Source organism: Lepisosteus platostomus, chromosome 9, assembly GCF_059453375.1.
Source record: "Lepisosteus platostomus isolate fLepPlt1 chromosome 9, fLepPlt1.hap1, whole genome shotgun sequence".
NCBI classification, from domain to species: domain Eukaryota; kingdom Metazoa; phylum Chordata; class Actinopteri; order Semionotiformes; family Lepisosteidae; genus Lepisosteus; species Lepisosteus platostomus.
Genome location: NC_142619.1, coordinates 54,947,707 through 55,091,885, shown reverse-complemented (window position 1 = coordinate 55,091,885; position 144,179 = coordinate 54,947,707). Strand labels below are relative to the sequence as shown.

Genomic DNA, 144,179 nt, shown 5'->3' with positions numbered 1-144,179 from the left:
TCATTATTTTAGTTTTCCATAAGCACTAAGAGAGAGACTTGCACTGACTTCTTTAGGACTGTTAAAAGACGGTCGTATAGTATGCTGATGGCTACAGCTGTTATTCTTTGCATAAATGAGGCAAACCAATTATTTCTCCTTTACATTTCATTTGCTTGTAATATTTACCTACCTGTATGATAAGGTACAATCTTACATTTGAGCCGCCAAAACCAGGAGGACCAAAAATATTCCAATTTCAAAAATCCATCCACCCATCCATCTATTTTCTAACCACTTAATCCAATTCAGGGTCACGGGAGAGCAGAAGCCTATCCCAGCAAGTAACAGGCACAAAATGGGATCGATCCTACCAACACACAGACACAGACACACACACACATGAGGGCCACTTTTCCCAGAAGCTAATTAAGCTAATTAATTAGATCCCCAATCTGGAATTGAACCCAGGGCCCCAGCACTGCAAGGCAGCAATGCTAACCAGTGCAATACCATGCCACCCAATTACAAAAATACCCACAACAATTTAATGGTTGTGTTTTAGATCACTAGTAAATAAATACTAGGAAAGAAATGGGTTCCAAAGCAGGGGATTAGCACAGTGACATGATTTCTATGAGCGATGGCTGAAAATATGTTGATTAATATAATAAAAATAGTTGTTTTCTCTAATTTTGCAGAATATCTCCTGTTTTGCTTGAATATAGGACTGGGACAGAAAAAATCGTATTACCCTGGAACAGAGAAGCAACAAGTGGGAACTCCATACAGGTATTCAAAATCCCGAAAGTCCAAGTTGATTAGGTGATCCTAGATCAGCAAAAATACAAGTGGAAATTAAGGTTAGGAGTGAATTGTTCACTGTAGTGAATTGTGGGAGTATTTAATCTAAACACAGTGATGCGGACTGTGTGGGATCACTTAGGAAAGAAACAGATTAAATTATTACAGTAGGTCATTAAGTTAGTATTCAAAAAGCAAAGTCTTTTTCTTGTAACATTGTGTTGCTACCTGCTTAGGTATTGTGCAACCGAGTGTTCATATCAAGGATACGCACTGCATATGACACAATGACTCAGAGCTGCTACCTGTTGCTGTTGATGCTGTTTTGCAGAACAGGTTTCTCATATGAGCTCATTGTCAGCTTCATGAAAGATTAGTCTGCATGCAATGAAAGCGCTGAGATTCACTAAAGACTTTACACACATTAGACAAGGACAATAAAGTCAGAGGGCAAAAGTTGAAGTACAGTACATAGTGTGCACGAGTTTATAATGGCATTGCATTCTTCCACCCTTCCATTTTTGTAACTAGGGAGCAAATACATCACATCTGAAGTGCCCATTGAATTTTGTTTAAAAGGATTTCAACAGGTAGAGCCATGGTTTAGTGGAAATTACAGGTGACTTCAAATATAAACAGTCAAAACATTGTTTTTCATCTCTCTTCTTTTCAACACAAAGAAACCTGTTTTGAAAGCAGAGCTGTATGTTGAAATAGTTTAACAAAAAATAAAACCTACAGGACAAAGTGTGGCACTAGATCTTCAGCAGGAAGGTTGCTCAATTTCAGCTGGCTTCTATTATTACTCATGGAAGCATTTCTGCCCTGGAGCAGTCTAGTCACAAAGAGGCCGGATACTGATCCACACAGACTAATGACAGCTCACACTGGCGACACTTGTCCTATAGGCTCTACTATAACACCTCATAGCAAAATTCTGTAGATTCCACTTACTTTACCAGTGACGGTTTTAAGCAGCCAAAAAATGTCAAGCTTACAACAAATGTTTGACACTGCACAAAAAAGAAAAATAAACAGTCTTCATTTGCCACTTTTAAAGGCTAATGAGAGTGGAGGGCCCACTCAGCCTTATATCAATATTGTTACATGTAATAAGGTACGAAGAATACATATTTAGATTATTAGTTGCTTAACATCCGGATCACTGCCCAGTTGCTGATTACAGGGCAGATTTGTTAGGCAGGAACTGTGGTGTAAGAGAAAAGCAGATGTACTGTAGTTCTAGAAAGCCTATACCTGCAACAGATCATATGATGCCACAAAACTACAGGGGAAGTACAAAAAATAAAGAACACTAGATGACCTGTGGAATAGGATGGTTGAATGAGAGGACTAATGCCTTAATACAGTAATTTACCATGGCTAACTTTGTGTTGGCTGTTATTTTAATTATCCCAATGCCCCTGTCTAAGAGCAGGTTGCCTGTGTCTGTGATGCTCATACAGGCCAGGCAAAAGTACCAAGAGCATAGTGAGTGCCGACTGTAGTTGTGCATCCTGCTACAAATTGTGCTACAGGCAAGAAGCAATGAAATATGGTGCCCAAGCCTTCAGCCAACGAGAGTGAGGTGTGATACGTGTGTCTGCTGTACAGCACAGCCAATGCCATTTTTAATCACTCTCTTGCTTCTCTGTGTGCACAGTGATTCACTGCAGTCTATGGACCATTTCACTTAGTAATATTGATGGGATCCCACCACTGCCAAACTGGAGGAGTGAAGGCAGGCAGCGATTCATTTCAGCAGTTTCCTACTGAATGTTTCAGTGCGTAGCAACTATTTTCTTACGTTACTATACATCTATTCATTTTCTAACCACCTCATCTGATACAGGGCTGTGGGAGAGCTGGAGCCTTTCCCGGCAGGCAGTGGGCACAAGGTGGCAGACACCCTGGATGGGACGCCAGTCCATTGCAGGGCAGACACAGTCAGCCAGTTAGCCTTTGGACTGTGGGAAGAAACTAGGGCACGAGGATGAAACATACCCCACGCAGATAGCCCCCCAGGAATTGAAATCAGGATCCCAGTGCTGTAAAGGTCCCAGGGTCTCACTGTGCCACCGTGCTGCCCTGTCATAATATAATTAATCCAAAAATATTCCTGTTCACCAGTTCTGTAGACAAAATGGATTCCTTATTGTTTTCTAAGGTAAAAATATCAGTAATGCCATTGCTGATACCCCAATGAAGCTCGCTTATACTGTATCCCGCCTCTGTAAGAAATAACGCATCAGGGAACACATCCCCATGGAACCTCTGTTCTAATTACCTCTTTAACACTGATTTCCAGAGGGCTCGTTTCTCTGCAACACACCCTTGGCACTGAGGTATTAGCGGATGGGGATGAAATCACCAACCAAGATGTTAATTGCTGGCTCAGACGAAATCTCTCTCTGTGTGAGAGCATCTCACACATTCCCTATCCCTGACAGTGAAAGGACCTTCTGCAGCCAAGACTGTTCTGGGCCTTCTTCTTGAAGGACAGGTGCTGTATCTGCGGTCTGAAGAGATTTGGAACAACTGGCTGTATATGTGCAGTTGGAGAAATTATGTAGCAGGTGGGGTTTCTCCATGGCTAAGGGGCACTGGAAAGGACTGTGAGCCCTCTGAGGTCTGAAGAGAAACCAGGAAAACCTGTCCCTTTCTACCCCTGCAGAAACCTGGACTAACACAGTTTCAGAGCCAGGACAGGTTTTTGAAGACATGAAATGGACAACATCAAGTGATAACACTTGGGTGACTTGAAGGGACTACTGTATATGGTGTGTATCCAGCCTCAATGACCATTTGCCAAACAAAATGAGTGAAAACGGACAATCGCCCTTTATTCGGCCTTTTAAAGTTTGTAGAAACTTTTTTTTAGAATTGTATTCTTTTATAGAAATGTATACATTGCTGGAACAACGTTTATTTTCACATAGAAAACACACATCGTTGTTGAAAATTTTCCTTTTTGTGTTATCCTTTAAACAAGAGAAGCTTCTTGTTTTGATATTTTCATGCTTTGTGAGGGACAGGGAGAAAGGTCAAGTTTAGCAGTAGTTTACTTTACAGAGTTCTGTCCTGAGCTGGCTTTTTTTATAAGAGCAGCTGTACCTTTTTACTCCTGAGACTGCATCTTGTTAGATGTAAGGTATAAGATTCCCTCTAGGGTGTGTCACGAGAGGTGTGAGGAACCCTACACAGGTCGGGTAGTGAACGAATCCAATAGGGCAAGAGGAAGTCGGAGTCCAGTAAACAGGCAGCGTCTACATCCAGGAGGCTGAAGAGAGGGTTCGCAAAGGTTTTGGGGGTGAAGAGCCCAGGGAAACAGTAGACTGTTTAATACCAAGCGGTGAAGTGCGGGTTGAGGAAGGTTTAAATAGAAGGTGCAGTGAAGAAGAAAGAGACGTGATAGGATGATGAGATTGTGCGTTTTCGTTTTCGGGAATGGGATCGGGCTGGTGGCTGATTGACTTAGGTTAGTGGGAATGCGCCGGAATTTGTCAGAATTAGGTGACTGATTTTGTGTAAGTGTGACAGGGTGGCTTTGTTAAGTAAAAGACTAGGCCCCTGGTACTCACACTGAAAATATTCATAAACGCTAAGCCATGCGTTTTGTCTTGTTTGTTTCATAAATAGAAGTTAACATCTTCTACAAGGCTACCTGTTCATTTACTCCGAATATATGCTTTGTCAGGAACTAACAAAGCATTTGCTGTATACTGGGGGGAAGAGATGTTATCTTTTAAATATTTGCTTGACTGACAATATTCTTACTCAAATATTATCTGTTTCTTTACATAATGACCCCCTGCTATAGATATTATTATTATTATAATATTTGTTTTCCATTCTTTATTTCAGGTATTAATTTGACAAATCCTTCGGCCATATACAATGCATTAAAATCTGATTGAAAGGACTTAACATCTTAACAGTTTGGATGCAAATAGACCCCAGGTAGCATGGCACATAAGAAGGCAATTTCTTAAATATGCATGTGGAGAATAATAAAGAACTGCAATATGCAGGGATAATCATAATTTTCTTTGAACTCACAATCAGCCAGCAAGCTGGTTCACTGTGCTAGTGTTAGCACCTATTTGCTACTGTAGCTTCTGTTCAGGTGAGGTCTGTGTAACATTGAGAAACATTGTGTTAAACAATCCAATATTGTTTTTTTTATTATGCTATCACTACCATTGGATTTTATTTCTTGCAATAACAGAAATAGAATACACTGGTCCCTAAGGATGGGGTGGAGTGGTGGGGAGGAGTTAAAGTTACAGTAAATGGTCTTTTTGATTAAAAAAAATAATATTTCTGCATTTCGCTTCATGAACAAAAACCCAAATGCTGACATGAAATAGGGGACGTTTGCCAGAATTGCTTCCTGGCAGTGTTGCAACAAGCAAATCCTTGAGGCTGGTGGTGAGCAGAAAGCTACTGCATGGTGGGTTTGGAACTGGAATTCCACTGGGTGTGGGACAAAGTTTTGATTTAACACAGGAATTCCCCAGAGAAAAGATCTCAAACTCTAACAGGAGGCAGAAGCAGGCGGCACCAAGGCGTAGCAGTCAGGAATCTAGGTTGCAGTGTTGTGGGCTCAGATTCCAAGAGAAACCATTACTTCTGTAAATAGATAGATAATACTTTATTAATCCCGTAGGGAAATTGATGTGTTACAGCAGTCCAGCCCAAGACAAGCAAAACAGACATCAGAATAGTTATAAAACAAAAGACAAACAAAATAAATAAAAACAAATAAATACATAGGTGTGTGAAAAATGTGCTGATTATAGTCACTGTAAAAACAATAAAATATGTGCAAAATGTGCATAGGTTTATACAGACTGATTCTCCAAAAAGTACAATGGAGCAAACATGCTGTCCATAGAGGAGCAAATGAAGGGCTAACAGTCCTAGCCTAGGGCAGCGTTATACACCCTGACAGCCATCGGGAGGAGAGACCTGCGGAAACGTTCCCTTGAACACCGTAGCTGGAGCAGTCTATTGCTAAATGTGCTCCGCTGCCCAGTAACAGTCCCATGAAGCGGATGAGAGGTGTTGTTCATGATGGCTGTGAGCTTGGTCAGCATTCTCCTCTCAGCCACCACTTCCATGGGGTCAAGGCTCAGCCCCAGCACAGAGCCATCAAGCCTTCTTGATGAGTTTATTGAGCCTATTTGCATCTTTTGTCATGATGTTGCTGCCCCAGCACACCACAGCGTAGAAGATGGCAGCCGCCACTACTGATTCATAAAAAATGTGTAGCAGTGTTCCACACACACCAAAGGACCTGAGTCTCCTAAGAAAATAGAGTTGGCTCTGACCTTTCTTGTACAGGGCATCAGTGTTACCAGACCACTCCAGCTTATCATCCAGGTGTACCCCTAAGTACTTGTAGTTATGTAAGCCCTCTATGTCCTCACCCTGGATGGAAACAGGGTTCAGCGGAGACTTATTCCTTCGAAAGTCAAAGATCATTTCTTTGGTCTTGCTGGTGTTAAGCTGGAGATGGTTAAGATGACACTACAGCTACAGCCCTCATCAGGAATAAGCATTGCCCTGGTAATGGATGTATCGTATGCTGCCTCCTAATTACAAATACCACAAAGGCTGGTTTTAAGTTTCTAATGAATTGCAGCCATCTAATCAAATATGCTGCCATCTAAATAGGTCTCCAGGGTGTGTATGTAAATCAGACTGATTTACCTAGTAAAAGCCCTACAAAACCCATTTTCTTTTCACTATAATATACATTTGCCAGTAAAAGACAAACCGACTCTACTTACTTTGATAAACAATAAGGGTTATAGAAAAGGAGCGATGAGGCTAGTATCCAGCTAACCCTTACCCTCTAACACCTTTCTCTCTGTATATTACACCTGGAATAAGAAAAACTTTCAGGACTTCTATTTCAGTTTTTTAAACTGCACACCTACCCTTAAAACCAGGCCATTTAAGTGAACACTGCATACTCATTGAGAGACAAATATTCAACTTGGGCACCTGGGATATGGATGTTTTCTGCAATTCATTAGAAACGTAAAACCAGCGTTTGTGGTATTTGTAATTAGGAGGCAGCATACGATACATCCATTACCAGGAAAATGCTTATTCCTGATGAGGGCCGAAGCCACCTGGAGCCTGTCCTGAAAGCACAGGGCACACGACAGGGCTGTACCCTGGATGGGATCCCTATTCCATTGCAGAACGCACACAAACATGGATACTTTTGAGGCGCCAGTATGAATGCGGAGAGAACATACAGACTCCACACTGAATATATTCCAGCTGATAATGAAATCCAGTACCCAAAAACTGTGAGTCAGCAGTACTATATGCAGCTCCACTGTTTTGACAGGCAGTGTACAGGTATACAAATATGTTAAGCTGAAATACATTTTGTCCACGAAAATTAACTAAAGAGAAAAAATGTAAAAACGCAATAGGCTAGATCAAAATGCTGGGAGAATGAAATGAGACTCAGGTAGGTTTGGGTGATGAGTGATAAATGTCACGAAACCAAAGTGGATGCAAATACATAATTTGTGTGGACCAATTTAACCTTCCTCAAGAGGATGTAAGCTGTTGATGACTTAAAGGGATTCAGAAGTCTTGCGGGACTGTAGCGATGGGAATTCTTGTCCTGATTCACACAGCATTTCCTGATTTCTTCACATTGAGAAGGTGTGGCACTCCAGGACTAAGGATGAGAACCTGTGCTCTAGATTCTCATTCGATGGGTTTTGATCAGCCCTTTAAAAATGTAGATCTCTGGACACTCTCTCCATCCAAGCTCTTTGTAAACTGGAGGCCTTGTACATTTTAGATTGGTGTCAGTTAAGGTAACTAGTTGACAGAATCAGACCACACATTCATGAAATTCTCATGCGGGTCAGCTGAAAAGGTCAGGGCATCTGCGCTCAAACTCCTGAGCAGACTCTGCAGAGTCCTCCCTCCAAAAACTCTACATTCTCTGGAAGGGAGGCAGACTCTTAGGAGATGTATGTCTCTCAGCTGAGATTTAAAAAAAAAATATTTACTTCATGCTTAAACTGCTGTTGTGAATTCTCTGATTCACTTGTAGTGATTAACACTTTGTAAAAAGTGCTCTGCTGCCGTTTGTTGTGAATCAGCATTGAATTGTAAACTAGTACCTCTGAATAAGTGCCATTCCCAGCCCATTATACACTAAGCTCTGTAGACCAATCTGTCCACCACTGCTCCTAGCACTCAGCTGCAGTGTAAGTGATTTGGTTTACTGAAGATACTTCTTTAAAATAGTAGCACAGAGGAGAAGTCTTCATAAACAGTAAGTAACTGTGCCCCTTCAATAGACCCATGCATACACATCATAATCTTCTAGAGAAGATGACTGGTGATGAGCAGAATAAAGACACTGAGAATATTAAAAAGACAATACAAAGGAACTCTGGGCTCAGTGAATAGTATTGGACGTTGTTGCAGTCCGTTGGAAATTTTAACCTCCACAAAGGGTAACCCAGGCAGTTACCATATATTCTGCTGCAATTTGGATTTTTTAAATATAAATATAAAATAATTACATATTCACAAAGATGAGCAACATAGAGAAAATAAAGATGAGCAACATAGAGTGAGCAATACAATACCTAATATTTGAAATTCCGTTCAACCAAATAAATAGTTGATTGAAGTATTGTTAAGTTGACTAGAGAGCACATGACTGTGCCCCAATGAATGGGACAGCAGTCCATCACAGAGATGACCTGCAGCAATATTGTTCCCTTCTAATACTGCTGGGTGGACTGGAACAGCTGGGGTAAAGATCCTCACTAAAGGTACAACAGCATTGTAGGTTATGAATGCAACAGTGTAACCAGTATTTCACACCAACCCCATTATGAAACATTAAAGTCCCAAGAAATAATACTGTACATTCTAATCTTTATCATTTTAAAAAGATTGAAAAAATGCATTCAGGAAAAAGGGGTTGAGGTAATTTTTATCCACTCTTCCATAAAAAAGGTGGAGATAATTTAGAGTAAGTAACTGCTGCAAAGTTACAGAAAATAAGTGTGGAGATACCAGATTTGATACCAGAATAAATGCATTGCTATTATTAGATCATCAATAATACATTTACAAAATACAAAACTTAATATAGAACTAATGCTCTTTGTAAGTATTCTAAAACATTATTAATGCAGGCCCAATCTTAAATTACCTGCCTGCTACTTGCAGTATGGGTTGGTTTTATTTATTAAAGCGTTACAGAGTGGAGGAGTCCATGAGATGAAAGGCTGTTGCCTGTAATCACACTCCCTGGAGGTCCCCAGTGACTGTACAGAAAAGCAGCATCACCACACACTGTTACAAGCTCACAACTTCTCACCAAATTAAAAGTGACTTTGAACAGAGAATTACAAGGTATTCAGACATAGGATGAACACACAGAGATAAGCCTCTGAGATGCAATATGCGACACCAAGCAAACTGTAACAGATAATTATGCTTGGCATATTTTATCATTCAGCTTACAAAGCTGCAATTAGGCTGCTTTTAAAAATTAGCACAGCTAGTCAACACCCCCTCCTTTGGGGCTGTGAGAGGGATTCCCTTTTGGAACAAATCATAAAGAAGGCAGGGAAAGACTTACAAACATTACCAACAATGATCTAGGTTGTTAAAAGGGGACGTTTTTTTCTAACTGAGATTGCTTCTATTAGAGGTTTATTTGATACCTCTGGATGTAATTTAGCTGACCTTAAAGCATAATTGCAGTCCCAGTTTCTCAGACTGGTTATTAAAAGTCGGTAACAAAATAAATTCATTGACAGTATAGAAAAAAATCAGAAATTTCGACACCGCGGTTACAAACTGCGAGAGTTCTTGGGATTTGTGACCTAAACTGGCCCTTCCTGCTCACTAGTGACTGTAATGACTAATGTAATGTGATGTACGAGCAAATAAGTACAGGTTGTGCAGCAGACATTTCACGGCAGAAATTTTCCAATGTGATCTGCATGCAGAGATAACAGGTAATTTAATAATTATGTTTAAAAAGTATTGGTCGGCAAAATCATCTCAAAGTCAAGAAGGCAATATTTCTATTGGATTAAGAGAGATTAATTCACAAGCCTGCCTCTTTTCAATGCATTAGGTCATTGTAAACAACGTCACCAGAAGTTTTGTTACTTCATTCTGAATCATAGACAATTATAGTAATATGGTGCTGCGCATACCTGGAAATGTAATGTATTTTGAAATGCAAGTTGGAGGTTTTACACATGTACATTTTACTTTCATTGTGGTTTAAAAAGTAGTCATCGGTGCCAACCGACGAAATATAAAAATAGCGCTGCAGTTCCCCTTTAAGAACCCGCCACAATTAAAATGCAGTTTCAAAATTGTTAAAAAAGATAAAATGGCTGGACAAAATGCAACTTTTTTCCTCACATATAAGTTACAAATCACAAACACTAACCTAAATGAAAAAAATGCATCACTACGCCATGGCAATCTCCTGTTTTGACCAACCTCAGGAACAATTACCTATTCATTCTCAATTAATTAATAATTAAGAATAGAACAATGGAATATTTCCCTCTTAATTCCTTCTCATTGTCACGTGGAAACTCTTACAAGTCCACTTACAACAATTTTATCACAATGTTGCTCTATAACTCAAGCATTCTTTTCTGCATAAACACTGAAAACAATTAATTACAAAACCTAATCACAAGTCACAAGTACTTCTCTTGAGATAATATGAACTAACAAACTTGCACTGGTTAATGTCAACTATCATTTCTGATAATTATTTTTATGCTATTTACAGCCGAACTAATTTATGGTGTGCTCATTACAATCTAATAATACACAGAATTTCAAAAGCTAAAATGTAGTTATAAGAGAACAAATAAAACTCAAACAATAAGATCTTCAACCTTGGCTTTGCCCAAAGGAATTCTCACCTGAAAATAGAACATATCCTTACCCAATAATGTGTTAAGCCAAACAAATAAACACCTCTCTTCCCCTAAAGGTGCAAAATATATTTAAATAGTTGCATAATCAGAAATTATGATTTAAAGCAAATGGCAAATAAAAAAATAGCACCAAGTATAAACTAATGCATCTGCTTCACAATCAATAAAAATCTGAGAAATTTTACATTCTTTTTGAGTAATACAAATATCCAAGAGAATGTCACAGATCTACAGATAACTGCTAATGCATTCAATTACTTCCATCTTTCAGTCAATCTGTCATTCAATTTAGACTGCAGTTCATTCACTCAAAATGCTTTTAGCATTTTTCCCACTGGTAATAATCATCCAGATTTACAAAATAATTTTACTATAAATCTGTAATGCTTAATGCTGGCTCTAAAGACACTTAGTCTTAGGAAACATTGAAATTACAGGGTGGACATTAGTTTCCTTTTCTTGTATCTTTAGAAATTCATGATCATATCACCAGCTTACATTATTTCCAATGTCAATAGCAGAAAACCACCCATTTGTAACTCTGACTAGGAAACTAGTGTTGTTAATTACAGACCCATTACTGTCTTACCCTATGTTCCCATGATCAGAAAACCATTTTCTCCCAGGAGGGGCACAACAATCCACACTCTGAATCAATCCTAGGGCAAAACGAAAGAGAGGACGCTTGAGTAAGACCCGAGCCACCATGCCACCGGTATCATAACAGGATCAATGGTTTCAAAAAAGCAGAAACAATAATTAGTAAAACATTACTTGACTTGACTATCAAAACATTAGGTTAATATAAACACGTATGCATCGTGTACTGTACAAGTGAAATCACGAAACCCAAGTGCAAGAGACCGGAGAGTCCCAACTGATTGGGATGCAAGTGCTTCAGGATGGAGGGAGAAAAGTGAAAGGAGTTGATAATGGAATAATTAATGACTGGCCAGTGGGGCTTCATCAGCCCAGGGCAGTCAGTAATGGAAAAGAGAAAGGAAGGGAGTCATTCCTCGGAGAATCCAGCTAACTGCATCCCTGGCGAAAAGAGGCTGCTGAACACAGCCCGTCAGTCAGGAAAGGAGAGTCTTGGACACGGAAAGAAACCAAATGGCCAGCCCCCCAAAAGGGAACCGAACAGGTTTGAAGGGCAGGCTTGAGACTGCAGCTTCTTCACAGAGTGAGACCAGGGCTGGAAGCACAGGCTTATTCAGCAGAGGAATGTGGAGATAAAAGAAGCAGAATTGTAAATAGGAAAAAACACCAGGGTGAAGTGAATAATGACGAGCTGCCATCAAAGAGCCTAATAAATTGGATAATTACTAATTAAGACGGATCACAAAAAGGGGATCTTGTCAGCCAACCCTCGAAAACCATGAGCCCTTGGGAGAATGAGACGGTTTCCAAGGGCACCCACTAGCAGAAGGATGCTGCAGGATGGCTGTCGTGACAAATCCATTTTGAAAATCCAAAGAGACAGACATGTTTTAGACGTATTTCGACTTATCAGCTTACTTGAGAACATGTGCATTGTGTTATTACACATTTTGTGCTCCAGTCAGCAGAATGCTGGCAATCACAGAACCGCAGATACTTTGGACTAGCTGACTGAGACCAGGACAGGACAATGAAACAAATTGTGGACTGTTATCTTCCCCACTGCTTGGGAAACACAGCAAGAAGAGGACGTGGCAGACAGTGACATATGTTGGACTTGACATTGGGAATTTCTGACTTCACACTCTCTTTCACACAAAACAGACTCCTCTGGTGCTGGGGTCATCATCACACCTCCATCAACAAGGCAAGCTCATTGAACGGCAGTGTAAAAGATCAAACAGCTCGAATCTCTTAGAGAATATACCCTTATTTCTTGTTATTTCTGGGTTGAAAAGAGTTGTTAAATTCGTAATATGAAAGATGTGTTTTTTAGTTTTTAAAAACTAAACATTTTTGCTTCGGAATGTTTATGGCCCTGAATGTGTAGGCCATTCATGTGGCTGTGAATGTACGAAATTGAATAAACACTGACATCACATTCAGTGAAACAGAAGTAATGAGATTTAGCTTGCTCCAGTTACATTACTGCAGATTAGTTCAACAACATCATGTTTCAAGCTTGACAACTAAAAGTTTTTGGTTTCTGACTATAAACGTTACATAAGCAGGGCCCTGTAAAATTCAGAAGTGAATGAGAATTGGCCTCCTACCATGTACAGTATATTTTTTTCTTTTTATTTTCAATGGAAAACAATTCTGTTTTTATTCTTTTATAAACCTACTTACAAAATTATGTATTAGCTGTTTTCATATATCCTTTATGAGATAGTTCACAATAATCCATCCATACACAGTGTGTATAGAAAGTCACCACAACCTTTCAAAATTTGTACCTTTTGTTTGTACTCTGAAAATAAAAACAAATTAAATTAGGCTTTTTCCATTTTTATTTACCCACATTAGCCAAGTGAAAATAAAACTCTAAAACATTATGAAAATTAATAAATATTACAACAGTTAAATGCCTTATTTGGGTAAGTGAACACCCTTTCAACTGTAAACTAGCTCAGGTATAACCAATCAAATTACAAATCACACAACAAACTTATTGTCTCCCACATGTGATCAATTGTGGGAATTTTGAATAGTTTAAAATAAAAAAGCAGCTGTTTCTAAAGGATTCCACTGTTTGGAAGTGCATTTCAAAGCAAAGAATCCACTGTGGGCAGAAAGGTGCTTTCAAAAGAACTTTGAGATAAAGTTGTGAAAAGGCACAAGTCAGGATACGGGTATAAAAAGATTTCAAGGCTTTAAGTATCCCATGGAGCAAGGAACAAGAGAAGGACACAAGCAGGATGACTCCAGCAATGAAGACAATGGTAACAACAATGATGAAACTGACATCAGTAATATTTGAAGACAGCAACAATGGCAGGAATTGGACATTTGCCATGATGTGACTGTATGAAAATCACAGTTGAAAATTCCCTGTATGATCCACCCAACTGGCTAGATTTACTTGATAGAAAGACCAGAGACTTAATTGCAGTCTCTGAAAATACGAGATAATGATTTCCTATCCATACCTTTTGTAACCGGTTCCTCCAATTCAAGAAAATATGTCGGGTGTCTATCCCCACAAGCAATGGGTGCAAGGCGGGGTACACCTTGGATGGGACACCAGTTAATCTCGGGTCAGACCAGGCCCTCAGACCAGGGCAGTTCCTAGTAAACAGTAATCAAGGACCACCCCAATCAACTGTACCCCCTTGCAACACAACATATCCAGGTGTCTCTAGGGATGGACAGGGATAAAGATACTGCAAATCAGATCTTGAAATAGCAACCTATTTTACTGTACATGCTATGCACCCAACATACTACAAGACATAACAACAACAGGGAAATTACCAATACTTTTTATGCACACGCACACACACACTCGAACACTCACACCTGGGCCAATTTTCAGAAGACTGTGGGAGAAAACAAGAGCACCCAGAGGAAAGCCACACAAACACAGGGAGAACGTCCAGTACAAACTCCACACAGATACAGTAGCATCCCAGGTCCAGAATTGAACCCAGGGCCTCAGCTCTGAGGCACCAACGCTGTCCTGATAATGATCTTGCTTTTCAGCAGACCTACAGTATATAGACGGAGATCACTGAGCAGAGAAAGTGTCAAAGAGCATTGGTTTGTGTACTCCAGGAATTCTGATTCATGCTTTTCCTTCTGCTGTAACTTATGTAGCTCAAAACCTAGAAAATAAAATCTGGCAAAGTAAAGGAGGGGATAGTATTATCCAATGAACAGATTAGAAACTTCACTAAATGGTAAGACATTAGAAAAATATTTTCTTCAAAGACAATAAGAGAGTACACAATGAGAAACAGCAAATGTGTAGTTCCTGGTGGAGAATACCTGCTTTTTATGGAACTAACACATGACAATGATGGCACAGCGATTTGAATAAAGAGTTTTTTTGCAAGAAAGGATTGGTGTATGCATGAAGGGAGCAACGTATAATGAATGGTGAGTTTCACATATTTTAACACTAACTTACATTAATAATTGTACTGTACAAAATATTGGTAATTCAAGGAAAATCAAGAGGACCTTGACAGTACTAGGATACATGGCATGAATTGTTGGACTCAGGTTGAGCACATCTGCAATGAGTGACCAGTGATTCCAGATTTTGTTAATAATACTATGGAGACAGACTGGGCTATCTGCTGCAATGATTATAAGTTAATTAGTAATAGAGAGCCATCTGAGACAATGAAGGAATTTCATGATGAGCTTGGAGGATGATTTCTTCAAATAATGATGCAGGGTAACTGTAGGGTTATCTGAACGAATGAAAATGGATTCTTGTTTTTAATTGTAATTGTTCAAAAGAGAGGCAGCCATGATATAATAATAATAATTGCTTACACTTATATAGCGTTTTTCTGGACACTCCACTCAAAGCGCTTTACAAGTAATGGGGGCTCCCCTCCACCACCACCACCGATGTGTAGCATCCACCTGGATGATGCGACGGCAGCCATAGTGCGCCAGAACGCTCACCACACATCAGCTTTCAGTGGGGAGGAGAGCAGACTAATGTAGCCAATTCATAGAGGGGGATTATTAGGAGGCATGGGAAACTTGGCCAGGACGCCGGGGTTACACCCCTACTCTTCGAGAAACGCCCTGGGATTTTTAATGACCACAGGGAGTCAGGACCTCGGTTTTACGTCTCATCCGAAGGACAGCGCCTGTTTACAGTATAGTGTCCCCATCACCATACTGGGGCATTAGGACCCACATGGACCGCAGGGCAAGCGCCCCCTGGTGGCCCCACTAACACCTCTTCCAGCAGCAACCTTAGTTTTTCCCAGGAGGTCTCCCATCCAGGTACTGACCAGGCTCACACCTGCTTAGCTTCAGTGGGTTACCAGTTGTGAGTTGCAGGGTGATGTGGCTGCTGCTGATATGTGAGTATAATACGAATAAGGCAGAAAAATGTCCAGGGAGCTGTGAACTAATGACCTTTAAAACAGCTTCCAAAGATGGTTGAGGAGCTGTGTCCATAAATAGCTGGACGTCTGTGGCCAACATCAGAAACTTGTCATGAGAGAAGGGAGTGTTATGGTGAGGGAAGAAGACTGCTGTTTTATCCACACCAAGATGCACTCCCGAGTTTCTGAAAACAGAGGTCAGAATGAATTAGGCTCTCAGTGGAAGTTCTTCTAAAATGTTGATAACCTTTCCTGGTTCTGCAGTGAAATGTTAAAATGCAAAGTAAACTTTTTTGTTCAGAATCAGCCAAAGGGATACCAAAGATCGGGGTCAAGAGGCGTGATCTCAAAGGATTTTGAGATTCAGTTTTGGAAAGTCACGTGCCTTCTCCTGACAACCTAAATTGCCCCCTTGGGTGTGAATAAAGCATTTTGAATTGAATTTAACTTAGTAAGGGAAATGGCATTCTTTGTAATGGTCTAGTGAAGGGGAAAATCTGCACTAGAAATCAAGCTGTAAATGCTTTTAATGGGAGAGTTATAGAAGGACTGATAAGTCAATTATTAAATGTTCCTTCCCAGCATATTTTCCAATGTATTTAAATCTACTACTATTGCATTCCCTAGGCAGGTAATTAGATAAATGGGAATTGGAGGCTTATCAAGAAGCCAGTAGTATTATTTTGGCCATAATCATGGACTTTGTGGATTCAAGGTCAGAGAGTGCAGATAGAAGAGTTTTGCAGGTGACTGAATAAAGAGTGAAGAACTAACTTGCAGAAATTCAAAAGAAAGACCACCCAATAGACACTGAGTGAAGCAAGGATCAGAGAGGGAAATTAAGTCAGAAGCAAGTTCAGGAATGTCAATCAGGATGGAGAGACGGAAGAATCATCACTTGGGCGTGCTTGAGACAGACTGGGCTGTGGATGGGCAGCAGGGGATTCACCAGAGGAACTACCGATATAGAGGAAACAGCAAGAAGACATAGATCAGTTGACCAATTGAAATCATTGCAGACTTGGCAGCCACTGACAATAAGATAGAGTGGCCACAGGGATCTCTGGTACAGTGAGAGACTACATCAGAGAGAGAGCGTCAAAAATGCCAAGTAGGAGGACATCTGAAAGACCCGTCTGAGCAGCAGGGGTGGACAGGCAGAACGCTGGGGCCAAAGGCACAAGAAGTGTTTGTTTTCAACCAAGATGGAGAGGGGGATTGGGGCAGGAGAAAGGGCAGAAGATAAAACGAGCAATCTGCAACCACAATTTCCTGTGTCTACCTTGGTTTGCACTCAGCACGTTTGAAGTGATTCCGTTCAGTTCTCATTAGTATGCTCCACTCAAGTGTAATCAAACCTGCTATGGGGCCATATTTCTGGGCTGACAGATTGCAGCGGTCATCAGTCTTTTCTCTTTGCTATCAAAAAGGGCTCTCTTGTGAAGGGCTAAGAATGGAGGTTAGGGTCAAATGCAGGTCAAGTGGGTACTTTTTGCATCAAGGCTATTGCATCGATAAAAGTGTTTTATTATCTGGGATCTCTAGTCTTCTAATTCCTCTAATTGCAATGGTGCACAGTGTGTCCTCTAAAACCGATGCCCTCAGATATATTGTTTTAAGAATACAGTCTGTAAGGAAGATACGGGGTTAATGCCAGGAGAAAGACCTTGTGCTGCCTGTCCTTTTCCTCCACATAATTCACTGCAGCTGCTTTAAGGTGTTATTAATAAACTGATTAATTCTGTTAAATTGTCCAGGCTAAGATGTCTTTGTGCAAATGCCCTGTCGTGATGATATGTATAATAATGTGGGAGAGATACGTTCGGGCTGAGGCATCTGCATCTCCTGTGTGTTACTCAAGCATTTGCTGTGACGATATGGACAATTCTGCGTGGTCACTTGTCTAGACATCTCAGAACTCTGTCAAAAACAATGCTGAGAGTGAATTGTTCTTAACAAAAGCAAAAAAACTGCTGGTCAGTCCCATTTCTTCTGAAGAAGGTTATTATAAATATTAATACTGTATGTGAATTAATTTTTTTAAATAAATGTGATAAGATGAATGTACTTTATACTTGTTAAAATGAATGTCACCTTAACAAAATAGTTCATTGGACATCCACAATCTGCTTGATTAGAGGGTTACATACACTACACAATTCACAAAACATCTGAGGACAAATTAAACATTTAAACAGGTTCCAATTAACATTGAAACAAGGCAGGATACACCCTGGATGGGACACCAGTCCATCACACAAACAACAAGGCCAATTTTCCTGTGTTATTATCTCAAGAAAATATTATATTCTCACATATGGTGTTTCGGGACATTTTACCACAGGTGTTAAGTTAGCACTCCTTTGTGAAAATAATCCTGTGGTATTTTATAGATGTTCTTGAGGAAAACTGTTCCAAAATATACCCCAACATTTCATATTGTGACATTTCTTATGTACATTATTTTTGCAATATTATATAATGCAGTATTTTTCTAGTGTTTTTGACCCTCTGTTTTGTTTGTCTGCCCTGCAGAACTTCGCTTAAGAATTGTTAGAAAATGTACATGTACATGTATGTATGTATTTTATACATGTTATAATGGCCCATATTTAGAAAACCCTCATGTACATGTACATGTACATTTCATCAGCAGTCATGTCAGCCTGTGACTCAACGTTCCATTATAAAGATGGGTGGCTGCGTCAGCATGGGTAGGCTGCAAAGGAACAAGTCATAGGTTTATTCCATGCTGAAAAAAAGAAGAAAGAAAACACAACGTTTCGGCCATGGAGCCTTCTTCAGGTGTGAAGAAGGCACCTGAAGAAGCCTCCACAGCCGAAACGTTTTGTTTTCTTTCTTCTTTTTTTCAGCATGGAATAAACCTATTACTTGTTCCATTCCATTATAAATCTCATTTACATTGTCCTGCTTTTCAAGTGACACAGCAATCCAAAAGCCATAGCTGATAACCCAAACCTTTAACCCAAAGGGCAGACAAATGGTACTGTCATTTCTGTAAGCTAATTATACACATTAAAAATAAAGTAGAACCATTCCTCTATATCACATCTATACCTGTTGATAAGGGTGTCTCCTACTGTGATATGTTAACCCACATTTTGCAGGTTTACCACCCACAGATGCAGCCTTAGTAAGACAATTAAGCACAAATCCACTGTTCAATGACGTGTTGAGATTTCTGCTGAAGGTTCCTTTCTCGTCTGTCTTGTGGTGGAAGGAATGGAGGGCAGTTATTATAGTTTGTACTTGTACTGGTACTAGTTGTCTGCATAAAAATGGACAAGAAAAGTGGGGGTATCCCTTTACAGCTCCCTTTTCCTAATAGCTCACAAGGGTTCAGAAAGCTGACAAAACTAAAATAGCCTGAAATAAACCTTTCACAGCAACAGCCAGCAGCTGAGCACGCCTCTTGTGTTGGCAACCAGCTTTTGGTGTGAACACAAATGTTATGGAGGCAAACAAGAGTTTTAAATAGAGCAGTGCACAGCTGTGATGATTTAGTCCAGTTAGATGCCAGGGCAAGGAACAGGTGTGCTAGTGAAGGGGGCGGCCGTCATCACCCACAGACCCATCTCCTTTGAGTGCAGACTGCTGCAAACGGCTGCCGACAAGGGGACACCCTATCACTGTTTTAATCCACTTCTCTTTCCTGAATCTCAGACAGTGGGATGACCAATGTGTTGTGATCTCTCAGTGCGAATGTAATTTCTTCTGTGGTCTAACTGGACGGCTGCCAGCTCAAATCCAAGACGAGACACTGCTGTCATACGCTTAAACAAGGTGCTTCATTCAGTTTGGTCCAATAAAATACCCAGCTGTATAAATGGGTGCCAATGTCAATCCCTTTGGATAAAAGCAAATAAATTACACTGTAGTAAGTAGGCATACTGTAAGTGTAGGCTTATAGATGCACTTCAGGACACAGGAGACCTGGAATTTTATGCAGACTGACCCCAGAAGATTTAACTGCTTTTTGCCATGTGAAAACGTGGAATCTTTCATTGCTTTGAGCCTTTTTTGTATGGACAATTCAATATACAATGTATAGCCATTTATTCAGTATGTCCTCAATTCTTGGACTCATTTTCAGACAAATTTTAAACTAATTCAGTGATTAGTTTGTTAAACTGTAAAATGTTTTAAAGAAACCATTTATACCTGGGATCCTCCACCCTTGTGGACCAGGACTGGACAGCCCTGCTGTAGACACGCTGACCCCTCCAGAACCGGGACTGGACAGCCCTGCTGTAGACACACTGACCCCTCCGGGACCAGCCTGGGGACCCTGGTTTAGACCTCACTGTGAGCACTTTAAACAATTACATTTTAAAGAAAACAATAAGGGAACCAGTAAGATGGCATTAAACAAAAACACCCTCACTCAGGTGTTGGTGTGTTGTAGGCAGCATCTTTAAAATGGAAAAATATAGAGAACTCAGCCATAAAGTACAAAGAACAACTGACTTTATCTACAGTGCTGGAAAATACAAAGCAAAAACCAGAATAAAGGAAGCCAAGCTTCTTTTTGAGCTCCTACTTTTACTTATTCCCACTTTATCAATATTGCTGGGCACTAAGCTGCTTACCGACGTCTTAAACAACTATTTTCAAAACTCCATTGTCTTTCTGAGGCTGTTCTAGAAACACTTCCAAAATTTCAATCTTAACACACAGGCTCCTATTCCTATCCATCCCTCCATCCCTGGTGATATTGCACTGTAGAGGATCTGCCTTTTGACCTCTAGATAGCAGGCATAACCAAGAGCTGGAAGCACTGGCTTCCTGCTTTGTAAACTATCACCTGACCAGTTGAAGGGACTGAAATTTGGAATAGCACACTTTCTAATCAGTGCACATGTAATCTAATGATTAGTATTAATTGAAACTGTAGTATTGATTGATACATTGATTAGTTCATTGTTTACTGGTTATCATTATATCACTTTTCTATCCAGCAATATACCTGTTCTTCATCTGTATTGCTTCTGCATAAGCTCTCACTGAGTTAGACTCATTCACACAACAAGGTTTAGTAGACGTAAGCTGACCTTGATCAAAGGAACGTGGTGGATGGCTGTATCAGAACATACAGTATAGATAAGGGGTGGAAGAAACTGGCCTCATTTAAACCTCTAGGAGGGGGTGGGTGGGGGGTTACTACCCACACAGGTCCAAGTGAGGGACACCAAGTTCAGCATCCCTGCATCCCAGGGTTGCCATGGTAACTCCCTTATTTGGCCACAAGTTCCTGTGATGAAGCTGTGGAAGTATCATGAGGGAAAAGAAAGTATCATCAGGTGTTGTCTGATGCAATCTGGGAGCAGAGGTGGGACGACTAAATGAAAATTAATTATTGCACTGCACAATTTAGAAAGTTACAGTAGAGGTAGAGGCAATAGTTAGCCCGTCACCCCCACCTGAAAGTGTGTTCAATGCCAAGGGCTTGTTCCTATTCTTCGAGATTCCTGTGGTTTGAGGAGGTCTTGTTGTGCAAATCAAGAATAAAGGAGGGAGAATTACCTCACTACTGTCTCCGGTCTGATTCATCTTTGGGGCTGTCCTGGCTGCTCGCCCCTGATCCTAACAAATCAACTTCCAGGAAAGGGTCAGAAGACCAAAGACAGCTGCTCATTCCCCACAGCTGCCTGGACCACATGGTCCAGGCCAGCGTTGCCACCTTGTCTGAACCTGCTGTGCCATCTCAATATATAAAACGTCCTGAGGTTGCCTGCGGCAGGGTAGTTTTACCTACTTGTATTGGTAACACCAAGGCTGTCCAGGTTTCTGGATGCTCTCCAGAGTTGTTTTGTTTTCAGTTATGTTTGACTTTCTTCTGAAAATGTTCTCACACTCTGTAAGCCCTACACCCTGACGTTTACCACATGTTTTCTTAGTCACTGGACTGTGAGGTTCTGTAATTATAATGTCAGTTTCCCACTCAAGTCATGCTTGAATAACCCAAAGTGCTATATACCAGCACTGGAGGTGGAATAAAGGTAGACATTGTTTAACTGTACTGTAGATTACACTCTGAGGTAGCAGATGGAGAACAATTTAGGCTATTTAAATTAGGCATTTTGTTAACTATGTTCCAGGCTTTGGCAATTTTATATCATTGTTTTCTTGTCTAGTATGTTCTTGTAATTTTTTAAAATAAAATGGAATGTCAAGCACAGCAGCTGTTGCCCATGAATACTTAAATGGTCCAACCTGCTTAGTTGGCTTTTAGATTAAATTGATGTGGACAGCTGTATTTTGACACCAATCAATGAGCATTGATTTACCACTTATCATTGCTTGCACATAATCAATGCAGTGAATAACTCACTGGTGATGCTAAACTTTAATAGAAGAAGACCTTTCATAATATAGCATATCAGAAACCGAATAATGTTAAAAGAATAATGTTTTAGCTTCCTTATAGTTTATTTTCAAGAGGAATGTGGAATTGTAAGGGACAAACTCATATTCTATATCTAGAGTTTTACCGTCTCTCCCACATTACAGTGAGACTTCTAATCAGGACATCTGAGGCACTGTGGCATGAATTCATTGCAGATGTTGTGCTGAACAAAAATAAAATAAATACTTTAAAAAAACATCCACGATCTACGCCCTGCATCAGAATGTGTAGTATTATAATAGATACTGCCATTGCATTATAATTTGTATTTTATAATAATTAAGAGATCACTCAATACGGAGCTTAAATCTTTTTTATTTTAATTAGTTTAGCAGCCTAGCTTCTAGAATAACAGTGGTGAAGAGCATTACGTTAAAAAAAATAATATAATACTTAATATTTAAACAAAACCGTCAAGGTGCATGATAAAAATACAACTTATCTTTTGACTTCAGTCACATTACAGTATATTGCGCATTTTATTATAACTGCATTAGACAGTGACTGTTTTTTATGTGCTACTGAGCTTTAAAACACCTTTACTGATGTTGTACAGTACAGACAGTACTGGGGAACACTGAGGAATAACAGTATTTCATATCGTATTTCAGAAGATAAGTTTGCAAGAAAAACATGACCAGACCCATTGAAGGGTATTTGAAATTCATCACAAGCTAACGACTATAATTCAGGACTATAAATGGTGGAGGGAAGATGTTATTTAATTTACCCTGTGATCCCTATGAACCACATGACACAAAGATAATTCATATGCTATTATTCATAAGCTAACTGAAAATGAACTACTGTATTTTGCAATTTATTAACTTTGTCCGCAAAGCAGCCTTCAGCTCTATTAATGCAGTTTTTCCATACTGTGGTGTCTCTTTAGCATACAGATGTGACACAAGAGATTCCATAGAAATGAGAGTTATTGTTGCCAACTATAATGTAGGGCTCCTGTACTATAGCTACTGTGTGCCTCAAAAGTATCAAAAGCAAAGACATTTTTTTTTCAAATATAATGGCAGAAGAAGGGATATTATTCTTCAATAATTAAATACATAAATAGGAAAATTAATGAATGTATAAACTACCAAGAGGCCTAGTGGGTTTTTACCAACCACAGATACTTTCCATCCATTGTCTAAGTGCTTATTCCAAAGCAGGACCATGTGGCAGTCAGTGCTCTCAGCTAACAGTGGGCCCAAAGCAGGGAACACTCTGAGAAACACACAAGTCTGATGGACACAAACTCACACCAGTGCTAATTATCCTACCAGTATAATTAAGGACTGTGAGAGGAAACTGGAGCACCCAGAGGAAACCCATGTGAATACACAAGGGAGAACACACAAACACAAATAGCACCCCCGTCCACAATTAATGTAATGTTTAATGTTGCTTTATTAGCCTATATAATTCCTTGCATTAGAAATTCATCTTTTCACATACCCCAGCTTGCTCTTCATGAAACAGAGACAGGGAGAGAAGCTTGGGGTCAGAGCACAGGGTCAGTCATTGTACAGCACCCCTGGGGCAGTTGGGGTTAAGGGCCTTGCTCAGGGGCCCATCCTCTGCCAGCTGCGGGATTTGAACCAGCAACCTTCCAGTCACAGGCACACATCCTTAGCCACCGGTCCACCCAATTGAACACAGTGCCCTGTGAGGCAGCAATGTTAACCACTGCGGCACCATGCCAACCTCTCACAAATACCCCTAGAACCAAATGCTGCTCTTGGAAGATATTGACACAGGCACTAATACAACACATTCAGGATATTGAAATGCTGAGTGTCACATCTTTCAAATCACTCAAAATGACATGGGCAACGTCCAGCCAAATTAATTGCAATGGGCATTTTCATAAACCATAACAAAGCTTCATCACTGTAAGCCATAAAAATTAAGCTGTTAGGTGCAGATCTACAGTACTGTATATTCATGTCTGCACGGTTTTCCATTGCTTTTTCTTTGACTGATTTATTATAACATTACTGTGTTGAGAGTGTTCGTTCTGATATAGCAGGTCTTTGTCAAAGGGGAGGGCAATTATGCATTAAAAAGAATTTCCTCAGAAGGATTTGTCAGACAAGCCTTCTGTATATAGGTCACATCAACTGCCAGGAAACTTTCCACATAGTCACCCCCACCGGAGGAACTATCAGTGTCAGGCTTGTATCTGCAGCTCCTCATTGTTCCCTGTCCCTGGAGTGCAGTGATAGTCTCTCAAGCTAGCTTGTACAGTATAGCCTGTAGTAATCAGAGCATGGGCAGTGTGCATACAGACCTATAAAAGAGCCTTTGAACATCAGGATACAAGGTTCACAACACAGGGATTGCCTAATCTCTAGTCACTTGAAACAAATGATGTTTTTAATGCTTAGTGAACGAAAAATTAAAGATGCATGTAGAAAGTTTTCTTCAGTGTCAAAGCATTGGTAACAGTACAACATATTTATCCTTTTTTCTCATTATTTTTTTTTGGCCTACTAGTAAATAAAAAGCATGAGTAAGAAACAAAGAGCAAAGTCCAAAGTGCTATGATACAGTTTGGACTATAAGGGTTGTAGCACCAGTGTGCTATAGGAAGGGTGTCCAGTCCTGGTTCTTCTGGCCTGTTGTGCCTACAGTATATGAGTTTCTAGGTTCTCTTTAAAGCACCAGTACCTGAATTTATTGAATTGATCCAATAAAATCAATAGGAGGTAGAGTTATGGTCATTAGGAGCTGAGACTAAATAAAAAAACTGCTGACTCAATGGTTTTGTGAGCAAATTACTCTGTGGTCATTGGTCTTAAATGTGTCCCTCAAGACACTTTCCTAAATTCTGCTCAACCCAAATGTCACATGAGTATTATTTTCTTCTTAAGGCACCACATGTGTATGTCCTGTGGATCTGAGTATTTATGATACAATATATCACTGGTAGCCCCAGATACCAGCATGCCAATGGCTTCAGTAAACCTCTACATGAGAGAGAGTTACCTCTGTTCCAGAGACCCTGTATTAACAGATCCTAAGCTTGCCCAATTAAGAGAAAGAGAACAGCACAGAGGCGAAGTCTAATGTGCACTCCCCAAATTACAAATGATACAATTACTGATGGAAAGCAGTCTATCTGCAATTATGGAGCCTTATCAAAGATTCCCTGAAAATGTAGATACAGTACGACTTATCATTTGCTGTACTTTCATGTGCTGCTGTTATTTGATCAATGAAATCCAGCGGTCTAGTTTAACAAGACCTAAAAAAAACCTCTCTCAATACACGCTCTCTTTGATAATAGTGATTCCCTTTTAGAAAATCTTCTGATGAAGCTCAAATTATACTGTGCTTAATACAGAGCTTAAAATATAAGAAACATCAAGAAATGTGAGTATTGGGACAACAGAGTTGAAACTGTTACTTCTCATTTATAGTCAAGCAATTTGTGTTTGTGATTATGCGATTGGTATGAATGCTAAGTACCATATGATATACCTTTTACATTTAGTTAATTACATGCATACGTTCGATCATATTAGAATAAAAAATACTTTGTGTTCAAACCAGTGTTTTCAAGTGACCATAAGTATATACAGATAAGTAAAGTAAATTTCAGAGTATAAAAATCAGTATTTGAGGCATACCCTTTGAGGCAATTGCTCTATTGTATCTGCTCAATACTCTTTCTGTAATCATTTGAGATGCTCTGTTACAGCTGCTTGTTTCATTAGCATGTACCATGTATTCTCATTTGCATTTACATGTGGAGATTGTCGATGTCACAGTGCATAATGACAGACCGCCCAATATGACTGGAAGCATTTCATTTTACATAAGCAAAATGTTTCTGGAAATGTAAGAAGATACATGATCAATAATTAGCCAGTTTCACTAGGAATGACAACACCCAAGATCAAAGCATGATGAACTATTATGGAGCGGATACTGGCTTAACCCACTTGGCTGAGGGCCGACCTCCTAGCCAGAGGACAAGAAGGCCAGGACCCCCCTGCAGGGTAACCAAGGGGCAGCTGCAGAGGTGCAGTTGGGGTGGAGTATTGAGGGAGGTGGGATACAAAAGTCGTACGCGAGGGAGACTAGGAAATCACGTTGGTATTTATAGCACTGGTGGAGGATGGATGACAGGAGCGATCACTAATTACTGACAGCTGAGTACGATTGAGCTTGGTTGTTGTCATCCCTCCCGAACTTTTCGTTATAAACTCCATTCCAGAGACAGCCATGCTGGCCCAGGCCAAGATGTTATCTCTGCCATGTTTCGGAATTTGCTTTGAAGCACAAAGATGAACCAGGAGAGTTTTGGTATGAGGTGTTATAGACAGATGAGACGAGTGATGTTTCAAGTGATGAAGAGGTTAAATTGTAGAGAATCTGTGATGCATGCATGGGTGCCTCTGGAACTGTATATACAGTATGTATGCACAACAATGATAAATGCCAATTATTTGTAGCTCTGAACTGTGGGTTAAATTGTTTCCTTCAGCATCTCACACTCACCTCTCTCCATTAACAGTATTTCTGCCATAGTACCTTTTTTGTACATAAACATGTTGCATTAATCTTACTATTAGGGCTGTTACTGAGTGTATTTACTGTATGCTTTAATTAAAACAGCATTCATGTTCAGTGGATGTTCTCGTGCATTTGCTAGCTAGGTTCTCATTACTTTCATCTGAGCGATTGAAAAGAAATTATGTTTAGCTGGAGATCTCATTCTTTCCATTTTTTTAAGATATACTGTAGCATGTCTGACTTACATCTCCTTTGAGAAAATTAAGTCAAAATGTTCGTTCATCCATCTCAGGCTTGAGTCACGCCAACAGTGACCATTATTTCCCCACATGCTGGCAGAAAACTGACAAAGTGTCACCAGAGCAGAGCTGGATCAGTCAGAAAAATCAGCAAAGATCACTTTGGGATCTTGTTAGCGACAGCTGCTCTTGTGACTTTTGTGTGACACTCCTCCAATCAACACTTCCTCTCCTGTCAATCTCTGTGCTTGTCAAATGACAAATGGCGGGCGAGTGTGTCGGAGGAAGGTGTCTATGTGTCTTTTTCTCTCCAGAGCAAGTACAGGAGTCGCTGCCAAAGAGCTGAGTCATAAAACGTTTGGCGATTCCAAATTCTGTATTGTGTATAACAAGAAAAGTGGTTGGTCAAAAGCAAAAAGAATTACAAGTGGCTTTTATGCTAGATCCAAATTCAGATAGGTGATTCAGTGGAGCACACCACAAACCTCTTTAACTTACAGGACTGTAAATTTAACACATTACTCTACATTTGTTCTGGATTCTCATCGCTCTGAAATTAGATGGTGGTTCCCAGCTCTACAATAGCATTTTATAGAGTAGTTTTAGCAAATTCATATTTTCAAAATGAAATAACTAAATAATACAAAACACATTTCAACCAACATAATATTTTTACCAAAATTTGTATGAAAGAACATTAAAAATTAAACGTTGTTATTAAAAGTATTTTTGTCATTCATATTTTATTAAACCTTACAGAAAAGTATTTTCTCAGGTTTTTTTTATAATAAATACATTTAATACAAATCATGAGTAATAACTACAAGCTCAAATGTTTTTCCAATATTGCTTATTAGTGGAAAGTGGTCACATTTGTTGTGTACACGCTGTGGTTACCCCTTTCTACAGTACATCAATGCATTTCTTCTATACTGTATACACAACAAAAAATGCTGATTCTTACTTGTTGTGCAACAAAGGTTCCTATTTAGCCACAGGCACTCACTGGCCAGCCACTGGGGTCTTCATATTGTATGTTCCAAATTCTGAAAGCTTGCCCAGGGAGATGCTTCCTTCACAGCCTTTCATCATCTCGATGACTGGACGGTGCAAGACAAACAGCCTTACAGCTGTTGAAGCATTGAGGCTGCATTCTCAAATGCTGTGGTATTCAATCTCTGAGCAACAAGGAACTCCACAGAGTCACTGGTGAAACATGAACCAGAGGGCTCAAGTGGAGAGCATGGGGACGTGCATTTAAAGGTGAAAACAGGAGTATGTTCTGGATCAAGCTACCCAGCTGGGGTTTTGAAGCCAACACCTTGGTTTCTTTTGAGAGATGACTGAATTAGATACTTGGATCAAAATAACCCTTAGCAACCAGATGAATTAGATATGCCAAACGGCTGTGATTTGTAACCTCTCTCATTTATTCTGACGTTCCTGTGATTTCAAAAGTTCAGATGATTTAATAACGATTTCCCATGTTTATGAAATTTCTGAAGCTCTAGGATAGCTGAGGGGAGCATAAACAGATTTTCCCCTCTTCTTCTTTGTCTAAACTGTCATTTCCATAACACAAAACTGCCTGGTTGAGATGACATCTAGTCCTGTTATTTTGTATGAATATGTACAGTATATAAATGTATTGAAGGCATTTCATAATGCATTGAGATGGTATTGTAAATTATACCAAGTGTGACTCTCATTCATTCATCTTTGATGAAGTACAGTATTTAGCTAATTATACCAGTATGTGATCTGTACGGTAAGTGCCGTTAGAAATATACTGTATCAACACATACTGTACATAAAACAAAGCTCTCTGTTCTTACGGAAGCAATTTCTGAAAGTCATTCCTTTTTTTATATCCCCTAATTTGTGGCAGGAACAATGAGAAAAGAAATAGAAAATCCATATTCAAAATTAAGGTTTAACTGCAGTGAATGTTTAATAAAGTTAGTAAAGACAAATTGTGCAAATAAAATCCCCACATTCTTAGTAGATTTTTTAATTAAATAGAATTGTTTAAACAACTCATGAACTGAAGTTATGAAAATAGCTCAAAGTTAAACCCAGACTTGCTTGGAGCTCCCAGATGATTCGGTTGAATTGTAGTCAGAGCTCAGAACAAACCAATATTTCATTTTTGTGTATGTTGATTGAAGACTAGCTTTCAAGAAACTGGTCTAATGTGATTTTCATCTGATAAACAGCTACCAACTGGGAAATGACTGTTCCGCCTAATGGCATGCTCTTTTTTTGCTTGTCTTAACTTGTTCTTCAGTTAAAATAATTTTTCAATGTATTATTGATCTGATTTTTTTCTGATAAACTACATTTATTATTACATTTACATTTAAGAAATTAAAAAAGTCATTAGAAGTTTTTGAAAAACGCTTTGAGTACTTTATCTCCCCTGGCATTGCATTATCAATCTCAAAAAGACAGAGGACTATTGGGTTATTTTCATTTTAATTAGTATAATCCATTATTGCCATTTTTTATATAGGAAGAAATAGGATAGAAGCATTTGTCCCCTGTGTAAAATATTATGAGATGGTGCATTGGAGCAGAACATAGTACTTTGAGAAATGTATTGTATAAACCACTTACAAGTATATATACATTAGATGTAAAATAGATTGCTAAAGGATATGCATGTAACGTATTTCTTTTAAGTCACATCCTTGAAATTCATTTTCACAACTTTGATGCACCTATTACCATAGAGTATTTACAGCAGTGTGAACAATTCAGTATATAGTATATATAAAATATACTGTGTACCTTATGGGATCAGCCTGAACAAATCACCTGGTTTCCATGCGGCATAATATGCGATGATTTGCAAAAGTATTCAGGTCCCTGCACAGTTTTCAGATTTTGTCAGGCCATGACGCTTTGATTAATATCGGTTTTATACCCAACATGCTAAACACAAAGTAAAAAACAAAAAGTCAGAAGAGAAAATTAATAGGAAAGAAAAATGGAAAAGTCAAGACAATATTCTTTACTGTGGCAAACCTAACTTAATTTAGGTGCATAAAATTACATTGCACAATTAGTTGAGTGGCCTCTGTGTGTGCAATAATAGTGGTTTATGTGATTTCAGAATGAACACACTTATCTTTGTAAGGTCCTAGTCAAGCAGTGAATTTCAGATAATGAATCAAACATGAAGACCAAGGAGATTTTAAAACCACTCAGGAATAAAGTTGTATAAAGGCACAGACCAAGAGAAAGGTATAAAAACATGAAAAAAACTCATAATATCAGCATAGAAACATTGTTTAATAAGAAGATGGCACCTAGTCAGTGCCTAAATCAGGCTATTCTTCTTAAATAAGCTTACCTAAGGAGGAAGCAGGTTAGGGATGCTACCATGAGGCCAGCAGGGACTTCAAAGTTATACAGTTCACTGGCTGAAACAGGAGAAAATGTGCATCAGTCAACAACATCCCAATCACTCCACAAAGCAGGCCTGTATGGCAGACTGTAAAACACACTTCAAATGGCTCTGTGGCTAAGGATCTGCGCCTGTGGCTGGAAGGTTGACTATTCGTATCCCGCGGCCAGCAGAGGAATCCTACTCTGTTGGGCCCCTGAGCAAGGCCCTTAACTCTAACTGGGGTGCTGTATAAATGGCTGACCCTGTGCTCTGACCCCAAACTTCTCTCTCCCTTTCTGTGTGTCTCATGGAGAGCAAGCTGGGGTATGTGAAAAGACAAATTCCTAATACATTAAATTATTTATGGCCAATAAAGTGACCTTGAATTCCACATGAAGTTTGCAACTAAGCATTTAAGTGATACTGCAAATACTGTATGTGTCAACAGAGTTTGTGGTCAAAAGAGACTAAATCTGGAAGTTTTTGGTATTAGAGCAACTTGATATGACAGGTGCAAAATCGACACATCAGTCATTTAACACCATTTCTGCTTTCAAGAATGGTGGTGGCACCGCCCTGCCTTTGGAATACTCCACCTCTACAGGAACTGGAAAGCTAGTAAGGACTGAAGGACATGACAGAGAAAAGCAAAGGCAGATGCTAGAGTATAACCTATTTCAGTCTGTTAAGGACTTAAAACTGCCGTTAATTTTCACCTTTCAGCAGGATAACGATCCAAAGACAAAAGCTACACTGGAGAGACTTAAGAATAAGAAAGTTAATGTCTTTGAGTGGTCTACTCAAAGTCCTGACTTGAATCCTATTGAGGATTTGTAGAAAATTGTGAAAACTGCTGTCCAAAACTGAAATCCACAGGCAACTATAGAGACATTGAGCAAACCTGCATGGATGAGTGGGGCAAAAAGTGCACCAAGCAAGTGTACAAAGTTGATACAGACTTACCCCCAAAAGATTTGTGGCTGTTATTGCTGCCAAAGATACTTTGTCCAAATGTCAAATTCACAGGTCTGAATACTGACATTTACTGTAATGTATATTACCCTTAGAGGTCTTTGGTTGAGCATTCAACTTTTGAATAAAATATTAAGCTTTCAAAAAATGTGCATAATGTACATCATTTTGAAATTTCACACAATGGAATATCATTGAAAAGGTCTGAATATTTTGCAAAGCACTGTGTACAGTACTTATACGTATAATGTTACCCATTTGATTACATTAACAGTGTATACAATATCTGCTTGATTACTAATCTGCTACCATTACTAATGGAAATGTACAGTATTTATGCATAGGAGTAGCATGAGCATGAACAGACCATTTTAATGGTACCTAGTTAGTACATTGGTGTTGAACATGCTATTGAACGAACATGCCATCCCTCTAATGTAATAGAGACATAATAATGGGGGCAGTGCGGTGGCTCTGTGGCTAAGGATCTGGAAGGTTGCCGGTTTGTATCTCGCGTGGCACGATCACTACCCCTCCTCTTAAGGGGGCTCCAACCCTACCTTGTTTTCTCCCATTGTCTGCACCTATTCCCTATTCCCGCTCCCCCTTAAAAGCCAGACGCAGACTTCACTTCGTGTTCCTCACTGAACTCTGCTTCGTGAGAGCCCGGGGTCCTGCTGCGTCTGGCTCTGTTATGGTTTTAACCTTCTGTTCCCGATTCCCTGCCACGCCGGTCCCGACCCGGCTCATGCTTTTAACCCTTGGATGGATCTCCTGGCCTTGGACTCTACTCTTCCGTTTGGATTCCCTGTTTGGACTTTGGCTTTATTTGCTCGCCGGGACTCACTTCCCCAGGACACCTGCTCACCTCGGACACGCCCCCCTGTATCCAGACCCTTTCCTGCATGACTTTCTCCCTAGTGTATCTTCACAATTCCGGATCGCGTCGTCTGCACAGGGCCCGGAAAGAACTGCTTCGTGACACTGCATCCGGCAGAGGAATCCTACACCGTTGGGCCCCTGAGCAAGCCCCTTAAACCAACTGCTCCAGGGGTGCCGTATAAATGGCTGACCCTGCGCTCTGACCCTAAGCTTCTCTCCCTGTCTGTGTGGCTCATGGAGAGCAAGCTGGGTAATGCGAAAAGACAAATTCCTAATACAAGAAATTGTATATGGCCAACAAAGCAATCTCTTATATTGCTGTGGGGGAACCAACTGCCAACAAGAAATGGGGAAAGGCAAACATGATTAAATGAATTCCCACCCGGCATGAGGTGAATTTCACTCTTCTTCATTCTTTCTTATTCAGGTGCCTGCTTCATCAACATAGGAATCACAAAGCAGAACCACAAAGCACAGGACACAAGTGGAAACAACTTTAGGTAGAAGTGTATTCAAAACTTAGAATGGGAGGCGCTTCTTTACACAAAGGGAGGTGAGAGTAGCTTCCCAGCAATATTGTTAAAGTCAATATCCTTGCATCCTACAAGTGATGGCTGGATGAGATCCTTAGAACAATTGGAGTACGTTCAAACGGGATAGCTAACTGAATTACCTCCTCTTGGGAGTAACCCTTCTTACGTTCTTAAAATATCAATATATTCTGTCCTCCTGCATGCACAAACGGGGATTCAAGACCAAATTTAGTGCTGACGGTGTAGAAACCTCTGGAGTCTCCAGGTGCCTTTGATGCCCCTGGATGGACTTGCTAGTGCTGCAAAAAATGTTGAATGTCTGCGTTGAGATATCTGCTATCACACATGGAAAGGAGAGTGAGCCTGCAAATAAGACAATTTGCAATGACAATTTGCAGAAAATGTAGCTGACTGTGCCACATAATTTTAAAGGTGCCAGGACCCTTCTCTCTACACTGACTATCTGATCTCATACAGCTACCAGACCACCACAAAATAGGTAGATCAAATAATGGTATTTTTTTTTCTAATGTACAAGTTGTAATGACATCAATGTATCACTGTACACGAAAAACAAACAAACAGATTAGCCACCTCATCTCAAGATAAAATAAGTAAAATAAATCCAGAAGAAGTCCTCACAGGTGGCACAATCCTGTTACGATTCACACAAAAAACATCCAAAAGCACCACTTTCCTGAATCAGCTCAGCCTGGTTATCCAAACACGCCCCCCTCCAAAGTATCGAAGAAGGAGAGAAAAAACTCAGCATAACACTTCAGTTGTCCATCTTCCAGCTAGTATCTTTCCATCCTCACAGTCCCAAACAATAGACTATTATGCCTCCTCCTGCCCTGGTGCCTGCAACAAGAAACAGTGCTAAGGAGGGAGAGAGAGCCAGTACATTTTCTGGTTGGCCGGGTAATCCACTCTCCGGACATTTGCCACATGACCTGGAACTCTGATTTGGATGCGGGCCAAGGTTTTTGGGTGATCACAGGAGGTAGACAGATGGATCTCCTCTCACACCCTGAGGAATGTGTTTTATGTGTTGAATGTTGTATGCAGATGACCTATGATGTGCTTCTGTTGTGAATGCCTGAAGATGCTTTGGCAACACTGTAATAAACCAATAAAATTGTTTGAATTTGAACTAACTCGTGGAATACGATTGTATGGAATTTCCAGGTGTCACAGTGCCCTGTCCCTTCTTCCCTTCTCCTTTGTCTTTCCTCTGTCCCAGATCCAGTCCACAACTGGCCCAGCACCTCCACTCAACCTGTGTGGTTCCTCTGACTGTGAGGTGATTGCCGTTTAGGTCATTTCACAATCTGTCACTCCATTACTGTCCCCAGTGCCAATTATATAATGGTGGAAGGGAGACCTTATAAGGAGAAACAAACCTACACAAAAGAGTATAGAAAACAAACCACACCCAACAAATGTGTTGGCTATTATGTGTACAACGTACAGTAAGTAAATATGGCACATAAAATGTTGCTCTACTCCCATTTCTTTGACAATAGGAAAAGGTGTTTGAGGCTTTTTAAGATTTTTATCAAAACAATTCAGTTAAATTGAAACTTTAACTACTTTGTAAAGTCAAACTTATAAATAGCACTGCAAACAAACAAAAAACATTCTGTTCTGTCAGGAAACAAACATTGTAAAAAGATAATCATGTTGCTTGATTACAGACTGGGGTGATTTGCATAATAGCTCTCCCAGTGAAACTACCGGTGTAATTTTAAAATTATATTTGGATAATCATTATTTTGAAACTCCATTTGTTTTTCACAGTTTTAATTAATTTTCTAGCAATTAAATGTTTTTCTTTGTAGAACTCTCGTTTTACTGTGAATGAATAATTGTTTGACCAGCCAATCAATACCAGTGGTAATCTGGCAACAATAATTCAATAAAAAAGGGAGACACTGTGAGCTGATTTCTCACTCAAGAGTTAGTAACCTGTATTCTCATAAAATGCATAAGAACATAAGAACACAACCCATTCGATCCATCTAGCCCTTTTGGTAGTTACATGTAGTAGTTAACTGATCTGAGGATCTCATACAGATGTTTTTTTGAACAAGCTAGAGTATCAGATAAAACAGGGCTGGGTAGTTTATTCTATACTCCCACTACCCTTTGTGTAAAGAAGTGCCACCTGTTATCAGTTTTAAATACACTACCATGTAGTTACCATGTGTGCCCTCTAGTTTGTGTTTTTCATCTGTGAAACATGAGCAGTTCATCAGCACAACCAACACAGACACTTTAAACAAAAAACATTGAATGGCAACAAAACGTCTCTGTAATCAAGATGGGGAATTGTTTTTATAATGTATTTTGTTTGTCAAATCGGTCAAGGAACATGTTGTATGTTTTTATATTAGTCAGGAAAAAATCCGGGCCAGAGAGTAATGCTTGTTGCTTTATGACAGTCATCTTCTCTCACATCTCTCAGCCAGAAACATTCTGTTTCCTCAAACCACATGATCTTCACCATTCAACCCTGACTTCAGACTACTTTCATTGGTATCAAAACTATTCAAACAGCTCAAACTGTGACAAAAATGTGCTTTAATTTCTCTTCATTGCCTCATTATTTTCTTTTGTCTTTTTCTCTCTCTCTCTTTCAGCCCTAAAGACTGTTACATTTAATTCAGGATTTTGCTCTTTGCCAATTAGATTTTCTACCTGTAAAACATTAAAAACGTAATGAACAAGTATGGAAAAATAAGGGCAGTTAGAAGAAGCAACAATGGTATAAAATGCAGTAAAGTAAAATGATACAATTGAATTGCATACTGGAGTTAAAGTCTACAGTTTAATTTAAACACTTTGGCAGCTGCTCCATTAAAATAAACAATTATGCAGATGATTTTCAATTCTTCCACAGCTGCTAAGATTCTTTCCTATAAGTTGTATTTCCACCAGATGTTTCAGCGTAACACATTAATTATTGAACAAACTCTCATGTATGGTGGGGAACAATTATTCTCATCTGTGCAGATCTTTGCTAGCATTTCATCTTTGTAAACCATATGATTTCATGTTTTGGATTTCCATATTTTCTATTAGGGCCCCAAGACCTTTTTTTTATACTTTTTTGCTGCAAATATAGAACAGGGACAAAAAGCAAAACATCAGCTGTTAATAAAACAATTTCAGAAGTACATTTAAAACTAAGAATGTGTGGCACGTCTTTACACAAGTGGTTTTGGGAGAGTGAAACAATGTACCCATGGTGTTGAAGGCAATGTCCTGGCATCTATCAAGCAACAGCTGGATCTTCTTCTTGGATCCTGTACAGTACCAAACAGGCTAGATGGGCCGGCTGGCCTGCTATCATTTGCAACCCCTCCCATGTTCTTATTACTCTCTCCCACTGGAGTGCTGCGGAGCAAGTTAGGGCTGCCATGGCAACCAGCCACACCTCCACTCATGTATCATCAGTGCCAATTGCCATGGATACACATCTGACCTGTCAGGAAAGCCTGTTTCACCCATGGGCAATTCACCACAACTGTTGTCTCAGGTGAAGCACGCTATCTAAAGTTTGCTCTGGTCTCCGTCATCGAGTTTGCTGCGACCCTAGCTGTACACTTAGTTTTCTTCTAAGAGCATAGTTCTCGCTGTGTCTATTTCTGGATTCTTCACCTTTGTGGATCTTCCTTTGTGCTGCATTTCTGTGGATACCTAGCTTTTAACTTCGCCTGTTTGGATTACGACCTTGGATTATTTGGGCTGCTTAACCCACTTGGGACACATACTATGCTCCCTATCCATGCTGCCTGGCTTGCTCTTATCTCGTAATCCTAACACCTGCCGTTTCATTTCTCAAACTATGATCTGCTGCTTATTTCCATCTCAAACAGTGGACATTGCACTTATGCACCCCCAGCACCTGAGAGATAAAATAAATGTTTTCATGGCACCACTCAAGTAACTACCCTAGGGGTCAACAACATACGGTATACAAAGGCATTTATCAAAGGCAAGTGCAATGAAACTGGCATATGCAATTAAAGCCAAAGAATCCACAGAGAAATTAATTAAATAAACAATTAAAACTATGCTTGATTGTTGTGTAATTCTCTACAACTTGCCACTCAATGCATATTAGGCATAGAAAAATAAGATTCACAGCATTTTTTTTAGTGGGGCTAGCCTATTGTTTTCATAGGAAAGCTAGCATACTGTACGTGCCTCTGATCAAATTTTTCATGGAAGGGAAAGTTAGTTTGTTTTCTAGGTTACGGTTTTCCTATGATAGTGACAATCTAGACTTCCACTGCTGACACCTGTACTGTATGTCTAGCAGAGATCCATAAGCACATCTGAACATGGTCTTAAAGTCGCAGGGCACGGTCAATCACCCAAAGGAAGATCCACCAATAAGTGATCTGTAAGGTGGGTACCAGAACCAAACCTGATAGCACCTCAGTCAGTCATTAACTTGTGATGTTGTGTTATAAATCTGTAACCCAAGTCATTTTTTGTCGGTTGATGAAAATTCTGAGCAAAACTATAGCTGGAACAAACAAAGTTCCCCTTTGTTTGCCTTGTGGATGGACCTCAAGAAGACAAACTGTGCATTAAGGCCAACATAAGCTACTAGCAACACCGAGTAAAAGCTCTTTTTCTCTTTCCTGTGTTAGCACCAGAACCCTCCCCACACACAGAAACTGTCACAGACCAAATCCACCCAGCTCCATCTTATCACTGTGAAGTATAAACTCATCAAGACAGTTTGTGCAACGGATCTTTTGAGTATAAACTTCATTTTTCACATTATAATTCACAAGAGTTTAACAAATATTCCAAACGCATGTTTGATGTTTTACTCACAATAGTAAATGCATATTTACTTGTGCCTGAAAATACAGATACGATTTAGTTATATGAGACTGATAGAACCTACAAGCTAGAATGAAACACGTTAATAGTTGATGCATATCTTTGTAATCCCCAAGGGAACAATCAGCTTTCAGATCACAACAGATTGTTTCACAGATACATTCAATTGCATTTGTTGCTTGTTATGCATGTTTTTGTTATATTGTTACAAATGGAGGGTAAAAAAAATGAGAGAAATATCAGAAACCAGCTGAGCAGATAAATCAATAAGTAAAATAAAAAATCATAATCCCCAACTTGTAAAGATTTTTGATAATATACCAGAGAGGTTGGTATAATTAGAGGCACATGATGTCTTTGTTTTCTGGCATAGCTTTGGTGAAAAGAGTATGAATTCAAGCTCACTGGGTTAAACAAATATTTATTAACAATGACAATGCATACACTAAATACAAAACATAATCGCATATCACATAAGATACACTATGTACAAATCTACAAATAAGTTGTCCCAGAGGCCTAATGTACTGACCATAAAGAAAAACCCCACACTGTCACTAAGTATTCAAACTCATATCTAATGCCTACAAAGGATAAAAATAAGAGAGAAGCTGCTTTCTAAACTCACCAGAATACAACCTGTGGTTAAATCTCTCTCTGTGAACCCAAAAGGATAGGGAACATATCTCCCTATTTTAAAAATGCACGCGCAAACCAAGTTTTTAACGAAGTGATTCTTGACACAGGAAATCAGAGTTCCCTAAAAACCACTGAATAGCAAGCTCACTTTACAAGGTTCAAATACTTAGCTCCAATCTGGTTTTCCAAGTAATTTATTAATTTTCATATTTATATTAACATAACACAATTTATTAACTTTATTAAAATGTAAGTAGGGTTGTTATTGACATTACAAAAAGTATCAATGGCATGCAAATCTGTTAAAACCTGTGCATGAGCTAACTCATGACATACAGTACAGTACCCCTTCTGAAAGGCTGCCAACCCATGTTGTAAACATGAAAACATTTCAACTTCTTCTAATTGTGTCAGCTTACCATTTAAAGGGGGCTTAAGTCCATGATTCTCATAGTCAGCTATTTTGATTTTGGGGAGTGCAATATTGTTTATGCCATACACACAGTCTCATTTATATCAAGATTTGGTTCTTCTTTTCTTTTGGTATCTGAAGGAATCTATATTGGATTCTGGGTGATTTAAATAAGCCTCTGTCTTGTCTTCTAGGAAACAAAGATCCTCTTATTATCAGTGATCAATTAAATACAGTACTAGCATAAACATAGTCCTCCTCATAAATAAAAAAAAATGTAATTTGATTAATAAACAGTGCTTTATATTTGGAGGATTTATTAAAATATTATAATATTGAGATTTTAATATATGCTGGTTAGATTCGATACTTCAAAAGCTGTTGTTCCATGAAAAGTAATATGTTATTTTTCTGTATGCTGATTGGAGAGAAGTAAGACCACATTTGTACACCACTGAAGAAATAATTTTAAAGTTTGTGCTCTTCCATGGTTGAATACATCCACATAAAACCACCCATAATTTGATCTTGTCCTATTTAATTGAAAAATGATTTTTCACAGACATCCCGGAGGCACCACAATTCCTGGGTTTCCTGGTTTGTAGAGATTTTTTTTTAGAGGCCTTAGAGGGTGGTGAGCTACTGTACATGTTATAGTCTTTCAGAACTCAAATCAGGCTCCCAAGCTCAACAGTGGGGAAAAATACTATTTTTTTCTTTCCAATCCATCCATTCCAATGTGGAATCAGTGATTTATAGGTTGCTCAGAGCTCCTATCACAGAGTGGATAATGACTGTGATCACTTTCTACCAAATGTTATGCCAAGTCAGTCTGATATGTTTTCAGCAATGAGCTACACGGCACCTTCCAGGAGAGTCTGCACTGATCGCAGGAGGGATGTGACTCTTGCTAACAGCATTTTACCTGCTTTTCAGTACCATATAGCTGCATTTTTATTTTTAGTTATGATTGATTTTAAACATTTCACCTTAAAGCTTTAATTCAGTTGTTTTTACCAATTAATAAATCCATCTCGATAATGAAATGTATGGCACTACAGTATATTCACTTTGGCATGCCAGGTGTAAAACTGGTATTTATACAATCAATGCTATATCAATAATTTGCTCTCAGGCTCAGCATCATTCCATTCGTATCTCTTTGTAGCCAGTGCCTTCATTTCTTATAATGCTTAGTATCAATTTAATTTTTTGTCTACGGCACTGACTAAAAAAAGTCTTCAGCCCAACTAATTACAAATACCAAGCCCTGCCCAGCACTTAGAAACTGGCCTTCACTGCATAGGCGCCTGCAGCCTCTAACAATCAGGTAGATTCACATCACCAAAGTCTACAGTATGTTTCCACTTTGCATTTGGCCTGTGTGTCAAAGTGTTTGGTTTAACCTCGCAGTTTCTCTCTAACCCTAGCCGGGGTTTCAACAGAGCAATCCTGCACTATCTCTGAAGCCCTCCAGTCATTAGGTTTGAAAATAATCAATAATAAAAAATAATATTTACAGGTTATAGCGATGCATTACAGGTAATGGGGACTCCCCTCACCAACCACCAATGTGCACCCCCCACCTGGATGATGGGGCAGCAGCCATAGTGCGCCAGAACACTCACCACACATCAGCTATCAATGGGGAGGAGAACACAGTAATAAATCCAATTCAGAGATGGGAATTATTAGGAGGACTTAGTTGATAAAGGCCAATGGGAAATTTGGCCAGGACTCTGGGGTTACACCCTTGCTCTGATCGAGAAATGCCCTGGGATTTTTAATGACCACAGAGAGTCAGGACCTCGGTTTTACATCTCATCCAAAAGACGGTGTCTGTTTACAGTATAGTGTCCCTGTCAGTATACTGGTGCATTAGGACCCACATGGACCACAGGGTGAGCTCCCCCTGCTGGCCCCAATAACACCTCTTCCAGCAGCAACCCGAGTTTTTCCCAGGAAGTTTCCTATTCAGGTATTGACCAGGCTCACACCTGCTGAGCTTCAATGGGCTGCTAGTTGTGAGTTGCAGGGTGATATGGCTGCTGGCTAAAATGTTCTTCAAACCAAAAAATAGGAGTTTAAAACAATCAAAACCATTGAGAAACACTCTTCCAAATTACAATTCCAAGGAATACAATTACTGAATGCTGAAATATACAGTACAACATAAGCAGCCCAAGGTCTTTGGGGAAAAAAAAGTTGCAGATAAGAACAAATGATCACTCATCCTAAAGTTCTCTTGGCACCCCAAATCCAAAACTGAATGTAAGAAATGTCTAAGTAGAGTGAGAATGCTAATCCTAACCTTAGCAGGGGTTTCAACAGAGCAACCCTTCAATTTTTCTCGAAAGTCCTCCATTTGAAAATGTTCCTCAAACCAAAAAAACAGGAGTTTAAAACAATCAAAACCATTGAAAACCCTCTTGGAAATTTATCTTCTTCCATACCTTGACCTCTATAGGCATTTTTTCAGTCAGTCAAAAAATGCTATAAAATGGAATTGAAATGAACGTCTACTTCACAGGCAGTGTTTAGGCTACATGAAACGTTGACTACAGTTCTACACCTACTGTAGATGTTTTCTAAAAAGTGCTTTTATCTTGAGTTCAGTAGTTTGGGAAAACCCTATGGCAGTAGCCACGTGAATTTATTTTTGGGCTTTATTGGCATAACATGCAGTCAAACAACAATATTTCAAAATCTATTGTTAACAACACCTGTTTAAGCCTCATGGATTTCTGGAAATCAATCTGGGTAAAACATGGAAACAATTTTAATCTTCACCAACAGTGTTAACAATGTGTTCAATTAAGAGACTAGTTCCTCAGCTGGAACAAGAACTAATAAAACCCACTGTGTTTGACATATTCTATTCGATTCATAAAGCATCACTTTAAAACTTCTCAAATGCTTTGTTTGAGTTTAAGGATTATAGTCTTTTTTTATTAGGAAATCTGTCCTCGCTCATGTTTTCTCACACTTGCTTGCTTTGGAGGTTGTCCAGGGAGGTCAAAGCCCAATACTGGACAGTACAATGGGTCTCTGGGAGGTATTGGAGGTCTGAGTTGCAGTCGTATTGTGGCTACCTGATGTGTCAATGCCTGGTGAAAAGATAGGGGTGGATTTCTTTTCAACATAGCCTGCAGCAGACAGCAGAAAAAAACACATCGATACCATATACGTGTGAGTGAGCTTCACACTACATAATGTTTCCTCCAGTGGAAGATATTTTTCATGTTGGTTGAGGGTCTGATGCATCTCTGGAATGCGTCTGCCTTTTTTACATCAACAGCAAGTCCTTGACTGGACGGGCTTGACGTGTTCCCCATAATTCAGACTCTGCCTCACAGAATTACAGATACGTAGCACTTTGTCCTCTGTACTTTAATCCAGGACTTGCTCAGGCTTGATGGGAACAGGTATGCAGAGAGTGTTGCAGTTGCACAGTCTCCTGGGAGAACACAGGGGAAACTCAGCTACATCACTACTGAGTAAAGCATCTGAAATATTTAGTTTGTGTGGCACCACCAAAGAGTACAGTGTGTGTGTGCTAAAGTAAACTGTCCCTGTAATTTTCTGGCATGAATGTATTGGTTAGATACAGTGATACGAGAACAATGCTAGTTTATGATGTGCAATTATTTTGTTTACTCATCATTTAAATGACCCTTTTACGTTCCACTCAAATGTTCATCCATTCTAGAGGACATTTCACTACACAATTGCCAGGAGTGATTCAGCTCTAATCTAACCAGAGAAAGAGATGAACAGAACTGTGGGACTGTACACAGGCTCGACAAAGGCAGCTTCTTTAATGGCCACTATGCGGAAACACACCCATCTGCACTGAGAATTTTAATCCCAATGGCAGCTGTTATGTCAGAATGAAGACACTGTGGCAGAGTTTGATATTCCAGTTCCTACCTGTTGCGTGGTTTTGTGATGAGAGGTTCCCTTCTTCAGTCTTTACTTGAAATTTGTTTGCTGTGCTAATCAAAATTGTCAACATAACCATCCATGTTAACTATTTCAGCAACGATCACTTACAACACAAACAACAAAAAGATTTTCTGCTAGTAAGATGAAAAGGGAAGCATATTCACACAGCAGGGGGCTGTGAAACCTACAGTATTTATGGAACACTGAAATACTTCTTAAACGTAGTCTCTCTCCTGTCATTCCTTAGTTCCCAGTCTTGGGAAAGCAGTTCAAAGAAACATGTTCTGAAATATTTCTTATTTATACGAAGAAAAATATATTAAACCAGATACCACAAACCCCAAGATTATAACATGACATGAAGATGTACTTTAAACAAACTGAGGCTGAAAAAAAATCAATTAATTTCATTTTTATAAAAAACTGTACTTTTAATGTGCTCTTAGTATTATTTCTAACTTATGATGTAAAGTAAGATTTCAGGAGATCCCGGGCTTATTTTAATTTTTAAAGAGGCAGAGATTCATTTTAAAAACAAAATATCACTACAAATATTTTCATAAAATATTAAATGCTGTCTACAGTTGAGAAAATCAGGATAACAGTGCATGTGATGTGTATGATTTAAAATACTAGTATTCCTTATATTAGTTAATAGGCAAAAGGGTAACATTTATTGAAATAATTCTGTCCTGTGTAGGATTATTAATATTCATTTGTCTTTTTTTTGTGAATTTGAAAGTAGGACCTCATCTGAAAATAAGAAACTTGCATAGCATTTCAAGAACAATTAATTCCAAAAATACATAATATGTCAAAATGCATTTGAATGTCTGCTTAGCAGGGCCAAGGCCATTGCATAACAGAATCAAGACCCTGTATGCTTCAGACACTTCCTCATGCTTACGGTATGTTCAGGATACAAGATGCATTCCTGTCAGAAAGAGGTGTTATCTTTCATTGTTTAAAGAGGTGCACGAGATTAATTGGCCTTTTATTGTGATTCCCAAAATTAATGTCTGTGTCTTCTGCTGTCATAAAAATGCTGTTGCCAGAAGAAGGCTCCACAGCCGAAACACAATATACTGTAATGCAGGATGAGCACCCCCTGCTGACCCCACTAACACCTCTTCCAGCAGCAAACATTTTTTCCCAGGAGGTCTCCCATCCAGGTACTGACCAGGCTCACACCTGCTTAACTTCAGTGGGTTGCCAGTTGTGAGTTGCAGACTGGGGAATCTAGCAGCACTGCAGCGGCTGGTGGTCACACCTCCGCCCTGCACTGACCACCGATGAGGCACGCCTGGCTTTCATCAAAGATCGCACACTAACAGGGGCTCTGGGGTATTTAAACCCTGTTCGATCTCTCCTGAAGCTTGGTTGCCAGCAATCCAGACAGTACCTTGACAGAGCCCATGACCCCTGGCGGCCCTTCCTCCTGGAGTCCAGCGGCTGATGCTCCAGACAGCGCCGCCTCAGGCTGGCCCTGCTCTCCTCCAGAGGTGCAGTAAGCCTGGACTGTGACACCCTGGCTGTTGGGTCCATAACATCTCTGCATCCTCCCATGTTCCCTGGGGAGAGTTCATCATGAGACTTTGAGCCTTGCAAGACATCAGTCCATTTCTGTTCAATGTCTTAAATTAACCTTAGTGCAAAAAATTGCTTGGTTAATTAGGGATTTGCTGAAGTAAATATTTGCACTGGAATGTAGAGTAATGCGGGTGTTGCCTCACCTGCTAGGCCCTGAGAAAAGGAAACTTGGGCTAGATTGGATTGGATTAGGACTGTTCTTATGTCCTTATGTTGCTTATGTAGGGAACGTGCTGTACATCTAAATCAATGGAATCTAATTTAACAATAATATTAAAGTTACCAAAAACAGGTGCATCACTTCTTTGTCTCTCATGGTTTTGCTGCTAGTTAAGCGGCTCTTGTAATGAGAAAGCATGTAGATGAAAGTCAGATGGCCACATGTGTGAACATGTGAAAGCACAGCTGACCTACACGCAGTTTGTACAGTAGCTTACGACAGAGTTACACAACTGTGGTCTGCAAGGGCCACAGCCCTGAGGTTTAAGCAATACTTTAAAGAGATCACCTACTGTGTCTCTAAAATTATCCATATAGTGAGGCACCAATTTAAACTGCAGAAAAAGTGAATAAAGACACTGAAATCACAGCATTCTAGGGGCTCCTGTCCAGCAAAGGAAGTCAAATGAAAACACATGGTTTTCAAGATTGCCTCACCCCAGCCTTTCTGATGCTTACACTTGGAAATACCAAAATCTCCTTTATTCATTTTTTCTTGTTGGGGGCAGGGGGGAAGAGGCAGAGTTTGTTATGGAGAAAAGGACAGAGATTCCAGACTCCACTAAGGATTTTTGAAGTAGACAAGACCAGACCTACTGTACATTAACACAGTATCCAGCAAGGAGCTTTTACTCCAGGTCCCTTAGGAGTCCTAAACAATTGAAGCTTTAGCAACAGGAACAGCCTTTAATTTGCCATAGCCAAACACCAGTCCTAAAAAAACAGAAGAACCAACTTATTCCATTCTCCCTCCATCTTTTTATGTGTTGGTTGCTAAATCAGGCATCTCCACTTCTGACATGAAAACACATTTAAAAATATGGGAAACATTTTCAAGGTTTACAATTCAACATGTAATATACAGTTCATGTATTTGCTGAAGCTAGGAAGGATAGTTTTTCTTCCAGATTTCTGGCCACAGAATTGAATTTTTATATTCACAGTAACCTTAAAGTTGCATATCTTTAATTCATTAGCCAGGTAACAATAATCTGGCATTCTTTCAGTTCCCAGTACAAGACTCCAGACATTGAAAGACCTTTGCAGACCCTTTGTATCTGTTCTGTTACTCTAAGACTGTGGTCTCACAGCCAGTATTGTTAAACTTGTCCACAGCTTAGAAAAACAACCTAATCCAGGTAGTGAGGGAAAATCCAAGGCCGGGGTCAAAAAGGCAAGCGAAAGTCCAGAACCAAAAGTCAAATTAGAAATCAAGCACCAGAGATACAAACCAAGAATCAAGATCAGGAAACAGGCCAAATCCAACAGCCAGGCAAGGTGTCCAGAACTCTCAGTGCTGACACAATACTAAGCACCACCTGACCGAAGAGCAGGGTTTAAATAGGCTTGGGGAGGGGAGGCGTGGCGATGAAGGGTCATTAGGCTAGCAGGGATTGGCTATTGCCGTTTGGCTGATCTGCGCCTCTGCTGAACAGAAGGAGTAGGCCCTAGAGGGTGAGGTGCCCTCTGCTGGAGGGATGCTGTAACACATATCTGTTCCTGCCAGTCAGTCAGCACTTTCAAATTCTGCCCTCAAACCCACTTTTCTTTCTCTTCTGATTCTGTTAGAATTTGTATGTACCTGTCTCTTTTGTTTGTTTTATTGTACAGCACTTTGAGATGACGTGCCGTGAAAATCAAGGTTATTATTAAAACCTGGAGAAAAAAGAATCAATTAGACAAATGTATAGCTCCAGATCAACTAAGCGATTCCCAAGGAGAACCTTAAATTCACTGTCTGGCAGGACAGGCTGACCCACCTGTCATAGGCCTGAGCCTGTGCTGTGTTGGTTTACCTCCTGAGAGGCACTTCTCAGCAGGCGGTTGTTACGTAATCACCCACTTGATCCTTGCAATGCCTCCAAAGGCAGACATCATAACACCACGCTTTTCGTTATCCTCATTACACTAGTGGAGAAGAGAAGCATAGCATTTGTTGTCATGAGATATTGACTGATCTGAAGCGTAGCGGGAACCAGGTCTCATTACTATGAGGTGCTCCACAGAGATTAAATAAAAATGGTAATTAAATTCTGGTTAATGTTCTATTGTACTCATTATCCTGGCTAAGAGTGGGAGGATACATTGTAATTGTCTTTAACTGGTAACTAAAGAGCTTTAAGGGACTAGGTGTAGAGAATGTGTCTAAGACAAGCTTCAACGAAATGTTGCTGCCCTTCTTTGTGGTTCTGTGGCCAGCAACGTGACTCAATCAAGCTGTCTGCAGCTGAACCACAGAACTGCTGTTAAATCTGATTTCAGATATACAGTAGCTGGGTGCCATATCTGTCTTTAACTCATATTTTTTCACACTCAGTGTCTATGGCATATCTGCATCACCTTTCATTGAGCTCTAAATAAACACTTTTATCCACCTCTGTCATATTCAATGCAGTATAATTTACTGTTCAATCGTTTTAGCGCTCTCTGTCCTGTTCAAGGTATAAATTCCTCTTACTCCCACACACAAAAAAGAAAGATCTGTACACTAGATTACACATGTACTGTACCTGTACTGTATATCAATTTCAAATCAAAATTCCCTAGCTGGAATGTTTGTATTTGTTGTTACTGTATCTCTAAGCATAAGAATTTAAGCTTTTGCCTATTGTACAAAAGACAAAGATCAGATATCCTCCAATCTAATTGAGACCTTCTGCAAAGCAGACATTAAGTAATTATTTAGCTCCTTTACAGCTCAGTTCTCATACAGTTAGTGTGCTCAGTCTGTAAGAGATTAAGCTACGTGCAGCAGAACTAGTTTGGACACGATGACATCACCGCCCTCCCTGGGCATAGCAGGGACCTCAGCCGCCTGGGCTGGGGGAGGTCTCCTTTAACACATTCAGCTGTTCTCTTGTTTCGTAACGCCGGGGACCCGGGTTCCCGCCCCAGGTGTTGTGGGACGAACCGGCAGGGTGGAGCGGCGGAGGGCTCATACGCACATATGTGAAGACACAAGGATATCCCATACACCATTTCTTGCTTCCTCCCTTGCCATAAAACACTGCAGCTTACCCATGTGTCTGCTAGTTGAGTCCATGCCTAGAAACAGAAACACAAGATGATTGCGCAATAGAGAAATAAACACAGAAACGTTTATGGCCAGCAACCATGTCACCCTGCAACTCGTAACTAGCAGCCCACTGAAGCTCAGCAGGTGTGAGCCTGGTCAGTACCTGGATGGGAAACTTCTGGGAAAAACTAACGTTACTGCTGGAAGAGGTCTTAGTACGGTCAGCAGGGGGCACTCACCCTGCAGTCTGTGTGGGTCCTAATTCCCCAGTGTAGGGACTGGGACAAAACAAAAGGTGCCGTCCTTCGGATGAGACGTAAAACCGAGGTCCTGACTCTCTGTGGACATTAAAAATCCCAAGAAGCTTCTCAAAAAGAGTAGGAGTGTTACCCCATTTCCCATTGGCCCTTACCAATAATGGCCTCCTAATAATTCACATCTCTGAACTGGCTTCATTACTCTGCTCTGCTCCCCACTCAGAGCTGGTGTGTGGTGAGCGTTCTGGCGCACTATGGCTGCTGTTGCATCATCCAGGTGGGGCTGCACAATGGTGGTGGTGGAGGGGAGTCCCCATTACCTGTAAAGCACTTTGAGTAGAGTGTCCAGAAAAGAGCTAGGCCGACAGAATTAGAAGGAGCTCAAATTGGACAATGTTTAATGTCTACAATGTGATGCTTGATGAAGTGCCACGAAATGTCACTGCTATCTCTCAGGTGCTGGGGGATATACAGTAAGAACAGAAGAAAGATTATAGGAGAGAGGAGGCCATTTGACCCATCCAGAATGTTTGGTAGTTACAGTAGTATTTTATTAATGCAAGAATCTCCTGTGGCTGTTTCCAGGAAGAAGCCAGGACATTGGCTTCAACAACATGGTTAGGTAACTTGATCCGTACTCCATCAATTCTTCGCATTAAGCAGTACTTCTTGTGTTTCTTTCAAACGTACTCCCATGTACTGTAGTTTCCCCTTTTGTCTCCTGGTGCTGTTTCATTGTTCATTCTGAAGAAGTCCACTGAGTTGGCTTTTTGAATGCCTTTGAGGGAACAATTCTGACAGCCAATCAGATGGGCTTGAAGTATCACTCGTGCTGTGTAGTCACGCGTGAGTTTTATCTGAAAAGAGAGCAGCGCAGAGGACTTCAAAATATCAAAGTGCAAAACCTCTACAAAGGGTGAAAGGGCTGCATTGGGTGCCCTCACTGCACCCCTCCACCCGTTGCCCAACCACAACTAGCAAAAAAATGGTTAAACCACAGACCCTTATTTCATTTAAGGTGTCTTATTATGAGAAAACTGTTCGTGATAGTGCTTTCAGCACTCCTAACGTATATATAACATATATTTTAGGTTTTACCTTGGGTGGCCAAAATATACAGTATCTGTCAAAGGGCAGCATGTGACCCACAGATAACAGGTTGCCACCAGCAATGAGAAACAGCAGTTGAGATGATAAACGTGTTGTAGAGGAACGGATAAATGTGTAATGTCTACTTGATAAAGATGGTTGAGGCTCCAGGATGTGTGAATCTTTTAAACATCGGTGTAAAGCAGTCAGAGGTTTTAAAATACTTGGATTTGGTGGTTGAATGGACATCCAAGCAGTTGGTCTGCAGGGATGGAGTTGGGAAGCACTGCTACAGTGCTATGAAGGCTGGCAACATCTGACTGGGATCAGACCGGAGAAAAGGATTCGGCTTTGATCAGACCGGCTCCAGCTGGCGTCTTATTGCAGCGGATTGTATTTGCAATTTGTTGAAGGTAGATCTTCCTCAAATGATTGCCACTTCAAATCTTAAAAAAAACACAACTAATATTCTTATACTATTTTAGATTACTGGCGCCCCAGCTACAGTAGCTCTGTCAGTAGAGCACCAGACTCATAATCTCAGGGAAGTGGGTTTGTGTCCCAGGTCGGGTGCCACGTCCTCCATGTTGGAGGTTGGGCACCAGGCTAATCGCCCTGTCCCGTTAAAAACTAATGTTACGGTAACAGCGACAGGATGTTGCTGCCCCTACATGTTGGAAGGCATAATGGGCAAACATCCATCCATCCATTTTAGATGATTTACACTGTGCTCTGATTTAGCCCATCAGTACACTGTCCCTTGCTTCTCTGTTGATGTTTTGTGACATACCGTATGGAGGCCAACGACACCAGCAGTACTGGGGTGAGGTCCAGCATGGGTGGTGAAGTAAGGCAAGAACACCTTCCGCACACCGCAATCGGGGCGTTTTCACCAGCGGACTTCAGCTTGAGAGAAAAACGACAGCGCCTTGGACTATCTGAATAAACATAAACTGAATAAGCTGAAACATCTAAAGGAAATTAAAAACATTTGAAAGCCTTTTGATATTTAGTATATTCTTTTAAAGCCGACTGATTATGCTTTAAAACAGTTTTAAGTGTGTATGCTTGGTGATATAAAGCATATACAGTACATTAAAATAAACTATAATATCTATAATACTGAAGCTATGCCAAGAAGAGTGTAAAATAAAGTGCATCTGACCAATAGGTACTTTGCTCTCTCCACATGCCCTTGTGTAGTAACAGCAAGACTATTTTGGCTGACAATCTAACCTTATGGACATGTCCTCAGATACAGTACGAACACTCAAACACTCTGCTCCTGGCTGGATCACAGAAATCTGTGCAGCAGCAGTTGGTAATAATATTCAATGAATCTCGGCAGCAGATACTGTATGACTGATAAGACTTTAACAAGGTGATTGTACTGTGAATGTTGCTTGAAAAAGTCCTTATTGCAATAAAACTCCAGCTAATTGCAATGGCACCTTTAAAATCTTAAATGTATAACTGTAATATTACACATACTGTAGTAGATGTGTAAAACGGATATGAACTGTTTATGTACAGTGTATTTTTCTAGTTAAATTCCCAATAAAGACCAAATTTTGAGTTGGCTGCAAATCTAAAACTCCGGACCTAATGTATGGCACTCCTCTATTGGTTAAACACAAGACGCTTACTGGGGATCATAAGAATAGACATCAATATGTGTGGAAATGTCAGTTAATACTGTAGACCTAAATTGATTCACACCATTGGATGGTACAGTTTACTGGAGTTTTTTTTCCTCCAGAGAAAAAAAAAAGAAGAAAAAAGAGATCATTTAAAAATTGAACTAAAACAATTACAGCTTTTAATGATAATAGAATACTATTTTCAGTGCCATTTGTTAGTTTGCAAAGTTGCTGGGTGTGGGTACTGTAGGTCTCAACGTGACTGTAGACAGACCTACAGTCCTGTGTTCCAGTATGGAGAGGGCAGTCTTCAAAGGTTGCAGGTTTTCATTCCAGGTGAAGCTCATCCACTCATGCCAGACAACTGTTTACATAGCTTTAGACATTCTCCCCCAGGTTTTAAGCAGTTAATCATTTAAATGACATTCAAGATCTAACGTCAGATAAACAGAGGATTTATCCCATTCTGAAACAAAACCCTGGGTGTTGTAAGTGGCAACATATGCCCTTATAGAAAGCTCTACCATATGGGTGTGAGTCCCTCAGGTCTTCTCATTACCTAAAAGCCAATATGTTACAGCTGAGTCACTATGCTTCAATGATGAGTGAGCAGACAAGGTGTCTGTGAGAAGGAGGTGATTATCCCCAGCGCCGTGCACTTAGAGCGGTGTGGTACTATAAACATTTTGTTTTGCAAACCTGGTGGTGCTGCAAAAATACATGCTGTAGGAGCAACAGGATGTCAGGAACAATCCTGTCCTGGCATGATTTATTCACCTTTGTCTGGAAACACATACAGGATTCACTCCATTTGAAAGTCAGGAATTGGTAATGAGCTTAGTAAATTAGATTTTACATGTGATATACAGATTAGACCTTTTGACACTTTTTTTAGACATTTTATTCACTTTTGGCAAGTTTGACTACTGAGTTCTTTCAGCGTGATTTCATTGATACAGACTTAGTCCCCCAAGATGCCCCAAGATAAAGGCTCAAAAGCTATATAAAAGCTTTCTGAACATCCTTATTGTATGTGTATTTACTTAAGGCAATGCAAAATATAAAGATAGAAAATAAATATATATACAAAACATAAATAATGATAAAAAAACTACTAATAATGAAGTGAATGTTTAATTATTTTAATTGTTTTGGTACTTTGCGTTTAACAAGCAAAGAACAAAAACTTCAACATCCTTTCAAGAGTAGCTTCAGAAAGAGAAGGTGTGCATCCAAAGAGATCTGTTTTTACTTGTTTTTTAATATTGTTATGAGTGTGTCTCGTGTGCCGCCTCCTGGCTAGCGGTTACCCTGGGAAACTGTCACCTTCTCAGGAGGGTTCATGGTTTTTCCTTCAGGTGATCTGCCATTAATGTCCAATTATTCCATTTCCTACTAGTTACTCAGTTTCTCTATTTGAAGACAGAGCCCGCCACCCCTTTTAGTTTTTACCTCTGCACTTTTTTCCTCACTCCTGTTTTTATCTTTCCACCGTTCTGCCTGTTCTGATCTGCTCTCCGGTACCCCAGGCAGATGCCTCAGCAGCCTCTCCAGGTGGTCATCTCACCCGGGATCCCGAAGCTCGCCTGCACCACTGTCTGTGGTTCTCGACACCGGGATTCCACTCCGAATCCTTGGGGCTCGGCAATAGAATCCCACTCCACAACTGAGGTATAGTACCTGAGCATTCTCCTTTTTTTTTCTTGGGAGCTCAGCCCAGGATTCCACTCCTTAGCTGATGTTGCCCAATTCCGTTGCCGGGCTGCTTCGCCAGGGGAGATATCTCCAGTCTGGGCGCTGACCACCCATGTTGCTCGCTGCTGAGGCTGTCTGCTCGGACTTCGATCCAGATCACTGTGGTTCCAGGACCTCTGTTCCAATTCCTGACTGCGTGGCGATCCTAGACCTCTAGCCCTGGATTCCCTGGCCTCTCATTACTGTGGTTCCATCCATGTTCTGGAGGCAGCTTCTGTTGTCCAGGACCCCAGGGCTCTTCCCATGCAGTCCTGCTTCCCTGATCCAGATCATTCATTCCACTTTTTTTGCTTCTGAACCGGACTGCACACAGGCGCCTGACCTCCACCCTGGGGATCCCAGACTCCTCCTCTGCTGGCCTCCCAGTTGTGTGGTTCCATCCCACATTCAGGTGGCAGCTTCTGTCTGCCAGGACCCCAGGGCTCTCCCCCTGGAGCCCTGTAAATCAGTCCTTGTTCTGACTGCTTGATTTCCCCTGGCCTACACCCTGGAAATCCTGGACTTCTCCCTGCTGGCCTCCTTTTCTGTTGGTTCCATCCTGCATCCAGGAGGCAGCTTCCGTTGTCCAGGACCCCAGGGCTCTGTCTGTGCAGTCCCCTCACCTCAGTGCCCAGGTTTGGTTCCTGTTTAGCCCTGTCCCTGGCACTTTTCTTTTCTCTGCCCTCTTCCTGGGCACCCCCTTGGCTTCTCTTTGGGGCAACTTCCTCACTCGGTTCAGGACTCTTTTCTTTCCCTCACCCTCCTGTTTCTCAGGCTGTCTGGGTTCTATTATTTCTTTCCCTTAATTTTCCTTAGTCTCCTTCCAGTGTCCCTGCACAGCCTTTTTTTCTGTCCTGTGTCCGCTCTGTCTGGAGAGCATTTCCCTGTGAGCTTGGTCTCCCTGAGGAGTCCTGTTCCTGGGCTCTGACTGGGACCAATCCTTGCAGCTGTGCTGACTCAGGGCTCTGAGAGCTGAGATGGATCTTCAGACGTGTCCTTGCCTCCCGTCCTTCACAGATGCCTCCACCAGCTGGTCCAGAGGACGCCTGGGTATCCGATTCCGTTTACACCCAGACGCCTCAGTCAGAGAGTGAACCTGGCCTGGCCCCGTCTCAGAGGAGACCCTCCATAAGAACGTGCACCTTGAATTGCCAGCTCCTGGGCCCTCCAACTGGACCGCTGTGTGGGGATTTCCTGCCTCTCCAGCTCGGCGAGACCCCTCCTCTCGGTAGAGCCCCTGGGGTAAAGCTCAGCTGTGCCTTGAGGAGACTTCTTTTCCTGTCTCGTGCACCGGCCTGTGGATTTGTGGCCTGGACACCTGGCTACTTGGAGGGCTGCCACCCAGATCTGTGCTTCAGTAGCTTGGTAGCTGGTTCCGTCCCAGATTCCGGTTGGCAGGCTGGGATGAGTGGTCTAGTTTGGGGAAGCACTTTGCAGTGTCAGCCTCTATCTTTGGTCGCCAGGTATGCAGAGAGCTGGGATCTCCTGGACTGTTGCTCCGCACTTTTCCTGCTGACTTGCTGGACCCTTTCCTGCTCTGCTCGCCAGTTCTGTTCTTTCCTTTTCCTTTCCAATAAGGAGATTCCAGTAATTCCAGTAATTAATTACTGTCCAGTGGCCTGGGCTGATTAAGCCCCACTGGACAGTAATTAATTACTCTGTCATCACCTTTCTCTTTTTTTTTTACTTTCCCTTTCTCCCAGAGCATTCCAGCCCTCAGTCAATAGACTCCTTGAGTCTCCTTGAGTCTCCGCCACTCCCCGGTCACTTGCACTTGGGCTCTGACACATCACCACCCTTGTGGCAGTACCAGGCCATGGCATTACAAATACAGGACAGAATGTCCAAGGCAACATTCAAACAATACAGGAAAAGTGGTCCCATATTTTTCTTAATAAAGTCGCTTCCCTTAAAAACTCCTCCTTCCCACTACTTTAGGTGGAAACACCCTCTACCCATGCTTTTACATGACCTCTCTTGTTGTGGCTAATGTCAGTGTCCATGCCTCAACCATCAGGAAAAGATTGGGCAGGGATTTATTTTTTTTATGGGAGGATAGCCAGGGAGAAGCCATTGCTCCCTAAAAAGACCACTGTTGTCCAATGGTGTCTCAAGTTTACCAAAGAGCACCTGGCCAACCCAGAAAACTAAAAGAATAATGGACAGATGCTTCACAAGCCTTTGGTCACAATGGGAACCATTTTGTGTGGTTAAAACCGAACTCTGCCTTTCAACAGAAGAACCTCATCCAAACCAAGCTTTGTGGTGGGATTATCATGGTTTGGGACAGTTTTGCAGCCTCAGGACCTGGACAGCTACTACAGCATTCAGAGGTTGGTCTAACCCCATTATACAGCCCAAGCAATGACAGAAATGAATAAATTACAAACTGCCATTCATACTCAGAAAAAAAATCCTTCTGTAATAAAGCAATAATCTTATGTATTAGTCAAGATTGAATTGGTAATCACACACTATAAAGAGCTTTTGTTCCATTTATGCTATGTACACTTTAATACTCTGTGTAGTAATGTTGAGCAATTTTTTTTTTATCTTTGCAGCCCATAGAAGGCGATCTTAAGAATATTTTATGGTTTAAAACATAATCTGTCCTCACCTTATAATGAGTAAAAAAGTTGTTCACAGTGGAGAGTATGCTTTATACAGTAGCCAAATGGGAGGTTTGTCTTATGTACTGTAAAATGGAAACAGGTGATTTATTCCTAAACACCTCCATAGAAAATGTACATTGAAGATTTTTGCACCTTCATTCCAACAATACCAAACTCATTATTCTGTTTTGTGTTGTTTTCTCATGTGCTACTTTCTTGTAGTTCTTATTAATTTCTGATTTAGGCTTTTGACCAGCTGTGCATAAAAAGTGATTAAAATACTGTAAGGCAAAGCAATTAGAGAAGCCAGAAACTCCTCTTATAAATCAAAGCTACAACATGATACTTTTAGGCAATATTACCTTCATAAATAAATAAATCCTATGGTGGTAGGATTTGATTTTCAAGATGCATCTGTATCACATAGAATGGAAATATAGCCTTTCTTTAAATACTAAATTAGACAGTAAAGAAGCAAAAAAACAACCCCAGGGAAGACGCTATTGTGTATTGGGTGTAGCACAGATGTGTATGCTACTTATTGTTATTGTCCTTCTTCTGGAAACTCATTCTGGCTGATAAAGCAAAGCAGATATCTGTTGAAGTATGTTTGGACAGCAGAAGAATTTCATTAAATCAACAAGGTCGGGGATATCTACCTAGATAACAGCCCCAAGTAAGTGGGGACCAGATGGCATAAAAGTTAACTGTTTTCCCCACAAATTGCAATACCAGCTTGTATCAGCAACACTATCTACAGTATAAAAACACCAAAAGCAAGGGATGAGATAGATAGGAGAGACAGGAGAGTGAGTTACAGCTTTACAACCCACCTCCACAACTGGGTTTCTCCATGATGAACCTAAATCTATTAGATATTAGTCAATGAAGAACTCAAGACTACATTTAAAGAAAGGATTTAGATGTTTTCATATTTGTGGTAGTGAGCGCTTTTCAAGAGGCATCTGTATCACATAGATCAGAAATATAACCTTTCTTTAAACACCAAATTAGACCGTAAACAAGCACAAAAATCCCAAGAGAAGACACTATTGTGCATTGGCAAAATGTATCACTCTTGTTTAAGCATTCATTTTTGTCAAAGTTTCTGTCTTTTATAGATTCAGTTTAGAATACTTCACATGTGGTGAATTAGGTATTTTATTAGTTGTCTTACTTCCTATTATATACATTTATGTACAAATTTGAAAATAATTATATTACTATAAACAGCCCCTAATTGTTGTAACAAAGGAGTTTCACTTTTTAAAACTACAACACTTATTGTTTATCACTGCTGTGTTATTGTTGTCATAGCAACAGAGAACATCATAATGCAGTAAAGATGTTGTTGAAGATGTCAATAATTCAGTATTTTTCTAGTTCACGGAATTGAGACCAGTTGTACATATAAACTTTGCCATACATCTTAAGGTTTTTTTGGAAAGTTCATCTACTGAATATTTTGTGAAAATCCTCCAGAAAAGTGCAAGTAAGTTAAACATACTGATACTGTCTAATCCATCTTCCTTAGAAGTTATAAGTTTAAATGTTATATTCAAAGTTTAAACAATCACTTAGTTCAGAGCTTTAGTAATTTAAATCTTGTGTACAGCACGAAAATGTCATTTTCTTTTTCACTAATATATTTATGCTGTGGTTCAAAATAGTCTCTAAATGAGTTATGTGTATGAATATAAATTGGCCTTTGTACACTTACCATGCTACATAAGATAGAACTGTTTTTATGAATTCCTATTCAGTGTTGGTGGAATATAAAATCAAATACTTTAGTTAAAACTCAACTAATCTTAGCTTTTTAAAACTCTGTATGCACACTAGGACAGAGTAGGAAGTTAAAAGGCAGTTTATTCTTGGACAGCAGCTAATTGGTATTCATACTTATAACCCATTGCTACTATATGCTCTTAACACACACTTCTAACCTTGAAAGCTGTTTCTCCTGCTGCAAGCCTCTGTCTTTGTCTTTTTGTCTGTTCTATGGTTGTTGCAAGTTCAGGAATCTTACCATGTTGCTCTCTTGTGTGGTTGAGAATGGCCAAAGAGAGTGAAGTTTTGTAAGATTTATTTCTTCTTTACATCTTTTACTTCCTAGCTGGGTTGACAGAGCCCACACAGAGGACCTGCAGGAAATGGACAAGATATTTTCTAAAGACATTGAGGTCGCTTTCATCTCTCTTGACTAAACGGGCTCAGAAAGAAAACGTCTTGAAACAGAGTAGGTGACAAACACAGCTGGGGAATTAATGAGAGCTTAGAAATCTCTTCAGCCCTGAGAGCTCATTAAAGAACACATCAGCTCAAGCAGCAGCCATTAATTTAATAACAATGTCCTCTTTAAAACATTCGAGAAAAAATGAGGACTCCTTGACCTATAAGTATTACAATCACAAACATGATTTTTATAATGTCTTTGTTTCAGAACCCTGAAAAATAATAACCATCATCATCTAGACTTTTGCAATAAGTGCTATTTTTCACTGTACTATATACAAGTATATGGTTTTTCACTGCATACTGAACACAAGATTTTTTCACTTTCCTCAGGTTTTTATTGTGGTTTGACTGTGCTTTACTCCATTTATCCATAGGAAAGACTTATACAGTATGCTGAAAGATAAATATAGAATGTGTTACTATGGTGCATCATATTATTCCCATGGTCCAGTCTAGTAAATTGTAGCAAAACCCCTGAGAAGCTATGATCAAGCCATGGTTAAATTATGATAATAAGTATACTTCAGTAAACTTTCATTAGGGTTGTTCTACATGTTTTAGAAACTGCTGTTTACTTTTGCATTATATACCCACTGGATTTGGTATGGCAAATTGTTTCTTTACTTCTGAATCCCAGTTCAGATGTCCCAAGTCGAGACATTTGAACAGATTGTCTTTCTGTTGCCCTTTTCCTCGCTGTTTGGCTCCAGGCTGAGTGGGAGAAGAGAAAGGATGAGGCGAGGAAAAGCTCCCTCTTCGAGGCGCGCGGAAATCATGCACATCTATCGCTGCTACGCCCCTGGAGGGAAGGAGCTGACGGCAAAGAGCTTGCTCGAATTCCTCCACAAGGAGCAGATAGAAATCGCTGCCAGTGAAAGGACTGCGGAGCAGATGATCGACAAGTACGAGATTCATGAGAAAGGTGAGCTCTGCACCCTCTTACAGGTGATCTAGAGGGTGATCCTTATCTGTGGCTTATTCAGAGCCCATTGTTTTGAAACCAGCACATTTCATGTCAGATGTGCAGGACTGCTCAACATTAAAACGTCCTGAGCTCTCTCACAATCCCACTGATAAAGCACTCACTGATACAGTCAATCCGCTAGTGTCATTACCATTTTAAAATTATTTCTTTACTGGCTTAGCAGACGTCCTTCTCCGGGGCATTTAATTAAAATTCAATAGAAAATACAATTCAAATTTAAAAGACTGAATAATCAATTTAAGTGGCTTGGAAATATAAAACCATTACACCATTGTATGACGACTCTTCACAGCTCTTAACCCAAGGAATTTTGGATTCATCTATTATGTTGACTGTGAAAACAAAGGAAGCTGTCTTCTGTTTTGCTCCCAGCTGTGCCCTGTGCTCTTTCCACACAACTGTTTCACAGTCTGGCACACTTATGCTTTGATCCTCAAAGTCTTGAGTTGAAGAGCCCAAAGGCTGATGAATATACACTGTCTGGAGGCCATATTCATAAAACATGAAATACCAGGATGTTTGTACCTGTCTTCAAGTGTATATTTGGTTTTGTAAAATAAACTTTATTTGAACAAGAATATTTTACCCCAACCCACTGACAACTGTATGTGCAATTTCATCCTTTGAGTTTAATATACATGGGAGCTCATAACTGAATGATGGAGAAGCCAATCTCACCCAGCTGTTTAAAATCACAATCATTACTGACGTTTGCTGTATATATTTAACTCTTGCACACACATCTACTCACATTTTTGCCGTATTCATTTTATATGTGGACTATACAAACAACAAGCGGGAAAGTAAGAAAAATGACAATAAAACACAACAGTATGCTAATTGTTTCTAACCTTCCTTACGTATGGTCTCACTCATTCTATATGTGAACCTTTCTCCATACAACAAGCTGAAAGGAAAAAAACAAGACAGAACAAAAGAGAAATATTTTCGTTTCACACTCAACTCTCAGAGTCCCTTATCATTTTATTGCATTAGTTTATGTGGACCATGCTCCAAACAACAAGCAGAAAAAAGACACTACTAAAATATCGTACTTGTCTCCCCTTAACCCAACTTCATTATTCATCTATACAGTACATGAACCATGCTCCTCAGTATTTCAAGTCACATGCCTTCTTCCTTCCTTCATGTTCTTTAATTTGATCGTGACTTGTTCTTCTGTGCTCTATTCTGCTTCCGTTGCTTGGTTCTTTCCTCTCAGTCCCTGCTGCTCCCCCTGGCGTACCCTCTGTCCCAGGTATGTCCGGCGTCCCACCTCCAGCTTAGTCAGCAGGCGTCCTACAGAAGTTTAGTGCCTGCATTTTCTTTTACTTATAATATCCTCATGTCCATATTGTGCCTGTACGTTCCATCTATCCCTGTTTCTGCATTGGTGATTTTGGGCCTCACTTATGTTTTTGCGGGGGTTGAGCCTCATTGTCCCTCGCCCAGGCAGCTACCTCTTGACCAAGCAGGTCAAGCCAAAACATATTATGCTTAAATGCTCAATAAATATTTGCAAAGCATCTCATGCTTGGGTGTTGGTGGATATTGTCTGCACATAAGAGCTGACGTCTACACGGTAGGTGTAAAATAATCAGTATATATATGTATATCAGTATATACAGTAGTTTGGAAATCTTGCCCTGGCAATGAGACATATGATAAAGGCAAACCAAGCTGAAGTCAAACCATTTGCACAAGAAAAATGGATATTGGAATGGGAAGAATGTACAGCAGAAAGCCAATTGAATCAAGCAAATCACTTTCATCCCTAAGAATTGCCTGCAGTGCTTAGAATATTTAAAAAGATACACGGAAAAGAGAAAAGGGGCCGAGTCAACAGTCCTCTGCTTCCCGAAACCCAACAGTTCACAGGTTCTGCACCGCTTAATCACAACAGGAAGAAGAGAGATTAAGTGCCTTCCTGAAAAGGTCACCCTCAATTCCAGCCGAAAGACCTGCACCTCAGACAAAGCACAAAACACGCATCAGGAGGATGTCAACCTCAAAAAAGCCAGTGAACATATTAACCCTAAATCTCAGATGCACAGCATTTGGGGAAGACAGTCAGAAAAATATGATGAATGATGGAAAGCTCTGGATTTAAAAAGTTTCCAAGGGTTAGAGTATCACTTCCGTGACTGGATATACATTAGCTCCTGAGTTATTGACAGAAATCAATATTTATGACTTTTGTCTCTCTCTTCAGAGTTCAATCGCTTTTTAAACCATTATCATTTTTATGCTTTTATTTCAGCTTTGATATATAAAAACAAACACAAGAGAAAATACCACATATTTGTCTAAGGACTCCTTAAGACGGGAAATCAGAATTTCCTAATGTAATGTAAGACAGAAAGCTCTATGAGATAATGTCAAGATTACTTTGCAAGAATCTCTAAGACTGAACTGAGCAAGGTCTTTTTTGACATGGCACAAGTCTTCTCTTCCCTCCATCTGCTTCTCTCTCTCCCTCTCTCTGTTTTATGACTCTGTTCTAATGATTTACAGTAACATTAACTTAATTTACTATAGTAATTCACCAGATCAGATTTGATGATTTGTGTTTACCTGCCTCTTAGCTCACCTGCAGACAAGCAATAATTTCAAATGATAGCCATTGTCCCAGACGTTCTTAATAAGGCCTTGAGTAGTACAGTAAATTTCTAACCCCACAGGATGTCATAGCCAAGCACAGTTCAAGAATGATCCGGAAGATCAAAAATCATGGCATCTCACCATAAGTGATCCATCAACATCCTTCTTATTCATGACAGAAAAAATGCCCAGCAAAACAAACCACACATCAGCAATCCAACTGTGAGGAGGTGTGAGAGACACGACATGGCTGCCTTATGTAACAGAAATTAGCTTCATTGAAAAATTGTTGGAGGAACCGAGAAGATGTGTGGCATCTAGGGCTCAGAGACCAGTGAAAAAACATATGCTTGTCCAGGCAGTTCAAGAGGAATGGGACAGAATCCCACATGACAGTGTCTGTAACCTGGTGCAAAGCATGCGCTTCAAATATACAACTGGTATTGCTTCCAAGAGTGACAACATCCTGTGAATTTCGCATTAGAATCCCTGTAAATCATCCCTGTTGGTTACATTTTCCAGCCTTCATAATGAATTTACCTTTCTCTTGTGGGCTCAATAAAATGTCAGTGCACATGTTTCAGTGTACATGAAAGATTTTGTAAATTTCTCATGATGACACAATAGATGAATTTTTTTAAGGGATAATACATTTCTTTTGGTGCAACTATTTTATGGTTTAAGAAATGGCTGGTTGAGATCTTGAAGGATGTCTATGATCCCTTCTTGTTTGTAACTGTTTTTATGTTCAATGTAGATTCGGTTATGAAGGATAATCCTCTGTTTTTCCTTTATACATCTGCTTGTTTTGTTCTGTAAAATTCTATTTACACACTGTAAACGACATGAAGAGGTATTTCTGTTTCTGCTCACTTCATGTCAGAGATTAGCTTCCAGCAGACCAAGAGCTCAATCATCCCTTCATCCCTGAGATGTTCAATCTACAGTACTATACTAGCAAAGAGAAAAAGCGACATGTTTGAATTATTGGAAGGCAGTCAACTCCTGTCCCTCAGCATATGTTTGTCACCACAGTCATTTGAAGTCCTAAAATATTATGTTTGCTGGCAGAGTCTATAGTGTTACTATCAAAACAGACTGACAGGGGAGAAATCCGGGTTCCTTGAATGCACAAATAGTGACCAACGTGCCTCTGAATCAAATATTACAAATGAGAACTGTTGAGAGATTACAAAGATGATCCCAGAGTACCTATGTGTTAAGGACAGGGTCTGTAGTCCGTGTCGGGTTTTCCTCTCAGTCCGTGTCGGGTGCACAAAATAACAGTGACAGTCCGTGTGACAGTGAGTGAGGGAGACAAAGAATGGCGTCCAAATCCAAGCAGGTCCAAGGTAGGTCAGGGCACAGTCCAGGAGTTCATCAACAATAAATCCATCCTTTGACACAACAAGGTTAAAATCCCCGGGAAGGGGGAAAACATGAACACACGGAAAACATGGAGGATGACGGGGCGAGATCCTCCAGACCCCGGGCTCAGGAAACGGGAGGTGTCGGGGATGAGGCCTATGACCTCAGGAGACGGACGTAGGGTATCCTGGTGCTAGGCGGGCCTCACGACATCCGTACCCTAATGTTGAGCCCCGAGGACTGGAGGAGCTGGACTTTAAATAGTGGTAGGCATAACAGGCAACACCTGGCTAACATAGCAACAATCACGGAAATAATGACAGAAGTAGTGGAGAGCCCTCTAGGGGAGGAATGTCGGCCGTGACATTATGCAGATGTTTACAAAGCCTTATAATGGAGTGTGATGAGTACTGATGAGTTTGATGAGAGCCCCAAATCACACATCGCAGGAGATTTCCATCAAGCCGGTGTAACTGTAGAGAATTGCTTGTATTTGCTAAAAGGAACTCCAGGACGGTTACTGTGATGACTGGGGAATGAGAAGTAAAAGAAAACCAGAGGACAAACTCAAATGACTTGGAAAATAATCCATCAAGCAAGGAGGCTGGAATAAGTGAGGAATTACAGTACAATGCTAAAAGAAACCCTCTTTTATTATTTATTTTGCTGCATTTGTTTTTGTGGGGAGTGAGCTGAAGAATTGATATGCTCAGGTTTTTGAGGGCCATAATGTTTTTTTTTTAAACTTGGTACCATACTGTACCTATTCAAGGTAAACTTGTTTACAATTTATTTTGTTGTGTTCTCTGATATTATGGACCCTTAACCCATCACCCACGCCAGTACATTAAGTCCAGGGAGGACATAGCTGTGCATTTTGCAGATAAAGCTAAACAGTTGTGGATATCTGGCTCTGGCCAGGGGTCATTGACCTGGTCTCCTGACCTACTGTAGGTATAGTTCATTTTGGAGCAGACATCATCTGTTGTACGTGACACCACAGCAATAGATGAAAGGTGGGGCAACATTTTCAAGAAGAGCCACTGGACCATAAGTAGAATGTGGACTCTCAAACCCCCATTCATGGCAACAACATGGCTGGACTGAAACTACAGTATATAAACCTGTAAAACTGTTGCAATGCGGGATGCTGTGGGAGATACACCCTATGTGTGTCTTCTTCAGTGTTCTCCGGAAGAGCCCATTTTCGTTACACTTAAACTCATCTCAAACCATCATTGGACTGTCCTGTGACTCCTTGAATCTCTACAAAGTAACCCTTAATGTTTACCTGCTATATTCAGACCATTTACACACCTACAATAGATCACAGAAGTGCTCAGTTGACACCCCAAGTAAAGGTTATGTCTAGCATTCACACACTACTGTACATTTAGTAGACAATTTTAATGCTCAGCACCAGATTTTGGGACCCAAGTCAGGTTTAGGACGACTGTTTTTTTGCTCCTTTCTGAACATTTTTTTTCGGAGACTCTCTGGGGTCTGCATGGCGCAGTACACCGCACGCTGATTGTATCCCAAAAACTATGTCGGTCGGATCATGAGATGTAACCAAGCATTATTGAATCTCATTTACTTGGAAGAGCTTTGATCAATTGTCTTGGTTGTTTCCCACTCATACCTTTAGGTTTGGGGAACATGTCAAAATCTGATGCCCAGAGAGCCTCAGATACAGTGTAGATTGCGGAAATACTCACTTGACACCCCAGGTAGGGTTAGGATTGGCATTAACACACTGCTTTGACAATCGTTTAAGCTCAGTGCTGGACTTTGGGGCTCAAGTCAGTTTTAGGACAGGACATTTTGTAGTCCTATCTGATATGTTTTTTTCATAAACTCTCTGGGGCCTGGGCGGCGCAGTGTACCAAGAGGTAGTTGTATCCCGAAACTGAATCGGTGGGATCAAAAGTTGTCTCCAAGCATTATTGAATCTCATTTAATTGCAAGAGCATTGATCAAAGGTCTTGATTATTTCACACTCATACCTTTAGGCTTGGGGAACATGTCAAAATCGGATGCCCAGAGAGCCTCAGATATAGATCGCGTAAACGCTCACTTGAACCCCAGGTAGGGTTAGGGTTAGCATTCACACATTACTTAGACAATTTTAAAGGTCAGTGCTGGATTTTGGGGCCTAAGTCAGTTTTAGGACAGGTGGTTTTGTAGTCCTTTCTGAATTGTTTTTTTCAGAAACTCTCTGGGGCCTGGGTGGAGCAATGTATCGCGCACTAGATGCATCCCAAAACTGAGTCGGTGGAATCAAAAGTTGTCACCAAGTATTATTGAATCTCATTTAATTGCAATATTCTATATGAAATGTCTTTGAAATTGTTTCCCACTCATACCTTTAGGTTTGGGGAACATGTCAAAATCGAATGCCCAGAGAGCCTCAGATATAGATCGCGGAAATTCTCCCTTGACACACCAGGTGGGGTTAGGGTTAGCATTTACACACTGCTTGGACAATTTTTAAGGTCAGTGCTGGAATTTGGGGCTAAAGTCAGCTTTAGGACGGTTGGTTTTTTGCTCCTGTCGTAAAAAGTTTTTTCGGAAACTCTCTGGAGCCAGGATGGTACGTCGTACCTCACGGTTATTACATCCCAAAACTGTGTCGGTTGGAACAAAAGATGTAAGCGAGCATTATTAAATCTTATTCACTTACAAGAGCTTTCAACAATGGTGTTGACTTCTTCCCACTCAAACTTTTAGGTTTGAGGAACATGTCAAAATTCGATGCCCAGAGAAGTTCAATTACTGTATGTTGTACCTGGACTTTTTCTATATTTGAGACAGGTTGTTTTGGTTATAGTTTCACTAATCGTTCCCTTTAATACAATGACAAACTGGTGGAATATTTTGCTTCTGTGAAAATTGGCTCTGGTTTGAGAGTGTGATAAATATATTAACTTTAAATCTTTAGTTACTTGATCATTCTTTTTTATTGACTTTTTATCTACTCGTTTCTATTTTGGCATTCATCGCTTCACTTTTGATATTGCTCTTGCAGCTCGGCAGGAGAGAACCATGACGTTTGAAGGATTCCTCAGGTTCATGGAGTCAAAGGATTGCTCGATCTTTAACAAGGAGCACACTACTGTCTACCAGGATATGGAGCAACCTCTGTGCCACTACTTCATATCATCTTCTCATAACACTTACCTCACAGGGGACCAGCTTCTGGGACGAAGTCATTTATTTGCCTATGTAAGGTACGCCCTCAGGATGATTCATAATGCAGTGAGAAACAAAGAGGAGCTCCACAGTTTCAGAGCTATTAACAGATTTGATTATATGAATGTTGCCTCTACTCAGGGAAACTATTACAATAGTTTAAAAAAATAAACAATGCCGAATAGAGACACAATAATTATGCCATAAAAAATGAAGAATTTACATTTTTATTGCATGCTTTCCCCCTATAGATTAACAGTATTATTTCTTAGATCAGAGGGACAACTATCTAAGTGAATGCCTGTAAACAATATCTTTCCATTACTGTAATGTTTTCACATTCTCAGAATCCTTATTACGTATCTTAATTTGAAGTTATGCAAACATTTGACAACAGGGAATCATGAGCCAACAAAGACTTTTCACCTGGCAGGTTTACAGCGTGTTGATTTTTTTTGTTGGTCTTGTAGGTTATTAAGCCATCAATTAAATAGTTTGTAAAATCCATCTATTACTGTGAGACCTGCTACCTAAGCTGGTATGAGCAGCAGTCTGGAGACAGGGACGAAATCCAAGAGTAAGCCCTGAGCAGAGCAGACTAAACTAACTGGCTAAAGATATGGTCAGACAAGCAGAACAGAGAAGAAGTATAGGGAAAATCCCAATACAAACCCAATGAGCAGGCAGGGTCAAAACACAAAAGTCAGTTCAATCGAGGTCATGGGGTGTAAGGGTCAAAACACAGACCAGACAGCCAAGTTTCGGGGAGATAGTGAGAGACATGGTTGAAGACAAAAAGGTAAGTAAACCATGAAAAACAAGCAAGCCGTGAAAAACAGGTCAAGATTTAAGAAATTACCTGATGACTATGCATACCTGCTGGTGAATTACTTAATAACTAATTAGGGCTTGATAGGAGTCTGGGGGTTTTGATAGTTGTCCTGCTTCAGTGACTGAATAACTGGCAGACTGAGTGGTGTCTCAGCCAGTCACAGCGGTACTAGCGCTGCATGAGCTAGCGTTCTCACTGGTACTGTATGTAAACTGTATTATTTTTAGAAATCCCTTTATTCCTGGTAAGAGTGGTGGCTTTCTGGGCACACGGCACAAAGCAGGACGACACCCACACTGACAAACGAAACACCAAAAGCAGCTTCAGAACAAGCAGACATCACAACGTGCTTACGAGAGTCAAACCTACTGTATAGCCCAAGAGCTGGGAGACATCTGGTCTAACCTTCATGAGCCCTATTAAGCTTCTAACAATTTTTTGCTTCATTTTGTACCTATGAATTTAAATGTGGGTGTTTTACATGGTAGATCATAGCCTACCTTTACCGAAAAGTCACTTTTGCGAACTGTGTACATACAGCCGGGTTCAGAGAGACTTATATCTGATTTTTCAATATATTGGATATTCCAAGGGGTATCTCAACCTCCATCCACGACTAGAGTGGCAGTCAGTTGCCATAGATACGGAAAAAAAAAGGAAAAGATTTTGTTGAGAGATGAGTGTAGGGTCTGTAATGTGTTGTCTCATACCTGCAGTAGGTACATTATGTGTGTACAGTAGAATACCCAGAAAATTCTTTTTAGTACTCTTGCAGATTTAACAACAACAGGTTTTTCAAAGCCCTGACTCATTAAAATGAACTCCCCCCAGATAATATAATTTTTGCAGCTGCCCAACATTTCATTCTTGCCTGTTTGTGCAGAGTGTTTTGTTGTAAATATATTAGCTCTGCTCAGAGAACATATTTTAATACTGCAGGAATCCTTGCTAGATTTTAAATCTTTGAAATTAGTTCCAATTGCTAAAGATTCAGGTGTTAAATAAATATGTTCTCAGTTCATGGAAGCGAACAAGCATTGAATACATAAAATAGATTAGTTAAAAGAGGGATACTTAAAGAAAGCTTTCTCAGACAGCGTGACCTTGTACTAGTGGAGAGATGCAACTACAGTACAGTACATACTTAATAGTGTGGTCAAAAACTACTGTCATAGTGTAACTGTCAAAACAGCTGCATTAAACTAATTAATTTGATGCAGAGACAAAACAGTTTAAAGTTGCATTATTTAACAAATAAAAGATTATTTGGTGTCACTCACCTGGCTGATGGAATGGCAGGCTGCCAGGACCCACCTCTCTTCATGAGGAATGAGCCAGGGAGCTGCTACGAGGGTGAAGATGGGGAGGAGTGTGAGAAAGAGGCACAGAAGGGACGCTTAGCGGCAAGATATGGCTGTGTCAGAGACTGGGAGCAGGTGATTTTAGAAATTTAGCCTTCTCTTGAACTTCTGTTTAAAACACCAAGAGGTTAAAATGTAATTTTTAACCATTATACCAAGACCCAAGACTGCAGTCACTGTTAATGCAGTGTTCACTGCTGATTCAGTGTAGAACAGCCTGTTCTATCTACCTAGTCTTTGTATTCTGTTTACTATCACACAGTATCCCTGCTGTGAGCAGAATGAACACTTCAACGAACTCACAGATGTGTAAGTATGAAGCATTTCAGTCAGCAGGATGGATTATTTTTTTCTATTCTGATCTTTTTATTTGTTTCTGCTAGTGAAAAAGTGACTGAGATGCATTCAAGACCTACAAAATAGGCTGTCAGTAGAATGGTAGAATATAAAGAAGGAAAAGTACAAGACGTTTGACAGTGGGGATATTGGTTCTAAAATTGCACATGGGAAGCATTGCGCTTTTGATAAACCTATTAATGAGAGTCTAGGGCTGATAAATTGAAGACTCTCATCACGGGTTCCGGGCACGCACTGCAATACTCCCTAGTTATCAGACAACTCTGCTACAGAAGAATTATACACGACAGCAGTGTCCTGTAGTAAGGCTGTGCTCTGCCCCTGCTGGGATTCAATCCCGGTCACTCTGTAGCCAGGGGAGAATTACGCTGTGACACAAAACTAGCTCCTCTGCCACAGCAGAGCTCTACAGTGTCCGGACTTCAGAGGGGGTTGATGTCACATCTGTAATTGGCTCAGTGGATGACCTCTGTTACATCTGGGCAACCGAACTACCAGGGAGTTAACCTCGATGGATGGTTAAAGGGCATCATCACTGCTTTTGGAGCAGTATTGTTATTTTCAAAAACAGTGTCCCTAGTTTGTAGTGCAGTGACGACTTCAGTAAAAGCTTTCATTAGAGTCAATCTCATGAAATTACCATTAATCTATTTTCTAACTGCTCAATGCAATAAAGGGTCGTGGGAGAGCCAGAATCTATCCCGGCAAACAACAGGCACAAGACAGGGAACACCCTGAACAGGAGGCAAATCCATCACAGGACAGACATAGACACCTACATGCATATACTAAGTCCAGGCCCATTTTTCCCAGAAGCTGGTCCCGACCCAGTTCCTGTTTTTAACCATGTTTGTCTTGGATGGACTGCCTGGCTTTGGACTTTTGCCTCCTTTTGGATTCTACCTTGGACTTATTCCTGGATTGTTTGCCTCGGCCACACCTTCCCAGAACACCAGCGCACCATGGACACGCCCCCTGTTTTCATTCCCGACTCCCGCATGCTTTTTCCGCGTGTTTTCCCCACTCATCCCCGGATTGTGTCGTCTGCATAGAGTCCTAAAAGAATGCTTTCATTACATAGTGCTTTGTTATCACTGACAGAGAAGAATCCGTCTCCCAAACCAACACTTTTTAACATGATAGACTCTTTCCTTTTCTTGAATTCTAATAGAGAGTTGTGTGGTGTGGACATTTACTGTATAAAACACACCATGGGCAATAGCTGGTTAATAATGCGGAAAAATTGTTTATATCAAATAAACAACTAAGCAAGAGCTCGAAAAATTCACTTTATTTGCAAAGGCTAGATTAGATCAATTCCAGATTTATCATATGCCCTCACTGTCAGCTCATTGTAATTATGTAAATATTTATAGTCCATTCATTTAAGTTTTTCACCCCGATGTATTGGTGAGAGCTCCAAGGTAGAGTGTCTAGTCTGGATTTTTGAAGGTACATTAGCCATGAGTTATAAGGGTGTAATTATTGCTTCATATTTTCTATTTCTAAAGTGTTAACCCATTAACCTTGCCACTCTCTACTCCATAATCAAAGCAAAGAATAAAAGAAAATGTAAAGTAGATGAGTGTGTTAACTCCCTCTCACTACAGCCTTTTCATCTGCTCTGCCATAACTTCACATGCCAGATTTCAAAGAACCTTCCTAATTGAAAAGAACAACCTAAAACAGGCTGATTGTAGCAGAAAATGAGTTTTATTGCCCTTAGACTCTGGGGACGCCATGCTCCCAGCTTGTGAAATACAGCTTTCTTTGTTATTCTTGTGAATGCAGTTTACTTAGTTAATGAGTCTTTCACAGGGTGCTTACCAATTTAAGTCCTTGGATTCAGTCTCTGTCCTTGTTTTTTTATCTTCTGTCATTCAGATTTTTAGCTAGATATGCTAGCAGTGGTGACTTATACTTACAAAAATAAATTTATGTTACACATTATTAACAAGGTCTGGGACATCTTTTTTTCTGTCAAAAAAAACATTGAGCTGTTAATGTTTCAAAAATTAAAAAAAAATTCAGAATAACTGTAATCTCCCTAAATAGCTTAATCGATTCACTTTGTGAAGATTCTTTGAGACAGTTGCAAGTTACGACGAATGGTATTGATTTATTTCTATAGCATCTTTCACAAAATGTTATTTTAATTTTAAGAATGCATGAAGCAGAAGCATTAAGTTTTTAAAAAAAGTTATAGTACAGGTTCAAACATACAAGTTAAATAAATATAACAATCTGAGTACAAAACAGAAATATTAAAACGCAATTTTAAAATAAATTTCAAAATGACTCTGTATGAAGAATGCATCTGTTTTACTTTGGCTTGTCATTTCTGTTGTGGCAGGTTGGGTGAGAGAGACATGCAAAGTAAGAACAGAAGTGGGTGAGATTAGGATCTGACTTTCTTTTTTTTCAAATTACTGTTAAAAAACTACATTTCTCGAGCAAATCATGACTGATATGTACAATTAATAAGTATCATATTCTTAAAAATGTCAATTCAATTCTAGCCTCTTGGGTATTTTAAAGAAATAGAGTTTTGAACCTCTTTGGTTTGATCATTTGTCAGGTGTTGTTTGGTAATTAGACACTCATTAAAGAGCAGGGAACAAGAACTTGTTTTGTTTTGGCTTCAGTCTTTGTCACAACTTCATCCCACCACATTCTCACACGGAAGCGCACTCGTGCTAATCCCACTTCTGAGCACTTCTGCTAAACGACAAGGCTCCTGCCAATCCACCAACCACGACACTCCACCAATGAGCACACCTTCTCCCTCGCACAATACTTAAACCCTCCAGAAGCCTCTGTTCCTTGTGTGGCATTGGTTGTTCTTTAAAGCTTCTACCTTGCCTTGTTGCAAACCTCAGAACTTTCCTTTGGCCATGTCTACTGTCTTGCCCTTTTTGGATTGGAAGCCCTCTTGTTGACCTTCACTTTTTGTATCACGGATCTTGCCTTACTTTCTCCCGGACTGGGAACCTACTTGCTGACCTTTTGTTACAAACCTCGGAACTTGATTTGGATCTCGCCTAGCCCTCATACCCTCTGAATCTTCGCCCTCATCCCCAGACCCCCTAAGTTACCGCATAGGGTTCATCTTCCCGTTTGCTCAGTGGGTCATCCATGATGGTCTTTAGTTATCAGTCAAGTAGAATTAAAAAAATAAACTATTCTGTTAAAGAATAGCAGGCAACTCTAAAGCTGAAAGTAAAAGAACCCATAGCTGAGAACCTGGACATACCAAAATGAGGAGTTTGGAAGGCACTGAAGAATGGGTTGTCTAAGAGAAGCATCTACAGCTCATGACGGTGGGGGGGGGGGGAATGATCAGAGTTGTCAAGGACAGCCTTTTCATCAGCACCATGAAAATCCGATTAGAATTTATGAACAGAGGAGAATACGATAACCTGTATTAGAGGTAATGTCATGACCAGGGCATGCATGGTCACCTCTGGAACTGGTTCACCCATCTTTATTGATGTAACATTTATTCTATTCAAGTAGGATGAATTTTGTAGATTGTAGAATCATTTCTACAGTACATGGGTAAATGTTCTTAATACTTAAATTCAACTTGAAATCACTGGTGTGAACAAAAGGTAGCCTTTGAATCCTCAAATTCTAAGGACCTGAAACAATGTAACCATGAACAATTACATGGGTAGTGAGTTCTATTAGATAACTTAGAGTCTTGGAACAAAATGCAGAACATCCTTTAGCCCTCAAGGACCAATGTTCCCTTTATGGAATCATTACCTCTTTAATTGATCAATTGCTTAAATAAGTGTTCCTGATCTTTGAATGATGGATAATTTAGGGTCAGCTATAAGAATAACTAAATTAGGGCTCTTCAAGACCAGGGCCTGATTTAGATTAGTCTTTTTTTCTAGTAGTGGGAGGTGGTCATAAATTAATACTTATATCCCATTATTCTTAGCAGCTACTGCTTGCTCTTAAAAATGTCAATATGCTAGAAGATGTAGGATTGATGTGACTTTGAAATCTTTTGAACCTAACCTGGAGAGTGCACAGCACATACTGTAGAAGTATAGATGAGTGACTGCTTAAGAATTGTGATATTTTTCCTAGTATTTTGATTATATATATACTGTATAATAAATGACCTGTTTGAAGTAAATACTGGATAAACCAAGTATGGCCCACCAAAGCAAATGAGTCTGACACCCCTGGCTTCCGAAGACAAAATAAAGGACTGACTCAAAACTAGTAGTAGCAGTAAAAGGCTCTTCTCACACTGCTTGTGCTGACTTTTTTAAAGTTGCTTGTTGTTGCTGCTGCTGTTCTGTGTTTGTTTTGGTGATTCCTTAATGTCTTTGTATCGGAGAATACATGTAAATAAGCATTTCATTGCACTTGTGCATATGACAAAATAAACTGAACTGAAAATTATATTACTGTATTTATGACTAAGCCTATAAGTACAATCAATTAGAGGATCAAAGCTAAGCACTAATGCTGTGCAGTTTTGCTGCTGTTTCTATGAAGTGGATCTCATATTTGTAAGCTTCATTACAAAGCTAATGCAGTCATGAAAGACACATTCTGGTGAACTCAGGGAGTGTTACTGTCTATTTCTCTCCACTGTTCTGCCTTTGGGAAAGCTGACAAAACTCTGGCCAGGTTCCAACTCCTTTCTAGCCATGAAAGATTGCTCCTGTGTAAAACACTGACAACCAACCAATAACAGAAAGATATTGGCGACCCAGGTTAAGGGCTGTGAGAGACAGCGGGTATACATTTTCCAGTTCCCTGTCTTACATTGACAAATGGTCTGGGCAGTAAAATCGGCATTTTACTGGAAAGATTCAAGTGAAATACCCGGCTCTAGTGTTCAACAGCAGTGTCTCACCTGGAATTTGAACCCACAACCGTCCATGTTCAAGTCCCTAGCCACTGCTCCACACTATTGGCCTGTACCATGATGTGTTCCACTGATTATTGAAAGAGGGCCTTGGGCCAGTTTCTCCAGTACCGGCCTAAGAGTGAGCTGAATTGTGTATGCTGTTATAATAAAACAGTTTCTTGGCTTAGTGTACATAACAGTGTTAACATAAGCGTGAGTGCGGCTAGACTTTGCAGGAAAACGATGTTGCTGCAGCAGGTGTTGTTGGTGACCCACTAGACAGAACTTTTCTCTCTGGATCAGAATTTCTAAACCTGTGCTCCAGTGTGATGACACAGAGCACTGTACTGTAGGAGCTGATGTCCCACAAATGCAACATTAAAGATTCTTTCTATAATGATGGTCATAGCATTGTTAATAAGAAAAGGGGTGTTTAAGCTCCCCAGATTTTCCCCTTAATGAAACTAAATGTTATTTTTTACTCCATCACTGATCTGCTGGTGTATGAAATGGGTCCTCTCCTGTACTGTATGTGAAAGTATTTCAAGATCCTTTGGGATGAAAACTGCTGTACTGTACAGCTGTAAGTTATCATGTTATCATAATTTCAATTTAGGATATTACCATATAATGTGAAATAAAAAAGCACGTTAAGATAATGGAGATGGACAGAGGCCCAAAAGTACAGTACAGTACATGCCACAATGGTGTACTCACTCTTAGTAACTCAATATGTAAAAAAGATACTCTTAACATTGACCTATTAGTATTATAAGTGACAAAATCAATGATGGTTAAAGATGTATTAAAGTGAGAGAAGAGCTAATGATGCCAAAATTAAAATCCAGGAGGGATGTCCTCTTATCATCTTTTTTTTTTCTGTAAACCACTACAAGAGAAAGTGTATTGTGGATTCATATGAAATCTTTCAAAACTCTGGGTAGGGAGATTGCTGTATGTGTGAAGCCATTTCTGCTACGTTTAGGCAAATCTCCCAAAAAAAAAGTCAGGAACAGCTTCTTGTCTGTGTCAGCATCCCCTGGCATCCAGGGTGCAGAGGTTGAAGGAAGCTTTTCAAAGTGCCTCTAATACCGCAAGTATTAAAATAACTCTTTAGGTGCTGTTTGACTCAGAACACCTGCACTGGAAAGGATAAGCTCTGTATTACAGTAAGTTTTTTTTTCTCTGCTCAGCTCCCTACTTTATCCTTCGCTTGTGATGTTTTTTATTCCTTTTTGTCCCGATGCCCAGTGCTCTGAGGAAAGGCTGCCGGTGCCTGGAGATAGACTGTTGGGATGGGCCTGATCGGGAACCTGTCGTCTACCACGGTTACACTCTGACAAGCAAAATCCTGTTCCGGGACGTCATTGTAACGATAGAGCACCATGCGTTTGAGGTAGGGGGCGGCATGCCTTTGTCTTACCGCATACAGAGAGAGGAGCACTGTGGACTTGCAGCATGCTGTATTTGCTCTGCAGGTGTCTGACTAGCAATTGCCTGCTTAGCAAGAGGCCGCCTGCTGTCTCCTGATTATAACTACTTTTTTTCTCCCCAAAATTTCATTATCTCCAGTCTGATCGTTGCACAGATTACTTTCATGGTAAAAAAAAGATGAGACATGCATGGAATTTAGAGTATTTTTTTTTATCCTGCTATGTTTTATTTTGCCCCAAAGTAAATCTGTTCAAGGAAATTAAACCATGTGGGTGTCAGTGAGGGGGGGTGGGGGAGGGCAGCTGAAGCATGTGTTTTTGAATGCCTTTTTTTTTAAGATTCCTTGTGGATTTATGCAATTATTTCCAAATCAAGCAAATCTTGGTTATTTTTCTGTGTGTTAGACCAATTTGGAAACATCAGTCCTTGACTGCCGACTTATACCAGCAAACAAGAGGTGCAGAAATCCTGTCCTCACAGGCAGGCACTCCCTCTCCCCTTCATTCCACATAGTGAAGACAGCAGCTAGGTTGATGCAGGGAGAACAGATGCGGTTCTTTCTGACTATGCAGCATCACTGGCCTCTGCAGCTCACAGAGCACTGACCAGGTAATTGGGGACAGGTTGAGGATGCATTTGGTGTTACAGTACCAGCATCCAGCCACCAGAGGGCACCCATACCGCCACGGCCTACCTCATCTACTCAGAGGTGTAGAGCTGCCAGACTTCATTAGCCAATCCCAGTACTCTTTCATCACCACGCCTTCCATCTCCAGCCTACTTAAACCCTGTGCTCGGTGCCAACCTTGCTAAGTATTGGGTCTCACTTGGTGAGCTACATAGTTGATACCCCAGCAAGTCTCCCTCGACTGCTTCTTGGTTTATGGACTTTGGGATTGTCTTTTGACCATGATTTCTGGATCTTGTCTTGGGTATTGTATGATTTGTCTCTCTTCTGGCTTTTGACCTTTTTGCTAGTCTTTAGACCTTGTATTTGGATTTCACTAATCATCCTGTTAATGTTTTCCTTGTCACCTGCATAGGGTCCATCACTTTCCGACTAGCTGGTCTCCAGCATAACGTCTGGTTGACTCAAGTCCTTTCTTTATTCTTGAGGAATCTACTGGAAAAAAAAATCTTGTCATAGATGGCTAATGACATTGAGTGGCAGTGTGGAGATCTAGAGAAATGTGGAAGATATATTCTGAAACAACCAGATGCATCATAGGGCTGAAGAGAATGTCCTGCATTTCCTGGCTGAAGGAATTACAAGAGAAGCTGATTGTAAATTCATTTTTATTTCCCCCAAAAATCTGGGTAGGGGATTGTTTGAGGCCAATTCTGTCATGTTCTGCTACTGTTTTCATTAGAGAAGATGTGCAATATCAGATGTGTTTTTTTAAATCTTATATAGAAAATTATGAAGAGATAGCCCTTATACAAGTATATCCTTAAAGATATTAAAGTCAACCTGGCAGACTTCTTGAGAGCCAACAGTGAACCATGAGCCAGAGGACACAAGTGAAAACTGTTAGTGCATTTAAAAGTGAGAATGGGAGGCACTTCTATACACAAAGGGGTTGTGGGAGTGTGAAACACCCAGCCATATTGTTGAAGCTGATATCCTGGCTTCTTTTAGGAAAGAAAGGCTGAGATCCCAATTGGGTTCTAACTATCAAAAGGGCTAGATGGGTCAAATGGACTCCTCTCGGTTGTAGCGTTTCTTCTGTTCTTGTGCGATATGAACTAGTGATCTTAGGTGCCTTCACAGGCTGAGCCACATTTGATACTAATGACCTGCATTTTTAAAAGGTAACTAAGCATATGTGGTTCTAGAAGAACCTTAAATAAAGACAAGTTAGGGCAGCAGGGAAGCTCAGTGGTTGGCATTGCCCCCTTGCTCCTGTAGGGACCCTAGGTCCCAGACCTGTGGTGCTATCTGTGTGGAGATCGCACTGTATGACCTCCCAATGTTTGTGTGTTTTCTCTGGGCGCTCTGGTTTCCTCCTACAGCCCAAAGTCAACCTGTATTGGATAATAGTTAGGAGATGGATGAAAAACGAAGCTAAAGACTGTTCTTTTAATTAAGATCTCAGTAGATAAACCTAACCACATAATGCATAAAATTGGTAGATGAAAATCGAGGAGCTTTTGACATTATCCTACCGATCTCAGTATCTCACTTGAAGAGGAGTTCAGAAACATTATAAAAAAAATAGGTCATAATTAAGTAATCTGATCATTGTGTGGTTTTATTGCTTCCAGAATATCATAGTCAATGATAAATGTACTGAAAAGTTTGTTTTGTTAAACTGTAATCAACATTGTTTTGATATCATTAGGGAAGGTGTACAGTATCAGTTGCTATGCTGAAAAATAGTTGTAATGCATCTAGCAATTTCAGTAGGTCCTCATTAGATTTTAGGCAAACTGAGGCTAGCAGCAGTGGACACAGTCCAAATGAGAGAAACACTTGATGAAGGTCACCTTGGACAGACTTCCACTACCACAGTGGTCCTATGCTGTGGCACCCTTCTCTACAGACCTCCTGGTAGGAGGGCTGGGGCACAGAGAATGCTATTGTGAGGGGTTATTACAGATGCAAAATAAGCACTTGCTCCACATGCCAGCACCACTGCTCCTGTGAGTCCTTAAATCTAGTGGGAGGATGACCGCTACAATATAAAATAGCCATATCACAGCTGTAATAATGGCATATACTGTAATTGATATCTGTTGGAACTTACCACTTGTTTCACTTTGGTGAAATAAGTAAGCTTTCACAAAACCGAGACTTTCACTTCAATGTTCTTTTTCCAGTGGGAAAATCAATACTGGCACTCAGACAGATCTGTCTTCAGCATGGCCTGGCCATCAACACCGCTCTGCCTCAACATTGTTTTATTTGAAAACTGACAGGATATGGACATACTCCGTGTCACCTGACTTTCTTTCATATAATCCTCTTACCTGTAAGTCCCAGAGAGGGCTGAGCTGGGCAGACCCCTGCGAAAAAAGATTGAACTCGGGCTCCTCGGGGCCATTAGCCCTACTCCTTTCGGAGCAGGGAAAGACTAAAGCCAAGAACTGCACACCCCAGAGCTGACCGTGATCTACAAAAGCCGATTCGTGCTTACAGATCTGGAAAATACCAGTTCCTTCTACAAGCAAACGCCAGTATCGCTGAGATAAGTGACATTCTGTAAAAGCAACAGTGGCTCATGTACAGAAAGCCAAGGGACAAGGGAGCCATTGTGAGAACCCATGTGAACAACATAGATTAGTATGCGCATCCTCTTAGGAAGCACAGTTTCACATGCAAATACACCATAGACAAGCCGTTATTTAATGTAAGTGAATTGATTTATAAACATATTGAATTACAGGAGGCACAGTGGCAAGCATTGGTGCCTTGCAACTCTGGGGCCCTGAGGTACTGTGGGTGTGGAGTTTATGTTGTCCCTGTGTTTGCATGGGTTACCACTTGGAGCTCTGTTTTACTCCCACATGTCAAAGACATACTGGTTTGGGTAATTGGCTTCTGGGAAAATTGGCTTTGGTGAGTTTCTGTGCCTGTGTGTTCCCTGTGGTGGACTGGTATTCTGTCCAGGGTGTTTCCTTCCTTGTGCCTGTTTCTTGCTGGGATAGGCTCCGGTTTCCCCCTGACGCTGTATTGTATAAAGTGGTTAGAATATAGATGGATGTATTGAAGTGTTCTAGATAGAATAACCATTAATTGAAGGGATTTTAAAAGGATTTTTGAGGAACATTTTAACACTACTGTAGGTTGAAAATTAAAACTGCATGAACTGTTCAGTCGGGTGATTTTTAACAAAATCTGTATTCTGGTAATTCTTATTCTGAGAACTTCCTTCTGCTCTTGCACGTACCTTGGAAAGCTATAGTGACATGTGCAATTATATGAATTGCAGGACTGCCTGCCTCAGTCCACTTGCATTATGAGTTCGCAAATTCCTATTAGACTCACAAGTCTGCTGAAATTAACTTTCCCAAAGCCTTGAAGAAGACATGACTGCTCTACAAAATTTGCCTCCAAGCAGATTTCAGCTGTGGCTTATGTACAGTAGTTTTAAGATAGTCCACCATGCTTCACACTATTCTGTTTTCTCTGTGCTAGTGAAATTCTAGTAACGCTTCCCAAAACATTCTACAGCTTGTAGGCTTTCATTCATCAGCACTTAAACAGAAAATTAAAAGAAGCTATTAAAATTAACCAGCCAATTAATCAATTAATGAGCCAGTCTCTCAAATGAAATGCAGGCGCAAATTAAATCAAGACTGCCTCGCATGCACATAGGGAATTGCAAACTTCTGGCTTAGTGCCAGCTTTCTGTTTACCACTAAGTGCCTTTTTTCTGTTTCTTACAAAAAAAAACAAGAGCAAGAATGGAACTACACCACACCCAGTTGAGTGAAAGTACAGCATGAAAAAATGCACTAGAAAATCAAAGAAGAAAATAGATGAAGTGGAACACTTAATTAGTCAAGCTAATATTGATGTTTTCATGAGGCAATTAAGGAAATAAGCCTCTGCATGTGGAAGTGCCAATATTGAATGGGGGTGGCCAGGATCAAATACTAAGAATAAAAAGGCAAACAAAAGCTGAGATAAACTTCACTACTGAGCACACATAGCAGATGACGTTTCGAGCAAACAAAATGGGGAAACTCAGTGAAGAGGCTACTTATGGGGGGGAAAAGAACAGGGTGTTTATGTTGACAGATTATTTATATCCTCTAGACAATGTAGTGAAGGCAAACAAAAAATGCGAGGGTATACAGTTAGAAGCAAAGAATTCAAATTGACGGATGTTATGTGAAATTGTAAAATAAACTAGCAAGGCCTTGTTTAGAGTTTTAAGTGTTTTGGTCACCACGTTATAGACCAAATAACGCTACTCAGGAATCCATCCAGTGAAGAGCATCCTGATTCCTTCTAGGACATAAGGGAATGTCCTGCACTGACAAGCTGAAGGCATTAAACCTTTCTCCTCTCAAAAAGCGGGGATTACAAAGGGACTTGATACAAGTATTCAAAATCCTTAAAGGCACTAATTTAGACAGCCCACAGGAGATCTTCCAAACAGAACACTTTACACAGAGTTGTCTGAGTATGAAACAAGCTACCCAGACATGTTGTTGAAGCTGATACCGTTGTTTCTTTTGAGAACCCCGTTTCAATTAACAACTGACTACCAGACAGACGAGATTGGTCCAATGGCCTTGTTCTGTAACCATTCGTATTTTCTTATTGCTGGCATTAAGAAGGGAAGGGAGCAGAACCAATGATACAATATTCCAAAGGGATATGTAAATTGTCATAGGCGGGCTGAAGTTATCCTTGCATAATACTTGTATTGGTGGTGGTGGAAGGGAGTCCCCATTACCTGTAAAGTGCTTTGAGTGGAGTGTCCAGAAAAGCACTATTGTGCTTATATAGTGTAAGCAATTATTATTATTATTATTATTATTATTATTATTATTATTATTATTAAACTAGGACCCCAGGAAACAGGAGTCAGATGCTTCTATTCAGGTATTGCACCAGGATGGAAGGTTACAAGACTTTTTATTTGTTAAAAAGCAATGGGGGAGTTTAGTATGATTTTTTGACACTACATTGCTGTAAATGGAGGGTGGCATAGTGCTAAGGTTAAGGCTTTAGACTTATAAAAGAGGTTATATATTCAAGTCCCTACTGCAGACAGTGTTATTGTGCGCCTAAATGAAGTCATACTGTAGTTACCACAGTTGCTCCAGTCCATTCAGCTGTATAAATGGGCCTAGCATTGCTGGGAGGGGTTAGTGTTACGACCACGGTCTGTAGTCCGTGTCGGGTTTTGGTGCAGACCCTGAATGATGCAGTAAGAGCTGGAGAAACCAGGAGGTGTGGTATGGGAAAACACACAGGGGTTTAATGGTGCACAAAATAACAGTGACAGTAAGTGGGGGAGACAAAGAATAGCGTCCAAATCCGAGCAGCTCCAAAGGTAGGTCAGGGCACAGTCCGGGAGTTCGTCAACAATAAATCCATCCTCTGATGCAACAAGGTTAAAATCCCCAGGAAGGGGGAAAACACGAACACAGGCAAAACATGGAGGTCCTAGGGTGTTGAGCCCCGAGGACTGGCGGAGCTAAACTTTAAATACCAGTACACATACTGTAACTGGGTACAGCTAGGGAGCTTAGCAACAATCACAGGACTAATATCTGGAGTAGTGGAGGGCCCTCTAGGGCAGGAATGTGGGGTGTGACCGTTATCCCTGTAATGGACTGGTGTCCTATCCAGGGGGAGTCGTATGCTTTCTTGTCCACTTAACAGTACAGATATTGGGATGAACCTCCCTAACTCTTGAATTGACTTTACCTTTTACTTTTCCATTTAGTAACTTGATGGTTGAGACACTGCTACTGTATTTTTTTTTTGCTTTGGATGGTTTGAATTGAAAAACAAGTTCCTGTAGTCACATGGCATATTAAGAAGTTATGAGCTTGATCGATATTCATATTTATACTGTGACAGTCCAGTGCAGTACCAAGTAATTACGGAGCAGTTTCACAGCTAGTTGTCTCATTTGGTGCTAAAATCCGATTTTAAAAAGAGCCTCCGGTTTCTTCCACATAAGCTTAATTGAGTCCAAAACATCAGACCTATAGTACAGTATGAAGGGGATAATGTTAAAGAGCTGAAGTGTGTTCTGTGTTCTGAAATTTATATTTCCTTTTTAGAAACAAAACATCTTGTTATGTTTTGTGCTTTAGAGCTCATAATGAGCTACATATCAAAGTATTTTGAAATGGAACTATCAATTTTAAATTAAATACGCTCTATATTTTATATATTTTAAGCCCACAGAGTACTATTGGATAACTGTAATGAGTATCAGCATTAAAGTCTGTTCAGTACCAAGATTCAGATGAGACTTACTGACTGTACAATCTGCAGGTCTCCCCCTACCCTGTGATCCTTTCCCTGGAGAACCACTGCACACCTCCCCAGCAGGAGATAATGGCTCGCTACCTCAGAGGAATCCTGGGAAACAGACTGCTGGACATGACTGTCAACAACAACTTCTCCAGAGAGCTGCCCTCCCCCAACGTGAGTCTCTCCCCACCTGCCCCCCAGTTGTTCATGTCTTCCTCTTCTTCGTTTTAGAGAACCTTCGATTTGTCTTCACTTTGTATACATCATTGTGAGAATCCTGCAAGTAAGGCAGATTTTAGGGTCATCTGTTCAAAAAAAGTTTTTTTTTTTCCAACTTCTGATTTAAAATACAATCATGGGTAAAATCAGAGGGCTTTACTGTGGTGAAACATAACCAAAAAGATTTCCTTCTTCAATTAAATGAAATATGGAACATAGATATAGTATATCTCATTTTTATAAAAAGGAGGAGTGATAGTATCTAGCGTTATTGTTCAGTCGTGGTTCCTTGCGGAATATTTATTTTAGCTCTGAAAATGTAGTGCTTGGAGATATTAAAGTTTGGATGCATAAGGCAAGCGATGCCATGTCTACAGAAAGACGTGGGCAGCTATGATGTCTTGGCGCTTTATTGGGGTTTGGTTTTGTGTGGTGTTATTAAAGTGTTTTATTCTAATACTATGAATGTTTCAAAATCTATTTTTGATCTCTTATGACTTAAAGTGTAGTTTGTTTCTTCCTGCTCTGATACTCATGGAAATTTAATTTTATTTTATCGACTTGAGGAATTTCTTTCCCCATTCTTTTACTGTATACAATTCCGCAGATTGAGCGGCACTGCCCAGGTTCAGCACTTACTGGGTGTGATCTCTTACTGCTGAGCTGCAGATAGGGTGCCTTGACAACATTGTAGAACTCGGACCCCTAGCAGCTTTTAAGAGCATCTCTTTGGTATTTTGAGAGTAACAGATAAAAACGCACAAAAGGGAGAAGGGAATTCTGCTCCTTGTGTTTCACTGGTGGCTATTTCTCAATTTGCAATAGGTTTAAATTGAGTGGGTCCTTCAGATGTTATGAAGAGGTGCCCCTCGAGGCTCTTTGGAATTACTGTTCTATACCCACCACTTTGATACCCATGCACTGAGGCCTGAAGCTTCTGCTGCTTATTTGAAAGGAATGCCTTCTGCTCCTGCTCCTTCACGTAGCTGATACTTGGCATCTGTAACGAACAGTTCTTTCCGGACCCTATGCGGACAACACAATCCGAAGAAGTGGGGGAAACACTAGGAAAACGTCATGCAGGAAAACGGGGCTGAAAACAGGGGGGCGTGTCCAAAGTGCGCTGGTGCATGGGGGAGGTGTGGCCGAGGCAAACAAGCCAAAAGAGTAATCCTTAGAGGGTATCCAAAAACACACGAGTAAGTCCAAAGCCAGGAGATCCATCAAAACAAGGAATTAAAAACCATGAACCGGGTCGGAACCGGTGGACAGGGAACGGGAACGGAGATTAAAACCTTAACGGGACCAGGCGCTTCCAGGTCCCGGACTCGCACGGTGCAGAAACCAGATGCAGAGCCAGGATGAGCGTCAGCGCCTGGCTTTTAAGGTGGGCTGGGTAAAAGGGATCAGGTGCACAGAATTAAATCTAAAGTGAAAGGGCTGGAGCACCCTTAAGGAGGGGGGACTATAATCGTGACAGCATCTCCTGTTCAAGGGCTAGTATTGTCTTTCGTCTCCTGATTTTTTTTTTTAAAGTGCAGCCAGTTTGGATGAAGGTGACCAAAACACATCAAGGTGTACTGCCATGTTCGACACTATAAATGTCAAATTCATACTGTACATAAACAGTATACTGTATACTATTTGTATCCCTGTGTTTGGGGTGCAGCTGTTAGCCTTGCTGCCTCACAGCACTGGGCTCTGGGTTCAATATTGGATCGGGGTGCTATCTGTGTGGAGTTTGGATGTTCTCCCCACGTTCACATGGGTGTCATCCCTGTGCTCTGATTTCTTACCCCAGTCGAAAGGCATACTGGCTTCTGGGAAAGTTAGCCCCGGTGTGGGTTTGTGTATCTGTGCTTGTCTGTGTGTGCTCTTGCTCCAGCTCCCCTGTGACCCTGAATTGGATGAAGCAGTTAGGAAATGGATGAATTGATGGATGTTTGTGGGAACTTCCCATTGATTTACATGGCAAGGACAGACCAAAATTGTGGATTTGTCAGGCATGTAATTTTAAGAATCCTTACACTTATATAGTGCTTTTCTGGACACTATGTGATGGCAGCCATAGTGCTCCAGTACAATCACCACCCACCAGCTCTCAGTGGGAAGGAGAACAGAGTGATGAAGCTAGTTCAGAGATGGAGATTATTAGGCGGCCATTATTGGTAAAGGCCAACGGGACATTTGGCCAGGATGCTGGGGTAACACCCCTACTCTTTTTGAGAAGCACCTTGGAATTTCGAATGACAACAGAGAGTCAGGACCATGGTTTTATGCATCATCCAAAGGATGGCACCTTTTTTACAACATGTCTCTGTCGCTATACTAGCGCATTAGGACCTACATAGACTGCAGGGTGAGCGCCTCCTACTGGCCCCTCTAAGGTACTCACCAGGCTCCCAACAGCTTATAATAATAATAATGTTGTTTTTTTATTAGCCCTGTACAATTTCTTGCATTAGGAATTCATCTTTTCACATACCCCAGCTTTTCTCCATGGAGACACAGACAGGGAGAGAAGCTTGGGGTCAGAGCGCAGGGTCAGCCATTGTACGGCACCCCTGGAGCAGTTAGGGTTAAGGGCCTTGCTCAGGGGCCCAACGGAGTAGGATTCCTCTACCAGCCGTGGGATTTGAACCAGCAAACTTCCAGTCACAGGCGCAGATCCTTAGCCACAGAGCCACCGCTCCGCCCCAGTAGGTTGGGTTGCCAGTTGTGAGTTGCAGGTTAATATGACTGCAGTTTAGGGAATGACACTAATAGACTGAAAAAAAACTGAACCTTTTCAGTCTTGAACAGAGAAGACTTTGAGGGAATCTGGTATTAGTGATTATTCAAAATCCTCAATCCACCCAGAGCACTTCTTCAGGGTGAGCATTTAAAACCAAAGCAAGAGCAGTTCTTTACCCAACAAGTTGTACAACTGTTCTCACAATGCTTTCATTTAGCTTATGTCTGGTATAAAGTGATTCACAATAACAGCTGGTGTTGAAACAGGTACTCTGATGACCCTTTTGTATATACTGTGCATGGAAGAACTTTAAGTTCTCAGTATTTTTCTTTCCATTGTTTTTTTTTCCATGTCTTCAGGCCCCATGCGCCACCTGAGGAAAGGTTGGTCTGTCACAAGCATAGCTTTAAAATAGGCACAGAAGGCAGCTTTGTATGCAGCACAGCAATTCCAGTGAGGCTGAGCCTTAACACAGAAGACGGTTTTCTTTTTTTTTTTTCTTTAGCTTGACCTTCAGAAGGTGGGGAAAAATAAAATATCTCTGCAAGATAGCCTAATGTCCGACATTATGTGGAACACGCATTAGTAAAACAAAATCAAGACTTTACTTACTGTGAGTGGAAGCCAGTGTAGAGCGTGAGAGTGAGACGTCCTTTTTTGTTTTAGTGAGATCTCAATCTGTCATCTTCTGCACTAGCTGGAACTTTGACAAAGCACAAGAAATCGGTCACACCTTGACACTGGTCTGGTTGAGATAAAAAATATATCGCCAACATATTCCAATTGAATTTTTAATCTTCACAATCTCTCAGAAGTTTTTGTCTTTGTCTACAATAATAATGGAGCATTTGTTTTCAATTTAGCCATCAACTGGAATGAGAAAAAGGTGTAATTCACAAAATACTGACAAGAAGGTCATTAACTTTTAAGGTTAACTAGAAGTACTGTATAAGTGTTAGAATTAAATACCTGAATATACTTTGAATGATTAAACCTAGGTTTTAGGTTTCAAAACTCATAAGTTGTTTCTGTTTCCTAAATAAATACCTCTTATATGTTGTTGAGGTAGAGAGCAGCTTGTTATTGACAGCATATTTCATATTTGATCAGACACTTATTTGTGTGTCTCTGGTAAAGTAAAACAGGAAAATAAATTCCTGTTCCTCTGGCTCAAGTGAACATCTAACACCAGTAATACTCTTGATCCTGAAGGGATGCAGTCCACCTGGTGTTATAGGTAATTTTTATCCTATGATATTGATTCAAATTAAGTGGAATGAAAACCACAAGACTCAGTGACCTTCCAGGAACAGGAATGAATACTAATGCCCTACACTGACACAATACAGGAACTAAATATTTTCAGTCTTGAACAGAGATATGACTGCAAGAAAACCCGATCCACAAATTCGTTGACAAAGTCAAAACACTGGACATTTCCAGAATCAACAAATTTGGAAACTGAAAATTAGAGGCACTTCTTTACACAAGGGGTTGTGGGAGTATGGAACAAGCTACTCACTGATATTGATTAAGCTGGTGTCCTGTCTTCCAGTAGAAAGTGGCTGGATGAGATGCTTAATTAGCTACTAAAAACCAAACAAGCTGTAATTTTCAGCACTGCAGATTATTCTTTTAGGGCTTCATTTAGCTGGTTTAGGAAATAATCCATAGTTTGCCTGGTTCTCTTATACTGAAATCCATACATTTAAGTCTCATAATCAGTGTATACCAAGTAATGCAGTAAGAAGGACAGTGCTGAGTTTGGCTTCTTATTTAAGTACTTTGATTTCACCCTGAATCATTAAATGCATTTAAATCTAGCCATCCCACATAGGGAAATGTAATAGAACAGACAGATTCATGAATGCACAATGACAGCTGCACAGGAGCATGCAGTTGGATCTATTGGTACTGTATGTAATGGCCTGAACCTGCAGGGGGAAAGACTCCCATGTTGTTGGTCATAAAGGTGTTCCATTTCCATCCCCCGTTATACCAGTGAGAGACACAAAGGAATAGACAGAAGAGCTGGACCTAAGAGTATTTAAAGTAAGTTCTGCTTTTCTTTGATGGTGGGATGAAATGTGTATGCTCCCCCTTCTGATGATCAATCACAAGCTTGGCTCCAGACCACTTTCTAGTGACAGATGCTCAAGGTGCTTATGGCATTCTATGTGGGGGCGAGATCACCCTGATAATGGTTTAATTTTGAACATGACATATTTCATTCAGACCTTGTTTGTAGTCTTAGAAACTTGCTCCATACTTGGTCTTTAAGGCGAATGAACCCCAGCGTGTAACTGACCAGCACAGGGACAACTGCTTCTTGCATACCTGGTAATTAGATGCAATAATGATCTCCCATTCCTTCTTATCTCCTCCTACCTCCCTCAGTGCCCTTGCAGCTGCCTTTGGCTCTACTGCACAAGGGGTGGTCCTGGCTTCATTGTGTACAGAACTAGGCTGTTGTCTTTCAACCGAGTATCTCTTTGCCTTCCTGGAATATGATTCATTATGTTCTGAGGTGTTGTCTTCATTTTTTTTTTAATTCTAGCATGCTGGCATGTGTAACAAGTCAACAATCCCCCCTTGCGAGGAAGATTTTCTATGCTTTCAAATATTGTGTTTATGTCTAGCAGAAGAAAAGACCAATAAAACCGGAAAAAAACCAACAAATCAACAATACAAAAACACAGGTCAAACCTCTACATCATATTGAAAGGGTATTATTTTCATTGTGAGAGGTATCTCAATGGCTTTGTGAAACTCTATTCATCTGGGGCAAAGACAGATTTGAAAGGCTGTAATTTTTTACTCCAAACAGCTTATCTCAGCTCTGTAAGTAAGTTGTCTCGATGGGTAGTATTTAAATTGTTGATCTTGTTTAGAGGAGAAAAACCTCTGTGTTACATTGAACGCATTGGCGCTCTTCAATAAAAGCGAAGCAGGACTCTTCAAAAACAGAAAACTTCTGAAGAAGTGAAGGTCACATGTACTGTGTGACGTTTAATTGAAATTCCTCTTGTTGTTGTGATGAAACCATGTACTTTTTCCCATTGTTCACATGATTCCTTAAAAAACAGCTTGGCTGGTGTTCAGATCTTCTAGGGAAGGTCTTTAATTATTAATACATGAGGTCTTGATCATGTAGTACCTCTCAACGGTACAGTAAATATGCTCTTGGTAAGACCATAGGCAGGCAAGTTGGCTGTTTTTCTGACCGAAAGCTGACAGTTTGCAGTGCCAGGTTGCTTTTGCTATGCTTTCCTATTTTCTTCAGAAAATTCCCAGGTTCTTTTAAGGTAATAGAAATGTTTCTGGTAATCCATATTTGGCAGCAGCATTGTCTATTTTCACAATTAATTATTGTTACAAAGCTTCCATGAATGATTAATGAAATAGATGCATATGCAATATTTAGGACATTAATTCAGAAACAGACTGTGAAAGAAAACCCCCATATGCGTAGGCTGCAAAGGAAAAAGTAATAGGTTTATTCCATCCTGAAAAAAAGAAGAAAGAGAACACAAAGTTTTGGCCGTGGAGCCTTCTTCAAGTGTGAGGATAATTAAATAATTACATTAATTTAAGAAAGTTAATTTAAGAGTGGGTGGGGGCACTATGCTGTAAAAAGGAGCCATTCTTTGGATGGGATGTAAAACCGATGTCTTGACTCTCCGTGATCATTAAAAATCCCAGGGTGTTTCTCAAAGAGTAGAGGTGTTACCCCCATGTCTTGGCCAAATTTCTCCCCGTCTTTTATCAATCATGGCCTCCTAATAATCCCCATCTATGAATTGGCTTCATCACTCTGTTCTCCTCCCCACTGATAGCTGGTGTATCGTGAGTATGTGCCAGGGGGGGCTACACATTGGTGGTGGGAAAGGAGATTCCAAATTACCCGTAAAGCCTTTGAAAGGAGTGTCCATCATTCCGTTAACTTATTAGAGTGCTTTTCTGATGTTAATGATGATAAAGATTATTAGTAGAAGTAGAAGTATTAATTTAATAATAATACAGCTCTTCCAGAGCCAATCTGCCAGCCACAGTATCTAACTTACATGATGCCCTTTAAAAACCAACATCAAGATTGTCCATGACTGACCGAGTGTTTCATATCAGTCATCAAACACCTATTAATCATTTAGGCAGCATTAATAAATGGCCCAGAACACAAAACTCTCCCGAATAGGGACAATGTACAGTATGTTTGAATAAGAATTATTTCTAAAAAATATAATTTGTTCTGGATGCAGAAATTTCAACACTGTACTATGAGTGGCCAAAACTAAAGAACTCAGAATTCCTTTTGTATCTTGTATCTGTGTATTCGATAGAATAGTGAGTCCTTTATTGGAACCTGCCTCAAATCTGATGAAGCATAGTGCTTTGTGATGATTATGTAGTATTTTGAGAATACTAAAAAAATAGTTCTTTAGTCTAAAATTGTCAATGGCCCTAGGACACAGTTGCATTAATATTCATCCTGTGTTCAGTGCAGTCTGCCAAATGTACTTAGCTGAGAAGCTAGGCAAGCCCACTCAAGACTAGAAAGTGACTTGACTTGGCAGGAAAACCCTATATTTACTTAGCACATTTATTCCACCCACACAATTCTTCTGTCCAATTACGAGCAAACCCAGTAAAGAAAAAGATGAAAAAAACATAATGTTGTGGGATTTTTATTTATTTTTTAAAAATTGTTCTTAGACAAAGGCCACAATTTAGTGTTCCGCAATAATGGAGTGTGAGCATACACTTTAGTGACAGTCAGAGCTATCAGTCTCGCCTTTTTTTATGGCATAGAGTGCTTTTTTCTTCCTAGTTGATCAAAACATTCTTATTTTATTATTGTTGAGTTAATTTTGTTTCCATTTATTGTTAAATGATGAATTGTAATTCTAGAACAGTACAGTTTCCAGAATAAATTCAGCATTCTGGCAGTATTGGATCCCCCATTGTTTAATACCTGTATACTGTATCAAATACAAGATTCTGCTTGAAAGTGTAAGTCACTTTGTTTTCCCCACATGAAGGCCATTGAGATTGTTTAGATCCATAATCTTCTAAATTGTGAACTGCAGCAATCTACCAAGAGGGATATTTGAAACATGAAAAAATGTATTTCTCTTCCTTGGTGTTGAAAGGAACAGGTTTTAAGACACTTTCTGCACAAGACAAGACCTCAAGACAACACTCATAAGGATTTAATTGGTTTGGTGTCTTGACTGCTGGATTTACTTCATCTGCAGGATCTGAAATACAAGATACTGATAAAGAACAAGAAAATTGGCCTCCTGCAGGACACCATTCTGAGGACAGGAACAGACAGGCAAGGGGAGGTTGGAGAGTGTGAGGAGAGTGAAGACGAGGAGTCTGAGGAAGAAACACCTAAGAGAAAAAAGCATTTTTCCAAATCGGAAAAGACGGTAGAAAAGAAAGTAAGTCAGTGACAGAGATAGACAAGTGACAAATACTCAGTTTGTGTAGCTTGTTAACATACAGTATCCAATACTGAACAAGGTGAAAACTGTCACGAACAGTTCTTTCCGGGCTTTATGCAGACGACACAATCCGGAATAGTGAGGAAACAGTGGGGGGAAAAGTCATGTAGGAGACGGGAATGGAGACAGGGGGCGTGTCCTTGGTGTGGAGGTGTCCAGGGGAAGTGAGTCCGGGGCGAACAATCCAAGAAGTAGTCCAAACGGGGAATCCAAAACACAAGCATAAGTCCATGACCAGGCGATCCTTCCGGGAGAATAAAAACGGGAACCAGGTCGGGACCGGCGGGGGGGAACAGGAACAGAAAGTTAAAACCTCAGAATAGGGACCTGAACCTCAGATGAACCTCTCAAACAAATTTGACCATTTTTCAGTCAATCAGTTTTTCGGTTTTGACAGATAAAAGCTTTAGCTCCTACTGTTTCACTATATTGGTAGACAGAACTAAAGAGATTTCTTTCTTTTTTCTGTATAGAAAGTGAAAGACAGTGAACAGCTAAAGTACAGTAATTCCTAACTTCAGCCTAAGACATATAAAGGTGGTCTTTTTAGATCATGTGTGCACAACTGACTTGGTTTATCTACAAAGTACACATTCTACATTCACCTCCTGGAACACTGCAATCGTCTTTTGTCTGCTCACTTCTTGCTCAAGATGTTCATTTTGAAAACAGACGGATGTTCAGCACAATTCTTCTTTCTGGCACTAAGCGGCCCGATCCATTACAACTCCAGTCTGGTTGTGCCTACTGTATGTACCCAAACTTATGGAAAACAATGACTACTCCAGCACTTTCCCTTCTTCAACAGCTCATTTTATTTTTCATTTGCTTCTCCATGTTACATTTTCAAAAATGCAAAATTCTCAGCCAGACAGGCATCCTCACTCCTCCAAAACCATTAAAAACTCTCTTCTACCAACCAGCAGTGTAAAACCTAACACCTCCTCCAGGAATGGAAGAAAACAAACTGTAGAAAGGAGTAGGTGCTTATGACACCTTGGGGCTGAGAAGCATAGTGATCACATCCCTGGTCTCATGATGGGTGGGTTGTGGGTTTGACTCCCTGCTGTGGTACCCTTGAGTGAGGTAGGTACCCCGGTTGTGCAGTCCAACCATCTGTATACGTAGGGACCAGCTTTGTGAGGGAATACTCACTGCAATGGAATGGTGTTCCATCTGGGGTGTGTGGGGGTGGGTCATATGCTCACTAGAACACCACAGCAACCAGGGTAAGCTCTGGCTTGATGAACCACTGTGGAGCAGATATGGAAATTACCAACCCACTCATGACACTTCTTCTCCTTCCATATGCCCATATATCTGGTGAAACTCAATACATACTGTACTGTATGAATGTCCAGCTCACCGGTCAATGTGAGCTATGCTCTTATACGGGTGAAACCATTATCTGTGGCTTTAACTTCGACTATATGTACGCAAAAGAAGAAATCTCTCCACCCCCTCAGCACTGTGAAATAGAAAAAGTTAATTAATATTCATTCACATAATTTATAGTGACTGCATGCTCTTAACATGCACCATAAACCTTAAACATGTTCCTTGAAAGAAAGATTGATTCCATGCTGAACAGTAAAATAGTAAAAGACCACAAAACTTAATTTTGGCTGCGGAGCTCATTTTTTATTTGACTTTCTTTGCAGCTCACATGCTGACACAGCACCCCACTTGAACCTCGATAGATAGCCCACAGTTCTTAATCATTAAAAGGCCTATTTTATTCCCCCTTTAAAAATATAAATGTGTCACAGCTGAGCTTAGTTACAAGGTGCTGGCTGAATAGTAAATCAGAGTTGTCTTCTGAGTAATTAAGTCAGTTTTTTCAATATCAGTTCAGCCCCATCACCCTTATGCCACAGACTTCAAATCCACTCCAGCTGTCTTTAGTATTAAATGACCCTAGAGCCGATGCCCCAGAGAAACTCCCAACTCTCTCAGCTTCAAAAGAATGAGAGAACTGCTTATACTTCCATTCTCCTTCCTCACTCCAATCCAGCTTGTGAAAACTCATCTTTCCATCAGTGACACATCAAAGGCCACGGCCAGTGGGGAAAAAGATGTTTTGTACACACATCCAAGGAATTGGGAGCTTATTTAAACCAGCATCAGAGGTAATAATAATAATAATAATTGCTTACACTTATATAGCGCTTTTCTGGACACTCCACTCAAAGCGCTTTTACAGGTAATGGGGACTCCCCTCCACCACCACCAATGTGCAGCATCCACCTGGATGATGCGACGGCAGCCATAGTGCGCCAGAACGCTCACCACACATCAGCTATCAGTGGGGAGGAGAGCAGAGTAATGTAGCCAATTCATAGAGGGGGATTATTAGGAGGCCATGATTAGTAAGGGCCAATTGGAAATTTGGCCAGGACACCGGGGTTACACCCCTACTCTTTTCGAGAAGCGCCCTGGGATTTTTTTATGACCACAGAGAGTCAGGACCTCAGTTTTACGTCTCATCCGAAGGACGGCGCCTGTTTACAGTATAGTGTCCCCGTCACTATACTGGGGCATTAGGACCCACATGGACCGCAGGGTGAGCGCCCCCCGCTGGCCCCACTAACACCTCTTCCAGCAGCAACCTTAGTTTTTCCCAGGCGGTCTCACATCCAGGTACTGACCAGGCTCACACCTGCTTAGCTTCAGTGGGTTGCCAGTTGTGAGTTGCAGGGTGATATGGCTGCTATGCTATGAGGTGCAGTGTTTGCACTCTTAAAGCATGTGTCGGCAGTCACAGTTCATTAAACAATCTGCAGAAGACAGTAAGGGGGTTTTCAGACAACATTCATTTCAAGGCATTGTTTATTAGGCCATTGGATTGTGCTGTCATATTATTTTTCCTTAAAAGTTATTTTCATCACAATGAAAATGCCTTGAAGTGAAGGGGCTATGTTGCCTCAAAAATATGAAGTGTCAGCTCTGGGAATCTCATTTAATGCGCCTGTTAGTTCAAATTGTGCATGAGATGTACAAGTACTGTTTGTGTTAGTTCTTCTACTTACTGTACATGGGGAAACAGTTTTATTTGCAAGTGGAGTGTGCTTTTAACACTTAATTCTAGATTGGAGTGGAAGCTTAGATGGTGACGTCAGGGCCCCAGCAATCCTAATATCTCTTTTTAAAGTAAAACAAAACTATGGAACTACAACCTAAGGAACTGTACAAAATGAATTTGAATAGCAGGATTATCGGTAGCACTACAAGAATGGCAGAGTGAAGGGAGCACAGCCTCAGTTGTTATATGTTTTGCGATCAGAAAGCAGATTTCCAGGGGTACAAAGTTCTGTCTACTTAAACAACTCTACAGAGTACTGACATTACCCAGTGTTGTGGTTGTGCATCACATATTAAGGAAGAAAACCATGGTTCCAGAAAGTGATGTCATTGACACAGTGAGCTCCCTCACAGAATAAACAGCACTGTGACCTTAAAGATAGCTTATTACAACCAGAAATGTCAGCACTGACATCCCAATTGGCTTGTAAAGGCTGCATTATACTGGATGCACATTTCAGCTCCCATCAACCGTATTCACATCTAGTAGAATTGAGAGGCAGGACAGAGGCAGATAATGTCAGGAGAACTAGCTGTTTTCCATGTGAGGCACAGCCAAACTCCTAGCCAAAGCTTTTTAATTCACTTTGTGTAACTATCCTTTTCATGTGGTAAAAACAATTCCCCCATCCCTCCTGTCACCTGTGTATTCACTTTAAGGTTGCAAGAGACAGTCCGGCTGCCAAAACAAAGAATGAAATGATTTTTACTCTTGAAATGAAGAACAGGTCGAGAACTGACAAATTACTCTACCAGTTGAATTAAAGGTTTTAAGGGCAGACTTTAGGAAAGCTGGTTGCACAAGCCCAAAAGGAATTCAGTTAGGACACAAGATTCAGCAACACCCCTACTCTGACAAACAGTGTCCTGTGATCTTTACTGACCAAGTAGGCAGAGCGTCATTGCATCATCTCTCTCAGCGCCTGCCTTGAGTCACCTCACCGGGGCATGGATTGAGAAATGTTGGAAAAAGTAGAAAGAGCACCACCTACAGATCCACTAACACTACTTACACTTACAGCAACCACCAGGCTACCCTTGGAGGTTTCCCATCTGGGACTGACCAGGCCCAACCTTACATAGCTGTTCTGATCCAACGAGATTTTAATATACTGAACAACATAATGCTACTGTACTTAGAGTTACAGTATGTGCAATCTGTCAGTGATGACAAGTGTGGAGCGCATAGGCGCAAAAAAAAAAAAAGGCACAGAGACATCTTTGACTGGGCAAATTAATGAGATGGGGTGCCCAAATCCTTTTCGCACAGGTATTGGAGATAAAACCCCCGGGAGAGGCAATTTAAAATATCCAAACAAACTTGTCCTACACGTATTGCTTAGTAAACCAAAACACAGGCACCCAAGGTCAGAATTGAACCCAGAATCCTGGCTCTGTACGACAGAAGCAGTGTCCACCACACCATCCTGCTGCCCTTAATGTAAATTTAAGTTTTGAGGAAAACAAGAAAAAGAAATAGGAGGCAAACTTTGTACTTGTATCATTGCCAAAAATATTTGTATTCTCCGACCTTCTGAATTGATCTAATCTGTGCTGGTGTTTAGATTTTTTGTTAAATTCTATAGTAGCATTTATGAATTCAGGAGAGAGTTCTTCATTTCTTTCATTCTTAAACATTTCTAGCTCTCAGGGGATGTTGCAATGGAGAGGAATGTGCAGTAATTCACTTCTACAGCGTTCACTACATTAACCCTTCATCACTTTAATCAGTTCAGGTGGTACTGCCAGTTTTATTAAAAAATGTCATCCAGCCTTTTTTCCCCCCCCACAGAGGTTAACGTTTTGAAGCGTTTGTGAACACAAATAGTGATGAGCGCACAGAAGAATTTTGAATCTTTCATCTTTTTCTGGTCCCATGTCGTCATACCCAGTTTGAACTTTTCCAGGTTTTTTTATGCTGCTTGTACTATAGATTCTGAATTATTCATCTATTCTGCATTCCCCATACTTTATGACTTCCAGAAACAACGTTTTTTTGATAACCTTACTTGGTGCAAACATTCTGAGAAAATAAAATGGCAAATAACATCTCTTGAAGCTAAATTGAAATAAAAGTCTTTGTACAAAGGTACTGTTAACTTTTGTACAATACAGCTGGACAGAGTTTGATGGCAGAACTTCAGAGGCTTTCCAAATCACTAGCTGGTGCACTTGTTTTTAAACTCATCTTTGCTAGCATTTATCATTTGGAGTGTTTCAAATTGTGCATTTCTTTCCTACCTATTAGGATTTTAGGATTTCTCTCTTTTCTTGTCTTTGTCTTTCCTGTATCTAAGCAGAAGAAGAAAATCACAGTAGCCATGGAGCTGTCTGATCTTGTCATCTATACAAAGTCCGTGAAATTCATCAGCTTCAGTCATTCCAGTGGGCACCAGAAGTTCTACGAGAACACTTCGCTTGGGGAGAACAAGGCCCGTAAACTGGCCAGAAACTCAGGTAGTCATGGATACTGTTTGGAAAGAGCAAAAAAAAAAATGCATACCCTTTACAAATGACAGGATGTGCAGATAGATGTTAACTCTTTTTAGTGACACTTTTTAGTGATTATACACTAGGTGTTCCTGCCGCTGCTTGGATAGTTTAAATTAAAGGGTTTGTCAGAAATTGTACAAATATAAAGGTAGGTGCAAGAACAATAATCTAAAGAATAAAAAAATATTAATTGATGGATAGATAAATAATAAAGAAATGTCCATAAATGCCATCTTTCTTGCAAATTATAACGTGAGGCATCAACAGTCACATCTGGCTTCAGCGTGTGGTACAAGGGGCACTACTGTGCAGGTAAACCGATAAAGCTCTTGCTGTTTAGTGCTCCTTACATCACAAAGTTGGCTTTCCTACAAATGGTTGACTCTCCAAAGGGACCCAACGTCTCTAGACTGTCACGAACAGTTCTTTCCGGGCCCTATGCAGACGACATGATCCGGTAGGTGGGGGTACACGAGGGAAAAGTTCATGCAGGAGTAGGATCTGAAGACAGGGGGGCGTGTCCATGCAGTGCAGGTGTCCAGGGGGGAGTGAATCCAGGCGAACAATCCATATAGGAAATCCAAACGGGAAATCAGAAACAAGGGCTGAAGTCCATAGCCAGGCGATCCATCCGGAGGGGGGGAACAGGAACCGGGTCGGAACCGGCGAGGGGAACCAGGAACTAGGAACAGAAAGTTAAAAGCATAACGGAGCCAGACGCAGCAGGACCCCGGGCTCTCACGATACGGAAATCAATGAGGAACCAGGAGTGAGGTCCACATCTGGCTTTTAAGGGGGAGCGGGAATAGGGAACAGGTGCAGACAATGGGAGGGAACGAGGCAGGGTTGGAGCGCCCTTAAGAGGAGGGGTTAGCTATCGTGACATAGACAGCAGGTACTTAGGAAAGTTCCTGATGCACATTTTGATACTGCCGGTTGATGGCCTTTGTTCCTATTTTAAGTTTTTAAACCCCTACTTCATACAGTATGACATACAGTACTGATTAATTCTGGCAGATCTCTTTGTCCAGCCAGTCAGAAACAGCACCCTCCCAGTGCTTTCACCAACAAAAATCACTAGCTCTCTCCTGGCTTAAATACCTGACAGAGACAAACCACTGACCCACAACATTTCATTGACAGTGGCATCTTGTGACAATCACTGCATCTTCCCTCAGCATGATGCACAGCATGAGTTATCCAGTCTCCGACTTCAGATAGGATTACTGTATTGCTGATTTGTAACAGTCTTTGCTGGAGGAAAAAGGTCTGATACGAGATTGGATGTTGTCTGTCAATCTCGATCTATTCTAAAAAACAGTAAAAAAGAAATTCAAAAACTTCTTTAGTTAAAAAAGGGAACACAAAGAGGCACTCCAGCAAAAATTGTCCTCAATGACAGTGGAGTAAGGAGAACAAATTGATTGCTGCTGTACTCATGAACAGTTTTATTCTCTGAGACCACATGAATTTTCACACATGGTGTGTGAGTGTGTAATAATGTTTAAAGGGTATGGTATTTCCAGCTATAAATACTGATCACACAAAGTACAGACAATCTAATACCATCTGCTGATGCATCTCAGGCTTGACTCTTCATATTCTCTCATGCATGCTCAGTGAAGGAAATTCATTTTTTATGTGTGCTGTGGATGGATTTTCTAAAAAACAAAATGTCAGCCAGCTATGCTGAATTGAAAGAGGTCTTTTTTTGTTAATGTAATTATCATCCTTGCACCAGCAATTGCTTGTTTTCTCCTCTTTGTTTTGATTACACCTTACTCTCAGAGTCCTACAGAATGAAACGGTGTTATAATTGTTACTTGAGTAAAGCCAATGATATTTTCATATTTTTTTAGTGATTATACAACAGTTCTTTTCGCTGCTGCTTGGACATTTCAGATTATGAAAGGGTTGTTATGTTGTGACTATTTTGTCCTTTGTTCTGCAGGCTGTGAGTTTGCGCTCCACAATTCCAGGTTCCTCACCAGGATCTACCCAGCTGGATCTCGAACGATGTCTTCTAACTACAACCCTCAGGAGTTCTGGAATGTTGGGTCACAGCTAGGTAGACGTGCGGCCTTCCCAGCCTCTACAGCCTTTTGTTTCTTAACTTCTATCATTCACACCCAACTTAATCTTTGAATTCACAAAGCAAACCTAGCTTCTGCTTAAAAAAAAACAAACATTCAGCTGTCAATTAAATCTACATACTGCACGCAAACATTAAACATCAAACAGATCGATGTGAATGGTGGCTGATAAAATATCAGAGACGCTTCTATTCCGAGAAACACACGTCTTTCAGTTCAGACTTAAGCAAGTTTTAATTGCTTAAGTGCCATAGCTTCTGGGATTTTATTCTCTTGTTTTGTCACCAAATAATGCGCTACTGTATGTAAGGGCCATGTGTAGCATAATTGCCACATTAAGTTCCTTGCTTTTAAGAACATTTTTCATCCCTGATCACATAGACACCCGATGTTAATCTCTCCAACACCACTGTGAAAGTGCAAAACCTTGAAAACTCCCAGGCTCATGTCAAGCCTAAGCTGCTCCTCACTCCAGGTCTTTGGCAGCAGTGAACTCCCTCCTCTGTGTGCCAGGGACAGGGGATAATTGTTCATTAGTTTCAAAGCTTCTGCCTTGGGAATTCCAAAGGGAGCATTCATTCCCTTTTCTGAAGGGAAAAAAAAAACACCGGGTCCTTCAGTCACTGTGCTTTAGCCAGAGTGCTGGACATAAGTAACCTAACTTGTGTGTGTTGGCAGGTAATCTGACCAGCCCTTTAACTGTAGTGCCCGTGACCTTCACAAACTCCAGTTGTATTTCCAAACTCTACAGTGTATGATCAAAGATGTGTCATCATGTATAATAAAAATGGGTATGAAAGAACACCATTGGATTGTGTGCAAAACCAAGACATCCATACATTTTCTAATCTGCTTATTCAGCACAGGGTCGTAGGGGAAGCAAGAGTCTTACCCAGCAAACAACGGGCCCAAGACAGGAAAACCAAGACATATGTCCCTTTTTTACCCAAACTGAAAAGCATTATAACTAGGAAAGTATTTCAGCACTATAAATATATGGATTTGAGCTCAGGATTAAGGCATCATCATATCTAATGCATTTTTTAGCTTCAAATGATTTTTTAAACTATTCTGAAATATATTTTTCAAACCTCCCTACCTTCTATGCGTGTACTATCTATCTTTTTGCGCCTTCTCAAATTTACCCAGAAGACAGCATCTACAGTATCTTTTTCTTTGCTGAAGACTGCAGAATACACTTTCATGCTCTGTTACACTTCTGACGTATGAAGGCAGTGCATTGCCATGCTGTGAGGGAGAGGAGAGAGATCAATTAAGTATAAATGATTAATAAAAATGAATGGAATATCAGGGAGTACATCAAGCACAAAACACTGATCACAGATTTACATATTCTTCAAAGATAGTTTCACAATAGTACAGCATAATGTGTATCAAATGTCAACTCTATTAGAATTGCAACTCATATATCTGGAAACACAAATGTTCCTCCCCGATCAAACGACTGAAACAGCCCATGGATGACTAAAAGAAATGGCTTGATGGGATTGTGAAGCCAGCAGCCAAATCCAGCCATACCCTGCAACTCACAACTGGCAGCCCACTGAAGCTAAGCAGGTGTGAGCCTGGTCAGTACCTGGATGGGAGACCTCCTGGGAAAAACTAAGGTTGCTGCTGGAAGAGGTGTTAGTAGGGCCTGCAGGGGGCACTCACCCTGTGGTCCATGTGGGTCCTAATGCCCCAGTATAGTGATGGGGACACTATACTGTAAACAGGTGCTGTCCTTTGGATGAGATGTTAAACCGAGGTCCTGACTCTCTGTGGTCATTAAAAAATCCCAGAGCGTTTCTCGAAAAGAGTAGGGGTGTGACTCCGGCGTCCTGGCCAAATTTCCCATTGGCCTTTACCAATCATGGCCTCCTAATAATCCCCCTCTATGAATTGGCTTCATTACTCTGCTGTCCTCCCCAGTGATAGCTGGTGTGTGGGGAGCGTTCTGGCGCACTATGGCTGCCGTTGCATCATCCAGGTGGGGCTGCACATTGGTGGTGGTGAAGGGGAGTCACCATTACCTGTAAAGCGCTTTATAAGTGTAAGCAATTATAATTAGGTTACTGGCAACTAAATTAAGAAGAATAGAATAGAATGGCATCCATTTCCAATCTATGTTCTTAATAATACTGTAGAATGTACACCTGAGACTATGTAACAGGCATAGTTAGGAGTTGTGTAAATTTCCTCTTTAATCCAGATTCAGCCACTTGATTCTTGCAACAAAAAATGAATATAAGAATGTACGAAAGCTTGCAAATAAGAGGAGGACATTCGGCACATCTAGCTAATGTATAATTAGCAACTATCAAACTCAATCAGTTGTGTGACATAATTTCCCATTGAATGCATCGATTAGAAATTAGAAATGGTGTGCTATTCCCTAGCATGCAAAACAAAAGATTATAGAAAGGCCAGATCTACTTGGAAAATAAAAAAAGAAAGACTTTGAATGACAGTGTGTATTTACTCTGCTTGAGCAGCATTATAATCAGAAATGGTCATATTTGTCAGCATGGTATGGTTGTCATCTGACAGTTCAATGCTAAGGAATGTGGATATACTGTAACAGGAATGTGCCTTTGAATTCTAATTGGAAATGTGTACCAAAACTGCCAGGCCAAATGAGCTTGACAGCTACAGGGCAGTCACTCTCCCATCTCTCCCAATGAAAAAACGGAGAGAACAGGAAAGCAACACATCACAAAAAGCACACAGAACCATATTGAAGTCCTACAGTTTGCATTCAGAGATTGAAGGGGAATTGTCGAAGCAATACCCGCAATGTTAAATCTGTTCTTTCAGCATCTTGACCAAGCAAAGGTATTTATAAGAATCATGTTGATTTTTCCTCGACATTTAATATAATACACCCACTGTTGGTTGCACAGTAACTCTCAAAGAGCATCAATTGAAACAGTAACTTAAAACAATGGGTCCTATACTTCTTAACAAAAAGGTCAAACTGGGGAAATAGTTATAGTATCAGACACTACACTTCCACTGGAGCGACACAGGGCTGTATCTTGAGAGCAAACACACAAACATCTCACCAAGGCCTGCTGACACAGGCCAGCCGACACTGGTCAGCTTTATAAAGGATCCAGTCATGGGCCCAGTTTTAAAGATTTTATTAAATGGTGTGATGACTTGTCTTTGAAGTCAAATGTCTTGAAAATAAAGGATCTAAAAATAAGAAGCAAAAATAATCGGGGGTCTATCAGATCAACTTAAATAGCCTCTAATAGCAAAGGGTTGTAAAGAGAATGATCAAGTGTGTGGCTCACCCCCTCCATTGTGAATTTACATTCCACCTATCTGTGAGTTGCTTCTGTGTCCCCAGGTGTAAAACTAATTAGCTCAGGATCTCTTTCATCACCACTGCAATATTTCTGCCAAACTACTGTAAAAGTAACTTTCTTATCTCCTGTAACACTACTGGACCATCTTCCCTATTGGTAGTGTTTGTCTTTCTTGCTGTATTGTTGTATTGGACTGCGCCATAACATGAATTTCCCCCAGAGGATAATAAAACCTGAACTGAATTGAAGTGTATTTTGCTGTTCTTGTCCCTCATCTCTTGTGCTGTCCCAGTATGGTCTGTTTTTTTGCCAGTTGTACTCTATTCCAGTGAGTTAGTATGCAGACTGTGTACAGTGCTATGCTGTGCATGTAGCTGAGGGGTGCCATTACAGCAGCTAGAAAGCTGAAGATCTAACTTAGATTATGCTATATAAAAGGCGTTGAATCCCATTATGGTGTGCTTCATTAATACAGTCCTACTGGTGCTTTCTAGTACCATGATGTATTTTTAAAAATACAGAATAGAAAAGGCAAGAAATCTTATAATTATGAGAAATTTGACACTAGGCTGTGCTTCTCACCTGGTATTACCTTTTCATTCCAGACTTACTACAGTACATACAGGTACAGTACTGATAGAAGGCACTAAATGGAACTGGTGATGGCTTTGGAAATCTGGTTGGAGGATACTATTATTTTGGGTGAACTAAGTCATAATTAAGAATTCATTATTTTTATAGAGCTTTTTTATCCCACAGGATCCCAAAATGTTTTACATACTGTAGAGGAAAGGACCTTCTTCAGCCACCACTGAAGGGCAACACCCAAATGGGTGGCACATGGTAGCCATTATGCATCAGTAAATCCACTACTTAATAAATCAGGTAGAGAAGGGAGAAAGGTTTTCCTTCATCAATTGAATTACAGTAGATAGCAGTTTTAAGAAGACCGTATTGTTGTATATGGGTAAAGTGGAATTTACCCAGGATACCAGGGCAACAAAGGGTACTGGCCATTGCATACCACTTGGAGCTGCAAACTGGTTTCGTTCTGATGACTCTCCACTACTGACCAGACCCAACCTTGCTTTGCTTCTGAGGTTACAAGGTGGGCAATGTTGCTAGCAAAACAGACAGCCACTTCAGGACAAAGACATACAGTAGAGCCACTGTTTGACAGTCTGGATCTGAATCCAGGAACGGGTTCTCTGCTACTGTTTCTAACAGCAAACAATCAATCAATTGAGGATTTATTGATCAATGCACGAACAGTCTAGCGTACAGCGGTGTTGTCGGCAATGAAATGCTTTGTCCGTGAGCTCATTAAGAGGGACAGAAGAGTAGAAGGACAGGAATTTAGAGGGATTAGATTTAAGGAAAGAAAAAATAATAGGATACAATAAATTACATAATTGCAATTTACAATACTATTTACAGATTGTGCGAAAGTAACACAAGGATAGGAGGTATTTAGCGCTCTTCATATGTGCTATAACAGACAATGTGAGTGGAAAAAAATTATGATCCATTTCTTCTTTCTTATGCGATTACTGCAATACTAAAATCAGAAGTGTCGATAATTGGATGTCGAGAATTGTAGAGGTATTTGTAATTGAATTGATTCTAGGCTCTTTCAAATGTGTTATTGCAGTGCAGAAGTGTTCCGAGTCCAATTCTGCTGCTCCTACTCTCACTGGACATGACTACAGTAAATGTGCAAATTAAATCTGTGAGCAGTCAAAGAGCATTTCTCCTGTCACACCCACTTAAGAGGTTTTCAATAGACTCTAAATGTGCTGCGTGGCCCATGTGATCATCCCTGTAATAGAGCAGGACTACACAGCACTACTGCCGTGATAAAGACACTAAACAGCAGGCACAGACATCCTGCTGCAAATATACTGTACAATAGGGCTGGCGAGGGATCAACTGGGAGTAAACGAACTATGCCAGCCTCCAGAGCATGTGAAAAAAGGCACTTATCACCTCTCTCTGTACTCTTCTGCCTGCGAGGCTCAGTGCTACATGCTGTGCCAAGCTACACTAACCCCTAATACAACAGACAGTACCTCCCTGGTGCCTCCCAGGCTTGGCTTACAGCCATAACCAAAGCAGCTGTTCATCATACTGTAGCTCTTGCTCTGCCAGTCCTACTCATCGAACACTAAAGGTTACAGCAATGATTCCTAACATTGGAAGGCTGTGGTTTGGTTTATGCTAAAATGTTTTCTTACAACATTAGCAGAAAAGAGCAGCAATGTTAATGTTAACAATAATGTTAATGTTAACAACAAGCTTTTTTTTCCCGTAAAATCTTTCTTGGATTGTTTTTAGTAAGTTATTGGGATGTCTAAATACTTTGAAATTCCACTCTGATAACTGCACAGTGTTTTAATGTGACACAACTGTGACATTTGGACAATTCTTTTAGTGTCTTTTTTCATAGGAAAACTTTCTCTGTCCTTCTGTCATTTCCTGTTAGATTCAGTTGGAGTAGTTTATGAAAAGGACAAATAATCTTACAGTGGACTTTGAGGTGCCCCAGGTCTCTCAACAATGTGAAAAAACTGCATTTTATTATACGTATATTTAACAAAATATTAACTGAATATTGTGTCATGTATTCTGTACTCTACTTACAATGCTCTACCTGTTTTTAAAATGGAAAAGAAAAACTGTTGACAAATTGTGAAAGAGTTTCTGATATATTACTTGTGTATTGGGCTGTGATACATTAGCCAGTAGTGTGCCATGCAGTTATTTTAAGATTGAGCACAAGTTAGGAATCATATTTTGACTGTTGTCTCATAGGTTAACTGCTTATTATGCCTTATCATAGCTCTGTTATGATTTCGCTGTGCATCAATATCCACTGTACTGTGTTTTTCCATAGTAAGATGTAATTAATGGAGAGTCAAACTCTTGGTCATTGCCTTCAGTTTTTAACAAAAGTTCCTCTGGAATGATAGCAACTAAACTCTTCCTCAACTTTGTTACTCAAGCTCAGAATTCTTCATGGCCTCACTTTCTGAAAGAACTATCAGGACCATTGTAAGCCACTCTTTTGCTCATGTTTGTTTTCCTGCATCACTTCTTCTTCCTGTCACGATTGTAGTCCCTTTCCCTTAAGGGCGCTCCGGCTCATTCACTTTTTAATTGACTTTGTGCACCTGCTCCCCATTCCTGCCTCCCTACAAAAGCCAGACGCTCACTCTGTTCCGGCTCTGCATTAGTTTCCTGAACCAGCCGAGTCAGGGACTTGGAGCGCCTGGTTCCGGTCCCCCCTTTCTTCCCCCCGACTCTTCGCCGGATTCCGCTTCTTTGCTTTTAACTTTGTTTGGTTCGTCTTGGATTTATCACCCGGCTCTGAACCTTCACCTGCACTGGACTCCCTTTTGGACTGTTTGCCTGAACCATGCCCACCGGAGCACCTTCGTCACGCGTTCCCCTGGTTCCTCTACCAGCCCAGTTCCTCGTCTCCCTCCCTTCCGGATTGTGGCCTCTGCAGAGGGTCCTGAAAGAATGCTTCGTAACATTTCCCATCTCCACCTCTAAAGCTGCCCCTTAGTTATCTCCTCACTCTGCATGGTGACCCTGCCCTCCTCGTCCTTTGGCCAGGAAAAGCCAAGAGGATTGAGATAAAGGTTCACATGCCTGATCACCCAATAACCCATACAGTAGATGCAGAAGTACCTTTCCAGCCTTTACAGCTATAATGAAAATACGCAATGCATCTAATAGGAATCGGCATGAGTACACCTGGTTCAAAATATCAGTACTATTATTAAATGAAAAGAACTTAGGAATTTAAAAAATACGTTAGGAATAATCACTTCTGTTATGACTAAAACAAAACACCAATAAGTACTAATGATCATGGGAAAACAATACAATTTATACATTTCTTTTTATATGTAAAAGCATACTATATGTTAACCTGATGTGAACTACAGATACAGTACATAGAAGATATAATATCCATTTCTGCAGTGCAACAGATATTTTGTTCAACTTGTAAAATATGAAGTTGAACCTTTTTTGGTATTTTAAAAGAAAGACAGACAGTGCTTTTAAGAAACCGATTTCCTAGCAAAATGTTGTCAAAGGCACTCAGCTTGATGTGTTCATTCTTTTCTTTGCAGTGGCACTGAACTTCCAGTCCCTGGGACTGCCGATGGATTTGAACAACGGAAAGTTCCAGGACAACGGAGGTTGTGGATACGTTCTGAAGCCACATTTTCTGAGGACTAATGAGACGGGTTTTGATCCAAATTGTCTACAACATAACTTCAAGCCTGTATATCTCCTCATCAAGGTACTGCCTGCATTACAGTGCCCGTTTTTAACTGACTGCTTTCTTAGGTATGCGAGTTTACAAAAACATTATCCAGTGGCTTTGGTAAACAGTTTTCCAATCAGTGTAATCAATTATTGTAGAAATTTGGAGCCAACCTTTATGTTGAAATATGCACATGTATAGAAAATTCATGGAAATTGCATTACACATAATTTGCTTGTTTAACTTGTTGTTTTTAACTTTTGAGATGAGCTATGTTATAGACAGTTTGGAGCACATATGCTTAATACAAAAATATACAGTATATTTTCTAATTATTGGCAGTTAAATGTGCTCTCCTATTGACAGGATCTGGATTCACTACTAACATTTCACCTGTTTTTACTAATTCTGACTCATTTACTGAATTGTGAATTTGACATTTGCTCCGACTGCAAGTCAGTTAGTCTGCATGGGAATAGGGATATTCACATGTGCACATTCAATAAAAAGTCAAGGATGCTGACGCAACACTGGAGCAGGAATTTACAACATGTGTACCTGGTACTGTAAGTGCACTAGACCAAGGCTTTCCTGTTGCAATTCAGTGGTTCAGTCAAACACCAATTAAGATGGATAAGAGCTGTGAGTCAAATACTGAGCTTTCGTGGAGTAACTCACCTGGCTGAATAAAATGACAGCCTGTCCATAGGGACAGTGATATTAAAGTTTAATTTCCTCCCAGGTTTTTGTTTAAAACTCAATTTTTCCAAAGAAACATTGGAGTAGGTTTCGTAGGCCTCCTTAAACCAACAAAATCTTCAAGCCTGTGCAGGAAGGTTAAATTAGTGCATTTAAATCCTCACTGAGGTACTGTAACACTTTCCTGAGGCATTGTGCTGTTGATGATTTAATGTGATCTAAAACTCCTGCTGCACTGCTGCTCTTAAGGACTTGACTTCCAGTCACAATGGTCTTATTGCACCTGAGCAACATTTGTGCCCAACTCTCTGAAATTAACATTAAAAAGATGATGACCTGGAAAGACATGAAATACATGAAATAACTCTGGAAATGTTTGTGATTGTTAATATTTTTCACCTATTTCTAGATTTGGTATTTGCATTATGATGAGTTTGATTTTATCTGTAAATTTATGCTTTTACAGATCTGACGTGTTGTTCTTCTTTAATGTTTGTTGATGAATTGTATGTTATTTGTAAATGGAGAACCTAAGACACAAATTCACTTTTAGTGGACAACAAAGTTAGTCTAATTTAGTTTGCAATTCTATCTGCAAGAATAATAATTGCTTACACTTATATAGCACTTTTCTGGACATTCCACTCAAAGTGCTTTACAGGTAATGGGGACTCCCCTCCACCACCACCAATGTGCAGCCCCACCTGGATGATGCAACAGCAGTCATAGTGCGCCAGAACGCTCACCACACACCAGCTCTTAGTGGGGAGGAGAACAGAGAAGCCAATTCATAGATGGGGATTATTAGGAGGCTATGATTGATAAAAGGCAGGGAAGTTTGGCCAGGACGCCGGGGTTACACCCCTACTCTTTTCGAGAAATGCCCTGGGATTTTTAAAGACCACACAAAGTCAGGACCTCAGTTTACGTCTCATCCGAAGGACAGTGCTGTCACGATCGTTACTCCCCCTCTTAAGGGCGCTCCAGCCCTTCCTCGTTTCCCCCATTGTTTACACCTGTTCCTTATTCCAGCCCCTCTTTAGTTCCACCTTTAAAGCCAGACGCAGGCGTTTGCCCGAGGCTTCTCATTGAATCCTGCTTCGTGAGAGCCCAGGGTCCTGCCGCGTCTGGCTCTGTCATGGTTTTAGTTTCCTGTTCCTGATTCCCTGCCCCGCCGGTCCCGACCCGGTTCTTGTTTTAACTTCGGATGGATCCCCTGGTCTTGGACTCAACCTCCCGTTTTGGATTCCTTCTCTGGATATACCCTTGGACTGTTCTCCCTGGATTCACTCCCCCTGGACACCTGCACTCCTCAGACACGCCCCCTGTCTCCTGACCCTTCTCCTGCATGACTATTTTCCCTATTGTATCCTCACAATTCCGGATCGTGTCGTCCGCATAGGGCCCGGAAAGAACCGGATCGTGACCGGTGCCTGTTTACAGTATAGTGTCCCCATCACTATACTGGGGCATTAGGACCCACATAGACCCCAGAGTGAGCGCCCCCTGCTGGCCCCACTAACACCTCTTCCAGCAGCAACCTTAGGTTTTCCCAGGAGTCTCCCATCCAGGTACTGACCAGGCTCACACCTGCTGAGCTTCAGTGGGCTGCCAGCTGAGTAATATGGCTGCTTGCAATCTGTAAGAATATTGAAAAACAGATTTCTGACTGGACCAAAAATCTTTGAAAATCCTCTTCTAAATCACTTTAGAAGAAAGTTTTGAAATCTCCACAACAGGATGGCATTTCAGTCTTCATCTGCAGTTAATTGAAAATTGTCTACCAATAGAAAACACTTCTGTTCAGGCCATTTCAAAAGTAATGATCAGCAAAAATAGTGACCAGGACACAAACTTCTGATTTTTACCAGAATCATTCTCCAGGTTGAGATATACTGTTTGAAACTGTTTGAAAATCCCAAGTCTAGCTTCTTTGATCTCCTTTTAGATGAGTCAGTTTGTCACTTTAGAGGACTCAAAAGCAATTTAGTGTTACGTATATGAGATGTGACTTCAATAGAAGCACTCAGTTAAATATCTTTAGAATTAAATATACGCAGAAAAAAATAAATAAGAGCCTAAATATAACACCAGCAATAAAGATCATTTTAAATGATCATACAAATAGTTAACTCCAGTAAGCACAAGCATGAGCCAGTCCAAGCTGAAGGCTTCCCTCATGATCCCTTCTGATCATAGACTTACAATCATTGTTTCTTGAACCATGATTTCTCTTAATCTCATAAACTACGCTAGACTGATAAATGGGCAGGAGGAATCTAATGAAAAGTAGGCTGTTTCCTGATTTTGGTGGATGGCTGGTTGACACTGTTCCCTCTGGAGCTGAAACTCCAAGATAAATCACTAGACTGTGGCAAGAGGTGCCATCTTTTGTACAAGACAGGAAACTCTCTGTGCCCATAATGGTCATGAAAGTTCCCATGGCACTTTAAACTTGCTATTAAGAGCTACATCCAAACTACTCTCATAAACATGGTCTTGCTTAAGAGTCATCTTACTCTTCTTGCATAAAAGACCCACCCCAGGTCTCCTTTCAAACAGACACCTGAGTGTCAATGGGAATTCCAGACTAAAAACAAATCATGAAATTAATGGTCTTATAATGGTCACAATTTCTTAAAGTTGTACAAAGCTGTGTAATGCATAAGTGCATCATTAAAACATAAGTGCAGCAATGTGAAGCAGTGAAGGTCAGGAGAACATATGAAAATGGGTTTTAGCAAGTTCCAGATTACTTCTGTTTTTCACAGCAGCCCACCTTAATTTTCTCTAGTCGGATTCCACTGAGCTTTCCATTATGCCTCCCAATACATTGCAATTTAGAATTCATCGTACAGTGGGAGTAAAGGAAAGGAAAAATGTAAAAGGCTAAGGTAATCACCTACTGCATGTTATACCGAAAATGTCCCACTGTATTGCTTGACAGCAACCAAAAACAAGAAACAGTTTAATCATTTATGATGAAATTTATGAGAATGTCTATCACAAAAGGACCAGAAAAATCCAGTTACATAACAATCAGATTATCACTGTATTAAAGATGTAAATAATGCAAAGAGACAGATTCTAACTGGGATAGGGATGTACAAGCAAACCTGCATTACAGAGCTGCTCCACTGACGACCCCCTGTCTGTATTGATAAGTCTGGTCTCATCTATATATTCTCTATAATAAATAATGTGTTGGCAAGTGATCAAGGGAAATAACGAAGTCATTTACTGACTGATATAAAGAGTTTTAATCATACTGATGCAGAGCAATACTCCACTTCTTGTTCCCTATAGGCATGAGCTTTGAATGTCAACATCTATTTTTATTTCAGAGCAATTAGTTTCTTATATTTTTAATAATGCTGGAGATGTCTAAGAAAACAAGAAAACACACCAGTGCGTTTCATGCAAAGAGAAATGACAAATAACTGAAAATGTTTCTTAAATGTGGTGGCAAAACACCTAAAAATAAATGGGATTCATTTATTTGATTACATCTTACCTCCTATTTTAGATATAGCATGTTCTTAAGAATACTAGGGATTTCCGCATTTCAAAATGTTCAAAAACAATATTTTACACTTGACTGAACGAAAATGATTTTGAAAGACTTAACAAGACTTGAAGTAGTTCAGGTGGGGAGCTCCGTCAGCATTTGTAGGCTGCAAAGGAACAAGTAATAGGTTTATTCCATGCTGAAAAGAGAATAAAGAAAACACAACGTTTCGGCTGTGGAGCCTTCTTCAGGTGTCACACGTCGTGTTTTCTCTTTTCAGCATTGAATAAACCTACTGTATTACTTGTTCCTAAATAAGACTTGGCTATTTATTATTCTTTTATTATCCTTCACTGTATGTACTCTTCCTGTTTGTAATTTAAGAACATTGAAAAGCTTAAGTGAGAGAATTCCAGTCTGCCTAACTACAGGAAGTTCATTTAGTAGTAAGTAGCTAATTGATCCAGGAGGATCTCATCCAACTGTTTCATTAAAGATGTCAAGCTACTACAGTAAATTGGCTTCCACATACAGTACTTTCCTTTTATATCCTCTGGTTCGAGCTTCCCTATTTATTCTGAGGAAATCCACTAGAGTGACTTTGTCCATGCCTTTGAGGATTTTTAATATTTGGATCAGGTCCCCTCATAATCTTCTCTGAAATTCGCAAACTATTCTCTCTTTCAGTCTGCCAGTATCCAGTAGGACCTTACGTTAAGATCTGGAATGTATCTTGTTGCTCTTCTATGGAGTAAATCACTCATTTAAAGGGGTGACCTTCATTGTACTCACTATTCTAATTTTGTTTACATCTTACAATTCTACCAAAGCATCCCTTTATTTATATTCTACACCTTCATCTGTATATTTTGTTTGCCTTTTAAAATTCCTTCTCACATTGTCTATGTCTTTTTCATAAATAGTCTCTTGCCTCTCCATGTGAAGTGGTCTTCCTTTTGTATTGTTTCCAGTAGGGGGTTAAGAAAATTGAAAACTACAGAAAATAGTGAGCAGGATAATCAATAGGTAAAATCAATAATCATAATCCACAAATTTTAGAGATCATGCCAAGAATATACCTGAGTGGCTGGTACAATTAAAGGCACCTTTAAAAATCACTTTTTTATTCTCACTGTCACAGCTTTGGCGATAGAGTAATAAATGAGGCACAATGGGTAAAACACATTTTTATTAACAACGACAATGACACACAACTAAACAACACACAACAACATACAAGGTACCCTCTCAGAGGCCTACATCCTGCCCAATGAGAAAAAAGCCAAACTTCTACCAAGTATTTAAAATCCCGTGTAACGCCAAAGAGGCCAACCAGAGGGATAAACCTGACTTCTAAACCAAACAGGGTACAATCTATAGTTAAATCTTTCTTCCTATAAGTCCGGATCCTACAAAGTGAATAGGATTCTATCTCTAAAAAATGTAGGGGTGGTCACAGATGTCATAAAAATGCAGGCAAAAAGACTGTGTAAACATGGGTCTGTACAGCTAAATTGCTGTGTGCCGAAAATGATAAAAACATTCAAGTACAGTGAACTGCAATCTTTCAGGAAAAGTCATATAGTAGTTTCAAAAGACAGCATACACCAGGCTTTCATACAGTCACACAGACAAAATTCCTGTCAGACTAGACTCCTGCCAGACTGGACAAAAACTAACATGCAACCCCATGAATGCCAAGTAGAATACCTTTATCTCCACCCCCATCTCCAGCTGATGGACAGGAAGTCCATTTAATCCATTTACAAGCTCTGTAATTCTGACACAACGCGGTTGTGGACAAGGACAAGGTTGTGGATGCACAACAGGTAAGACAATTAAAAACAACCAATACCTGTTCATACCCATTAAAAGCACAAAGAAAGTGACGTTGCTCCAGGATGATAAGGGCAATAGGAGAACAAGTGAAAAAACGTTTATGGCAGACTTCCACAGAGACCATGTGACGAAGGTGTGCACCAGCCCTTCTTCACAATTCTGTGTTGTTTAACTATTTTATAAAGTGCTTATTCCTCATTTGCTCATTATATTTGTCTTAATTGATTTGTTGTGTGATTAGGGATACTTGTTTCAATTTAAGCGCTCGATTCACTCTTCTTTGCTGTAAGCAGCATCTCTTTAAATCTTATTCCTGTAACGAACAGTTCTTTCCGGACCCTATGCGGACGATACAATCCGACGAAGTGGGGGAACACTAGGGAAACTCATGCAGGAATAAGGGGCTGAAGACAGGGGGCGTGTCCAAGGTGCGCTGGTGCACGGGGGAGGCGTGGCCGAGGCGAACAATCCAAAAGAGTAGTCCTTAGAGAGAATATCCAAAACACAAGGGTAAGTCCAAAACCGGGAGATCCATCAAAACAAGGGATTAAAACCACGAAGGCCGGGTCGGAACCGGCGGACAGGGAACAGGAACGGGAACAGAGGTTAAAACCTTAACGGGACCAGGCGCTTCCAGGTCCCGGACTCGCACGATACGGAAATCAGATGCAGAGCCCGGATGAGCGTCAGCGCCTGGCTTTTAAGGTGGGCTGGGAATAGGGAACAGGTGCACAGAATAAAGTCTCACGTGAAAGGGCTGGAGCACCCTTAAGGAGGGGGAACTATAATCGTGACAATTCCTTCAAAGTCTGCTTTCCTGAAATTGTAAACTTTTGATTTGGACTAAATCTTACAGTGTTGAAGTGTAGTTCAAAGAACACCATATTAGGATCACAGTTGCATAATGGTTCTCTCATCTCTCTTTGCCTCATTCTGTCTTGATTGTTTAAAAAGATGAGATCAATATAATATTTTTTGTCCTGTAGTTGCTCTGACAAACTGGATAGGAAAGCATTACTTACCGTGTCTACAATTTCAGTGTCTGCTGCCAACATTCTGTTACTAACTTTCTTTTATTCTCCCAGATGGGTAATTTGCTTTGTAAACAGGTAAAAGACATAACACAACGCATAATACGTTTAACACAACCTGAACCAATACACAAATAAAAGACAAGAAACAAAATAGAAATAAAGTAAAATATACAATCTGTGGTCCAAATTAAATGTTGAATGCTGAAGGAATAAAGGATAACTTAGTTCTATTGTACTTGAATCTGAGTAGAACAAATCTATTCCCAGATGGAAGGCAATCAAATTCACTATGCAAGGGGTGGTCATGACAGTTAGATTATATGGGCCTTCTGCACTATTTCTTTGATGTAGAGGACTGTAAGTGGTAGATATTGTGCATAAGTAAGTTTGCTGTTCACCATGCTGCTCAGTCCGTTTTTATTGTGTATGTTAAGCTTATCAAAACCAGGCTACTGCAGTGAATGTAAGCACATTCAATTTAAGTTCTATAGAATAAAGTTATCGTTGAAGCAAACACATTAAAAGAGCAGAGCTTTCTAAGGAAGAATAACTGTTGGCTCTTCTTATATATGGCATCTTGATTTTCCTAAGAGGTTAGCTCGTAATCAACAATAGTGCCAGGATATTTATAACTGTTGACAATTTCTCACTCCTCAATGACTTGGTTTTGCAACTGGTGGTGCACCTTTCTACTGTATATTCAATTATTATATCATAGGTTTTCAACACAGTTGAAGGAAGAGTTGTTACATCAGTCAACAAAATAATCCACCACATGCCCTTGATCTGTGTCTACGTTTTGGAGGAGTCTGACAGTGACACAGGCATCAGCAAACTTAATGATGTATCTGTCCTCAAAAGAGCTTCTACTGCTGTCTGTATAAAGAATGTAAAGGATAGCACACAGCGCTAAGGAGACCCAGTGGAAAAACAAAGCTACTTTAATATACAGTAACACTATTTTTCCTTAATCTTTGTGATCTGTTGGTCAAAAGCCAAAGATCCCACCTATGTATAATATCAATATCTACAGTAAAATTTGAGAGTAATCTCTCCACTAATATACTGTATGTGGTTGAATGGTGTTAAAGAGTGATGAGAAATTGATAAATAAAACCTGACATGTGTCTTGGGATCGCAGTCTTCCTTCTACTGTAGATGTGAAGAGATTCAATGATGTGAATGTAGCATCTTCTCAACTCCTCTGTTAGTCCTGTAGGCGAATTGCATGGAATCCAGTGGTTGTTCTACCTGGTGGTGCACATGCCCTTTAACATTGTTCATTACTAAAGAGGTCAATGCCACCAGGAAATGCCACAGGCTATGAGAGGAAAGTTAAAGACTTCTAACACTATGCATGTGTTACAGTCCACAGGGCTCAAAGGAGATCTTGGAGAGTTGAGCGGTAGCGAGAAAGGAAGGGGTGATAGCTTCGAGCAGGCAAGCCACCGACTGAGATCAGAAGTTAGTCATCAGTCAGAAAAATAAACGGAGAGTAGAAAATCCGTCTTGTTTACTGGTGGTCTCAGAAAAGGTCCTGAGAGACAGCAACAAGTTAGCTGAAGCTAACAAGGTAGCTTGAATGCCAGGGCTCCGATGAATGGGAGAATCCTGCCTTAATGGGATGATTGCCTTTTGCATTGGCTGCTGGATTGAAAGATATTTGGCTTGATTAATAGGCAGCCAGATCTAGTTCGTATGAGGTTTGGGGCTGCATCCACATGTGAATGTGCTGGTTGCCACTAGCAACGGCAGGATGCAAACTGCTTCTAGTACAGGTGTAACAGAACGTTTTTTAGAGAGTCTTACCCATTTGAATTGAGAGACTCTTCATCCCTGTAGGTGAAGCTTCCCTGACATTCGGTTATCTATGTTTCTGTAATTCCATTTCCATCATTTGACATCTGTGTGTGGCTTTTATAATCACTTTCCCTGAAGAATACTGGCCCATAATTGACAAAATGAGGACCAGGTCATCCTACAAACCAAGATCTCTGTCAGTTATTGAAAAGGTCAAAAGGCTGGGTTTTAAATGACAAGATCACCAGTCATGCAGTAATGTGTTCTAAGTCTTAACCTGTTCTGTGTAGATTTTTTTCAAGCTGGCAGTCTTGGTGCAAAGTGTATGTGTACTGTAAAATAAGTGAAATATTAGGGTTTTTTAAACTGTTTAGCAACAAAATGACAATTTCTTTACTTTTTTAAGGGTTATCAGAATTTATCTCAACTGACTTTTCCCTTTTGTCCTTCATACTGTACTAATAAACATCTGATAATAAAACTCTTCTGACTGTTCCTTAAAGTTAAAATCATTAAAGGGAATGGAATTCAAGAGATCACTGTCTCATGATCACATGTGGCATAGAACAGAAAATGAAACTTACAGGAGTGACTTAGGGATGGATAATTCACCTACTCAGATCCACTATGGTGAATAGACATAGAGATTTAAGCCTTGCTCTTATGATCCTACTTATGAATCATTGGTTTGTGACTGGAAACCAATTGAAACACAATCCAGATCAGTGACAAAGTGCTCCAGCAGCACTCCATTGGACAGGACACAGGGTCAATGATTGAAGTGCCTCCATGGAAAAATCCAAACTTTTGTAAATTCCTCAACCTTTATTAAGTGATCAGAGATTTCATGTTCCATCTGGTGATGGCTGGGTCCGAACTTATTAAATCCCAAAAATCTTCAGTCCCACAGCATGTGTCCATGGATTTGCTTTGCAGTGAGTCCTTCTAGGAATGAAACATTGATGAATGCTGGTTGATCAAGCTTTGAAATTTCCATCAATCAATGGCCCTCTAAAGTGCAAACCAGGGTTCATCATCCACAGACAGTGTTATAAACAGGAAATTAAGAATTGTAAGTAATGCACATGAATTGCACTCTGCAAGTTCCAGAGCTTTCTGAACAGACTTAATAATAATACACAGTTCAGTTTCCAATTCCTTAGGCTTCACAAGGAGTGTTAGTCTGTCTTTTTAGCTCTCTTATCAAGGGGATTGGCCACTTTCTTTTCAGAAGAACCAGAAACCATACCTTTCTTGTATGGAGGAGGTAAAAAAAAGACAAGAAGCTTTCTGTAGAATCTTTAGAATCCGAAATCAGTCTGTATACTCTCCTTCACCAGTACTTCGCACCTGAATCATGCTGCAGCAGGAGATTATGTCAGGTCTGAATGTTTGGTATTGAGAACAATTAAACTCTACTATTACTATTATAATTTGTCAAATCTAATTTAACAATAACCTGAGCCTCAATAAAATGAGAACATTTTATTTTAAACCAAGTGTAAACCAGGTGAATGCATGTATTTTTTTATAGTGTTAAAGCATAGTCACTAATCTTAGTACAGGGAAAAGCTGAAACTATACTGTAGGTATTTCAATTCCCTGGTGCCTCACGCAGGAGCTATTAGCACTTAGCAAAGCTTTACCCCAGTCATTTTTCACAGATAACATGTACAGTATGCGATCCATACATAATTAAATATCTGTTTGTGACCGGCCCTATTCTATTCATCTTCCTGACTCATATCTAAAATAACATACCCAAATGAGCGGTTTGTATATAAAGAATTATTTATATCCTCAATAAAAAGTCAGCAATAAATATGAAATCTCCACTTTGTATATTTATTTTATGTGAATATCAAAAATCCTTGGAGCACTCAGAAAATATGTCCTGTATATCGTTGCTTTTATTTTAATGAATTAAACAAATCCAAATTTCAAGGGTTTTTTAATGATTGCAAGTCCAGGGGATGTCAGTTTGGGCATTGTGTCATTTTGCTCCAATTATAGTATTTGCCTCTGCTTTGGATTCCACTCTTTAACTACAGTAGGTCTGGAGGTTTTCACTCCTGAGAATAGAAGCCTAGAGTTCTAGAGTTCTAGAGTTTCCCTGAAGGGCATGACGTGTTAAAGCACTACTCTCAAAGAAGAGTATTTGAAAAGGGGAAAAAACTTGCAAAAGGTTCCCCAATGGGCATGTCCATCATTGTGGGCCCACCTGGATCAATGCCCTTTAGTGGTCACCACCCACTGTGGCATCACAAAATGTAGTGCTGATTACAGATATTGTAAGGCCCATCAGAGTAGGCAGGATTATTTTGTTTTAAAAAAGGCCACACATTATAAGTTGTGTTTTAATGGGTAAATAGATGTTTTATAAAACAAGGTATTGTTCTAAAATACAAATGAATTCATTGTGGAAAGCTGTAAGGAGGCGATGGAGAAGTCTAAGGTTATACTCAGATTATTCTTTTCATACCCATAACATGCTATCTTTGTACTCCTCCAAAAAAACGTAGTAATTTGCATCAAACAGAAAAGTATTTTCTGTGCTTGGTAAATGGCTATATTTAAATGACATAAGATATGAGATAAATGGTCTTTGGACTGTGATTTATAAGGAACTGTTCAACTGAAAGTGACAGGACATGGTAGCTTTGATTCCCATACAGAGTATGAGATGTTACAAAGTCCAGTCATTATGCCCAACGTAAGGTCTAACTACAAAACACTGGGTATGGCTTCTGGGGGTTGCAATCGATAATGAGCCATGTGTATATTCTTCACAGCATTCTTTACATGTGTGCTTCAGTCTTCCACCCTGAGCTAACTGCCCCTCCACCATCAGCAAGATTCTAGATACAGCCATAGTGTTGAAGTGATAGTCATTTCAATCCTTTGAAACTGTAGAGCCTGGGAATCACAGACTCACATGAAATTCACTTGACAGATCACCACCAGTCAGTCCGATTAAATGGTAAAATCGGTCTAACCCTTTTAAAGTGCAGAGAGGCACGTTACATCCTGAGAAGCTCAATGACTCTAAGTGCTTTACAAAACTGAAGCACATCGTATTTGGCTCAGATTGAAGGAGTGCTTGAAGGATTATGCATACCCTCTTTAGACGCACTTTATGTTTGTATTTCTGTATTCCATTAAAAACCTGGTCCACATAATGAGGTTGAATTTGTCTTTGAGCAGGGAGACTCCAGCACCTCAGCTGCAGATAAGACAAGGCAGCAGACTCTGTAATTACTGTACCAGGATGCTTTTCCTACACTTCTATTGTGCTGTGCTGCTCACTGCAAGCCTGCATGTGGAATACAGTATTAAATTACCCAGGACACCTGATATCACATGATTCAGTCCTGCTATCTGCAGAACTGGTGCAGATACAAGCTCAATTTCTAGCTGGAAGACTTGCGGTATTAGAATTTCCCTTGACTCTATTATTCATTGTACCTATGTTGACTGAGAGAAAATCTTGCACCACTTCGGATAGATAAGACAGATATACAGTAAACCCCTTTGTGTTAAATCCCTCATAATTCTGTATTATACAATAGTCACTTTAATACAGAAGATGTCAAACGTATTGAGGACTTGTTAAACCACTGTTCAGTTAGGGAAGCTCAACAAATCTGAATTTAAATTTCTGTCTTACAGTTATGCAAATTCCATTCTTCTCATACCTACCTTATCATATAGAATTGCATTCATTTGGAATGATGAAATCAGACTCTTTAAGCTAATTATTCTGTAACCCTAAGTAAAAAATACCAATAAGCATTGCTTGTATTGTGTGTGTGGTGTCTGAGTGAAATCTTTCAGAGCTCTCTCTTTAAACTGCGTTGACATCTACAACATATCATACCAACATTCTTCTGTCCTGAAGTTCCAGATATTTTTTTATAAGTAAACCCAGCTTTCTAACTGTTGAAGAATAAAGTGCCTTTTAAATTGATTTTAATCTTTATTAAGGTTCAGTGCATTGAAGTGGATACTGTTATCACAACATACTGATAACCTAATGTAGGAAATGAGAAGGAAAGGATTTAGTTGACTATTTTAGCCAACTTTTGCTAATATGGTTATATTTTGTGATACTAACAAGAAAGCACACGTAAAACTATTAGAATGACAGGTAAATGAAATAACATAAGAACCCAGCTCTTAACCTTTCATTGCAATCCATCTGAGGGTCTATGAAAGCCAAATTAGAAGGATGGTGTTTTGTGAACGAAATAACCACTTTAATTAAATCCTGTGAAGCACAGGAACAGAATGCAATACATTATGTTTGTTGGCCATAGGGTGCCTTGGAGCATTATGGATCTTATAATGTTATGCATTCGGTACATGGATGGAATATGGCATGTAGAGAACTACTACGACTGAAGACTAATCTAACGCCAATCAGTTTTAAGAAAAACGGTTTATTTGTAGACATTTTACCTTCGAAACAGTATTACAAGTTGAGTTCAATGTCTGAGGATACATTAATTTCAGTGCTAAAATATAGAGATTTCTTCGTTTTTAACTGAACTTAATTGTTTAGGAATTGTTAAACATTTTTTTTAAATAAAGTACACATAATATATATGTGTTAAGAGAAAGAGGTTCAAGTTTCCTTTTTTAAAGATTTCATTACACTCTGGTTTTTCACTTTATGGGTGATCATACTGTACTGCTTTCATGAAACACAAAAATATTGAGAGTCAGGCTTTGATGAACATATGCAGTTATTTAAAAAATGAGGTCATTGATGAATAATGGGCTTCTAAGTGCTTCAGGTATTCATCTACTTGTGCAGTTCTTTCTTGCAGTGCTGATGTCATATGTTAAAACGGATTTTGTTGACAAGATAGTAAAACCTCTTAACCTTGAAGCTTTTAGGCTACATTGCAGTTGACAAAATAATGTCACACTTACTAGCATAACTGCAGATTCCATTTACAGCTTTCGCCACGTGGAGAAATGGTGTCAACCCAAATGCGAAACAACATTCTCTGAATACTAAAGAGCAATAACTCACAATATCCCCCATCTATCGCTTAGCTGGATTTTATATTCATTGGGAATGCTGAGAATTGTGAGAAATCATGAATGAGAAAAGTTGAAACCTCACATGTGTAATATATTGTACAACTAATCTGTATCCCAAAAGAGTACAGTACATCAGATGCAAATAGTTTTTTTTTTATTTTGTGTTTCTGTAGGTTATAAGTGGATATAACCTTCCTGTCCCCAAACACAGTAAAGGAATCGACCCTTATGTCCGTGTGGAGATTCATGGAGCTCCTGCTGACAACTGCAGGAAACAAACAGACCCTGTAAAACGCACCTGTGAGTAAGAATGTGCCTCTTCACCTCGGAATGTTGCAACTGCCTTTGCTTAATAGTACTGTATTCCCTTGCAAAGCTGTAGGTCTAATGAAAGGTATTGTAAGCTTGTACTTTAAAGGAGACAATTCAAAAGCAAGGTTATAGAAATCTGGTCTGTAGCAGCTGTACCCATAGCTCAGGTAATCCTGCCCTGAAATACGGTTGAAGGTTGATGATAGTGTTCAAATGGCCAAAGAAATTGTTTACTACTTTTGATGGGCAGATCAGATCGTTGTTGGCTAATTAATATAACACAATTCAGCAAGCATCACCAAGCATTGATTGGATTGTTAATAATTAACAGTTAACAGTCCAGTTGTGAATGTGCTAACACAGCTTCTGACCGTTTAATGAAAGCCTCTGCCGTCTGTTTCCATTAAAACCATTTTGACATTAGTACACTTAAAACTCCTATAATCCAACTTGATTTCGTCGTTTGTGCTGGGTTTCTTGGGCAGTTTTGCTGAACAGAGAAAAGAGCACTTTTTACTAATCTGCAGAATTAGACCACAAAGATGATGACATTGTAGGCAAGACCCAGGTCTCAAGGATTAAGTGCTGTGCACATCAGTAAGTAGGTGAAGCCTATATTATGAGCCTCATAGAAAACATCCAAAGAACAACAGTAATTACACCAAGCCACAGCTGGCAGTCCATTCCTCAGTATTATTATATTAACCTTAATTGGATAAACAAGGAAATTCTTTGGGACTAAAGTACCATCTTACACTAATTAATAAACAAATAACCTGCTAACAGAGTCTCTGATGGTTTAATAAAGCTTTTAATTGATTGAGAGATGACTGGGTTGTTGCTTTACATGAGGACAGCAGTAAAGCAGTGTTTAAAGAGCAGCTTTCAAAGAAACGTGCAATCAACTGACTCATGAAAAAAAAGTCATTCATCAGCAGCAACAAAGTTCTAGTTTCTATAAACATCGTTTGATCATGTGACCTGACAGTGTTGTATTACTTTAGCAGTATGATCAGCAAATAACAAAGAAACATTGTCATGTGTTACTGGGCATTAGTACAGTACTGTATGTAAGAGCTGATCAATAGAATTCAATGAGCTGTGGAACACTGTAGGAAATATAATCCATATAGTTATATAAAGAAGCATGAGAACACTTCCAAACTTGATAAGACCATTTGGCACATTTATCCTGCTTGGGAATAAGTGGATGGGATACTATCCAGCCATCTCCTGAAGAAGCCAGGGAATCGGCTTTAGCAACATGGCTGGGTAGCTTGTTCCAGACTCCCACAACCCTTTGGGTAAAGAAACGCCTCCTGCTCTGTTTTGCTCATAGGTTCCATTACAAATAAAAGGACCCAGCCCCCCAAAAAAGCCAGCATTTTAAAATGCTACTAATTTGTTAGACCACATGTAGGTTGCTTCACATACAGTATTCTTATGTCTCTTTCAGAATATGTAAATTCTTAGAGTCTAAAATCCCGCCACGAGCAGTGAGTTGTGGTATGAGCATAATTGCTGGTGACAGCAGGACTTTCCTTTGAAATTGGCTCTAAGCCCCTCTTCTCTTTTTATTCAGAATTTAGAATCACCGATTTTTTTTGTTATCCATGAATATGATAAACTCATGAAAGGCTCAGAGATACAGTCCCTGAGATCAGACACAGGCCAGAACAAGGACGTCTAGGCCAACTCCTGCCCACCTTTGACTAATTCACTACCACACATCTATGGATGGCGTTGAGCTCTGTGCAGGAGCTCCAGCGCTGATTGCAGAAGAGGTGCCTCCCTCCCAGACAGCAACACATGCATGCATGTGCTCATTAGGCCACAGGGGGCGCTGTGCAGCTGTGAGCCGAGAAACATGGAGATTGATCCTACCCTACCCTCGCTGGTGCTCATCTAGTTGTGCACAGGAACCTGGGGAATCCTTGTTCGTACTGTAGATCATAGAGTTCAGCGGGTACCTTTTTCCAGTTGAACTGTTCAGAAGACTCCCAGGTTCTTCTTCCATCCATCCATCACTTTTGAAATCCATCAAAGTGCTCAATGCCTGACATATCGGATGTTGGTACATTTTTTTTCCTCTATACTATAGATTATGACATTTTTACAGGCTGACACAGGCATTGCAGTCTGTATTGTCCAGTGATAAGATAAACATGTAACAGGAAGAAATAACCTACAGCAATATGGTCAGTCAGACAGATTCATTGAAGAAAAAAGGTGGTGTGAACGCGAATTACTTAATTTACAACCCTGTGAGATATTTATGGAATGGGTTTATATCGCTATAAAAGTAATTTATGTTCTGTCCAGTCTCATCTAATGAATAAAAGCTATTTTGCATTGTCTAAAGTACTTGCACAGACTTTGCTTGGTCCTCTGGGCATGAAGCAATGTCAGAACGAGGTTTGATGCAGCAGAAGAGATTGAAAATACACACTAAGGCCGTCACTAGAGATTTAAAAAAATAACTTGGTTTGTTTTAATTAGATATTATTATTCTTTTGAAATCTTAGGCTTTGTTTCAAGATTTCCAAGTCTCTGAGCACTACTTCATCTTATTAGGCCAGGATGCTCTTGCGTCATTGGATGTGAAAACTTCTGTATTTATTTTTAAACTGATTGAACCTTTTCAAATCTTTCAATCTGAATCGCTCTCCTTATTGTGTAACTTTCAAAAGTCAGGTTTTAGTACAAACGTGCTACAGCCTGATTTGATTGTAAACATATAAAGTTGTATCAATGCCTTGGAGACATTTTCTTACAGGAACAATTTTGTACATTTTCTGTTTCACTGGTTCTGCTGAGTCATCTAAATTATCCCGCTCCCCGTGTTTCTACAGAAATAACTTTAGAAAGGAAATTTAATAAAAGCCTTTCCCATCAATAGTTTATTTATTTAGTTCTTTATAAAATGTTTGCTAGGAAAATTAACAACAATAGTAACTGTTAGACAGAACTTTTCAAGGCACATCATTTCCAGGCTCTGTACAATAACACAATTAGACAAAACACTGAAGGCATACAGTGTTAACAAACTGCTGACAATTTTAAAGCTGTCATATTTTTTCCCATGAATCATCTCCTACATGATAAGCCCACATTGAAAGTATAAGAAAAACTAAAACATAATTTTCAAAGAATTGTGATTTTGTCATCGTTCATTACACTGACGGGGCATTAAAACAATTACAAACAACTGCAATTTCCCTGATAGGCCAACTGAAGACTGCCTGTCTATCCCTACTGCATTGGATTTGCAGTAATCTAGAGACATTATTTCAGTGTACTATGCAGCGCAATACATTCTCACTGGTACAGCACAGTTGCATGCAATGAGTTAGGCACGGCAAGGATTATATTTTAATACCATCAACAGCACTAAAGTCACCTTTGCATGTATGTTGGAAACCTGTGAGCATAGCCTTGGTCTTTACTCAAAATTGTTTCCATATATCAGACAGACATCTGCAAGATGCAGAATCCATAGCAGGAGCATGTGACATTGGTACATTGGTCATCAGCATAGCTGTGGAACACAGGTCCATGATGGCGAATGATTTAGCCAAGAGGCAACATATACATAATAAATAGAAAAGGCTTCAGTATAGAACTGAGTAGAGTCCCCTCAACAAATGGAACAACATCAGATTTAAGATTAATGAATAAGATTTATGAATAAGATAATAAATAATTGAATACAAACAGGAGCCAGACTAATGAAGGAGTTACCTTTGGGTAGGTGAGGTACCAATGTTAGGAATAAGTTCATAGCAGGCTAGTGCAGTCCTGTCACTTTAGAGAAAATGTAATCTAATCAAGATATTTCATAGCTCATACCCAGCATGTTCTACATATATTCCAGGGAAGGGGCTGGGTCACACAAAGGGGAGTGGAGAGGTTTTCACTGAAAAAAGGAACCTTTCATTTAGTTTTGTTAAATTGAAATACCAATCAGTTCACAGCATTTCTCAGCACATCCAAACAAATGCTGTGGCTTTTGCAGAGCAAACAGAGGTCTTGTCTCCTGCTCAGGTCTTTCCTCTTAATCCCTCAGAACAAAGCACCCAGTCATGCATCTTATTTAATGTGCTCAGTCACGCTATCAAAATTTTAGTTATTTTAATATAACTTCCTTTCCTTTCTAGACAGAATGGTGAAGAAATCAAATCAACTGCTGAACCCTGAGATGCTTTCAATAACCTGAAATTAGTACAAATTCTGTTTCTCTTTTATCGTAGGTGAAAACCGCAGTAATTTAATCAGAAATGGGACCCAAGCAATAAACTAAATATTGCAGAATTGAAGAGGCCGGTGTTATTTTTATGTCCTGAAATGTAACGCTGACGCTTTATATCTTGAAAGCAATATTGCAAATTGTGAGCTGCAATTTCTAAAAGGAAGCCAAGAGAACTTTGCTCTTTTTCCAGCAAAACTATCATCTGTGAATATAAAATTCATTCAAATTAAGTGGTTTCTATCTGCAAAAACTAATTGTGCCTTTTAAAACACTGCAAAAAGGAATAGAGCTATAAAAAATGCTTTGTTTTTCCATTTCAATTGGTACCTTATTTAGAGCCGGGAGATCTCAACAGAAGTCTATCCCCTTTGCCTCAGGAGTAGGTTGTGATTTATTTAACCCACAGTACTTGTATCTTTAAAAGTGACTTCCCAGTAACATGAGGCTAATTTAGATGTCTTTTATCAAAGGAGTTCATTTTTAGCTTTCTGCCTGCAGCAGAGACCTGGTGTGTGTTGGGAAAAAGGCAGTAAGGACAGTCCTGTGACTTTTTTGTGTTTGTATTAACTCTGTGACTTAGATAGACTGACAAAAAAAGGAATTCTCCAGAGATTTAACGTTACAGTACCTAAATAAATTACTGGGAGAGGTAAATTTAAGCAGCTACAGGTAAAGTCTCCTCAGTACTGAATTCCTAGCTTAGCTTTTTCTACTGGTCTGTAGAGTAATGGGTGAGTCCTACTGTCTGTGTTAAAGTAAAAGCTATTTATTGCTGACACCTTCCTCTTAAGCCATTGGGCCTATCTGTAAGGCCAGGGACTCTAAACTCATGTCTAGTAGAGCTTAAAAATTTAATACATTTTAAGCTGATAAGATAAACATTGATAATTTTTTTCTCTTCTTTGCATGCAATCAGCCTTAAATCCACGTTGGGATGAAAACATGAACTTTGCCATTCAAGTGCCAGATCTTGTCCTAGTGCGCTTCGTTGTCAAGGACCAAAACAGCATCCTGTCTGACGATTTCATCGGACAGTACACTCTGCCTTTTACCAGCATGAAGAAAGGTAAACTCGCTCCAGCCATCTGTACATCCTACTTGGCGTTCTAATTATTTTTGATAAACAAGTTTGGGACGTTCGCTAACATTGGTCTGCAAAACCAGCCAATATTCCTAATTTTAAGATCCCCAAACCTGTATTTCTTTGATTTAGAGAACATGAACCAGGACTGCATTGCAATGCAAACACTCTACTATATATCACTGTTGAGGATTAATTTTCTATCAGTGGGAAGCTGGTTGCATCATATTTGCCTTTTAACATCCTCAGTGCAATGTGTCATTTTAGCGTGTTTAGACAGGTAAGAGGTGCAAAGCCTTTTCCTGTTCATATCTTTGCCATCAAACTAGGAGGCCTTGTTCTTCCAGTTACCTTCTCTCCCTGCTTTCTTTTAAAATGGTAGTCATCAAGGTTGAGCTTATCTGTGAATCCTACAATGTGCCGAATATTTATATGTTCGTGAAAGATGAATAGTGTTCTATTAAGTTACTATTTTGACAATGCCATTTCCTTAGGTTAACAATTGACTTCTTCACAGCATCCTCTTAGGACTTGCTAAATTTATGTGCTGGTCATGTGCTGCATACAATATCTGGCTTTCAACCTGTTCTCCTGCCCTGCACCTCTGTTAAAAGAGGGTGTGTCAGGATTAAATATTCCAATATTTTATGGAAGAGTGCTGTCATAGGTCAAATTTCCCTACTGGAGTCAACTTAGTGTGCGCCATTAGCAACATCCTAATAATGCTGAAACAGTTTTGAGCAGCAGCTGATATTGTAAGCACTGTTCTGTCGGCTTCTCATTCTATCAACAGTTCCAAAGGTACTGTATTTCACACAACTGCAGTTGATTTTATTTTCTTATCTTATGCCCATCCATGCATTCTGTTTATGGAAAGGCATAGCCTGACTGTGCAGTGCTTTGGTCTCGAGGTTTCCTTGATTACAGGAGACGTGCAGAGCTGTGCTCCCAAGGACAACTGGTCGGCCAGGAAACTCTTGATTCCAGAGCAGCTTATAGCTGTGCGTGCTTAGCCAGACAGAGTCCTCTCTCATCACTTTGTATTGTGATTGCATCCACAGGTTACCGCTGGGTTCCACTGAAGTCAAGGGAAGGTTACAGCCTAGACCCAGCTTCGCTCTTTGTTTATGTGTGGTACTGTTAATAATGCAGGTGCTCCACACATCCATCTCCTGGACTATGGGAATCATACTAATGTTCCTAAGGTCCTTTTCACCTCTTCACAGAAGGGAAATTATACATTTCCTTCTTTGACACTTGGCATTTCATTAAAACATAAGCCATGCACATCCACTCCTCCAAAAGTGTATTTTCTTGTTGTTGTTTATAATTACAATTATTTCTGCCCATCTGTGTCGTCTGCTTTCTGAAGCAATCCGGAGGTTTGACACACATTTAAAATGAGGTCCTTGCTGAAGGTGGCTTATTTAGGGTCTCCATTGATGTATTACTTTTATGTAGTATTTCATTCATGAAAATTAGACAAAGTATAAGGATATGTTTGCTTACGAAAAGAGCAGGATAATAGTGGTGAAAATCAAGGAAATAAAATATACTGTAGGTAAATTGAACGCTATTATTTAAAAAACAAAATAATACAGATTTGAAATTGGAGTTTTATGCCTCCATGTTAAATTACTCTTGGACCAAAACGATATTTTGTGAAAGGGTGCAACATCCGTCCTAATATTTACTAATCTATCACACTGGACTCTATGTCACGTTGTTGTCATGGAGTGAACTTCTTCAGCTTTATGGTGAGCTGCCATTCCTTCCATATAAGCACCACAGGCACAGTTTGTCTTGCACATTTTTCTTGACAAGAGCTTTGTAAATCCAGCTGATTTTGTTAAAAATACTGAAGAACAATATGCTTTGTGCTATCATTAAGGAATAAAGGAAAAAGGTCTCTATTGTTAAAAGATAATACAAATACACTTAAATGTCAAGCTTTTTATTTTTTATTGGTAGATATAAAGATAATACCAGTTTACTAATTTAATTAAAGTATATTTACATGATATTGAAACCTAAATATTGTGCACTTGCACTTGCTTTATAGGGTTACAGTTAGATGCAATATAGTGCCTTCGTCCTTTTTATATGTGTCCAAAAACAACCTGTTGATTATTTTGTGGTTGGTAGTCAACCACTACCAGAGAAATTCAGCTATTGAGGGGTTTGTGTGAAGCATCACGTTTTTGCTAAATTTCCAAAAAAAGACTCATTCAGAGCAATTGCCCAGAGAACAAGAACTTGGATAGGGAAGAAAATTTCAAGATGTCAGTTAAAATACACAGCACGGTGTTTAAGACTGAGGGAGGAAATTGGAACAACAGGAGAAAACCACATGACCTCTGGGGTAACATGCAAACTCTTAAGACAGGGTAACATGCAAAGCCCAGAGGCCGGAACTGAAGCCACGACCAGTAACAAACAGTTCTTTCCGGACCCTATGCAGACGACACAATCTGGGGTTGAATGAGAATACAAGAGGGAAAAAAGGCATGCAGGAAGCGGGGATGGAAACAGGGGGGCGTGTCCAGGAAGTGCGGGTGGTCAGGGGAGGTGTGGCCGAGGCAAACCATCCAAAACAGAGTCCAATGCGAAATCCAGGAAAAGCAAAAAGTCCAAAGTCGGGCGGTCCATCCGAGACTGACAGTTAAAAACTGGAACCGGGTCGGAACCGGCAGGGAGAACAGGAACAGAAACTTTAAAACATAACGGAGCCAGGCGATTGCAGGTCCCGGGCTCGCACAATACGGGAATCAATGCAGAGCCCCGAACTGAGTGGGTGTCTGGCTCTTTAGGAGGGCGGGAAGGAGGCTGGAACAAGTCCGAAGTGAAAGAGCTGGAGAGCCCTTAAGGAGGAGGGACTACAATCGTGACACAAGGGCTGTATGATTATCACCATCCACTCTATTCTGGGACACATCGATGGTGAACCCAAATTCCTCATTTATATCAGCGACTGCTTTGGTATTTCTAAAATCTCAAAGATAGATAGATAGATAGATAGATAGATAGATAGATAGATAGATAGATAGATAGATAGATAGATAGATAGATAGATAGATAGATAGATAGATAGATAGATAGATAGATACTTTATTGATCCCGTGAGGGAAATTGCAGTGCAACAGCAGCTTAACACACACAACACAGCCACAGTGTAACGAATTATATACTAATAGTACAATACATACAATACAATACAAGAGTTACTCACAGTCCGGACACACAAGAGGAAACTAGAACAGAACAGTACACAGAAAATCGTATCACACGTATGAATATAGATATAGATGTAACCATAGATATAAATATAAATATAAATGTATTGCACAGGTCCCTGGCATATATTGCACAAAAGTGGTTGTAAACGGGAAAAAGAAAAAGAAAAAGAAAGAGAACAGATGTAGCAGTAGATGTGTATATGCGTTTAGTCCAGAAACAGGTCACTGTCGCTGTTGCCTCTGCCAAGACGCAAGGTGGCAGGTGATGTTTGGGGATATTTTAATTACAAAGCCAAAACACAAAAGAATAAAAGCCTCACCTCAAGTGCATTTAAAAAAAAAACATTTTCTCTTCTGCACTCACCTGTAATTAGAGTGCTGTAATCGAGTACAGTACATGTCAAGAGCTCAGGGGTATTTCCCAGTTAACGGTTTATCGCTGCTTGAGAAACTGAACTATTAGGTATTTGCCTGAAGTATAATGTGAAATATTTTAATAAAAAAAAGAGTTCTGCAGTACAGCTAGCAGGTATTTTTTAAATTAATATCATATCTTTTTTTAGACTTCTCTTTAGTCTCCCAAAAAGTCAGACAGTGTCCTCTAGTGTTTAAGCAGTAGACATGCTAGTAAACCCCACGTTTCTGAAATACTTTTAATTCCAAGAGAGTAAAACTCACAATAAATAAAAAATAAAAATAGGTATAATCTGTGTTTTCTATGAAACAGTACAGGCTTTTAATACAGTATATGTTTTCACTTCTGCCTTTAAATATAATCAACACTAACAGCAGGAGAATTCTAATGTAAGAACTTGAGTGCTTTTTGTGTTTTTATTGTGTTTCTGAAGGATGACTGAGTTTATTAAAAGACTAATTGGGGCTATTTTTATGGATTTTGGTTCTGGCTATTTGTCTCCATTAGTTTGCTTCTGATCCACTATGGCTTTGCCTCCGACACACTGAAGTTACATAACCCTGCTAGGAAACACTAATAAGAATGAGCCACTGGTTTGAGGTCTCTGTTACTGGTTCGTGCCTTGCTGCACCAAAATGGACATCAGGTGCCACTGAACAGCCTGCAGAACATACAGTACAAACATAAACCATCTTGGTGGACTAAAGATTTGGCGATGTACAATTTCTGAAAGGCCAGGGCAGGGGTTTGAAATGCCATTGGACAATGCTGTTTGCATGCTCCTGGGTTAGCTAATCTCAGGGGGTTTCCTAGTGAGTGCCGGGCTACTTTAATAAGAGTTGTAAGTCATTTAGCTCTAATTTTACATTTGCAGTGGCAACAGGTGCCCTCCTATTTTTCACTGTGACACCATACACCATGGAGAGATGAAACATCACAATACTCATTCTGAAAGGGCATACTGTACATACAAAGGACAACAACAATGAACTCCACTACAAACACATTTGGAACCCTCCCCTTGGTACAATCCTTGTGGCAGTGCCCAGTTTAACCAACACATCTGTGACAGAGGCTGTCTGTGTTATGTCCTTCAGGAGGTACTGTACATAATCACAATAAAAGCCAGATGGATGCCCTATTTAGTCCTAACCTGTCAGATCAGGTTTTGTAAGAATATGTTGCATATGCCATATGGGATGCACATTGAAAATGACAAAACCTTTATAGTGCTCCCTGCAAAACAAATTAAACAACTTAAACACATCTATGGGTCATTCCAGCCCAAACAGAGTGTGTCCTCACAGAAGGCCTGGCAGATTTCCAATATTGAATGGCCTCTCATTAGCTAAAATTAAACCCACATCAATTGATCAATACTATTGATTGGCTGTAACATCAGATTATTAAAATCAAATAGAAAGGAAACCATCTAGAAAAATCATTGATAATAGTATCTTTCTTTCCTCAGGTGTTAAGATCTTGGGCAGAGTACAGGACTGAGCTTTTCAATGACCTTCAATTTCAGTCATTGATGGGAAACACTTAACCTTCAAGCAACATTGCTACATTCAGTCTTTTTTATTTCCACCCCTCACAATTAATGGTAGACAAATTTGTTGTTGCAATTGCCTTGTTTTCACAGTATTCTAGGATAATGATGTTATGATGTGTGAAGAGTGTTATATAACATCAAATCTGAATTATATTGTTGTGTCATGAATCTCCCCAATGCTCTCAAATCAAAGCCTCAAACTAAACTTGTGTATAATACATTAATAGCAGAAGTAGAATTATCAATCCCTTGTGCTTTTGTATTTAAATAGGTCAGCAAAACCTATTCCTGGAAGGAGTAAAACAGAAGGATTTCAGAACTTTGGGGATGACCTAACATGACCTTAGAAAAGTATAAGTGCTGATTTTCAATGCCTTGTCCTTTTACGGTAGACCCCAGAATGGTAGCTTTCTATTTGAAAGAAATAGGAATAGAATGTGTATCCTTTCGAATTTTTCAATTCGCCAGGCAGGTGTGCAGGCTGGTGTCTGAACCAGGCTGTGCACCAGGAAGGTCGCTTGCTTCTGAAAACTTTCCAGACTCTCCTCGATGTTTCTGGTGATGAAAATGTACTAAAAAAAACATAATCGTGGAAATGCCCAGAGAGTAAGAACCATATGCTAAGCATTCTTTGTATGAAGCCACACAAAATTTGCATTTTCCCCTGGAGAATAAAAAATCTGAACTCTGAAATGAACATGAAGCTCTGTGGAGTATTCAGAGGTGAAACAATATAACAATGCTCTAAGAAGAATGGAAAGGAGAGTTAGAGCAGTGCCAAAGAATACAACTTTAAATCATAAGAGTAGTCTCATTTTGGCAAGCAGATTTTTTTTTTTTTGTGGCTACTGTGTTTTAACGCTCAACCCTCAGTGCACCAGCCTTGGCAGGATTTACAGACATCTGCTGTGCCACTGGAATAATGCCCAACTGCCCTACAAAGTGAAGATCAATTGAAGCAGTAACACTACGGATCCCATAAACATCAGGAAAGCCTTTTGAATTAGCAGACACACTTATCAGGTATATGCAAACAGAGATGCAGAATAACAGTAAAGGAAGTACAGCTCAGGTCAGAAACAACGGGTACTTTGAAAGAGTAAAGTGCAAATTTTTAATCACTATAAGAGTATACGAGAAAATAAAGTGACTACTTTTATTCATGCAACACAGCACAGGAAAACAGTGGTTCTGAATGAAAATGGAGATGACCCTGATAAAATTAATTTCCTATTTGATGTCTCTAGAGGCTGTAGTCAAACTTAACACCGACTGCAGCTTGCAGAATGTGGACTGACCCTGATCCTGAGTCTTGTGAAGGAAGACATTGCCTATATATCAGAGTCACAAACACTCAGGTCCTCTCTGGCCATCTCAGCATCTTCCCACATCAGGCAGGACCTGAATTAGAGCTACAGTATACTTGATTTATTAAATTAGATAATAGTTTAAGGCCTGCGTTGCCAGCTGTTAGACAAAAGCTGTCTGTAATAACAACAACCCAACCAAACAAGTGCAAGTTTGATTAGTAATTAAGCCATTTTTGACAGCAAAATTGGTTATCATCAAAATTGCATTATGCTTAATTAAATTCTGTTCGCAAGACACCTGAAAGTTGTCCCAAAGGCCCTTATTAAATCATAGGTTTCTAATCAGCGTTAAGTTAAAATGTGCAGTAAGGATGGAACTTTTTGAGTCTTTTTTTTAGTAGCACAACTGCTTACTATTTCCTAAAAGTGTGGTCATCTTAAACGTTAATGATGCAAGCCCATCAAGAAAAACTGATATTAAAAAGAGATTTTTCCCCCTCTTTTGTTTGGGAAATGAGTAAGGATTGCATTTGTTATTAGATCCTTTGGGGAGTTTTTTGTTTGTTTTGCACCGTAGCCGAAATCTCTGAAAGTCACTCAAATGGTTTGAGAAAAGCTTTGTTTTGTCTTTCACAGCATGCCCATCATGATCTGTGTGTGTTTCTTGGTAACATTGTAGGCTGTGCATCAGCTGTGCACCATAAAGAAGTGATGAACCTACTGTACTGGTGAACTGGTGTTAAAGTCCTCCGTCTCGAATGTGAAGACGAAAGGGATCTTTCCCTGTGATTGAAAATTATACCCCTTTTCTATAAGAAAATGTTAGTCTAAAGTTCTGTCAAAAATCTAGTCATGTTGGGTCTATGTTGGATGTGCAGGTGAGACCGTTGCGGTTCTGCGCGGGCTCGTGGCCTCACCGCTCCACCCCGCCAATTCGTTCTGCAACACCTGGGGCGCGATCCTGGGTCTCCGGCATCACGCAACAGAGAACCAGCCGCATGAGCTAAAGGGGACCTCCCCCAGCCCAGGCGGCTGAGGACCATGCTACGCCCAGGGAGGGCAATGACGTCACCGTGTCCGAACCAGCTCCACAACACTGGACAGTTTTGTGCTCAGTGGCTCTGATCTTCAGAGGAGATGCCTCTGTGATCTGGTCTAATCTGAATTGGTTCATCTGAAAAGGTGGGGGTGGAAGGGGACCTTCTGATGGGCTGTCACAGCTCACGGTAGACTGATATGACCAGCAGTTCCCAGTGTAGGAGACTGGTTATGAAAAAGTCTTAGTATTTATGGTGACACATTCATTCCATTGTCTAGTTAAATCGAAGAAGCATGAAAAAGGCCGGAAAATCTTAAGGCTTAGTTGAAAGTGTAGAATTGAAATCAAGAGATGTGATGTTAAAAGTGTAGCACGACAGACATAAATCTTAAATCAGCTCAAGCATTTGGCTGCTACTGAAAAAAGAACTGGCTTTGAGCGACTTGCAAAATCTGCAATAAGCTTTTCTTCATAAAAGCAGAGCTGAAGTGACAGGCTCATAAGGCTTAATGCTGACTAGTGTCCCTCACTTACAAAAGCAATTGTGACCACGAAACAGCTGAACTTGAAAAAAATATAGCAGCCAGAGAAAGATCAATATCCGAAAGCTACGGTATTCTAAAGGTAAACTGCAGAACCAGAAATTCATAGAAATCTTCACCGTATCTAGGTCCCACAAGAATTTGAGGTAGGTGGTGACTTTGTTGATTTCTTAATGACTAACAAGTATTTAGAAACTTAGAATACAAAATGTTCAACACACACCAGCACAAACACATACAGTAAGGCATGGCGTTCATAGCATACTGCATATCACAAAACCCATCTTATGGGTGTGAGCAAGTGTTTCTGATCCAACATCCCAGGGCTTTAACCTCAGTTGGAACGTAGCTGCTGAATTTCTGGAATATTTGCATTGTCTTGTCTTTGACTAAAATACCACCAGTTAAGAAAGAAAACATGTTGAAAAGATCACAGAGGGATCACGAAAGAACACCAGCGATTCAAAATATTAAGAAATGTTGTGTAATTGAAAAAGTTTTTGGACTGGGGTATAGTATGGTGTAAAAGAGCTAAAAGAACAGAACAGTGCTTTCATATAACTTTAATGATTCCTGCTAAAAAAAATAATATTTTATACCAATCAGAGTTGGTACGAAGTTTAGCCTTCCCCACTTACACTCTCCCACGTAAAGTATAAATACAGTACCTCACCTCCTGAGCTACCCTATACGTGTCTTTCCTCAGACTCCTCCCTGCACCCCATCTTCATTCTCACAGCGGCTCCCTGGCTCATTCCCCAAGATGTGAGGAGTGTCCTATCAACCAAGCAGGCGAGTAAAGTCAAATAAACACTCAGTATCTTCTCGTAATAAACATCGGCACCGCATTGCATCCATTAAATTTGACCAAACCACTGAAAAGTGGGTTAAGATAGAATCCAAATCTGTTGGATCTTTTGCTGCCTTGTTTAATTTTTCTAATAAGGCCAGTTGTGTTTTATGTAGTTCTTCCCTAATTTAAAAAAAGATTAAGTTCAGCAGCAGCAGCTTTCAGGTTTTCGGGGTTTTTTAAGGTTTATTACTAAGTGGGAAACACAACCTCTGAGGCACAGAGGTCATTTGCTGCCGGACGGTCACCTCATCACACAGAAGATCCTCCTCAGCCAGCTCCTTCACAGTTCTGTTAGCCAGGAAGGATATCATGGGACACGTGATTTCTATGCCAGCCATATGAAAATGAGCACCCCACAAACACAGCAGAAGTGTCCAGTTTTGCCACATCAGTGGTCAAATGATCCACCTTAGGCAGCAGTGTCTGCATCAGGTCTTGTATGAATCAGAAGGCCAGAGGTACCAGACAATGTTGTGGTGTATCTTATAAATGTTGTTTTGGCATCACATACTCTATTTGTAAGTGTTTATCGTCATTTTCCAGCAATATGGGGAAGCCGAAAGACTGTAGCCCATATTCATAACTGATAGAACAGATATATACAGTACACTGCAGGTATACTCACATACATTGTGAACTTTGACTATGAGGTCATGACAGTCAAATAATCTAAGCATAAACAACCGAGAGCTATTAATTAAATGAATCACCCAGCTTTGCATGAAGCCACAACTCTGAAAACAGAAAACCACCAATGATGTAACAAATTAATCTTCAAAGGTGCTGAAACACTGTAATCTCAGAGCCACTAAGCAGGTTTCAGTGTGGAGGAGTGACAGCTCTAGACCCACCCTGAGATGGATTTCTTATCAAAGTAAGTCTTGACACCATTCTGCAATTCACTATAATCCAAGGACACGGGAAGAAAATAAGTGCTTTGGATGGAAAATAAAATGCAGGTTCAGCAGTGTACAGTATGTGTTGCAACGCACATCTCCATTATGAACTGGGGGTTTAGCTATGTAAAGATATAATTAATTTTCACTTTATGTCAATCTTGACATACCTTGAAACAGAACTAAATATAATTATATTGAATATTTTTTAGAATAATAAAATTATAACCCAGCAAACAGTATACAGTATGTTGTACAAGTAGAATGTAGAATACAGCAAGTCTATCTACAGTATCAAATGCAGCAAGTCAAGTCTATTTGAATTATCTGAAATGGATACAGTTTCAGAAGAAGATTACTATTGAACAGTTTTTTTTCTGCATAAATTGAGTGAAAAGAATCGAACAATATAAACTGTCTAAAATGTTTACACAGCAGTGGACATATAATGTCCCGTTCATTTTGTTGCAGGAGTCTGCAATGTTGAATACTGTTTGAAATGAAACAGTCATCTCTATCTGCTTGGAACTAACACTCTGCATGTTGGAGAAGTGCTGATGGCAAAACTTCGACTTCAATTAGAAGTAAAGGAAATTGTGTTCACAGAAACCACTGTAGCAGCAGCAATAAACTGGAGTTCACCCAACTGTGATGCTTTGACTTCTTAAAATACAAAGGGAACCAATCTACAATCCAGAAATTCACATGCAATCTACATAAATGTAAATGTGTCCTGACAAAGAAATGTATTAATTCCATTCTCAGTATATTGAAATGCATAGGGGATCCCATGAAGTAGTAGTAGTAGTCAGAATTTTCAACTACTGGAAGTGCAAAGCTATTAAGTGTAGTATAGCTGTGGATTATTAAGATCACTTTATTGGCCATATACAATTTCTTGTATGACGAATTTGTCTTTTCGCAGACCCCAGCTTGGTATGTGAAAATGAGACACACAGACAGGGAGAGAAGCTTGGGATGCTTCAATGCTGCTAAGGTCAACCTTGTTTATTTAATCCGGTGACTGTGGGAATTTGAAAGCTGCCATGCTGAAGTTTTCTCCCTTGTGGTGACACAGGATGTGTCATGGTTTTTCTCACTAGTCTCCTCTGCTCTCTGACCTCCAGCACCACAGCCTGCTTTCTCCAAATGGTGTGTCATCCAGGTGGGGCTGCACATTGGTGGTGGAGAGGATCCCCATTACCTGTAAAGCACTTTGAGTGGAGTGTCCAGAAAAGCGCTATATAAGTGTAAGCAATTATTATTATTATTATTATTAATTATTATTATTATTATTATTATCCCGACCTGAGCCTTGCAGACCAGCTGCCCCTGCTGGAGACTGGCCAGAGAGCACCTCCCCGAATGAATCGTACAGGCATCCTCTCTATGTCCACTAGAGAATGTAAGTCATGAAAGTTTACTAGCACTGCAGGCAAATTGGTTGAGGATTCTGTGGCGTCCAAAGGCTTTCCAGGTGCTTTAAAAAGCACGGTTCGTTTCTCTGTCCAGCTTCCCTCTCTCTCAGTGCAGGACATTTTATCCATCCAGCCATTTCCTAATCCAGTGCCGGGTCTCGGTTGGGGAGCCAGAGCCTATCTCTCCAAACAAAGAACACAAGGGGAGATACACGCCGGACAGGACACCAGTCCATCACAGGCCACACACAGACACAAACACACTCACACCAGGGCCAATATTCCCAGAAGCCAATTAAGCCACTGTGCCCTCATGTTTTTGGACTGGAGCACCCAGAAGGAAACTGTGTTTGCATGGGAGGAACACACAAACTCCACACAGATAGCAACCCAGGTATTGGGCCCAGAACCTCAGTGCTGCAAAAAAGCAGTGCTAACAACACCCCACCATGCCACCCAACGTCTGATCAAAACCCATTGAAACCAGCTCTAATCACAGACATAGCGAAAACGCAAAAAAAAACAACAACAACTAGTGCACAACGTCAGTTTAATAGCAACACACTCTTGCAGTTATGTTTCTTCAGTTCTTCTTCGGCTACTTTCAACTTGTAAGAAATAAAGGGTCCAGTTAATAAAATAGAAATTGAATGGAATAACTGGTTGAAGATAAAGCAGAAACAGTGGACCTTTCCTTTCATGAGCATTGTGTCTGTAATCACCTCAACAGATGAAACAAGGCAGCCTAGAAGATGTACATTCTTCTTCCACCATATGAAAAATGTTTTGCTGACATATTGTTTTGATATATACATTATTATAAATGACACCCTATAGGGTTGAAAGCCGAAATTTGTATTTTCTTCTCTCAAAATATATATACATGTTATTTAAGAGTTCTTCCAACAACAAGAGAGAATGTTCAGAATCCATCTGAACAAATGGTGCACAGGTATAAATGCTCCACATACTATGTACAGTACATTACTACTGTACCTACAGGACTGGCATGACCTTTCGATCTCCTTGTCCTACTCAAATATTATTTTTCTGCATCTTTCATTGCTTTTCTGCCCAAGACCTCTTCTTGATTAGTACAATGTTTTGAAGTTTGCCTTCCACTTACCGTGTGACTGTGTTATTTAGTATAACATCTTCTTTTTAGAATCTTTTTTATTAATATTTTTGCAACAACCCTTGTTCAAATCAAGACCAAAGTTCAACCACCCTGCCAAATAAATGAATGAAGGTGACGAAATATATATTTTGAAAATGCAAAATCCAAGACAATTTTTACGAATCCTCATGAGTGAAATATACAAATGGAAACATTATTGATAATCTAACAAAACCAAAAGCCTGTCTTATGAATATCTTATCATGCAACTGCTTTTGTAGAACTATCCAAACATTGTCCATCCACCCGCTGCCAAGAAAGCTCGTCTTGATGGGGGTAAAAATGTGAGACAAATGTCTTTTTTCAATTCAATTCAAAATACGATTGAAATGAATACAATTCATCTCCAGAGGGGCAATTTTAAGCAGCACGCGGTGCCATATAGAACACAAGACCAAAAAACAAACACAGCAAAAAACATTGCTTAGCAAAAAAGTATACATACAGTAGATACTGTATAACAGCAAACACAGAAGTAATTGAAAGTAACAGTGTGTAGTATTTGGGAAGATTTTAGGACATGCACATTTGTGTGTGTGTGTGTGTGTGTGTGTGTGTGTGTGTGTCGGGTGGGTGGCAGATCTGCCCAATAGATACCATGTTGATAAGACTTCTTCACAGTCATTGTTTGCATTCCAGACAGCCTCTGGAGCAAAGCCGAATTTTCTTCTGTTTGTCTTGCATTGTGGACAGCGAAAATGTCTTCCTGAAGCCAAAAATTCAAAAGACCAGTGAAGGACATGAGATGAGTCTTTAATGATGACACGGGCCTTGCTATGGATCTAATGGACATATCAGGAGTCGTCAAGGCTCACCAATGATTTTGGAGTTGAGGTTTACAACATTTTGAAGGTGATTTTTGACTGAGTGAAGGGAACCAACAGATAAGAGGAAAGTTTGACTACTTTTGATAAATAAATGTTGAAAGTTTGATAGAAAATGTTGAAAGAATTATTTTATGGACACCAAAATGGACTCAGTTTTCTCAGATCATATAAGTGCTGCTGGGATTTTTTCACAATGACATCTGTGCTCTCAGTGAACTTAAGTTTATCATTAAACATATCTGTAACCTTGAACTACGATACGGACTCACCATGGATTGTTGGGGGAATGGTTTTTTTCCCAGCAGTTCAAAATACTTGCCGAGCAAAGCGGTGATCAAAATGTTGCTTATCACATGAGGTAAGAATTTCTCAAAGGCTGCCCCTGCCTCTGTGACCTGTATGTAATATGAAATAGGTGTTATATTAAACTACACTGGGTAACACTAATCTGAAAATGTTGCTAGTGTAAGAATAATAATTTTACTGTTCGTTCCACATCCTTTTGGAAGGGTTCTGTGTGACACACGTGCTCAGCATACCCTTGCTTTTTCCCATTGTTTGGATTCGCTGTTCAAGAAATTGTATTTGAACCAAGTAAATGTATTTGTCATTATTTCTAACATAGAGCATGCAGTTAAATTTGTTTTCCAATTAATCTTCAAGTGCACCAAATTATATATATATACTCTGATTTTAATGAATGAATGATGAGCTTATATTTCTATTGCCAGTTTGTTTAGAAGAAGGTAATTGTTTATTGTAATGTACTTGATAAATTTGTTAGGAAAATGGATGGAATTGTGTATTGGAAATAGGAGTTTTGGAAGTGATTAGCATTAGCCCGCATTAACTTGAGAGTTTACTGCGTTTAGACCTTTGGTTGTATATCCAGACTGTTTATTTTAAGATTAAGTGAATGAGTTGGACAGTTTTAATGGGTTTTCAATATCTTTATACCATTACACTGCGCACTCTCGCTGGTTGACTCCACACACAGAGATTGACTGCCCCCTTGTGGAGAAAAATAGACATGGTCTCTTCCGGGCCGAAAAGAACCTGCCTTCCCGGGTCGGGGGTCAGTAAGTCAAAACCCTCGTCCACAGTATATTATTTAATCCCGTTATGTATTCCTATCCTATTTAAAGACCTGAATTAAGAAATTAAAAATTAATTCCACCCATATTCACAAGAACTTGCATGACGAAACAAAATTCACAAACCAGAAGATTATTCAGTCCATTTGTCCGGATGAGGATTGATAGTTTCTCCACGTTTTTTAAAATTCTTGTTCAACCAAATTATTTTTTTTAGGTCGTATACGCATCAAGAAAAGGAATTTAAAAAGATATAGATTTTTGACATACTTTCCCATCACGCGTTGTTCCCAAGTATTTCTAAAATAAGAGAATTAGCCAACAATTTGTTTACAAAATATAGAGTTGTATATACATATATTACAAAATTAATTATAACAAATTTAGACAAAATTAAAAACTGGGAAGCAGGCAGATGACACTAAACATAGACAAGCGCAACATATTGTACGTGACAAAAACTATAAATATAAATTAGGAACAGGTAAATACAGTTAAAATGGTACTGCTGTTCAAGTTATCCAAGTGAAAAACCAGAAAAACTCTCGGCCACTGCTGGGATGAAGAAACATAAACTTTACGGTCTTGAACAGAGAGGGCTACGAGGAAACTTGATTAAATGTATTTCAAACTGACAAAGTCAAATGTTTGTACTTATTCTAAAGACTGCGCTTTCGCATGTTAGTACTTTTAATAACTGAGTTAAAACTACAAAACCCCATTCTCTTAACGAACTTTCTACGCTTTACGGCAACTGCCATTAACCTTTCGGAAAAAGGAAACACTGTCGTAAAGCAAAGTCACTGTCGTGCTTGCAGCTCAGGAGTTTACGGTTGTAGACGAAATCCACGTGCGTGCACTTCTGGAGGAGCAGGAGCTGGGGTAAAGAGATAATTACAAATAAATTAACGTATGGTGCCAAACAATCATACTGATAATAGAACAGTTGAAACTAATTGAAGAAAAACTAAACCTTAAATCTATCAAAATGCTTGATTGGAAACTCCGATAGGCTGGAAGTTGGTTTTGGGAGTGTTTGAAAATATTCCCTTATGTTAGGGTGGTAAGAGATAGCTAAAATATTGGATGACTTTTTAGTAATTTATTTAATAAATGTGACTCGTACCCAGTGTGAAAACTAAATATCGCTCTCTAAGACTCTGAACTTTATTATTAGGTCAGGCAAGCGATCTGGCTATACTGTACGTACTTCTATCAGCATTTTATGTCTGAATCTCACTACGTTTTTTGCGATAGTGATACCTGGAGTAATAGCTGGCTCGTTTTTATCCAAAAGTAAGGGTGACGTTAGTAAAGTATTCGTTGGGTACTGGTCAGTTATAAGAACAGTTATAATTGAGAGAAACATTATCATGTGTGTAAAAGCTGATAATTACCTTGTACGTATGGTACTTGACCAGAAACGTAATCTGTTTAGTGGTCCTTGGTCTCATTTTAAAATCACTTCCACATAGTTTCCACTTTTGCTCTGTGGTTCGTGTTTAGCTGTTAATTCTGAAGAAATCCGCTGGGTTAAACCGTTTGGTTATTAAAAGCCTTCGATTCGGATTGTTATTTATTTAATATATTGAAAGCTAACTTAATCTGTCATCTTGAAAACGTTGTTGTTTTACTCTCTTCTGTCTTTGTATTTATCCCATGAGTTATACAAAATGTAAAGTAGTAGTATATTTCTTTCGGCAGTACAATAATTGCTTACACTTATATAGCGCTTTTCTGGACACTCAAGGCTCTTTACAGGTAATAGGGACTCCCCTCCACCCCCACCAGTGTGCAGCCCCACCTGGATGATGTAACAGCAGCCATAGTGCACCAGTACACTCCACACACACCAGCTCTCAGTGGGGAGGAGAAATGAGTGATGAAGCCAGTTCAGAGAGGGGGATTATTAGGAGGCCATTATTGGTAAAGACCAATGGGAAATGTGGCCAGGATGCCAGGGTTACACCCCTACTCTTTTTTAGAAACACCCCAGGGTTTTTAATGGCCACAGAGAGTCAGGACCTTGGTTTTACGTCTCATCTGAAGGACGGCGCCTTTTTACAGTATAGTGTCCCCGTCACACAGGGCCCACACAGACCGCAGGGTGAGCGCCCACTACTGGCCCCACTAACACCTCTTCCAGCAGAAACCTCAGCTTTCCCAGGAGTCTCCCATCCGGGTACTGACCAGGCTCACGCTGCTGAGCGTCAGTGGGCTGCCAGCTGTGAGTTGCAGGGTGATATGGCTCCTGCAAAACCTCCATCACGTTCTAGTCCTGAAAGTTCGGCGATAATATAAAGTTATCTTAATATCAATTTGGTCTAACCAGCGAACCCGGCAGATATTATATTTTATACTGTACTGTTTGTAATGTCAAAACGGGTACCATACAAAACATTTGAAATAAACCTAGCCTTTCTACAGACAAACAGAATGTGCCCTCTTATTGATCTTAAACTGGTAACATTCTCTTTTTTGTCAGTTTTACGCAATACAATCTGCGGGAAGTTGTACCCTAGTTTTCTTCTCTTATGGGTTCCTGGGGTAGTTCAGCTAAATTGGCGCGTCTGCGTATCGGAAGAGCCGTATTCTCTGAATCTTCCCCACCATACATCCTTATTCTCTTACCTGAGTTTAGGTGGATACAGTGAACTTGCCTGAGACGCCGCCAAGTAAGAGCCGGCTTCCATTTCCAGACGACTTCAGGATGGCGAAAAGCTTGAGGAGCAAGTGGAAGAGGAAGATGCGTGCGGAGAAGAGGAAGAAGAACGCTCCGAAGGAGCTGGCGCGTCTGAAGGCGGCCCTGGCTCTGGACGGGAAGGGCGACGTCTCCATGGGCGACATGAAGGAGGTGGCCACGGTGGTGTCCCCGGAGACGCTCAAACACAAGACACGGGACGTGCCGATGGAGGAGGAGGCCGGTGAGTCGTCCTGTTTCAGCATCGTAGGGCTGTTGAATACTTAAGAAGAGGAACTCGATTCAATTCAACTTTATTGGTCATTGTACTTACGCCGGTGCATGGAGCAGTGAAAAGTGTTTCTCAGTAGTCACTCAGGTGCAGTATGTAAATAGAACAGAAGATAAGACAATAGACAGTAACACAATAGCAATGACAGTGTAATAACATAATCTGCAATCAAAACTGTGCAAATAGAAGCAGAAAAGGAACAGGTAACAGTGCAGATACATTACGAAGTTCAAGTGTGTAGGCTGCATTTGGCCACTTGGGAGACCATGCCTTCTTTCTCATGGAGAATTGATGTCTTTTGAAGTTGTTGGAGTGGTAGCCCTTTTCACACATCAAGCCTCTGGTTGTGAGCACAATGTCATTCCAGTTTTCAAGCAGAACCTTTTAAGTCTGTAATTTACATGCAACTAATGTGCTGCTTTAAGTCCTTCCATTTAGCTTTGTCCTTTTACAGTAATTGAGGAAATTACGAAGCTGTCTTTCCTCTCACAAAGGTATGCCAGCATGTTTAGAGTTTGCTGAAAGCAAGTGTCATTACTGTATGACCTCAAAAGAGTCGGATCACACCGCATTAGCCTTTTCTGTTATAAGGTTAATTCATTAAGATTTGTTTTAATACTTGGTAACAGATTTTCACTGGTAATAAGCAATCAGTAAAATAGACGATGCTGTATCTTTGATGTAAGAAGTTTCATTCTTACATCTAAATGATAAAAAATCATGCTTTACCAGCCAGCACATAGAATTCCACCAGCCGGGTGTCTAAAAAAGTGAATTTTGTACTTTGTGCAGCATTGCTGCTACAGTACCCTGCATTAAAAGCACCACACTATTTTTTATATTTTCATTCAATGTTTTGAAACCATCCTGGCCCATTGCATTTATCGGAATCTATCTTTGCAAACTTAATTTGTCCTCAACATCCATGTTGTGACGGTAGCACACAAAACATTGTCAGTTGCCTACACATCAGATCACTTTATTGGCCATATACAAGCAGCTGTAATAGTTTCTTCAAGTGACAGACTAAATACAACAAGAGCTGAATTTCTAATTCTCCAACCTGCTGCTTTTTCTAAGAATATAAGAAAAGCAACCAACTTGTTAGTTAAAAACTAATTCATCTTACCATGGCATCTTTCAAGAACCATCTGGATATCATCTTCAACAATATGGCTAGGTGTCTTGTTCCATAATTCCACTACTGCGGCTTAAAATGTCTTCAGAAGCCTTGTGTATCCTGCCTTATATACAGTATATACATGCGACAATGTATATGTGCATTGTATTTGTTAAATATAAGTTCCATATTCTTTTTTTCATGATGACAGATTAAGGGCCCCGACTGTAGTTTGTGGGTCGTTACCAGTGGCAGACTGCAAAAACGCCATGCGGCAGGCTTTCACAGCTGGTATTTGGTACTTAAGGTTTAATCAATAGTCCTGTAAGGTCAGGGTGTACTGCTTAGCTCCAGCTATACTGGAAACAGGCCAGAGTATTGCCCAAAGAAGTTCTGTTGTTTTCAGTGCTGCTGGCATAAAGTCTTAAAATACTAACAACTGAGTCATGCACCGTACTTCTATGTGTACCCAACTTGTTTCCTTTCACACACGTTTTCGTCAGTCTTTAGGAAATAAGGGGTAATAGCAGTACCCTGCAGTGTGAAATGCATGAAGATCGTTGTGTGTGTGTGCAGAGTTGTGTGCGCAGGGGGATTGACGTGCCCTTGCACGTCCTGGCGCAAGCGCCAAGCGGTGGGCACTGACCCTCTCTCTTTGCCCTTGGCCGACAGAGAGCACCTCCAAGATGGAAACCGACAGCCAGCGCAATAAGAAGACTCTGCAGGACGAGCACGGCCAGTACCCTGCTTGGATGAGCCAGCGGCAGATGAAGAAGCTCAAGCAGAAACGGGGGAAAACGGGGAAAGCAAAGAAGCCTAAAGGACTGGCTTGGTGAACATTTGGTCAAGGGGCGTTGTGTTAGTATAAAGAGCACGAGCATTAGGTTCCTACAGACTTATCCTTTGCAACGTGATATGCGAACCTCAGAGATCACATCAGCTTCTCTGTTTTGCCTGATGGGGAAACAGTTGCTTTAATCTAGTGACATTGTTTAAGTGTTGCACATGTATTGGGCAGTGGTACTGTTAATTATGTGTAATATGCGTATATTTGAGAAAACGCAATCTAATAGGCCATTTTTGATTGTGCTTTGTTTGGAAGAGATTTCAGAGGGGGGGGGGGGCGTATGTATTTAGCAGACTGCCTTTCGTATGTATCTTTTAAATTGATAGCATCATAAATAACCTTGGTTGAAATCTCATTGATTAAATCATAGCACTGATGTTTTCATCTGTATAACATTGCATATTATAACCTGATTGGTGAAAACCAAGAGCCAAAGGATATTTTAACCACCGAGCATTAATTGGTTATTCCTTTCCTGGGTTTCAAACCTATTGCAGCAAAACTCTTAGCTCCTGTGTAGAGTCTCCTGGCTGTTGAAGGGGAACTGCAATGCTATTTTAATATTTTGGTGTTAGAATTAGAATTGATGAGTGCATTTCAAACCACAGTTAAAGTTAAGTGTACACAATAATTTGTAAGGATCT

The 144,179-nt window shown here is 40.1% G+C and overlaps 2 protein-coding genes across 7 annotated transcripts; both read left to right on the top strand.

Annotated features, from left to right (window-relative positions):
• Positions 1 to 56,127: 56,127 nt before the first annotated feature.
• LOC148655270 (1-phosphatidylinositol 4,5-bisphosphate phosphodiesterase zeta-1-like) lies at positions 56,128 to 125,527 on the top strand. 5 transcript variants are annotated; one of them, XM_088645669.1, is made up of 13 exons: positions 56,128 to 56,245; positions 56,870 to 56,992; positions 57,702 to 57,913; positions 64,974 to 65,175; positions 73,815 to 73,959; positions 80,965 to 81,117; positions 89,152 to 89,340; positions 94,785 to 94,941; positions 96,929 to 97,045; positions 104,527 to 104,699; positions 118,766 to 118,892; positions 124,070 to 124,219; positions 125,296 to 125,527. In XM_088645669.1, the coding sequence occupies exons 3-13, from the start codon at positions 57,724 to 57,726 to the stop codon at positions 125,376 to 125,378; spliced, it is 1,686 nt and encodes a 561-aa protein (XP_088501795.1). In that variant the 5' UTR covers positions 56,128 to 56,245; positions 56,870 to 56,992; positions 57,702 to 57,723; the 3' UTR covers positions 125,379 to 125,527. The 5 variants fall into 5 exon arrangements, with proteins under 5 accessions (XP_088501795.1, XP_088501793.1, XP_088501796.1 ...); XM_088645667.1 differs by having other exon boundaries at positions 94,782 to 94,941; XM_088645670.1 differs by lacking the exon at positions 80,965 to 81,117 and having other exon boundaries at positions 94,782 to 94,941.
• A 13,829-nt stretch (positions 125,528 to 139,356) lies between these two features.
• On the top strand, positions 139,357 to 143,911 carry llph (LLP homolog, long-term synaptic facilitation factor). 2 transcript variants are annotated; one of them, XM_088645666.1, is made up of 4 exons: positions 139,428 to 139,478; positions 140,685 to 140,778; positions 141,238 to 141,520; positions 143,361 to 143,911. In XM_088645666.1, exons 3-4 carry the CDS (start codon positions 141,307 to 141,309, stop codon positions 143,522 to 143,524), a joined length of 378 nt encoding a protein of 125 aa, XP_088501792.1. In that variant the 5' UTR covers positions 139,428 to 139,478; positions 140,685 to 140,778; positions 141,238 to 141,306; the 3' UTR covers positions 143,525 to 143,911. The 2 variants fall into 2 exon arrangements, with proteins under 2 accessions (XP_088501791.1, XP_088501792.1); XM_088645665.1 differs by lacking the exon at positions 140,685 to 140,778 and having other exon boundaries at positions 139,357 to 139,478.
• Positions 143,912 to 144,179: the final 268 nt, after the last annotated feature.

Excerpts from the sequence above, each read along its gene's own strand:
- LOC148655270 (XM_088645667.1), top strand. The coding sequence starts at position 57,724 with ATGAGGCGAGGAAAAGCTCCCTCTTCGAGGCGCGCGGAAATCATGCAC. Across the intron at positions 81,118-89,151 it reads GAGAGCTGCCCTCCCCCAAC|GATCTGAAATACAAGATACT; the intron begins GTGAGTCTCTCC and ends CTTCATCTGCAG. Across the intron at positions 97,046-104,526 it reads GAATGTTGGGTCACAGCTAG|TGGCACTGAACTTCCAGTCC; the intron begins GTAGACGTGCGG and ends TTTTCTTTGCAG.
- llph (XM_088645665.1), top strand. The coding sequence starts at position 141,307 with ATGGCGAAAAGCTTGAGGAGCAAGTGGAAGAGGAAGATGCGTGCGGAG. Across the intron at positions 141,521-143,360 it reads GCCGATGGAGGAGGAGGCCG|AGAGCACCTCCAAGATGGAA; the intron begins GTGAGTCGTCCT and ends CTTGGCCGACAG.